This window comes from Rhinoraja longicauda, chromosome 24 (assembly GCF_053455715.1).
Source record: "Rhinoraja longicauda isolate Sanriku21f chromosome 24, sRhiLon1.1, whole genome shotgun sequence".
NCBI lineage: Eukaryota > Metazoa > Chordata > Chondrichthyes > Rajiformes > Arhynchobatidae > Rhinoraja > Rhinoraja longicauda.
In genome coordinates this window covers 15,733,777-15,877,955 of record NC_135976.1, presented here as the reverse complement: position 1 = coordinate 15,877,955, position 144,179 = coordinate 15,733,777, and the positions used below count along the sequence as shown (strand labels likewise).

Below are 144,179 nucleotides of genomic sequence, written 5' to 3'. Positions count from 1 at the left end.
TTCCAAGGAAATAAAAACTTAACTCTGAACTCCCCACCTTGGTAAACAACCGTCCCATTTTCAACCCCATGAATGTGCCTCACATTCTACTTTGCTATCCACTGTAACACTGTAAATTTCCCCAGTGTGGGACAAATAAAGAAAGATATCAACATCTCAAATCCCACTGAATCCCTCCAAATAGATTTTCAATAGGTGCTGAAGTATCTCTTGTAATTAGCTTTAGTTTCGTTTAGTTTAATTTAGAGATACAATGCGGAAACAGGCCCTTCCGCCCACCGAGTCCACACCAACCAACGATCTCTGCACATTAACACTGCCCTACACACACTTGGGACAATTTACAATTCATACCAAGCCAATTAACCTACAAACCTGTGCGTCTTTGGAGTGTGGGAGGAAACCGAAGATCTCGGAGAAAACCCATGCGGTCACGGGGAAAATGTACAAACTCCCGTACAGACGGCACCAGTGGTCGGGATCAAATCCGGTTCTCTGGCGCTGTAAGGCAGCAACTCTACCGCTGCGCCACCGTGCGGCCCACCGGTTTATTATTGTCATGTGCACCGAGATACAGTGAAAACTTTTGTTTTGCGTGCTGCTCAATCATAGAACATAGAAAAACAGGGAGGCACGGTGGCGCAGCGGTAGAGTTGCTGCCTCTCTGCGCCAGAGACCCGGGTTCGATCCTGACTGTGGGTGCTGTCTGTATGGAGTTTGCACATTCTCCCTGTGACCGCGTGGGTGTTCCTGGGTACTCCTGTTTCCTCCCACACTCCAGAGACGACAGGTTTTGTAGGTTAATTAGCTTTGGTAAAAACGGTAAAATTGTCGTTAGTGTGTAGGATAGTGTTAGTGTTAGTGTACGGGGGTGATTGCAGGGTGGCACAAACTCAGTGGGTTGAAGGGTATGTTTCAACGCTGCATCTCTGAAGTCTAAAGTCCAAACAGTACAGCACAAGTACAGGCCCTTTGACACAGAATGCCTGTAGCAAACATGATGCCAAGACCGTCTCTTATCTACCATCGCTTATCTCCATGCCCTGCATATTCATATTCATACCTTACATAAATACAAGAATGTAGAAACAAGGAACTGCAGATGTTGGTACCGGAGTATATCAGCGGGCCAGGTGGCATCGCTAGAAGACATAGACAGGTGACATTTCGGGTCGGCAACCTTCTTCAGACTGACTCCAGTCGGAGGTGAGAAATCTGTAAGAGAGGTGGGGAAGGACAAAGCCTGACCAGTGACAGGTGGATTCAGGTGAGGGGGGTTTTTTATTGGCCCATTCTCCTTGTGACCGCGTGGGTTTCCTCTGGGTGCTCCGGTTTCCCATTACATCCCAAAGACATGCGGGTTTGTAGGTTAATTGACCCTCTGTAAAAAAGTGCCCCTCGTGTGTAGGAAGTGGATGCGAAAGTGATATAGCAGAGAACTAATGCCAACGGGCAATCGATGGTCGGCGTGGACTCGATGGGCCGAAGGGCGTGTTGCCACGCTGTATCTCTAAATTAAACTAAACTAAAACAGAACAAACATTGCGTAAACCTTTGCATGGAGGTAGCTTCTCAACTTTGAATCAGAGGGCTAGAGGCTTTAAATATGCAAAGTTAAAGGATAAGGGAAGTCAGCTGATTGCGAAAACCAGCCCCATCCCCTCGCAATCTAACTCTCACGGACAAACAAGTTCTTTCCCCGAATGTAGACACAAAATGCTGGAGTAACTCAGCGGGTCAGGCAGCATCTCGGGAGAGAAGGAATGGTCTCTTCTTCAGAAGAAGGGTCTCGACCCGAAACGTCACCCATTCTGTTTTGTTAGTGTGTTTCCTTTCTGTAACCTGCTCCATTACAGCTACACAACTAATTAACAGAGGCTTTACACTCCAGTCTTGGGTTCAGCCATTTTAATTCAGGTTCCCCTTGGCTACTGCCTCATGGGTATTATATCCTCGGTACTGCGCCACACAGCGCACTATTCCCATACCACATTCCTTCTCTCCCGAGATGCTGCCTGTCCCGCTGAGTTACTCCAGCATTTTGTGTCTACATTCGATTTAACCCAGCATCTGTAGTTTTTTTCCTAAGTTCTTTCCCCGCGTCCCTTCCCTGCCAACTCCCACACAGTCCATCTGAAGAAGATCCTGAAACATCACCCCTCCTTTCCCTCCACACAGCTTGACCCATTGAGTTTCTCCGGCACTTTGTGTTTTGCTGAGGATTCCAGTATCTGCAGTTCCTAATTCTAATTTTGTTGCCTGCAAATTAAGATGGCTTTATAGAACTCCTTCATTGAGGTAAAGGTGTTACTTTACCTGTACTTTCTGGTTGATAAGTGGCATTAGTTATCCACTGAGTCATCGTGCAGATAAGCTGTTCCTGTGTAAAACACCTGCACCTGAACCTGCAGCTTTGGTCGGCACAGTGGCGCAGCATTAAAGTTGCTGACTTACAGCTCCAGAGACCTGGGTTCGATCCCGACTACGGGTGCTGTCTGTACGGAGTTTGTACGTTCTCCCTGCGACCACGTGGGTTTTCCCTGGGTGCACTGGTTTCCTCCCACACTCCAGACTTGTGCAGGCTTCTACGTTAATTGGCTGAAATTGTAAATTGTCCCTAGTGTGTAGGATAGTGCTAATGGACAGGGATCGCTGATCGGCACGGACTCGGTGGGCCTGTTTCCATGCTGTATCTCCAAAGTCTAAAGTAATGTCTAAAGAATCAAGAGATTACTTCCAGTTAAAATTATTTTGACAATTTGATAAATTGGGTGTCAGCATGTAATTTTGGTTTTAATTGAGATTCGTACATATTGGACTGAAAACCATGGGGAGCTGTGGGAATTTATGAATCTTGACATAATTATACAATGCATGTACATATACACTTATGTACAGTAACTGCCATACATTTGCATGCACTACAAAAATGGTATTGATAAATGTCTTTATTAGGCTACCAGTGTAGATTAGAGCAAAATGTAAAATTGTTACATAATATTGAACGCTTAGATCAGAGGTTTTCTGCATGCTCAGATATTGTTGTATATCTGTGCTACCCAATCTAATCTACGATCTAAGCAAATTATGTCGAACTGTATCAACTCTTTTGAAGGAGCAACAAAAAACAGTGCAACTGTAAGCAAGGTGGCTTAAATGCACAACAGAGTTTAAAACGGGATTCACTGCAAATCTCAAAATGCAGGCAGAACTCAGCGGGTCAAGCAGCATCTGTGGAGGGAATGGACAGGTGATGTTTTGGATTGATAGAACAAGGGGAAGAGGCGTTATAAGGCACTGGTCAGACCGCAGTTAGAGTATTGTGAGCAGTTTTGGGCCCATATCTGAGGATGGATGTGTTGGCGTTGGAGAGGGTCCAGAGAAGGTTCCCGCGAATGATCCCAGGAATGATTGGTTTCACATATGAAGAGCGTTTGACAGCACTGGGCCAGTACTCGCTGGAGTTAAGAAGGATGAGGGGGGGACACCTCATTGAAACTTACCGAATAGTGAAAGGCCTGGATAGAGTGGATGTAGAGAGGATGTTTCCACTAGTGGGAGAGTCTAGGACCAGAGGCCATTTAGACGAAGGAATTCAATGTAACATCTCCAGGTTTGCAGATGACGCAAAGCTGGGTGGCAGTGCGAGCTGCGAGGAGGATGCTATGAGGCTGCAGGGTGACTTGAATAGGTTGGATGAGTGGGCAGATGCATGGCAGATGCAGTATAATGTGGATAAATGTGAGGTTTTGTTTTGTACATTCTTCCTCATCTCCTTTCTAAAGGTACGTCCTTTTATTCTGAGGATATAGTCTCTGTTCCTAGACTCTCCCACTAGTGGAAACACTCTCTGCACGTTCACTCTATCCAAGCCTTTCACTATTCAGTAAGTTTCAATGAGGTCCCCCCTCATCCTTCTAAACTCCAGCAAGTACAGGCCCAATGCCATCAAATGCTCACCATATGTCAGTTAATACAATCATCCCTGAGATAATAGACAATGGACAATAGACAATAGACAAAAGGTGCAGGAGTAGGCCATTTGGCCCTTTGAGCCAGCACCGCCATTCAATGTGATCATGGCTGATCATTCACAATTCTCGTGAATTCTCGTAATTCTCGTAAACCTCCTCTGGACCCTCTCCAACGCCAGCACATCCTTCCTCAGATATGGGACCCAAAACTGCTCACAATACTCCAAATATCTTTGGAAGAAAAACTTCAGTCAGTAGAAGCAAGTCACTACAAGTCATCACGGAGAGTATTTCAATTAGGGTTCCTGCTGCTTTGCGGCAAAATATTTTAAACATGCCTAAAGGATTCCCCGTTTCCTCACGTTAGGCCACGGACAAATAAACCAGATTAATTGGAAAATATAATAAACTAATTTGCCAGGCAACAATTTCTGACCATTGGTTTGTGTACACCCCATTCAATATTACTGGCCATTAATCTCACGGAAAACAAATATCATGATGGATGTTAAACAATTATTAGTTCAAATGCCTCTGATTCCCTGGTGGCTCGCTTATGTTACCACTCGAATAGAGAGAGCAAAGTTTACAAGGAGCTGACAAGGTTAAAAATATTTCCCTTCTCATGCCCCATCTCATTTCAGCCAACAATGACACCCCTGATTTCCGTAGGAACTTTGGGGGAGGTGGGGGGGGTGGGGGGGGGGGGGGGTGGGGGGGGGGGTTTCAAAGCGCACACTACTGATTTATTTGGCTGCAAACTAAATATTTGCATTTGGCATCAAATGCCGCTGTTACAAAAAACCTCATTGCTTTCACATTGCATTGGTGGTTATTGAAACTCTAGATTGATAAGGGCTTCAGCCCCAGGACTGTGCGGTGCTTGTGTTAAATGGATGCTTCGAAATAAATCTTCGTGAGTTAACGGGACCTAGGTAAACAAGCTCAGGCCAACTGGGAAATATGTTGGACGGTTTGGAAATCAATCTTGAAATAGTTAATCACATCGCTGCTCGGTCACGGATGCTGTTATTTTAAGTTGAACTGACAATGACATGGAACTGGTGTAAAATGAGTAAGAGCGATCCCTCTGGATTGAATGGTGGGGAGCGGCGGTGGGGCTGAATGTTAAGCTGTATCAGCTGATCAACAGCATTGGATGGTGAGATTTAGTTTAGTTTAGTTTAGAGATCCAGCGCGGAAACAGGCCCATTCAGCATACCGAGTCCACGCCGATCGGCGATCACCCAAACACAAGATCTATCCTACACATGAGGGACACACAATTTACAGAAGCCAATTCACCTACAAGCCTGCGCGTCTTTGGGATGTGAGAGGAAACTGGAGCATCCGGAGAAAACCACAGGCTCAGTGGCGTAATGGTAGAGCTACTGTCTTATAGCGCCAGAGACCCGAGTTCGATCCTGACTACGGATGCTGACTTTACAGAGTTTTGTACGTTCTCCCTGTGACTGTGTGGGTTTTCTCCGGGTGCTCCGGTTTCCTCCCACACTCCAAAGACGTACAAGTGTGTAGGTCAATTGGCTGCTGTAAATTGTAAACTGTCCCTAGTGTGTAGGATAGAACTAGTGTATGGGGTGATCGCTGTTCAATGCAGGCTGAAGGGCCTGAAGGTGGGCTGAAGGGCCTGTTTCCACGCTGTATCTCTAAAGCCTAAAGTCAAACCCACGTAGTTACAGGGAGTACGTGCAATCTCCGTACAGACAGCACCCGTAGTCAGGATCGATCCGGGGTCTCTGGCACTGTGAGACAGCAACTCTACCACTGCGCCACCGTGCCACCCTTGATGGGCCCAAAACAGACTCACGATTTAAAAGAGAAATCTATCAAGAGAAAGGCATTGAATGGTACTGGTGAAAAGGGAGGCACACTGATTTCTTGAGTTTTGGTGATGGTACCGACTCCCATCTCGAAACATGCATTGTGGAACTGTGTATACTGTGAGGCAAAACAGACTCAGAAAATTATTTTCTTTCTTCATATCCATGAGAGGAAAACAAACCATAAATGAGTATCTGCCCCCAGAGAAAGCAAACACGATTGCTTTCTTCAATGACCTTCTTCATCGAAATAGTTCATGTAATCTAGGATGTGTATGAAATCCCTGGATTGCAGCCAATACCTTCACAGCATATCATTGCAAACGGCCTCAGTGGCAATCTCCATGGTAACTTGAGTTTAGTCTAGTTTAGAGATAGAGTGTGGAAACCGGCCCTTTGGCCCTCCGAGTCCGCGCTGACCACTGATCACACCGTTCACACACGAGTTCCAATGTCCTCCACATTAAGGTCAATTTACAGAAATCGCCAATTAACATAACAAACCTGTACGTCTTTGGAGCGTGGGAGGAAACCGGTGCACCTGGGGAAAGCCCAGGCGGGCACAGGTGTAACGTGCAAAGCCCGTACAGTCAGCACCCCTAGTCAGGATCAAACCCGGGCCTCTGGCGCTGTAAGGCAGCAACTCTGCCGCTGCACCACTGTGCCGCCCCTTCTTCAATTCATTTTGATTCAATGTGTTTAAGGAATTTGATTTTCCCTTCATGTCCCCCCTTTCCCCGACTGACCAAATCCATTCACTCCCAACACCACGTCCACATTAGATCATTGACTTCGGAAATGGGAAGTCAGAAGGCTAGTTAAACATAGAAACATAGAAACATAGAAAATAGGTGCAGGAGTAGGCCATTCGGCCCTTCGAGCCTGCACCGCCATTCAATATGATCATGGCTGATCATCCAGCTCAGTAACCTGTACCTGCCTTCTCTCCATACCCCCTGATCCCTTTAGCCACAAGGGCCACATCTAACTCCCTCTTAAATATAGCCAATGAACTGGCCTCAACTACCTTCTGTGGCAGAGAATTCCACAGACTCACCACTCTCTGTGTGAAGAAATGTTTTCTCATCTCGGTCCTAAAAGACTTCCCCCTTATCCTTAAGCTGTGACCCCTGGTTCTGGACTTCCCCAACATCGGGAACAATCTTCCCGCATCTAGCCTCTCCAATCCCTTAAGAATTTTATATGTTCAATAAGATCCCCCCTCAGTCTTCTAAATTCCAGCGAGTATAAGCCTAGTTAAAGGCTATTAAAGCCTATTAAAGGCTACATGATCCATTTCCATCCATCCCCTGCATAGCCGGCACAGTTGGACAGCTGGTAGAGATGCATCCTCACAGTGCCAGAAACACGGGTTCAATCCTGACCTCAGCCGCTGTCTCCAAGGAAGTTGCAAGTTCTCTCTGTGACCGCATGGATTTCCTTCGGGTGCTCTGGTTTCCTTTCACATCCCAAGGACGTGCAAGTTTGTAGGTTGAAAGGCCTCTGTAAAATCCCTCTGGTGTACAGGGAGTGGATGACAAATTGGGGTAGCATTGAACTAATGCGAATGGGAGATCGATGGTTGGCGTGAACTCGATGGGCCAAAGGGCCTGTTTCCATATTGTATCTCTAAAAGATACTGAAAGATACTAAGGATACTAAAAAAGGTCTTGACCCGAAACGTCACCCATTCCTTCTCTCCAGAGATGCTTTCTGTCCCACTGAATTACTTCAGTATTTTGTGTCTATCTTTCTCTAAAAGAAACATTCAGTTTAGTTTAGTTTATTATTGTCACGTGTACTGAGGTACAGTGAAAAGCTTATTTTATTGCATGCTATCCAGTCAGCAGAAAGACTGTACGTGATTATAATCAAGCAGTCCACAGTGTACAGATGCAGGATAAAGGGAATGACGTTTAGGCCAAGTTAAAGTTCAGTAAAGTCTGATTAAAGATAGTCCTCAGGTCTTCAATGAGGTAGATGGTAGGTCAGGACCGCTCTCTAGTTGGTGATAGGATGGTCCAGTTGCACGATATCAGCTGGGAAGAAACTGTCCCTGAATCTGGAGGTGTGCGTTTTCACACATCTGCACCTCTTGCCTGATGGGAGAGGGGAGAAGAGGGAGTGACCGGGGTGAGACTGATCCTTGATTTTGCTGGTGGCCTTGCCGAGGCAGCGAGAAGTCAAGTCAAGTCAAGTCAAGTCAATTTATTTGTATAGCACATTTAAAAACAACCCACGTTGACCAAAGTGCTGCACATCTGTCTAGGAAAAAAAAGAAACATACAGTGGCAGGCAGCCAAACACAACGGCGCGGCCATCTTGAACAAAATGTTAATTCAATCACCCACAGTCCAACAACAAAAGCATTAAATAAGCATCAAAATTACACCCCCAAAAAAAAAAGTGTAGATGGAGTCAATGGAAGTTGGTTTGCGTGATGGTCTGGGCTACGTCTACAACTGTTGATTGCTATCCTTGAAGCTTCCAAACTTTTATAACCCTTGCGTGCGCTTGCACTTTTAATGTGCATTCTTGGATTTATCTTGGAAGTAAAGCTCAGATCTAAGATCGGAGTCATCAATCCAATACAATACCTTCATTAATCACAGGATGGATAGAATTACTAGGAAATGGCCTTTTCTGTTACAAGCATTGCTCACAATATATTTCATAGATTCTTGCATCTGATAACATTTTGTAAATATTTCACACACCAATTTAATGCATTCTTTGTGCCTTCAAAAGCAAAGAAATAACCAATTGAAAATAGTCCCAACCTGAAACGTCACCTATCCATTTTCTCCAGTGATGCTGCCTGACCCTTTGAGTTACTCCAGCACTTTGTGTCATTTAAAAAAAATAGAAATTGGTACTGTTTATTTCAACGTAATAAAAAAGAACTGCAGATGCTGGTTTATACCAATGAGTGACACAAAAATGCTGGGGTAACTCAGCGGGTCGGGCAGCACCTCTGGGGAACATGGATAGGTGATGTTTTGGGTCGGGACCTTTCTTCAGACTTCTTCTAAAGAAGGGTCCTGACCCGAAATGTCACCTGTCCATTTTATCCAGAGTCGCTGCCTGACCCGTTAAGTTGCTCCAGCATTTTGTGTCTATCTGCAGTTTATTTCAACAAGTTTTTAATAACTTTGTAAATCTTTATCAATTCACCTTAAAGATACTGACCTGTAATGGAAGGACAATTTGCCTCATCGCCACTCTGCACTAGTAAATCTCTGTTCCTGTGCTCACAGGCCTGAATCTCTCTACTGGATACCATCTCCCCAGGGTTGATTCAACCTTGGACTGGCCAGCCTTCCTCTTAGATTGGCCATGTAGGCTAGTCTGTTGGACCTCTCTCTACACTCCCTGCTCAGAGACAACTCCATTGGTCCGCTACTCTACATTCTTTTGTCCTCTTTTCCTCAATGGCCATTGTCCACCCATCTGCCAATCAATCCCTCCCCCCCCTCACCTGTATCCACCTATCACTTGCCAGGCTTCGTCCTGCCCCCACCTCTCCTCCAGCTTTCTCCCCCACTACTACAATCAGTCTGAAGAAGGGTTGTGCCCTGAATTATCGCCTATCTATGTTCTACTGAGATGCTGCCTGACCCGCTGAGTTACTCCAGCACCTTGTGTTTGTTTTTTTTACGTAATATAAAACAGGTGGTTGTGACATTGGTACATTCATTGCTCACAATGAGATTGACGTGTGGTGTACGTAAATGGCAGAATATGTGAGGGCTTTTGTAATGTCCCGTCATATCTGTTAGTCTTGTGTCATGTTCTGTGTTTAGATTCCCATGTCACGTCATGTCCACGTCTTGTCCTTAGTGCGGTTCGTCAAGTTAAAATCACTCAGGTCAAGTCTCGTGCTCACTTCCTGTTTTAAGGTGAAACTTACCTCTTATCTCATTTCAGGTCCCTTGACTTCCTGCCATTGTAATTGTCAGCCCCGCCTTGATTGTCTCCACCTGTGTGCCCTTACCTCATGTATATATAGTCCACGCCTCCCGTTGTCCTGTGCCAGTTCGTCTTGTGATTCATGTGCTCTCGGTCATTGATTCTCGACTTATCCGCATTGCTCCCAAGTTCTTGTCAAGCCTAGTATAGTCAGTGAGTATCCTAGTAAGTATTTTTGTAACTAATGTTTTTGTAGCTAAGTAAGTTTAGGGTTTTGGTTTGTATCGCAGTGTTCTTTAATTTGGAAATTAAAGAACGCCTTTTTTCTCCAAATTGACTCTTGTGTGTGAGTCGTGCGTTTGAGTCCAGTTCCTGTGTGCCTCAGAACCTAACAGCTTTAGCTTAGGTTAGTTTAAAGACCCAGTATGGAAACCGGCCCTTTGGCCCATGCCGACCATCAATCACCCATTCACACTAGTTCTATGTTATCCCATTTGCACATCCACTCCCTACACACTAGAGACAACGTTCAGAGAGCAAATTAGCTTACAAACCTGTGCGCTTTTGGGATGTGGGCGGAAACCAGAGCACCTGGAGGAAACCCATGCCGTCACAGGGAGAACGTGCAAACTCCACGCAGACAGCACCCGAGGCCAGGATCGAACCCGGGTCTCTGGTGCTGTGTGGCGGCGGCTCTACCAGCTGTGCCACTGTGCCACACTACCATTCTCAAAGAGTTTGCATGGACATAAATGTTTTAATTGCTTCAGCGTGAGTTTCCAGGATTCTATTTATTCCTTCAATATGTTCAGGGGGTGGCAATGGTAGAGTAGCTTCCTTACAGAGCCAGAAACCCAGGTTTGATCCTGCCTACGGGTGCTGTTTGTACAGAGTTTGTATGTTCTCCCCGTGGGTTTTCTCCGGGTGCTCCAGTTTCCTCCCACTCTCCAAAGATGTTCAGGTTTGTAGATTAATTGGCTCGGGTAAAAATTGTATGTTGTCTTTATTGTGTAGGATAGTGCTAGTGTGTGGGGTGATCGTTGGTCGGCACAGACCTGGTGGGCTGAAGGGCCAGCTTCTGCGCTGTATCTCTAAACAAACTAATTTAAACAAAGTCTGACCTTCTGCTCCTTGTTTTACTCCCTGCCCTTACACTGGAGCTGGGGGGAGAGGGCTGAGGGAACCGCTGTCAAAATACATTTCTGTTCACAACTGAAACTGAAATTTGAACCTGTCCCATCCTTGGCCTCCGTTTAAAAATAAATAACCATGGAAGCCAAACTGGTCGAGATTAAGCTGGAGCTTGGCTAGCTGACCTGGAATGAGTCAATTGCTAGTGCCAGCTGTAAGCTAAACTACTACGATCGGCAGTTCACACAACCCATCTCATGTGGAGGCACAGATTTAGACTTTAACTTTAGACTTTAGAGATACAGCGTGGAAACAGACCCTTCGGCCCATCGAGGCCATGCCCGCTAGCTATCACCCCGTGCACTAACTCTATCCTACACACCAGGGGAAAATTACAATTTTTACTGAAGCCAAACCTGTATGTCTGAGGAACATGGGGAGGAAACTGGATAAAAAAAGTTCATAAATCATAGGAGCAGGTAGATAGGTGCCGTAGATTAACTGGCAGTGATTAAGATTTGTCACAAAGATAGACACAAAATGCCAGAGTAACTCAGCAGGGCTGGCAACAAATCTGGAGAATATTTAAAGGTGATGTTTCGGGTCGAGAACCTTCTTCAGACTCATAGTGGGGGACAAAAAGAAAGCAGGGAAATGGGAGAGGCAGGCGAGGGGGATTTTGTGACAGGCAGATGGTTGGAACAAAGGTGGGAGATAAGAACAATAGGTGTGAGACGGGTTTGAAGAGTTGTGGTTTGTAAGGATGGGGAGGAATAGCAGGGGAGGGGAGTAATAGGTGGGAATGAGGGGTGCAGCGGAGGGAATGGGGTGGGGGAAAGAGGGGGAGTGGGGTGTGTGGGGAAGAAAAGTGGGGTGTGTAGGGTTAGAGGTTAATTTAAATTGGAGAATTCAATATTGATACCATTGGGTTGCATTCATGTACAGAATTTTTTTTGTCTGGATAGCAGGCAAACAAACTTCTCGATTAGTAAGGGAGACAAAGGTTACGGGGAGAAGGCAGCAGAATGGGTTGAGAGGGAAAGATAGATCAGCCATGATCGAATGGCGGAGTAGGCTCGATGGGCCAGATGGCTTAATTCTGCTCCAATGACCTATGAACTTAGAAAAAACTTTTCACAGTATTTTAGTACACATGACATTAATAAAACTAAACATTAAACATTAAAATTAGGAAATGGCATGGAATAATCTGCCGTTAGTCACCAGAGTGTTATTTATACCAGGTTAAAGGCTGGCTTGGCAGCATAACTTTGGGCTAACGCTCAAAGCTGTATGTAGTAGAGAGGGTCCAAATCCAATGCTTTCATCTCAAAGATGTGAATTTGAATTGAGCCCAATAAACAAGATGAAAATCTCTCCCCAATGGAAACAAGGTCACCAATTTGAAAGAGATTCTGGGAAAAAAAAAAACAACACCCACCACACAAAACCACACGTGATTACGTGGGTAGCTTTACTCAAAGACAAAAAGTTGATCTTTCATATGGGATTTAGAATTAGCAGACTCTGAAAGATAAAACATTACACAAAGGCATCAATTGTTAGCTCATCGGAGTGAAAAGGTCACTTGTCTGGAAACCAAAGCCAACAAATACCTTCAAAGAGAAGTTACCTTGCAGTGCCAGAGACCCGGGTTCAATCCAGACCTCGGGTGCTGTCTGTACTTCATACAGAGGGTGGTCCACTTATTGGCTAGTGGACCCTCAAACGTAAAATGGCAGTACTGTTTGAAACGTTTCCATTCTAGGTGCAGATCTTTTGCCTGCCAGTTCATTGACGGCCTATCATTGACGGGGGTATGGAGAGAAGGCAGGTACAGGTTACTCAGCTGGATGATCAGCCATGATCATATTGAATGGCGGTGCAGGCTCGAAGGGCCGAATGGCACCTATTTTCTATGTTTCTATGTTTCTATCACTCGCCGACATCACTGTATACACGGGACTGTAGTGTAGCGTACTCACTGTGCCTTGAAACACTTGACGTTCGGTGCTCGATTTGTCCCTTTTCAGCTTCAGGATTGCCAATTCCTGTCAGGATTCTCCCTTCACGGACTTTCCTTTTCCCAATTCGCACGTGAATTAAGGACACCTGGACTATTTCAGTGTTTCAGGTTCGAAACTTCTGACACCATGTCACATTTTCGAGTCGCACACACGCCGTGTCCTGTGTTGTACTCCTTTAATTCCCGAGGCCCAGCCCGTGACGTCATATCCTCCTACAAGCAGGTACGATGCCATTTCCTCTTACAAGCAGGTACAATATCTTACAGAAACAAAGGTTAATTCCCGGAATGGCGGGACTGTCGTATATTGAAAGGCTGGAGCGATTGGGCTTGTATACACTGGAATTTAGAAGGATGAGGGGGGATCTTATTGAAACATATAAGATAATTAGGGGATTGGACACATTAGAGGCAGGAAACATGTTCCCAATGTTGGGGGAGTCCAGAACAAGGGGCCACAGTTTAAGAATAAGGGGTAGGCCATTTAGAACGGAGATGAGGAAGAACTTTTTCAGTCAGAGAGTGGTGAAGGTGTGGAATTCTCTGCCTCAGAAGGCAGTGGAGGCCAGTTCGTTGGATGCTTTCAAGAGAGAGCTGGATAGAGCTCTTAAGGATAGCGGAGTGAGGGGGTATGGGGAGAAGGCAGGAACGGGGTACTGATTGAGAGTGATCAGCCATGATCGCATTGAATGGTGGTGCTGGCTCGAAGGGCTGAATGGCCTACTCCTGCACCTATTGTCTATTGTCTATTGTCTATTGTGAGCGAGCAAGGGGAGGGGCAGTTCACAAGTCGACCCACACATCCACGGGAAGGCGACGTGGTGATTGGTGATCAGCACGGACTCAGTGGGCCGAAGGGCCTGTTTTCCTGCCTCTTAACCAAAGATAATAGAGCAGAGCAAGATAGACCACTCGACCCTAAAAACCGTAGTATGTCATGGCGCCATTTTAGTAGGCAGAAACTTGCAGAAACATTTTAAAAGAAAAATAACAAAAATCTGTGAATTGATGGATGAGATGTATTCTGCATTTTTATGGTATCATCACACATACTGTTCCCCCAAAACACTGATTACACTGTGAGAGGCATAGTGAACGGCGGGTTTTGCTTACTAAAATGGCAGAATTTACGCTCCTTTGCGTACTACACTTCAGTATAGGCGATTTCAACAGAGTGGTTCATCTTGCTCCTCTAGTATCTTTGCTCTAAACTAAATGTTCTGAGCTGTCGATTAATTAGCCTCTGTATAATTGACCTTGGCGTGTGAGAGTGGATGTGTAAGTGGGATAATATAGAACTAATGTGAACGATGTTCGGCGTGGACTTGGTGGGTTGATGTTTCCGTCCTGTTTCCGTGCTGTTTCTTTCAATCAATTCATTTTGCCAGGATTCTTTGATTCCACCATTGATTTTACATCGTAGGACATCGTAGCTCATTTTCTGTGGAATTCAACTTCATGGTCCAGGTTTGGACCAAAGCTGGACAAGTCTGGTCCTGACAAAACCCCCAAACGAGCCTCAGTGTGCAAGATACAGCCACTCCCTGACTTACAGTAAGCCACTCATGTAAACGTGCACTTACGTGAACAGTTCTGCACTAAGTCCCTAGTTTAATGAAGGCAGTTTGTAATTTGCACAACACTGTACGATCACTTAAGTTTACATTGGAAACAGGTCAGCAATGGCAGATGTGCTTACCCAGAAGGCTGTGCACTGGTTGCAGCTGAGACAGTTCATACTCTCAGTGAGTTATTTCAGGCAGTGGATGGAGATGGTGATTCCGACATGTCAAATCTGACTTAGAGTCATAGAGTCATACAGCATGGAAGCAGGCCCTTTGGCCCACTTATCCATTCCAACCAACAGGCCCCATCTACACCAGTCCCAGGCCTGCTTTTAGCCCAAATTCCTTTTAACCTACCCCATCAATGTACCTGCCTAAATGTTTCTATAACATTGTGATAGTACCTTCCTCAACTACCCCCTCTGGCAGCTCATTCCACACACCCACCACCCTTTGTGTAAAAAAGTTACCCCTCAGGTTTTCATTAACTCTTTCCCGTCTTACCTTTAACCTATGTCCTCTGGTTCTCGATTCCCCAACTCTGGGCAAAAGACACTGTGCGTTTATCCAATCTATTTCTCTCATGATTTTGTACGCCTCTCTATAAGATCACCCCCATATCCTCTTGCACTCCAAGAAATAGAGTCCGAGCCTGCTCAACCTCTCCCTGTACGTGAGGCACCTCAAGTCCTGGCAACATCCTGGTAAATCTTTTCTGAACCTTTTCAAGCTTGACTAGCATCTTTCCTGCAACATGGAGCCCAAAACTGAACACAATACTCTACAATATGGCCTCACCAACTTCTTCTATAACTGTAACATGACCTCCCAATGGAACCTTCATGAAACGTGACACTTATGTAAGTTGGGGAATGTGTGTATTTGCGAAGAGGAGCTGCTCGATAGAACCGCAACACCCATCACTAGGCTGATGATGGAGAGAGGTTTGATTGGATTTGTCCAACTCTTTGAGAAGTGGACATATCTGAGCAACAGTCCACAATGCTGAACTGATGGCAATGTTGTGACTAGACTCAGGCAGCTTGGCTAGAGGCAGAGCTAAACCCAGGGTGTTGGCTGTCAGCACAACATTTCCTACAGCTAGCTTTCTCAACCTTCTCTTAACATCAGACCCAGTGCATTGAGTTGATTGAAAATGGTAAATGTCACCACTGGGTGATCAGCGACTCATTTAAACATTTTATGTTCATAAGATCACAAGTTCAGACATAGAGTCATAGAGTCACAGAGTCCTACAGCGTTGAACCAGGCCCTTCAGCCCAACTTGCCCACACCAACCAATATGCCCCATCTACTTTAGTCCCACCTGCCTGCATTGAACATGCAAACTCCACACAGACAGCACCAGAGGTCAGGATCGAACTCAGGTCTCTAGTGCTACGAGGCCACAGCTCTATCCACTGTGCCACTAATGCTAGCCCTGATCACTTTCTCTGGAACTGTAAGGCTACAATACTGAAAGACTATTTTCTGCACTCTGGTCCATATACATCTAAAACTACCCTATCAATGTACTTGTCTAAATGTTTCTATAACCTTGTGATAGTACCTGCCTCAACTACCTCCCCCAGCAGCTCATTCCATATACCCACCACTCTTTGGACCATAGAAGCAGAGTTAGGCCATTCACCCCATCGTGTCTTCTCCACCATTAGATTGCAGCTGATCTATTTTTCCCTCGCAATCCCATTCTCCTGCTTTCTCCCAGTAACCCTTGACACCCTTGCTAATCGAGAACCTATAGACTTTATAAAATAGTAGGAAGGAACTGCAGATGCTGGTTTACACCGAAGATAGACTCAAAATGCTGGAGTAACTCAGCGGGTCAGGCAGCATCTCTGGAGGAAAGGGATAGATGACGTTTTGGGTCGAGGCCCTTCATCAGACTGAGAGTCAGCTGAGTGGGAAACTTTCTGTCCTGGGCCTCCCCCACTGTCAGAGAAACAAATGCTGCCTGACCCGCTGAGTTACTCCAGCATTTTGTCTCTATCTTCTGGAACTTATATAAAGGCTACACAATGTTCTTCAGTTTGCACTATTGGTCTGATTACCTAGTATCACTGCTAATTTATTGTATTATTGTTTATTGTATATTGTAAGCCTTTTGGTGCTTGCTATCCAGTCAGCAGAAACACTGTACATGATTACGATCAAGCCGTCCACAGTGTAGAGATACAGAATAGAGGGAAAATGTTTAGTGCAAGATAAAGTCAGGTAAAGTCCGATTAAAGATAGTCCGAGGGGCTCCAATGAGATAGATGGGTCAGGATCACTTTCTAGTTGGTGAGAAGACAGTTCAGTTGTCTGAAAACAGCTGAAAAGTTGTGTTGGAGATTTAAAAGAAAAGATGTACTCTTTTAATTATTTTTCTATCATGTCTTTTGTTTCTTTTGTCCAGTCTTTCTTGAACTCTATTTTGCTTTTTGAACATGATTTAACAACTAATCAGGTGAATACATCGCGGTTTGGGCACTGCATGTGAAGAGTCCTTCACCAGTTTGTTTGAAGAGACTTGATAGGCTGGGGAATATTTCTGAATAAGATAAGTTTCCTGCTAAAAGTTGCGAATCTATCGTCACTTGACAAACTCCAGGCAAACCCTTTTCTCAACGACTCAATTGTGAAAACCTCCATTTTGAGCAAAAGAGTGTACAATGGAAAAAAATGGGAAAAAATACCCTACATTTTAAACCACAATATCCTGGCCATGCTCTCATTTTACTCCTACCATTGGAAAGGTGGAACAGGAGTCAGAAAAACATGACCTCCAGGCTCAAGAACAACTTCCTCCCAACAACCATCAGGTGCCTAAACATTACACAACATGAACCGATGAGCTGTAGACTGTTTTGTCTTGCAGCAAGGAACCTCATGCTTTTCTTATTGCACTAGTATTAGGGTTATTAATTTTGTTTTAATATATGCATTATCTATGTATATTGTGTTATGCTTTTATGCCTGTTATGCTGCCACAAGAATTTCATTGTTTAGTTAATTTATTTAATGAGTTTAAGGAACCTTACATGCTTAATTATTCTACTTTAGTTTAGTTCAGAGATGCAGCGTGGAAACAGGCCCTTCGACCCACCGAGGCCAGGCTGACCATTGATCACCCGCACACTAGTTTTGTGTTATCCCACTTTCTCATCCTCCACTCTCGGGGCAATTTGTTTTTTTACAGAAGCCAATTAACCTACAAACCTGCACGTCTTTGGAATGTGGGAGGAAACCGGAGCACCCGGAGGAAACCCAGAGATGGTACAAATTCTGCACAGGCAACACTCCTGACTCATAAATTCATACTGTAAAATAAATCCCTCCCGAAAAAAAGTGCGTCGGGCTGGAAATTTCAATTATGAACCATGAAAAGCCAAATATCTGGTTTCGATAAGTTTAAAAATGGAGCAGTGAATCAACTTATAACAGTGATGCAATTTCCCACCATCACAAGTCCTTTGAAGATTCAAAACTTCCATTCTCTGCTAACTAGGTCTTTCTTTCCAAGTGGCACGTACATCTGTGACTATTTCAAGTGTTGAGCAAATATTTTCCAATGCTTTTGGTTTGGGGTCAAATCAGTTCCCATCCAAAACAGTTTAACAACTTCTGGCCAAAAGAAACATAGCAAAGCATTCATAGAAGTTGGAAGAAAACGATATACTTACGCTACATTTTCTAGGAAGTATTTATGGTTACATAGAAAGTAACAAGGATTAATGTTACTGGTTAAATATAACCTTATAAAAATCACAAAGAGTGTATTAAATTTGCAACGCCGTCATTTCAATCTTGGACCTCTTTACAATAGTACAGTTAGGTGTATTTACAACTCAGTTATGCTCAGTGATTTTTTTTGTAGATAAGAAGGTGTTGGTATGCATATTGTTCCTTACTGCGTATGGCGATTCCTATAAACTGCTTAAACTGTTTCTATTATCAAATTTAATTTTGTCAGTGACCTTTGTAATATTAAAAGCATGAAAATCTGGTCTTGAACTTTTTCGAGGTGCCAGTGTGGTGTATCATTCATTACAAATAGTGAGAGGCCTGGATAGAGTGGATGCGGAGAAGATGTCTCCACTAGTGGGGGAGTCTGGGACCAGAGGCCACAGCCTCAGAATAAAAGGATGAACCTTTAGAAAGGAATTGAGGTGGAATTTATTTAGTCAGACAGTGGTGAATCCGTGGAATTCATTGCCACAGACAGCGGCGGAGGCCGCTATTGGGTGCTTTTAAAGCAGACATTGGCAGACTCTTGATTACTATGGGTGTCAGGGATTATGGAGAGAGGCTGGAGAATGGGGTTGAGCGGGAAAAATAGATCAGCCAAGATGGAATGGCCTAATTCTGTTCCTATGATTAATGAAGTTATAAAAATATTATTTACATATTTAAAGCAACTTTAATTAAAGCACTTCAAATCTCTAATCCATATTTAAAATATTAAAATGGAATAGAATGGTTAGACCTCTTAAAAGGATCTGTAAACCCAGCCTAAAATAAAGACAAACACATATATTTAGGTAGGAATTTCTTCTGCTCTATCAATTTAAGAGAGTTTAATTTAAGTGTTTAATTGTCAAATGAACCTTTTTCACCCAGGTCTTTTTCACCCAGAGAGTTGTGAATTTGTGGAATTCTCTGCCACAGAGAGCAGTGGAAGCCAAATCTCTGGATGGATTTAAGAGAGAGTTAGATAGAGCTCTAAGGGCTAGTGGAATCAAGGGATATGGGGAGAAGGCAGGCACGGGCTATTGATTGGGGACGATCAGCCATGATCACAATGAATGGCGGCGCTGGCTTGAAGGGCCGAATGGCCTCCTCCTGCACCTATTTTCTATGTTTCTATGAACCAACAATTTTTTGGGGCGGCACGATGGCACAGTGGTAGAGTTGCTGCCTCACAGCGCCAGAGACCCGGGTTCGACCCTGACTATGGCTGCTGTCTGTACGGAGTTTGTGCCTTCTCCAGGTTTTCTCCGGGTGCTCCAGTTTCTGGTTAACTTCCATAAATGGTTAGATCCATACAAAGGTTGCGTAGGTTTACTAGGTTGATTCCCGGAATGGCAGGACTGTCATATGTTGAAAGACTGGAGTGACTAGGCTTGTATACACTGGAATTTAGAAGGATGAGAGGAGATCTTATCGAAACGTATAAGATTATTAAGGGGTTGGACACGTTAGAGGCAGGAAACATTTTCCCAATGTTGGAGGAGTCCAGAACAAGGGGCCGCAGTTTAAGAATAAGGGGTAGGCCATTTAGAAGTGAGATGAGGAAAAACTTTTTCAGTCAGAGAGTTGTGAATCTGTGGAATTCTCTGCCTCAGAAGGCAGTGGAGGCCAATTCTCTGAATGCATTCAAGAGAGAGCTAGATAGAGCTCTTAAGGATAGCGGAGTCAGGGGGTATGAGGAGAAGGCAGGAACGGAGTACTGATTGAGAATGATCTGCCATGATCACATTGAATGGCGGTGCTGGCTCGAAGGGCCGAATGGCCTCCTCCTGCACCTATTGTCTATTATCTATAAAAACGTCCCGTGAACCTGTTTTTCTGGAAAGGTTAATATACCGCACTGAGTCAGATTATACTTTTCTCAGCAGCCACACCTGCTGCAATTTGGCGCAAGGTGGTTCATTTAATGTATCCGCAAAATCATTTTAGTGAAAGGAGTCGGGTCCAAAGTGGAGACTTGCATCTTTCCACAGACAGTTTTCATCCCTTTATTTTGAGCTGGGTTCAAAGCTTGGTCGCAGTTTTGAAAAGGTCTATTTCTCTCGTCTTTAGACATTACCTCAGTCTTTAGACATTAGAGATACAGCGCGGAAACAGGCCCTTTGGCCCACCAAATCCGCGCCGACCAACGATCACCCCGTACACTAGCACTATCCTACACACCAGGGACAATATACAATTCTTAACAAAGCCAATTAACCTACAAGCCTGCACGACTTTGAAGTGTGGGAGAAAACCAGAGCACCCAGTGAAAACGCACGCAGTCACAGGGAGAATGTACAAACTCCGTATAGACAGCACCCGTAGTCAGGATCGAACCCGGGTCTCTGGCGTTGTCAGGCAGCAACTCTACCGCTGGGCCAGAGTGCCGGCCTCTAGTTATTGGAGCCATGCCAAACTTACTTAGCCTTCTGAGGAAGTAGAAGTGTTGCTGTGCTTTCGTGGCCAGAGCAATGTAGTTGGTCCAATTCAGATTGTTGGTGATATTCACACCAGGAAATGGCAGCTCTCAAACACCTACATTTCCCTGAAGTCAATAACTAACTCCTTTGCCTTACTGGTGAAAGGTTGACGAATAAATGCATTTCTTTCACACGAGTGCAGCCATGGAAGATGTACTGTAATTGTGTGTTTTACAACCACTCAGTTGGACAGAGATAGAGAGGTTATTTTCTCTAATGCTGAAATACCAAACAGGTGTGTTGTAATGTGGAAAAAATGGAGTTTGTCCATAGAGTCATAGAGATACAGTGTGAAAACAGGCCCTTCAGCCCATCTTGCCCTTGGGCCGGCCAACATGCCCCATCTACACTGCCACCTGCCTGTGCTTGGCACATATCCCTCCAAACCTATCCTATCCATTGTTTTGTCCTTATCTAACACTCTTTTGTCTCCTTTTCATCTCCAGCAGTTGTTCATTTGATCTTGCAATCTACACCCCCCTCACCTGTATCCACCTATCACATGCCAGGCTTTAACCTACTCCCACCTCTCATCCAGCTTTCTCCTCCCTACCACAATCAGTCTGATGAAGGGTCCCGACCCAAAACCATTCCCTACAGAGATGGTGCCTGACCTGCTTAGATCCTCCAACACTTTGTGCTCTCCGCAAGATTCTAGCATCTGCAGTTCCTTGCATCTACATTTCAATAGTTTGTGTTGGATACAAGGTTTTTTTGTGCTCTGAGAAATTATTAAACATGCAAATAAAGTAAAGTCCACGTATGAGACTGGTGGGGTGGGGTGGAAAATGTGAATTGTTTCAATAATGTTATTTTGATTTGTCAACAACTGAATGTTTTATATTCAATCATGGGATGTGTTTTGAAATGGATCTTCATGACTCTAATTCTCCACTAAACTTGAAGGCTAGAAATAATTTCAAGCACATAGCAGCACTGTGACACAGCTGGTAACGCTGCTGCCTCTCAACACCAGAAGTTTGTCTTTATAGAGAGAGGGAAGTGTGGAACAAGCAAATGAGTTTTTAGTGTTGGAGTCATGGAATCATAGAGTCATTCAGTGTGGAAACAGGCCCTTTGTACCAACTTGCCCACACCGACCGTCATTTCCCATCTCCGTTAAACTTTGCCAGTTAGTTATCACTAAACATGCGCTGGGCTTTTAACATCTCAGGAACCTCTTCAGATTTCTTAGGGGAGGGAGAAAACTGGAATAAAAAGATGGAGTTGAGGCAAAGCCTGGCAAGTGATAGGTGGATACAGGTGAAGGGGGGGAGGTGAATGGCAGATGGGTGGAGTTAGTGACAAAGGCAGAGAAAAGGAGATAAACGGGTGTAAGATAACGAGAGAGCAAGAGGAGTGAAATATAAAGCCAGCGGGAGGGATATGGGTAGAACGGTATTGAACAAATGATCAGTCATTGATGAATTTAACATTAAGTACCATGGACTGAACGTAGAAACAAGGAACTGCAGATGTTGGTTTACACAAAAAGACACAAAGTGCTTGAACAACAGCGGGTCAGGCAGCATCTCTGGAGAACATGGGTGGGATGGGCGACGTTTTAGATCGGGACCCTTCTTCAGACTGATTGTGGGGAGGACGAAGCTGGGAGAGAGGACAGGACAAAGTTTAGCAGGTAATAGGTGAACACAGGTGAGGGGGGCTTGATAGGCAGATGGTTGGACGAAAGGCTAAGAATAACACATAAGGTGTGAGACCAAATGAATAAAGAGATGCAAATTGTGAAGCCAGAGGAAAGGATGTAGGAGGAGGGGGAGGGGAACTGCACGTGGTTCAAATTTATGTTTGGCCTTGTTGGGACAGAATAGGTGGCTCTATCATAAAACATGGCTCAATTAATTTGTTTGCTTCCTTAACCTTCATCTTGGCTAATCCAAATTGGAATTCACACCGTGTTACCACTTTTAAATTCCCAGTCTTGGCAGATTCAATATTCTAATTCCAAAAGAAGTTGGATAAAGTATCTGAAAGATAAGTGTAAGGAGGCCCATGAAGAGAAGAGAGGGGAAGGGGACTGGCTTTAGACTTTACTTTAGACTTTAGAGCTATAGCGTGGAAACAATACCTTCAGCCCACCGAGACCTCGCCGACCAGCAATCACCCTGTACTCTAGCACCATCCTACCTGCTAGGAACAGCATTTTACTGCAGCCAATTAACCTACAAACCTGTACGTCTTTGGAGTGTGGGAGGAAACCGGAGCATCCGGTGAAAACCCACGCGGTCACAGGGAGAACGTATAAACTTGTAAGGTCACAAGTGATAGGAACAGAATTAGGCCATTCGGCCCATCACGTCTACTCTGCCATTCAATCATGGCAGATCTATCTCTCCCTCCCAACCCCATTCTCCTGCCTTCTCCCAATAACCCCTGACACCCGTACTAATCAAGAATCTATCTATCTCTGCCTTAAAAATATCCATTGACTTGACCTCCACTTCTGTGGCAAAGAATTCCACAGATTCACCACCCTCTGACTAAAGAAATTCCTCCTCATCTTCCTAAAGGAACATCCTTTAATTCTGAGGCAGTACAGTCTGTACTGTACTGGGGTAGAACTGACTCCATACTGTCAGCACCCGTAGTCAGGATCGAACCCGGGTCTCTGGCGGTGTAAGGCAGCATCTCTACTGCTGAGCCACTGTGCCAACCTAAAAGCTAGATTGCTTTTCTATAGAATCAGCATAGGCTCAATGGGCCGAACGTTCGTAGAAAGTCTATAACCATCTTGTTATTCTGTTTGGTGTCAAATCCCTTTATGGCTTTGTGCTACCTTAGCTCCATAACCAGCATAACAATCCTGGCATTCCTTCAATTTCTCTCATACTCTTCCCCTTACTATTGGCAACGATGTCTTCAGCTGTCTGGGAAATAAGTTCTGGATCTAAACATTTATTTTAAAAAATGTCAGGAAATTCCTCGGAGCTGCTTTGGCTCCAGAACTGTGGCAGAAATCTTGTTCACATGTCGATTTTCAATGGAAGTGAAGCTTAGGTTTTTGGCTAAAGACTACTCTTGCAGTGAGCTGTTCTTCTTGATTTCTTCCTTTCCCTGGGTTTGTATGCCTGGTCTCAACACAAGGTAATGTGGATTGGTTCAAAGATTCCAATGTGTTCCTGGTCTATACATTGCGATCTCCATTGGGACTGATCCTCCAGATCATGGTGCTTCCTACTCGCCTTGCCGACAGCTTCCCTAGGACTTTACCGAGGCCGCTGAATATTGATTCCATCGCAGATGATACCTGTTATCAGTGCAGCTACCAGAGCAATAAAGGACTTCAGAAATAGGAGCAGGAATTGGCTTCTAGCCATTCACGCCTGCTCTACCATTCAGCTGTACCAAGTCCTGATACATTAGTGGATATGAGACTTTTGGATAGGCACATGGCCAATGCAGAGGATGGAGGGATATAGCTTATGTGCAGGCAGATAAGAGTTGATCTTGGCATCATGTTCGGCACAGACATTGTGGGCCGAAGGGCCTGTTCCTGTGCTATACTGTTCTATGTTCATTGTTCTATGTTCTATGTTCCATGTTCAATGTTCTGTTCAATTTTCTTTGTTCCACGTTGCATGTTCCGTGTCCTATGTTCCACGTTCCGTGTCCTATGTTCTGTGTTCTGCGTTCCACATTCTACATTCTACATTCCGTGTTCTATGTTCCGTGGTCTATGCTCTTTGGTCTATGTTCCATGTTCTATGACTTGTGAGAATGTTGTAGATTTTGATGAGATCACTTCACATTCTTATAAACTACTGAGAAAAATGGTCAAATCTATCCAATCACTCCGTATCCCTGAACCCAGTCATGCAGAACTTTGTGGCAGATACATTCTTTCTATTGACCTTCGTGTTTAGACACATGCACAAAAGCTAACGATGTGAAGTCGTGAATGTACCGTTCACCCCAGGCACAAGCGATTATGTTCAGCAATCCGTTTTGCACTTCAATTCAATGTCACTTGCACGCAAACTGAGCGCTGCTTGAATTTGTAGGCAAAAAAATAGCTTCAGGTGATTCAGAAACATGGCTGCAAACAGAAAGATTCGCAATGGTCTTTCATGGAAAAACAAGCAAAGAAAGAGGGCATTCCAGGGTGCCTTCCCGAGGTCACAAGGTCGTGCTGCGGCAGTGGCCACTGGGCTTTGAGCTATTTTTGGAAGACATCATAATTTGAGAAGATGGATGTATTGCCCCAAGGAGGCAGCAACCTTATCGTCATCGATTGAAAGATACTGCATGGAAACAGGCCTTTGGCCCACCGAATCCTTGCCGACTATCGATCACCCGTTTGCACCAGTTCTATGTTAATTCACATCGTTCGCACTAGATCTATGTTACCCCACTTTCTCATCCACTCATACACACTAGGAGCAATTCTACAGAGGCCGACTTAACCTGTAAACCCGCACGTGTTTGGAGCATGGGAGGAAAGCGCAGCACCCAGAGGAAACCCATCCGATCACAGGGAGAACGTAGAAAACTCCGCACAGATGGCACCTGAAGTTTGCATCAAACCCTGGTCTCTGGCGCTGTAAGTACATACAAAGGAAACATAATGACTTGGTGGCACATTAAACTGCAATGCTGGAATCTTGAGTAAAACACAGTGCTGGAGGAACTCAGCAGGTCAGGCAGCATCTGCGGAAGGAATGGATAGGGGCACATTTCAGGACGTGACTTCGTTTTAGTTTAGAGATGCAGCGTGTAAACAGGCCCTTCGGCCCACTGAGTCCACGTTGAGCAGCGATCATCCGTACACTAGTTCTATCCTACACACTAGGGAAAACTTACAGATGCTAAGTAACCTACCAACCTGCACATCTTTGGAATGTGGGAGGAAACCGGGGCATATGTTTGTTTATAGATGTTTGTACAGTTTCACATGCATGATATGCACACATTTAGTATCCTTTAGTTTAGAGATACAGCATGGAAACAGACCCTTTGGTCGAGCAGCAGTCATATGTACACTAATTCTATCCTAAATGAGGGACAATGTAGAAAAGCCAATTAACCCACAAACCTGCACGTCTTTGGAAAGTGGGAGGAAACCGGAGCACCCGGAGAACACCCACGCGGTCTCAGGAAGAACGTGCAAACCCCACACAGACAGCACCCGTAGTCAGGATAGAACCCGGGTCTCTGACAGTGGAAGGCAACAACTCTACTGTTGGGCCACTGTGCCGTCTCTAATTCTTCAATCTGGCGCGGGGACAACCCAAATAGAACAGGGAGTGCTGGCAGACTTGCTGAGTGACTGGGGCTGGCTGGCGGCCTTTCTTCCCATGCCCGCTCGCTCTCCTGACACAGCTGTTCCTGTGATCCTCCCCCACACGCCGCCTCTGTTCATAGCCAACTCTAGGTCATAAACTGCTCTGAGGAATGGAACCCTTTCGCAACTTGGGGACTGTCTCTAAGCCAGAGGAGAGAGTAAAGAACAGACAGGAACGGTAGACACATCGGAGCAACCAAACAATACTCCACCACTCTTTGCTCCCCATCCCACAGAAGGGGAGCTCCTGGTGAGCGCTGTGCAGCCGTGTTGGTGTGGACCAGGCCGCCGGCGTGGAGCCGATCAGTACCGGGCCCGGCCAGCGGACGCTGTGAACGAGGGCCAGCCCGGCGGACAAAGACCACTGAGAACGAGGACGGGCCAGACAAGGGTGGACAAAGACCACTGAGAACGAGGACGGGCCGGACAAGGACCACTGAGAATGAGGACTGGCCGGTCAAGGGTGGACAAAGACCACTGAGAATGAGGACGGGCCAGACAAGGGTGGACAAGGACTACTGAGAACGAGGATGGGCCAGACAAGGGTGGACAAAGACCACTGAGAACGAGGGTGGGCTGGACAAGGACCACTGAGAATGAGGACTGGCCGGACAAGTGTGGACAAGGATCACCGGGAATGACGACGGGCCGGACAAGGGTGGACAAGGACCACCGAGAACGAGGGACGAGGATGGGCCCGTAGGCCGACGACGACAAAGACCAACCAGCCACCAGGAAGAATGACGCAAGGGCCACGTGCGAGGGAAGATGGAGCCCCGAAGGCCGGGGCGTGGAGGAGGAGGGAGCCGCTGGCAGCGAGAGAGGCGGAGAGTGGGCCAGTAGGGGAGGTACAGGATTGCCTCCAGCATCTTCAAGGGCGGCTGCAGGAGGGGCCCCTGGGACACAGAGACGGTTGGCAGAAGAGAGGGACATAGGGTCAGCCGTGTTGGTGTGGACCAGGCCGCCAGTGTGGAGCCGATCAGTACCGGGCCCGGCCAGCGGACGCGGAGGCTTACCTGGATCAGGGCACATCAGGACTTCCAACACATGGACTTTGCACTTTGGACTGTTTGTGTTTTCTGTGGGGTTTTTGTGTGCAGTTGTGGCTGTACAAAAGACGTTCACTGTATTGTGCCTATGTGACAATAAAGAACCATTGAATATCATTGAACCATTGCTCTCTAAAGCCACAAACTGACCTGAGACCCCCCTCCCCTCCTTTCTCTCCCCCAACCCCCCTCCACTGAGCCCTGACTGATCTTGCACCTATCTCTCTCCTTCCCTCCCCCTACATTCCTAAACAATTCACACCTTGTCATTCCTCTAGCTTCACAATTCGCAGCTCTCTCATCCTTTTGTCTCACACCTTGTGTGTGTTCATTTCTGGCCTTTGTCCAACTGTCTGCCTATAAAAAAGGGCACAATGGCGCAGCGGTAGAGTTGCTGCCTAACAGCGCCAGAGTCCCGAGTTTGATCCTGACTACGGGTGCTGTCTGCACAGAGTTTGTACGTTCTCCCTGTGACTGCGTGGGTTTTATCCGGGAGCTCTGCTTTCCTCCCATATTCCAAAGTCGTGCAGGTTTGTAGATTAATTGGCTTCTGTAACTTGTCCCTAGTGTGTTGGATAGAACTCGTGCATGGGTGATTGTTGGGCGGCACGGAACTGGTAGCCTGAAGGGCCTCCTGATGTTACGCTGTTCCTCCCCCCCATCCTCCCCAAGCCTCACCTCCCTCCTTGCCTGTGTTCATAAAGATTGTTCAAAGGTCTCCAAAAAGATAGATAGTAGCTCAGGACTGCTCTTTAGTTGTTGATAGGATGGCTCAGTTGCGTGATAACAGCTGGGAAGAAACTGTCCCTGAATCCGGAGATGTGTGATTTCACACTTCGGTGTGCATTAGCTTGCTATACTCTTAATGGGTGAAGAAATCACATAATAGCCCTACTTTACAACAGTGACCATTCACTGGGGCTATGGGATGAGAAGAGAGGCTTGTCACATGCACACATTTGGGGTAATTTTCAAGATTTCATCTTGTTAAATAAAGTCTTGTTCGATGTAGATTCAATGAGTCAATAGACTCGTTAGCACCACACACAGAAGAAGTTACAATGGATATCACAGATAATCAAAGTCAAAGTTTGAGACAAGAAGAGGTCATCAAAGTCATCTTGCATCAAAGATGACCTCCAATACTCCATTCCTTCAGGGCAATTCATTCTTGAAAGCAACCCGGGTCAAAGGTCAGGCTGCGTCTAATTTTCCACTCAGTGGGGAAGCTTACTGGAAATCATCACAAAATAATAATTTGACTCTTTTAAAGTTATGATTAAATATGCACAGAAACATGGAACGGCAATCTAGAGCTGGAACTGGTTTAGAGTTTAGTGCTTAGAGTTGCAGATTGGAAACAGGCTCTTTGGCCCACCGAGTCCGTGCTGACCAACGATCCCTATACACTAGCCCCATTATACACACTAGGGACAATTTACAATGTTTATCGAGACAATTAACCTACAAACCTGTATGGATTTGAAGTGTGGGAGGAATCTGGAACACCCAGAGAAAACCAACGCGGTCACGGGGGGAACGTACAAACTCCATACAGGCAGCACCCGAAGTCAGGATCAAACCCGGGTTTGGTGCGCTGGAGGTCAGCAACTCTACCGCTACGCCACTGTGCCGCCCCGTGGTTCTAGAGGAATGTGAGCTAAACAGAATAATTCAGCAAATAAATCTAACAATACTTGGAGATATGTGCTTTCTTGAAAAATCTAATTTGATTTGGCAGCTCATGTATACCTTGAACTCATGTAAAACATTAAGTAAAACATAATGTCCTTGGCTACGACGTTATGTTTTGTAAAGGTTCTGGTGCAGACTGATGGGCAGGAAGCTAATAAGTAACTCATCGGAATCTAGAGTCATTGAGTCATACGGCATGGAAACAGGCCTTGTTCCAACTTGCTTATGCCAACCAAGATGCCACATCTACACCTGCTTGCGCTTGGCCCATTTACCTCCACACCTTTTCTGTCCATGTACCTTGTCCAAATGCCTTGTAACTCTTGTTATACCACCTACCTCATCTACCTTGATTAGTCTGGGTGTCAGGGGTTATGGGGAGAAGGCGGGAGAATGGGGTTGAGAGGGAAAAACAGATCAGCCACGATTGAATGGTGGAGTAGATCTGATGGGCCAAATGGCCTAATTCTGCTCCCTCTATCGTTCCATACACCTACCACCCTCTGGGTGGAAAAGGTTGCCCCTCAGGTGCCAATTTAATCTTTGTCCTCTCACCTCAAACCGATGTTCTCTGGTTCTTGATTCCCCTACTCATGGTAAAAGACTGTGCTTTTACCTTATCCGTCCCGTCTCCCCACCCCTCCACCCCCCCATGAATTTATGCGTGTATAAATGTGGTGAATTCCAGGTAGTTACATGAAATGAAGGCGATATTAAGAGGGATGATAAATTAGTGTGTCATGAGGCAGCACCCTTGTCTGGTTCTTGTCCCATGTTCAACGTGCACACATTTTAGGACCGGTCATTTCAGGTTATTCTCATACAATCTGAGTGGGGCTTGAATAATTATTTGGCTTGACCAAGACATTTGAAAGTTTATTTATAAAACCGGTAAAGGGCAGCATGTCTACAGAATGAGAAAGGCAACACGCCGAGCTCCAAGTGCCCTGCCTCTTAGGGCGTCACAGCTGGCAGTGGCACTGCCTCACAGCGCCAAAGACCCGGGTTCAATCCTGACCTCAGTCTGTGTGTGGAGTTTGTACGCTCTCCCCGTGACCACGTGGGTTTCCTCCGGGTGCTCCAGTTTCCACCCATATCCGAAAGCTGTGCGAGTTTGCAGGTTAATTGGCCTCTGTAAATTGCCCCTGGTGCAAAGGGAGTGGATGAGAAAGTGCAATAACATGGAGCTAGTGTGAACGGATGATCGATGGTCGGCGTGGACTCAGTGGGCCCAAGGGCCTGTCGCCATGCTGTATCTCTAAACTAAACTAAACCTAGAAATCATGTCTTGCCTGAATCTACTGCATTGCTCATCGTCCTTGAGATTTGTCAGTTCATTCTCTGCTAAGATCTGCCAGATGGAGACGATTTACATTTGATCTTCAGCTTTTTGGTTTGCTTCATTCCCCTGGTGTGATCACTTGTTTGATCTTGTCCAAGTAATTACCCACAAATTGATGCCAATTATTCTGAGAACTAAACACAAAGCACTGTTGAAAAGTTATCGGAGATTAATTAAGGCGTACTCCCCATCAAGTCTACTCTGCCATTCAATCATGGTTGATATATCTTTCCCTCTCAACCCCATTCTCCTGCCGTCTCACCATAATCTTTGACACTTTTATTCATGAAGGATTTGTCAATCGGCGCTTTAAAAATACCCAATGACTTGGCCTCCACTGCCGTCTGTGGCAATGAGCTCTACAAATTCACCACCCCCTGGCTGAAGAAATTCCTCCTTGCTAAAAGTACATCCTTTTTTTCCCTGAGGCTGTGCCCTCTGGTTCTAGACTCTCCCACTAGTGGAAAATCCACTCTATCCAGGCCTTTCACTGATCAGTAAATTTCAATGAGGCCCCCCTCGTCTTTTAAACTCCTGCCAGCACAGGCCCAGTGTCATCAAAAGCTCATCACATGTTAACCCAATTATCCCCGGGATTACTCTCGTAAACCTCCTCTGGACCCTTTCCAATGCCAGCACATCCTTCCTCAGATTAACAATAAAAGGAGCTATCCACATCACTGAACCCAGCAACCATTTTATTTAATCAGACACACTACATGCACACACACAAAATGAAAAGATTCAGCAGTATTTTATTTGAGAGTGAATGAAAACAAGTCTCACAAATTCCAAAGACATGGTGTAAATATCAGTGAATAAAATTTACAGTGCCTGCTGTTCCAGCAATGTAACAAACAGGGCTGTCAATTAAATATAATACAGATATCAATACATACAGGCCAACCAGAATTAAATTTCTAGTCAACTGGCCAAGAAGCTTATTTTTATACAGGTTTGCATACTGGATCTATCAACATTAACACAGTAACGGTGTTAGTCTCAAAACACTTTTATACACATTTAATATTTCTTTTTCTTTCATCTAAAAGCACATGGTTTCAAACAGTCCAGCGTTTGGTTGTTGGTAAATTGGGATATTAATACTGGACTGAAGACTTAAAAAATCATAAAGTTCAGCAAAACATTGTAAAGAAAATCTATTTATCACAATCTATTATCCATGAAGATTTATAAAGTGCAGCCTGCCATATGACTATTTTAAAATCTTTTACACATTCTCGTTGCACATCCCAAACCAATTATGTATCAGCTAGATTTTGAATATGCCCCAAAATTTCACTACCTTTTTGCATTTCCGCAAAGACAATACATAAATGCACCATTAACTGGTGATAATCTTTATCCAATGCACAGATTTTGACTGAAAGATTAGTTTTCCCAACAATACAATTGATCTGTTGGCCAGTCTCGCTGACTCTCTGCCAGTCACCAAATACTCAGTTACTGTGTGATTTTAAAAAAACAACACAGTTCTCGATGTAAATAAGACCAATTGTAAAACATAAACCAGAGACATTACGCCATCAGTCACCATGTCCAAAATTTTCAACATAATCATTATTTCAGGAACAATATAAAAATATAAAATAAAGAACTAGATGTGTTCCGGTATCTTACTGTAAACAGAATCCTTTATATTTTACTTTGTGCTTTTATTGGACATGCTGCTAATAAGGTGGGGAGTCCAAAAGACATTTGCATATAAACATTATCTACACTCCCATTTCTCAGAAATGGCTGTACCAATGCTAACTGGAGCAGGGATTAAAAATTCTGTTGAAGTAATTCCAAAACGCCAGGAATTTAAAAGGAACACCCTTTCGTAGAGCAGTTAATAATCCCTCTCTCGATTGTTTATTAAAAACTGCTTTACAAAGATTGAATTGAATTATACAGTTAATAACATCATCTATCGTGGGAATAAACAGACTTAATTCTTCCTCTTCAGAATCGATTGAAAGGTGGAATCGATGGAAACAGGCCCCTCGGTCCACGCCGACCATCGATCCCACGTTCACACTAGTTCCTTGTCATCCCACTTTTGCATCCTAAAGGGCAATTTACCTACAAACCCACACGTTTTTTTTTTTAGGGTGTGGGAGGAAGCTGGAGCACCTGGAGAAAACACACAAACGTGTAAACTCCACACAGACAGCACCCGAGGTCAGGATCGAACTGGGCTCTCTGAGCTGTGGGACAGCAGCTCTACCAGCTGCACCACTGTGCTGCCCAAACTTGAGTAATTTGAACCATTTACACTGCCTCTTGAAGCAGCCATATTAAGCAATAACGTTCAACAGTGATTTTGGAAAAAAAACATTCTAAAGACATTTTTAAAGGCAGTTTGGATATTTGTCAGAAAAAAATATTAATAGTTGAATAGTGACCATTGTCGATTTAATGATAGTTTTGCAGGTACAATAATATTTGTCAGGAATCAGGAGGGAGTTACATGTTAATAACCAAAAATGGTTCAGCACCACAAAGTTGTTAAGATATTAAACACAAAAGACTTACTTTTGCGTGTGCACCATTTTCATAACTTGGCTATTTCCCAGCAGTTGATAAAAAGGCTGCTGATAGTCACACTGAGATAGTATAGTGCTCTAGAGTGCTTAGACTCCTCCTGAGAAAACAGATCTGTTCACATGAACAAGACCTCCAGTATTCAAGACAACCGGTCAGAAGATTTGTACAGGATAAATTCAGCTCAGAAAAATCCCACAGTTCACAAGACTGGAAGTCAGTAAAATGGAAGCAAGGTGGACTGTGTGGATAGTTGTAGCAAATCTATTTGCATTACCCAGCTCCTGTTATTTTCATAATTATTAATATCAGTTCAATTTTAAAACAAGTCAGGAATACAAAATGGTACCAAATAATTACACATGGTCCAGAGTATTTTGAACGAATACACAATTAGCAAACTCAGTCAATCTTTTACTATTATTAATCTTGTCTATGCAGGTCTCATTTCCAAAATATTTGCTGCTTTTTATTTCTTAAAAATAATAAAAGCAGCTTCAGACATTACGACCACTCTGTCTACTTCCTCACACGATGTGTAATTGATAGATGCATGGCATCAAAAAGGTGGTACAATTCCTGTTTCACACACAGGTGAACTCTTGACATAAAACGTGATAAGCACAAGAGATTTCTCGTACATAACTCAAAGATGAATTCAAAATCCTTACACAAATAATATCAACCACATCAAAAATTATAGAGACCCCTTTAGTGGGCCGAATCTCTGTCCAAGTAATAGAAAAATTGCAAACAAATGGAACAACACCACACAATCCTTTTCTCATTGAGGGAGCGACATTCAGTCGGTAACAGGCCCTTCAGCCCAACTTGTCCATGCTGACCATGATGCCCCTTTCAGCTCATCCCATTTGCCCGCATTTGGCCAATATCCCTTTAAACCTTTCCTATCCATGTACCTGTCCCAAGTGTCTTTTAAATGCAGTTATTGTACCTGCCTCAACTACCTCCTCCCCATATACATACCACCCTCTGAGTGAAAACATTGCCCTTCAGGTTCCTATGAAATCTTTCTCCCCTTCTCAGTTTCATGAAAAAAAAGGGTAAAGTTATTACACAGGGAGTTCCTCATGACTTTCCTCTCATGAAGTTTGATGCTGGGTTGTCCAAATAAGATGGAGATGAATGGAAACTTCTGTAATTGTCTACCCTAAAAAGCTGAAATCACTCAACGTTCGAGGCCGGGACAGACACATTTAGTTTAGAGATACAGCGTGGAAACAGGACAGTCACCCCACCGAGTCCATGCCGACCAACAATCACCCCATACTCTAGTTCTATCCTACACTCTAGGGACAATTTACAGAAGCCAATTAACCTACAAACCTGCACGTCTTTGGAGTGTGGGTGGAAACCAGATCATCCAGAGAAATCCCATGCGTGCACAGGCAGAGCGTACAAACTCCGTACAGACAGCTCCCGTGGGCAGGATCGAACCTGGGCCTCTGGCGCTGGAGGGCAGCAACTCAACCGCCGTGCCACCGTGCCGCCCATTTGTGGCGTAAAGTAGTGAGAAGAGTCATGGGAAACAGGCAGCGAACAAGCTGAGCCCACCCAAGATCAGATCTGTCGTGATTGTATTGAATGGTGGAACAACCTTGAAGGACCACCTATCCTGGTCCTATTTTACTTTTCCATGTTCTTTGTAAATAATAACTGTAAAAGCGCAACAAATAAAACGCAGACATTAACACTCTAGACATGTTTCTCTCTACAGCAATGCATCTGAACGCTTCCTATTTTGGGATGCAGTCTAGTGGTACAATTAAAAATGGTCTAAAACAGTAGCAAAATGTTAAACTGAATGCTTTCTAAAATCTGCACCTGCACAATTGGTGTAGAATGATTAACTATTAACGTTTCTGGCAGGCACTAAACATTGAGTGGAAGAAAGGAGTGCAGAGGCTGGTTTACGCCAAAGATAGACACAAAATGCTGGAGTAACTCGGCGTGTAAGACAGCATCTCTGGAGCCAAGGAGCTTTTTGTTCAAGTCATTTAGGTGACGTTTCAGGTAGAGTCTTGATGAAGGGTCTCGACCAGGAAAGATTACCTATTCCCTTTCTCCAGAGATGCTGCTTGACCCGCTGAGTTACTAGACTTTGGGGCATTTGCAATGCTATCCAAATTCTGCTTTGGTCTTTTTATAATCGTAGCTAGGTTGGAATTCTGAAGTCAACGTTCAGAATTCCACTTAACAGACACACGCTTTTGCTTCCATTGTGATTGCACCAAAATGAAATACTCTGCATAGTTACCTCACACTTGGCAAATTTAATTTATTGACATTAAAATGGGGTTTAGGCACACAGACCCAGTTACTGGTGGACCAGACTCAGAAGGCAAGCTCATGATTATAAAAAAACAAAATGGGAGAGGCCAAAATATATTCTTTTTGTTTAAGTCATTTAGATTTAGTCAGAGAGTGGTGAACCAGTGAAATTCTTTGCCACACAAGGCTGTGGAGGACAAGTCAACGGATATTTTTAAGGCAGAGATACATAAATTCTCGTTAGTACGGGTGTCAGGGGTTATGGGAAGAAGGCAGGACAATAGGGTTAGGAGGGAGAGATAGATCAGCCATTCTGCTCCTGTTACTGATGACCTTATTTGTACTGGTTAGAAGTAGGCTTCATTGTGGTATTGTTGCTGAATTTCAGCAGGGATCTCAAATAAGGAATTAATTATCAACTCAAAGAGAACACAAGGAAAGGATGTCTTTGTTAGGACACGATGTGGGGGGAAAAAAACCCACTAACTGAACCCATGCATGGTTGGCAGTAATTGAGCACATCATAAGATTATCATTCAAGACTGCAAGGTTCCTGAAACACTGTTCCAATTAAAAAATATATCAATACTTTAAGATGATCCATTGCAAAGGTAGAGGATGAAAAAAAGAAATCAGCTTTCTTAAGGAGCCTGTTAATTATCCATTATTTTCATAATTACAGAATAAATTTTACATATCACCCTCATCTTATCATCTTTACTAAAGCCAATTAACCTACAAACCTGAGCGTCTTTAGAGCATGGGAGGAAACCAGAGCACCCAGAGAAAACCCACGCGATCACAGGGAGAACGTACAAACTCTGTATAGACAAGACCCGAAGTCAAGATCAAACCAGAGTCTCTGGCGCTGCAAGGCAGCAACTCTACCACTGTGCTCAAACGTTATGTTCATCCTTTTTCAATTTAAAAAGAGTAATAATCAACAATTCTGAGCAATTTTTAATAAAAATGTAGATGATTTAATTTGAGATGTTAAATATTGTTCGCAGTCAAATATTGCAAATTTTACTTGATGAATTTTGGAGTTTTTTCCTTATTTTTTGCAGAGAGGGTAAACATTGGCTTCATTTGTGGCTCCAAACACAAAATACCATTGAAGGTGGAGCACAATTTCCAATATGCACAGTGATCTAACGTGGGTGGGATTAGTTGATGTACTAAATACCCACAGTTCCCATTTTAATCAGCCAAACATTTTAATTCCATTAAGGTGGTGAAGGCTAAGCATGCGTCTTTAGACCAAGCAACTGCAGAATTAGACCAAGCAATCTATTTTCAGAAATCGAATCCAACGTGGATGAAATGCAGAATACAAAATTTCACATAATTCAGACTAAAAATACAACTAAAAGGAGACAGTTTGTTACATCAGAATTGTCTTTGTAACTGCCTAAAACAAAAATCAGGCATGCTACAATATAAATCCAATTATTAATATTGCTGTTATTTTATTTTAATTGCTTGTTGCTTTTTCAAAAATTGCTTTTAATTTTTCAAATCCAGGAACCAATTATTTACTAGAGGAAAGAAAACTCATTAAACTCAAAGTACATGCAGGTATTTAAAAAGACACAAAGTGTTGGAGTAACTTAGCAGATCAGGCAGCATCTCTGGAGAACAAGGATGGGTGATGTTTTGGGTCAGGACCCTTCTTCAGTCAGGACCCTTCTTCATACTGATGTCTGAAATAAAATGATGTATAAAATCGTGAGAGGAATAGATCGGGTAGAGGCACAGAGTCTCTTGCCCAGAGTTGGGGAATCGAGAACCAGAGGACATAGGTTTATGGTGAGGGGGCAAAGATTTAATAGGAATCCCAGGGGTAACTTTTTCACACAAAGGATGGTGGGTGTATGGAACGAGCTGCCAGACGAGGTAGATGAGGCAGGGACAATTGCAATGTTTAAGAAACAATTAGACAGGTACATGGATAAGACTGGCTCAGAGGGATATGGGCCAAATGCATGCAGATGGGACTAGTGTAGAGAGACATGCTGGTCGTTGTGGGCAAGTTGGGCCGAGGGGGCTGCTACTACACTGTATGATTCTGTGTATTAAATATAACCAACATATTCAGCTATGGCTGGTACCACCATTATCAGGTACAGCTGGGGAACTTACATTGGTCACCATGTAAAATAATAAAACATTTGGTTGCACTATTTTCTAGTTCTCCTACCCATGTCTGCAAAATACCCATACTTTTTTTAAAATATCTAATTTTCTCTACATTATTCACAGGAATTTTGTTTTTAATTCAAGGATCATCACTTCCAATCGTTAAACAGAAAGAATCAATTTGGCCAAGAATGGTGTCAAATCCCAGCATAAACATGGAACATTTTTCTCCAAATTCTGGCCCTCAAAGACAAATGCTCGCTTTTATTTGAAAAATGGGATATGAAAAAATGGGATATGAAAAAAATAGGTTTGTGGTCCATGGCAAATACGTTGGATTCAATGGAGAAAAAACAGGTTGCCTTTCCAATACTGCACAATTCGTATAATTATTTCAGCCATTTGCACTGTCTGGAAATGCTTGTAATAACCTCAACCCGAAATGAAAGGCAAAACGCCTCTTGTACAGTGTGTTCTTGCTTAGAAAAACAAAATAGCTCCAGTGGAAGAAATATGAACAAGACGTTGGGTATCTGGCAACATTTTCTTTGAAAGTTTTGTAATATATTTGAGTAGTTATTGGAATCACACATCGTAAATCCTTTAAAACCAAGAATGAAGTACCAGTCTGTGTTTAAACAAAGATTTAACGTTTAGTTTAGAGATACAGCGTGGAAACAGGCCCTTCGGCCCACCGTGTCCGCGCCGACCAGCGATTCCCAATTACTAGCACTATCCTACACACTGGGGACAATGAAAAATGTTACCAAGCCAATTAACTGACAAACCCACAAGTCTTTGCAATGTGGTAGGAAACCGGAAGACCTGGGGAAAACCAACAGGTTTGTACAGACAGCACCCACAGACCGGATCGAACCTGGGTCTCTGGCGCTGTAAGACAGCAACTCTTCTGTTGCGCCACCGTGCTGCCTTCCAAGTTAACAAAAGATCTGAACTAGCTTTAAACACGAGATATAGTAATTAACTCCAGCAACAAACACAGAGTAGGGTGAAAGAAAATGGAGTACTTCCAATTTGCAGCCATTGTGAATTAGTGATTGGAAACGTGTTGTCATATGGTGTTCTGCACCCAAACAATAATTGGCCATCGTGAACCATCATGACCTTTACATGGGTCCAGATTTTGCTGGGATTTGTTGACATTTCCTGCCAGTGTATCTATCACCGTGATCTGCCACAGGGCTCAGCAATGGAACAACAAGCTGCTGCAATTGTCCAGCAGTTAAAATAGGGAATCTGGTCCAGATTAGTTCTGGTGTACGTTCACTGTCCCATTCAGTCAAGTGAAGATTACGTGGCTATGGAGTAAAAGGGGAGAAAGGTAAATTGCTATTTAATTATGTTTTTCTTCTGGGATATTTTAAAATTTATTACACTGTCAGAGGCATTAGGAAACATTTTTAAAAAGAACCAACTTGGCAGATACCAAATCCGGTGTGCGACTTTGCGGTCTGTGAACAGTTTCTCCACAGTCTTGGTGGGGCTTGTTTTAGTTCAACCATGCCGCCAGGATACAGATAACATGCAGTGTCTTGCCAATGGAGCCCAGGAAGCTTCCAAAAAACAATTTATTTCCACACACGTCCAAGCTCAATGCTAGACATCGGGCAACTGAGGGTCAAGGGTATTTGTTGGAACCACAAGCACCAAAACCTGGACAATTCATTGCCAAAATACACTGTGAAAGCACGCTATTGTATATATAGAGCAACCTTTAGACTTTACAGTGTTTTGTGATTCAGTTTAGTGTAGTTTAGAGATACAGTGCGGAATCAGGCCCTACGACCCACTGAGTCCGCACCAATCAGCGATCACCGTACACGAACACTATCCTACACACTAGGGACAATTTATAATTTTACAGAAGCCAATTAACCTGCAAACCTGCATGTCTCTGGAGTGTGGGAGGAAACCGGAGCACCGTAAAAACCCCACGTGGTCACTATTAACAACTCTATCTCAACATCTCTACTTGTGGCCAAATTATTGAAGTGGGGGTGGGGTCAGGAAGAGTTGCAGGAAGCATTTATCAGGACTCGTACCAAACACTTGAAGCTCCAGCTAGCTATGTCAATTTATCTATGTCAACTAGCTACGCCAGTCGGTCTGAAGACAAGTCCCGACCTGAAATGTTGCCCATTCATGTTACTCCAGAGATGGTGCCTGACCTGCTGAGTTACTCCGGAACATTATGTCCTATTTTGTAAACCAGCATCTGCAGTTCCTCGTTACTACAAATATATTTCAAATGTTTTTATGGTGCTTGCCTCAACTACCTCCTCCAACAGCTCGTTCCATATTCCTACTACCCTGTGTGTGGAAAACGTTGTCCCACAAGTTCCTATTAAATCTTTCCCATCTCATCTTAAAGCACCTCATCTCAAAAGTACTCAGTCATTTTGGATATCTGGAAAGACCAGTACATGCACTCCAGACACTGCAGCATACAAAGACAGACAAACATCTGGCAATATCTTTGATTATTAGATTCCACTAGGAAGTCACCGTATCAGCCTACACATGATCCATATCCCTCTATTCTCAGGTGCCTTTCCAAAAGTCTCTCAAATGCCACTATTGGATCTCATATTTCATGGTATAATTAACATCATAACTACTTAAGATAACAAAAAAAAATTAAACGGAAACAAACATCTTAAAAAATCCCCTTTCAACTTTGACTCCCGAGCAACAAGCTTGGAATCCAAACTAAAAGCAATTGGGTCTTGGATTTGACTAATGAGTTCCCAACTGATTTTTGTAGTGATCCCATTTAATTTTTTTAAATTTATCTCATGCAGTTAGAATTGTCATTATCCAATGAAATGTGAAATATGTTTGTGGCGTTTAAGAGACTTTTGGATAGGCACATGGATTTGCAGGGAATGGAAGGATATGGATCATGTGCACGCAGATAAGAGTTGATCTTGGCATCATGTTCAGCACAGACATTGTGGGCTGAAGGGCCTGCTCCTGTGATGTACTATACTGTATTGATCTCTGTTCTATTAACTCCACACTTTGTTAATATTTCCTTCAGTTTTGATAATTGGTAAATATGTTTGTACATCAGGGACGTTTTTGAACTTGAATTGCTTCGTGACATTTAGGTTGCCAATTGAAAACCAATTGAGGATTGTTTGGGGGCCATTTTACTTCTGAGACGTCACGGTTGGATTAGCAAGTGTAAATGCCCAGTGAAATTAGCCCAGTATTCCTGCTCAGTTAAGTGCCACCATTTTGGAACCATTATGATCTCACTGTTCTATACATAAAACAGATTTCCTGTATTTCATTCTCAAAAGCAAATCATTCATACAGAATCATGATTTGGGATAAGACAAAGTACGGTATTGATTGAAAATATCCTATTGCAAAACCTATCTGAGGTAGGTATAGTGTGTTTATGGAAGCTTAACCTTTGAACGTCAGTGATAGTAAGGACCAGTTGGTCTGGTTGGGAGATACAGCATGGTTCCTCTAACAGCTCGTTCCATATACCCACCATCCTCTGTGTGGAAAAAGTTGCCCCTCAAGTTCCTAATAAATCTTTCCCATCTCATCTTAAAGCACCTCACCTCAATAGCACTCAGCTATCTGGAAAATCCAGTACGTGCACTCCAGACACACAATATCTTTAATTGCTAGATTCCACTTGAAAGATTTCGACCCACCAAATCTGCGCTGGCCATTGATCACCTGTTCACACTATTTCTATGTTGTCCCACTTTACATCCACTCCCTACACACAAGGGGGCAATTTTCAGAGGCTAATTAACCTGCAAACCTTGCACGTCTTTGGGATGCAAGAGGAAACGAGAGCACCCAGAGGAAAGCCCACGCAGTCACATGGAGAACGTGCAAACCCTACGCAGACAGGATCGAAGCAGAGGTCAGGATCCAACCCGGGTCTCTGGCGCTGAGGCAGCAGTTCTACCAGCTGCGCCACTGTGCCGCCCTATAAATCCTAAAGTGGGTCACGGCATACTGTGGCTATCTATAGCACACATTCATAGCTCACAACAAGCTTTACAGCCTCAGTGGCTTTTCCTTGTTCCAAGGGCTATTAGGAGTCAGCAATGCAAAGTAGCTGCTGCTTTCTTCATTCAGAGAAACCAGTGCTGACTCTATTGCATCTCATATCATTCAATATTATCTGGACAACACGTTTCTTAGTTACCTACATATTTAAAAAATAATTACCTTTTGCGCTCAATTCTTTTAAGTTCTCATTTTAAAGATGCAGCATGGAAACAGGCCCTTCGGCCCACCGAGTCCACGCCGACCATCGACCGCCTGTTCACACTAGTTCTGTGTTATCCCACTTTCCCGTCCACTCCCTACACACACGGGGGCAATTTCATACAGGGCCAATCATCCTAAAAACATCTTTGGGATGCGGGAGGAAACCGGAGCACCCGGAGGAAACACCCATGGTCGCAAGGGGAACGTGCAAACGCCACGCAGACAACACCCGAGGTCAGGATCGATCCTGGGCCTCTGGCGCGGTGAGGTACCAGCTCTACCCGCTGCGCGCTGTGCCACGCTTGTGGCTCATTGTTTAAAGAATGTCATGTACGTATCAGCACAGATAATCTGTAATATTTTATCCTATTATGGAAGGTTTGAGGTTTCGTGTTGCCGCTTGGCTTGCCTTTTTACCCTTTATCTCAAGCTTCTGTCAGTGTCAGGTACTCTACTGGTACAAGTTAGCCCAACTCACAATAGGAAGCCGATAAGAAATGCCGATTTCTTCTTCCAACTCCCACACCGCCCTGGAATGGATCACGAGCCAGCTTCCTGGAAGAGTTTAGTTTGCTTCGCAACTAGAAAGACACTACTAATGTGCATCGAGGGTGAATGTCCAGAGTTTAACCCGTGTTGGGGTTTATAAGACTCCTGGGATCACCGGCAATGAGTCCCGCCATCAAGTCCAACAGTTCCACTTATTCCAGCAACCCATTTTGGCAATTGAGCTGAAACAAAACATTTGAGAGCCCTACTCATATTTAGTGTCGACCATCCCGCCAACCCATCCTCCTGACCCTGCACAGAACGTCACCTCCTCCCATCCCTTCCCAAGTGAGGCAGGCACAAGGAATATCAGGTGCCGATCTGTTACCTTATGTAACACATTTCAGGAGTTCAAGCTACAAGCAGTATATTGTGCACCATGAAAAAGCTGCAACAGAAATACAGAATAAAAAAATCAAATACTTGCCAGAAACCTCAGAAAACTAAAACAATTACATTTAACCAAGAAACTGCAAAAAAAAGTTTTTTTGATTAATTGGAACCAAATATAAAAAAGTTAGTTAGTTTGTATCCATTGATCGCACGGTGTATTATTCTGCTTCTTCCTTACATAAAACAGTTGATCATCTCCTCAGTGTACGAATCTCTCAACCACTTCACTCATTCGCTCCCCCATCCACCTGTTTGGAATGATTTACGATTGGTTGACTTGCTTATAAGTGGAATGGGTATTCTACTAAATATTCCTTCAATCTCGTGGGTAGAGGAAGTTCTTGGATTGTCTTGGTACTTTTGTTGATTATAATCCGACAAAGGTGTTGAAGTGATGGCGTCGCGACGTATAGAGGTTTGGTCAACTTCAGATGGATGACTGTATCTTTAGTCACTGGTGCGATGGACTGGTCATGTGCATTGTGAGTGCCCTTAGACACAGAGACATAGTGCTGGACGAGATCGACCACATCGTCAAAGTTCTTCAGCTTTGGTTTTGCCAACACCACCGAATCGAAGCCAAACTTTCCCTCGTTGTACTCAATGCGAAGATGGGCAGGTCCTGAGCTTGTTTTGACAGAAAGTGTGAGGAGATATTGCGGGTTAGAGCTGTCCCTGATCAGAAACGTGCCTTCGGTGGTCTGATTCAGGATCTGGCGTGCTTCAATGGATGTGAGTGCTCCCCAGTACCAACCTGAATGGAGAGAGGAGGAAGAAACAGAGCCAGTCACAAATTTTTAGTTTTGATTAAAGATACAGTGTGGAAACAGGCCCTTCGGCACACTGAGTCCACGCCGACCAGTGATCGATCACCCCATACACTAGTTCTATCCTACACACTTTTGGGCAGCATGGTGGTGCAGCGGTAGAGTTGCTGCCTTTCAGCCACAGAGACCCGGGTTCAATCCTCACTACGGGTACTGTCTGTACGGAGTTTGTACATTCTCCCCGTGTCCTGCGTGGGTTTGCTCCAGGTGCTCCAGTTTCCTCCCACACTACAAAGACATGGTCCACGTGGTCACAGGGAGAATGTGCAAACTCCGTACAGACAGCACCTTTAGTCAGGATCAAACTCGTGTCTCTGGCGTTGCAAGGCAGCAACTTTACCACTGACCTTTTATTGGTAACATTGTGCCAGAAAACAGCAAATAATTCAAATATGCAGTCTCTTGTTCATTCACCAATTTTTAAACTTCCTCATTAACAAAAAAAAAACTTTCACTGATACAAAATAACCAGTTGACTGAAATGACCACAAAAAGAATTCTCCTAAAGAAAAGCCCATCAGCTCCATTTATTTAGGAATTTTTCTGAAACATTTATTCCAGTTTCAGAAAATAGACTGAAACTTTAGTGAAAGTTTTCACCAAGGTTGAAGATTTAAAAACTTTAGACTTTCCAGATGTTTCCAGCGAGGAAACGGGCCCTTCGACCCACCGAGTCCGCGCACACCAGCTATCCCCATGCACGAGCTCTATCCAACACATCCAGAACTCCGCTGCCCGTCTACTCACCCACTCCCCGATCCGTGACCATATCACCCCCGTCCTTTACAAGCTCCACTGGCTCCCCATCCCCCAGAGAATCCAGTACAAAATCCTCCTCATGACATACAAAGCCTTCCATAACCTGGCCCCATCCTACCTGACTGACCTCCTCCACAGACACACTCCCACCCGTACCCTCCGCTCTGCTGCTGCTAACCTCCTGTCCCCCCCCATCCGGACCAAACTCAGATCCTGGGGGGACAGGGCTTTCTCCATCGCTGCTCCCACACTCTGGAACTCACTACCCCAAACCGTCAGAGACTCCCCCTCAGTCAACACATTCAAAACATCACTGAAGTCTCATCTGTTCAGCACTGCCTTCAATCACTGACCGTTACCTCACCTTCTTTTTCCTTTTCTCTTCGTTTACTCATTTATCTATTTATTTTCTTTTATGTTTTAGTAAACCTTGTAAAGCGTCTTTGAGTGTTAGAAAAGCGCTATATAAATGTAATGCATTATTATTATTATTATTATTACACACATTAGGGACAATTTATAATTTTACCGAAGCCAATGATCCTACAAACCGGTGTGTCTTCGGAGTGTGGGAGGAAACTGGGGGTCCCGGAGAAAACCCAGGCAATCACAGGGAGAACGTACAAACTCCATACAGACAGCACCCATAGCCAGGATTGAACCAGTGTCTCTGGCGCTGTAAGGCAGCAACTCTACTACTACGCCACTGTGACATCCCGAATAGAGCCTGGAAACAGGCCCTTCGGCCCACCGAGTCCGTGCTGGCCAGTGATCCCCCCCCCGTACACGAGCACTATCCTACACACACCAGGGACAATTTACAAGTCTAAACCTTAAACCTGTTCCTGAAACTTTTATTCTTCAACTCTGTTATCACTCTGGTTCCTTACTTTCCCAACAGATATTGTAACCCTCCTACGGACGTGAATGCGAAGAGCCAAAACAGTCTGTGTTTCATAACTCTCTGCAGGAAGGAATCTACACTGGGCACTTTCTGCACAGATTCAATTAACCTTTGTTCCTTTACTCAATCCCTCATTCCATTAAACAAACAATTCACATGCATCTTCTTCAGAGTTGTAGATTCAGAGACATAAAACATGGGGCTACTTTTGTTTTTACAAAAGCATGGTACATATATGGAACGAGCTGCCGGTGGATATAGTCAAGGCAGGCACTATCACAACATTTAAAAATAATTTGGACAAGTACATGGATAGGACAGGCTTAGAGAGATATGGGCCAAATGCAGGCAGGTAGAACTGGTGTAGATGGGCATGTTGGTCAATATGGGCAAGTTGGACCAAAGGGCCTGATTTCATGTTGTATGACTATGACCTGCTAAGTTATTTAAGTACTCTCTTTCTTCTACCGAAGAACTTGCAACTTCACAACCCACATTCAAATCATACGAAGCCAAAAACATTCAATAACTACAACACAAGAATGACATCAGGCTAAAATGTCAAGGTTTAGCTGGACAATTACTCCATTCACACATTGTTGCAGCTGCATCAAGTTCTTGCAGCTGTTTATGTAAATAAAACAAAACACAAACACATCCATTAATAAATGGCAACCATGTGTAATCTCCATGGAATCTGTGCAGGAAGTGGGAAGTTGTGCAACATTAATGTGAGCTTCAGAGACACAAGCTGGACAAATGATTGCAACTGGAGCATTTGCAATGTGGCCTCTGAATTTCCTGAGCATTTGCAACATTTAGTGCGCTCAATGCCCACCTTTGGTGGACATTCCCCTCCTCCTTCCCAGATCTCCCTCTATCTTCCTGTTTCCACCTATATCCTTCCTTTGTCCCGCCCCCCCTGACATCAGTCTGAAGAAGGGTCTCGACCCGAAACGTCACCCATTCCTTCTCTCCCGAGATGCTGCCTGACCTGCTGAGTTACTCCAGCATTTTGTGAATAAGCCCACCTTTACATTACAGTCCAAAGCCCATGGATGGAAACAATGTGTAGAAAGGAACAGCAGATGTTGGTATACACCGAAGATAGACATAAAGCACTGGAGTAACTCAGCGGGTCAGGCACCATCCCCGGAGAAAAAGGATGGGTGACGTTTCGGATCAGGACTCTTTTTCGATGACTCTTGCCAAACGTTGCCACCAATTGGGGCAACATGTCTGCCATAACAGAGTTTTTGTTTGCCCATACTCCAACCTCATAGCAGTAAACAACAACATTCTCCATCCAAGCACAACCAAGACTAGATGTAGAAATAAAGAATCGCGGATGCTGGTTAATACCGAAGATAGACGCAAAGTGCTGGAGTAACTCAGTGCGTCAGGCAGCATCTCTGGAGAACATGGATAGACCAATAAATACGTAAATCAACTGTTGATTTCACAATAGGTTTATGATCGTTTACCTGTTGGAAGATGTACAAATTATCAATATCAAAAAGTTAACCATGGACAAATTGAAATCCAAGTCAAGTTCCCCAATTGACTGATTCAACTCGCATAGAAACAAAGATCTACAGATGCTGGTTTATAACAAAGATGGACCTGAAACGTCACCCATCCTTTTCCTCCAGAAATGCTGCCTGACCCACTGGGTTACTTCAGCACTTTGTGTCTATTTCAACAGACACTATCTGGATGCCAAGTTGTCAATATAATTTGCACCATGCCCCACAAGAAATCAGTCATCCTAACCCCCCCCACCTCCGCCCCCAAAAAGTTTCACATATTAGAACAAACTGTCTTTGAAAAGCAACCAAATAAAAATCTCCACAACAGAATCACAATGATTATCTTTAGCACATTTTACACAGCCAAATAGCTAATTTTTCCTTCCCCAAGCAAATGTCATCCAAACCAAATATAGTACGTCAACTCAAATTTCAGCAGAGGTCAGTACAACCCTAGAAACTCCCTGGTCTGATATATAGATCTTAGACAAGCAGTGTTATTTGTCCAAAGAAGGGTCTCGACCCAAAACATCACTCATCCTTTTTCTCCAGAGATGCTGCCTGACCCTTTGAGTTACTCCAGCACTCAGTGTCCATCTTTGGTATAAACCAGCATCTCCTGTTCTTTTTTATTACATTGAAAAAAAAACGACCATTTTTCATTTTACAAAATGACACAAAACTCTGGAGTAATTCAAATGATAAGGCAGCATCTCTGGATGGGTGACATTTCAGGCCTATCTTTGATATAAACCAGCATCTGCAGCTCTTTGTTTCTATTCTAGTGTATTTGTTGAACTAGTTAATTGCGGAACTTGACTAGGATTTAAATTTGTCCATGGTTAACTTTTCGATATTGATAATTTGTACTTTTATCAACAGGTGAGGAGGTATAAGATCATAAACCTTCTATTATGAAATCAACTATTGATTTATGAATTTATTGGTCTATTTGGTGCTCAGGATCAATGTTATGTTTGATCACAGATATCACCAATCTTTGGAACAAAATGTTAATATTACTCAAAATGATTTCCACTTTTATTATATTAAAAAATCAAAGTGCTTTTTTACAGCAGCTCAAAAATCAAAAACACACTTTTAGTATTTAGTATCCATTGACCAGGTGCACTTCACACTGCCTCGGCAAGGTCACCAGCAGAAGGTCACCATCACTTCCTCTTCTTCTCCCATCAGGCAAGAGGTACAGAAAGGTAAAGGAATACCCCAGAGAAGGGTCTCGACCCGAAACGTCACCCGTTCCTACTCTCCAGACAGATGCTGCCTGTTACTCCAGCATTTTGTGTCTACCACTAGATTCAGGGCAGTTTCTTCCCTGCTGTTATCAGGCAACTGAACCATCCTATCACTAATTAGAAAGCAGTCCTAACCTACCATCCATCTTATTGGAGACCCTCAGACCATCTTTAATCGAACATTACCTTGTACTAAATGTTATTCCCCATACCATGTATCCAAACACTGGACGCCTCGATTGTAACCATTGATAGTCTTTCCACTGACTGGTTAGCACACAACAAAACGTATTTCACTGTACCTTGGTGCACATGACAATAAACTAAACAAAACAAACTAATCTTCAATTTAGGAAGAGGGGATGTTCAACGAGATCTGGGTGTCCTAGTGCATCAGTCACTGAAAGGAAGCATGCAGGTACAGCAGGCAGTGAAGAAAGCCAATGGAATGTTGGCCTTCATAACAAGAGGAGTTGAGTATAGGAGCAAAGAGGTCCTTCTACAGTTGTACCGGGCCCTGGTGAGACCGCACCTGGAGTACTGTGTGCAGTTTTGGTCTCCAAATTTGAGGAAGGATATTCTTGCTATTGAGGGCGTGCAGCGTAGGTTCACTAGGTTAATTCCCGGAATGGCGGGACTGTCGTATGTTGAAAGGCTGGAGCAATTAGGCTTGTATACACTGGAATTTAGAAGGATGAGGGGGGATCTTATTGAAACATATAAGATAATTAGGGGATTGGACACATTAGAGGCAGGAAACATGTTCCCAATGTTGGGGGAGTCCAGAACAAGGGGCCACAGTTTAAGAATAAGGGGTAGGCCATTTAGAACGGAGATGAGGAAGAACTTTTTCAGTCAGAGAGTGGTGAAGGTGTGGAATTCTTTGCCTCAGAAGGCAGTGGAGGCCAGTTCGTTGGATGCTTTCAAGAGAGAGCTGGATAGAGCTCTTAAGGATAGCGGAGCGAGGGGGTATGGGGAGAAGGCAGGAACGGGGTACTGATTGAGAGTGATCAGCCATGATCGCATTGAATGGCGGTGCTGGCTCGAAGGGCTGAATGGCCTACTCCTGCACCTATTGTCTATTGTCTATAGTTTGGAGATACAGCATGGAAACAGGCCTTTGGGCCCACCAAGTCCATGCTGACCATCGATCACCCGTTCACACTAGTTCTATGTTATCCCACTTTCTCATCCACTCCCTACGCATTAGGGGCAACTTTAGAGGATGGTTAACCTACAAACCCACAGGTCATTAGGATGCAGAAGGAAACCCACCTGGAGGAAACCCACCTGGAGGAAACCCACGTGGTCACAGCGAGACCGTGCAAACTCCACACAGACACAGGATCGAGCCCAGGGGTCTCTGGCGCTGTGAGGCAGCGGCTCGACCAGCTGCGGTATCATACTCCCTTTTTAATTTTAATTTATTTCGGGGGATGGGGGGAGTTGCATGAAGATGAGTTTTTTTTGCACAGTGATATTTGTTCAAAATCTGCCCTACGAAAACCACTGAACTTAATTCACATGGAAATCAAAAACAGTGTTACAATTAAGTGCATGTTAAATTATCCAGAACCATTAATTAGTGGCACGACCAGACCCAGGAACAGCTTCTTCCCTCTATTATCAGGCTTTAGACTTTATTTTAGACTTTAGAAATACAGTGTGGAAACAGGCCCTTTGTCCCACCGAGTCAGCACAGACCAATCACTCCATGCACCAGCACAATCCTACATACTAGGGGCAAAGTACAATTTTTATCAAAGCCAATTAACCTCCAAAGTCTTTGGAGCGTGGGAGGTAACAAGAACACCCAGAGAAAACCCATGCGGTCATGGGGAGAACGTACAAACTCCGTACAGACAGCACCCATAGTCAGGATCGAACCCTGGGCTCAGGCGGTAAAGCAGCAACTCTACCGCCGCGCCACTGTGCCGACCTGTACAGCCTTCTGAAGAGTCCTTCCATGAGCTAAGGTACTGCCCGATTCACCTCTACCTTGGATTAGTCTATGGAACTGATGCACAACAATGCTGAGAACTATATTCTGCACTCTGTATCTTCCCCTTTGCTCTATTGGGCCTATTGAACCAGAGTTTGACTTGATTGCATTTTTGTGCATGGTATGATCTGATCTTTTTAGACATCACGCAAAGAAAGCCTCTCACTGTACCCCGGTACACGTGACAACCATAAAACTAAACCCAAGCTATTTCCGGTAACTGCAATCCATTTGCCAAAGATGTTCCAACAAATATGCCTCCATTTCAAAGGAAATAGGTAGGCCAATCCATAATATTATTGCGGAATAATTGTGAACGATGTCACATTCATGCAGAGGAGTGTGTTGTGTACACATGACATTTTACTAAAATAAAAGACACAAAGTGCTGGAGTAACTCAGCGGGTCAGACCCAAACTTTCCCTTGGGCCAGTCTAACCATGAAAAAGACTCATTTGGATGAGTGTCAAGAACTGAAACTGCACTGGGACTTGACTAAATAAACCCAGTTAACAACACAACTTTTATTCATGTACTGTCTTTAAAGATGTGAAACATCCCAGGGTGTTCAACAGAATACGACATGAAGGCAAACATTGGCAGATGATTAAAGCATTGATTGGATTGATTGATTCATTGATTCATTGATTGATTACAAAGAGCATTTGGAGACCTCGAGCCATGCAGCATGCAAACAGGCCCTTCAGCCCAACTCGTTCCTGGTGCTTATTTGGCCACATTTGACCCATATCCCTCCACATCTTTCCTATGCATGGCACAGCAGTAGACTTGCTGCCTTACAATGCCAGAAACCCGGGTTCAATCCTGACTACGGCTGTTGTCTGTACAGAGTTTGCACATTCTCCCTGTGATTGCATGGGCTTTCTCCGGGTGCTCTGGTTTCTTCCCAAAATGACATACGTTTTTAGGTTAATTGGTTTCAGTAAAATTGTCCCTAGTGAGGAAAAACTTTTTCAGTCAGAGAGTTGTGAATCTGTGGAATTCTCTGCCTCAGAGGGCAGTGGAGGCCAATTCTCTGAATGCATTCAAGAGAGAGCTGGATAGAGCTCTTAAGGATAGCAGAGTCAGGGGGTATGGGGAGAAGGCAGGAACGGGGTACTGATTGAGAATGATCAGCCATGATCACATTGAATGGCGGTGCTGGCTCGAAGGGCCGAATGGCCTCCTCCTGCACCTATTGTTTATTGTCTATTGTCTATAGTGTGTAGGTTACTGTTAGTGTATGGGGTGATCGCTGGTCAGTACATACATGGTGGGCCGAAAGGCATATTTCCGTGCTGTATCTCTAAAAGGAGGGGCAGGCCAAGCCTGGCAGGCTAAATCTCCATATGATGGTATCATATCCCAACCTGAAACATGACCTATCCATGTTCTCTAGAGCTGCTGCCTGACCCACTGAGTTTCTCCAGGACTGACTTTAGTTTATTACTCACATTTACCGAGATACCAGAAAAAAAAGCTTTTGTTTGCATGCTATCCAGTCAAAGACTGTAAATGAATACAATACAAAGATTGACAGGTTCTTGGTTAGTCGGGTGTCAAGGATTACGGGAAGATGGCAGGAGAATGGGGTTGAGAGGGAAAGATAGATCAGCCATGATTGAATGGCCGAGTAGACTCAATGGGCCGAATGGCCTAATTCTGCTCCTATGACATATGAATACAATCAAAGCTGTCCACAGTGCACAGATGACTGGTAAAGGGTACAACATTTAATGCAAGATAGAACATTGAGACCTTGTGTAAGCCAACATCTGCAGTTCCTTGTACAGTCATTTCGCTAAACTGCCAAAACAACCCAACTTCACAGCATTTGGAATATACCGACGTGTTGCAAGGGGGTGTATTTTCCATTAACATCTTAAACTTTCAGAGTAAATCACAGGCTGACAGTCAACCAGGCGAGAGGCCTCTTCCCCAAAAGAGGTTTTTGGGGAAGAAAATAGCAGGCGGGCTGTCGTGACCAAACTACAACTTCTACATTGGAAACATACCTAACAATATAGCACTTAAAAATAGGCATGTTCTTTTTTTAAAGTGCAGTTTTTTAAAACAATGCAGATGATCATTTAAGGCCAGTGGGACCTCTATTGATTAATTGCCAGCAAAATAATTAAGCCATAAATATTATTTCTAAGATAGACACAAAATGCTGGAGTAACTCAGCGGGACAGGCAGCATCTCTGGAGAGAAGGAATGGGGATCGCTTCGGGTTGAGATCCTTCTTCAGACTGATCTGAAGAAGGGTCTCGACCCGAAATGTCAGCCATTCCTTCTCTCCAGAGATACTGCCTGACCCGCTGAGTTACACCAGCATTATGTCTTTCTTCAATTTAAACCTGCAGCTGCGGTTCCTTCCTAAATATTATTTCTATTGGGCAACACAGTGTTGCAGTTGGTAGAACTGTTGCCTCACAGCGCCAGAGACCCGGGTTAGATCCTGACCTCAGGCACTGCCTGTGTGGAGTTTGCATGTTCTCCCTGTGGCCACCTGTGTTTCCTTTGGTTTCCTTCCATATCCCAAAGACATGCGAGTTTGTAGGGGAATTGGCCTCTTTAAATTGCCCCCCAATTTGTAGAGAGCAGATGTGAAAGAGGGATAACATAGAACAAGTGTGAACGGGTCATTGTGGACCTGGTGGGCTGAAGGGCCTGTTTCCATGCTGTGTCTCCAACCTAAACTATTCCAACATTTATCCGGTCCATATTTCCCAAAGTTGCTCATCTCACATTTCCATATTTCTAAAATTAACTTCACAACGTTAGCACTTTTGTTTTTAAAATGCAAGCTTCAATTTATTCCCCCCCCCCCCCCCCCCCGGACAATCGAGTCCTTTGTTCATTCTACCACACCCATGCCTAAACCCAACCGTTCCTCCCACCATTTAAACGTTAATAATAACGTATTACAGCCATACACGCTGACAAAGAATAAAACTGAAAATAGACACAAAATGTTGGAGTAACTCTGCTTTGGGCAGCGTCTCTGGAGAAAAGGAATAGGTGACTTTCAGGTCGAGACCATTCTTCAGACGGAGAGATGGGGGAGAGGAAACCAGGGATATGAAAATGGTACAGAATAATACTGTCCAGGAAAGAATAGGTCAGACAGAAATAGCGGCATCACTGGTGACAAGCTCAACCATTAAAAACGGTAATGGCCATAGCTATTACACACACTACACATAGCTATTACACACACACCATCATTATTCAGTAAATAAAAAAAATAAACCTTGCATTCGGAGGTGCTTACACAGCCATCACAGTTCTTCGAATCGGCATTGCCCGAGAGGTTTTTTTTTTGTTGCCACTGTGTGTAAAACAACTTTGGTGTAACTAATCCTTTGTACTTTGGACTGCTTTTCCTGGAAGCAGCCTTGACGAAAAGGGAAAGTACTTAAAAAAAAAAAACCGAGGACATTACAAACAGACATGGGATTTTAGCAATGGAAAGTTATATCGATTAACTGGGTTATCCAAGAATTTCACACGTTTTCTCGTTCTATTTTAAAACAACACGGATTAAATTGGGCTTCTTTGCTCGTCCTTCTCCCCACTTGCATGAAATATTTTGGAGTATTAAATTTCCTAGAAATGCTAAAGACCACAGTGTAGCAAATTTACTTTCTAGCAACCCGACTGATCACATGATACAGTAATGTGCAGATGTTAACCAATCGTAGCAATCAGCCGTCTACTATTACTCAACACACAGGCATGTATTAGAAAGCACAGCCGACGTTAGGTTTAAAGCAACTCTCATCTCAGATATGCCACCAGTACCAAAGGTCCCTTCACAAACTGCACTTGCGCCGAGTCCAAAACGCTTCAGCATTTCCCTCGGTTAATTTAAGCACTGTTCTCATTGCCACGACCAGATAATGAAACATCGCTGGTACTTACTTGGGTACAGCTTTCACCAGTGCACGACGGAGGCACTTTTATGACCTGAAATCACTGGATTTGCAGAGCGGGTATGAACTAAACACTCGCAGAAAGATAAATCAAGTCTGCTTGCATTTAAGTATCCTTCAAACGTGTGACAAATCCAAGTCTGAAGAAGGGTTCCGACCCGAAACGTCACCCCATTCCTCATCTCCACAGACGTTGTCTGACCCGCTGAGTTACTCCTGCATTTTGTATCCATCGCTGTGACAAGTCTTAATCACTGGCAGTTAATCTACCTAGCACTGGAAATTAGCTATTACATTGAAAGAGTATCTAATTTTTAAGTTTGAATTGTTGGCGGTGATAATAACATTGCAAGCTTATATACAGTGTCTCAATGTTTTTTTGTATGAACGTAGAACACAGCACACCACAGTAACAGGCTCTTCGCCCACACAATGACTGTGCCCAACATGGTGCCAAGACCAACCCTCATCTGCCTGAACATAAACCAAGGTAAAATACATTTGTAAAAGTCATAGGACAAGTTCAGTTTTAAAATGCTCCTGATGTTTAAATTTATTTGACAATTATTAAAACTGAAGGAAATATTTTTACAAAGCATGGAAAAATAGAACACGGAACAGTACAGCACAGCAGAGGAGCAGGCCCTTCGGCCCACACTGTCCATGCTGAACATGAAGCCATTACCCCTCTCAGCCGCCCGTTCCAGGCACTCACCACTCTCTGGCTTAAAAACAAAATTCCTGCACATCTCTTTTAAACTTTGCCCCTCTCACCTTAAAGCTATACCCTCTAATCTTTGACATTACCACCCTGGGCTAAAGGTTCTGATTGTCTACCCTATCTTGGATGGCACAGCAGTAGAGCTACTGGAGTTTGTACGTTCTCCCCGTGATGGCGTGGGTTTTCGCCGGATGCTCTGGTTTCCTCCCACACTCCAAAGACGTGCAGTTTTAATCGGCGTCAGTAAAATTGTAAATTTGTCCCGAGTGTGTGGATAGAGCTAGTGTATATCCGCCAGCTCCAGGTGTTTGGCCGATGGTAGGCCGCAGCGGGAACGGAGACACGGCCCAGAAAACAAAGGTCGGGTCTCCGTTCGGAAGAGACAATTTTACAGTTTATATCATTTGCAGTTCTGGTCGCCCCATTACAGGAAGGATAGGGGAGGGGGGAGTTTTGGAAAGGGTGCAGAGGAGGTTTACCAGAATGATGCCTGGATTAGAGAATATTAGTTACAGGGAAAGGTTGGACAGACTTGGGTTGCTTTCTCTGGAACGCTGAGGGTTGAAACAGGCCATTTGGTCCACTACGTCCGCCCCAACTAGCGACCACCTCCTACACTAGCACGATCCTGCACCCTAGGGGCAGTTTACCATTTACGAAAGCAAACCAAGCTACAAATGTGTATGTCTTTGCAGTGCGGGAGGAAACCGGAGTACTCGGATGAAACCCAAGAGGTCACAGGGGGAACGTACAAACTCCGTACAGACAGCGCCCGTAGTCAAGATCGAACCCAAGTCTCTGGTGCTGTAAGGTGGCAGCTCAACCGCTGCACCACTGTGCCGCCCCTTTTATATTGCAATAGTATGACTGTGACTGACAGAGGCTTGCAAATTACTCAGCAGTGTAGACAATCTGTGAATTAGGGTTTTAACCAGCTGGGAAGCTATTTTTGTTGGCGACGTTCTTTCACATTCGGCCATGCAATGTCACTTATTAAGGTAAAGCCCAGGCCCCACTGACTGAACAAATGCAGCGAGCCCATCACTCCAAGAAAATGATTTAATGATAAAGAGCATGGAAACAGGCCCTTCGGCCCACCGAGTATTGATCCCCCATTCACATACTAATTCTATGTTATCCCACTTTCTCATCCACTCCCTGCACACTAGGGTCAATTTATACTGTACTGGCCAATTAATCTACAAACACGCACGTCTTTGGGATGTGGGAGGAATACAAAGCACCCAATGTCAAGATCGAACTCAGGTCTCAGGAGTTGCAAGGCAGCAGTTCTACCTGCTGTGCCACTGTGCTGCCCATATTCTGGGTCATTGTTTCCCCAGTTGAGTAACTGGCTGAATTTTATGCCATTATTTACCTCTGTCACATCTCTGCCCAATTTCGAAATGTGGGCGAAGATAGACATAAAACGCTAGAGTAACTCAGTGGGTTAGACAGCATCTCTGGAGAAAAGGAATAGGTGACATTTTTGGTTGAGATCGTTCAAATGCGGTTCCTGGCCCAAGAACAGACGGTATAACACAAAGTTACAGCCAAAATACATGGATGCAAAACCAATTGTGTCTACTTTTTCCAAAATGCCAGCACTGGCAAGATAGGCTGAATGGCCTCCAGTGGTACAAGAAGGGTATCGACCCGAAAAGTCACCCATCTACATCTCCAGAGATGTAGCCAGCCCCGCTGAGTTACGCACTGCATGCCATTTACTGCAAGTTTCAATGTTTCATTAGGTTTGCATCACAAGCACTGTGCTGGTGACTTCAATGTTTAGACCACTGAAGGCATTGAGCAAAAAATATCTCAACAAATAAATAACAACTCCCATTGGAACAGTCCCCAGTCAAATGGTAATGCCCATATTTGAAAGGGGGTCCCAACTCAAAACATTGCCGACCTGTGTTCTCCTTTAAGAGAGCTTCATCTCACCCTCCCCTCCTCTCCCTCTCTCTCCCTTCCACCTCCCTAGTCATTTTACCAGTTCTGCAGTTGTCCGCATTTTTTCTCGAGACCACTTTTTCTCTAGTCAACAATGGACTGACCAGGCAACACCCTGCCAGAGGTCATTTGCGGCTGATCCTAGTCTATTGTCGCCTCAAACTCTTCACCTCTGCCCTCCCTCCAAACCCCCCCCACTCCCACCTAGATGCTGTCTGACCTGCTGAATTACTCCAGCACCTTGTGCCTATCTTTGGTATAAACCAGCATCTGCAGTTCTTTGTTTCTGCATGCTGCCTTAGCCTGCCGAGTTACTCCAGCACTTTGTCTTTTCCTTTGGTAAACCAGCATCAACAGTTCCTCCTTTCTACATGCTCTTAGCACCATCAGTTTCGTTCTGGGGTGAGGCATTATTTGTACATTATGTTCACTGAATCTTGTTTTATTTTCAGTAACATGCTTTTTATCAAATGCCTGAATAAAATGCTCCCAGGATCCACTACCCTGTCCTCGCTGTTATTGCCTCCCACACTCAGGCAAGGAAGGTACATCCATTCACTTCCTCCCCACTGTGACTTTTTTCACTTTTGCCCACAAACGTTTCAGTAATAATGTTTTGCAAAACTTTATCCTAAGTGGAACATCACTCTCCTGGACATTTCTGCTACTTTTTACTGGGAAGAAAGGATTTGCATCTTCCTTATCGAGTCCCTGGGCATTTCTCCAACATATATGGAGTTCCAGGAGACATATTCCAGAGCGCCTGCAATCTCCTCCTGTGGTTTAATGCTCTGGCTGCTAACATGGCTTCAAATAAGTGTTCCTCTTCCACACCCACTTGTCTTAATTTTTCTCTCTTCATATATATTATTTTATAAGTAATTTCCCCTGTCACTTCCCATTCAGATTTTTCTCTTCAACGTTTTCACAATCAGGGTGTTTGGTCCCAACTCTGTCTGACGCTGAAGTTCCAAGTGATAAATAATTGGAGGCACAAGGAATTGCGGATATGGAATCCAGTGTGGAACTGAACAAAGATAAATTATTATTCAAAGTAACTAAATTAAATCATTTGTTTGACATTTGTGGCTTTAAAAAAAAAAAGGGAGCAGAACATTTCGGAACTGATCACAATGCGATTTATCCAATTTGCATAAATAAAATTCTATACAAACAGAGCAACGGTATGCCACAGGGCAAAGCCGTCAGAGGTAGGAAAACTGGAACACAAACTGTCAGCTTTTCAGAAAAGTTGTTTTTCCACTACTCTCCTTAAGAAACTTTGCTAATTTAACCACAGTTGTTTCATTAGAGAACAAAAATCGACAATATTTATGTTGAGCTAGAGTTTACCAGAGTGTAAAATAGTCAGTATATTAACAAATATTTTACTCAAAAATATGCACACTGTTTCCTTAACTTCCAACTCGCCTCAGTATCCATTTGCTTCTCTCTTGTCTTTACACTTTACATTTACCGAATGTGTGCAGAATCCCATTCACTTATTTTTTAAATTAAACTCTTTACTGGAGAAAACAGCTCATAATATTTTGTACTTTGCAATTTACATAACACATCAAACCTTTCACCCTACAAACCTACTTGTTTTATTCAATGATGTTGGGGACAATTACAATATACTAAAACTTAATAAATAAATCTTTTTTAAATTTCATTAAAAAAGTGTGGCATCCAAAAGCCCAATGATTGGAGTCTGAATAATTACAGGTGAAAATCAATTATAAATTTGTTTAATTCAGTTAATGTTAATTTCTGGGAAGGGGGGAAGGGGGGAGGGGGGAGAAAAAATGAAACAAACCCTATTTTCCAATTAGTGATTTCATTCTAACACAAGGGAATATTTGTAACACAGCAATAATAAAATAAGTATGCATTTGAAAATTTCCAAATGTTCGCGTCCGAATTATTTTAGACCCCATTGTCTGCAACTGACTGTTTTAAACACAGCACATTCAACATGCGGACAATACGCCGTGAAGTTACAAGGATAACGAAACAAGAATTTAGCAGTTTTAAGAATTTAGCGTCAATTCTATTCTAGACATCAGTTCTCATATAGGAGGGGTGGGATAACAATTATGCGTAACAACATTGTGTTAAAATATATGTGATAAAATATGTAGTTACAAAACAAATGCTGGACATCTAAGGGAATGGAGACAGACACAAAATACTGGAGTAACTCAGCGGGACAGGCAGCATCTCTGGAGTGGAATGGGTCGAGACCCCTCTTTAGACTGCGAGTCGGGGGAGGGGGAGTCTAGAGATATGGAAGTGTCAGGTGTGAAAAGGACAGATCAAAACAGACGAATTTGAGAACTTACTCCATTTGATTAAAATGCAACAAAGGCAACGAAGCAATGTTGGAACAAAGGGACCACAACAGTCCCGGACATTTTTTAAGAAATTGCCTTCATATAAACCACCGCGCCTCTTCGCATTTGAAAGTCTGAACGTTCGTGACAAATGTACCTGTAAGTTCCAAATGACTCATGGTGCAGGAGATACGGACCAAGTCTGTCTGTCCTTCTCGGAGGCCAAGCGGGTCTTGGGTACAATTACCGGCGCACAGCAGCCTTGCTGCCTTCTCTTGACAAATCATAGGGGTGATGAATTCAAATGACCGCTGATCCCCACACCGATCGCAAGATTAACGCGGGCCAGAAGGGAGCTGGTTATTTTCCGCCGCCCTCAGATCTAGACAAGAAGCAAGGTGGACAAATGGTGAAGCTGGTACAACTCTTGATATCATTTAACTTCCCATGCAAGGCGCTGCTGCAGAACACTAGAGAGCCGCTGGGACTCAATTCGTAAAAAAACAAAATTGCTCGAAAGTAACAATATCTCGGGCGGAATCCAGATTCATTTTCTAAACACCATCGTAAACAGTAGACAGGCGGAACCTAAATATATGCAATCGAGATCGGGAAAGAAAATGCTTTCCAGTAAAAATCAATGGCTCCGATGCGAAGCTTTAGCAATTAAACAAAGGCATGAACGTGTGCGTTGATATTCACTTTTTGTGCTGCCTGGCCGGTCCAAATGACACTCCGGGTATATTCGTTTCAGTTCATTAATAAGCAAGTCATTTACGGGTCTTTTTTTTCTCCAAAGGCGGCTTGATGGAGATTAAACGAACACATTTCCGTGTATCAAACGCACGCACCTTGTCGTTATTCAATGGTTTGCGAGCAACGCTCCGATACTAGGAACAAGCTGCTTCCCCCCCTCCCCTCCCACTGTAACTCCACTATTAACAGCCAGACGCTAATTTAATACATTCGGCCTAATTCAACTCTTTCCCCTCACTGACAGGCACACAGTCGAAGCACCACGGGCGGCAGAGAGTGAGAGAGGAAGAGGGGGAGAGAGAGAGAACGAAAATGGACAGCCTTTTGTTCGTTTCTGATTCTTGGAAAGAGTTAACCCTTTCAAATGGAGCTCTCTGGTTCATTTCGCCCGCCCCGCCTTCATGAATCAAGTGATGCGCGTCCACCACACGTTAAACTTCACCCACCGACTCTTTCTGAATTTAGACTTCCCACCCCACGAGGCGTACTTTCTGCTCGGGGGAAACAAGGCCGGGGTTGTGTTTTTCTCCCCCCTCTGTTGTTGTTGCTAATTCTCCCTCCTCCCCCGAACAAGAGGAATTTAAAGCAAAAAAAAAAAAAAATGTCACGCGAAGATAGCAGTCTGTACGCGGCGACCCAAACAGACCGTGGGAGATCACACTAGAACTCAGGTTTCTCCCCTCTCTCCCTCCTCCTTTCCCTCCCTCTTCCGCCCTTTCCCCCTCTCTTTCGCTCCTTTCTCTCCCCCCCCCCCCCCCTCTCTCCCCTTTTCCTCTCCAAACATCATTGAACGCGTTGAATGTAAGACACGCCTATGATGGCCAACGCCTCCTATTTCCAGTTCAACCCCCCCCCCCCTCCCCGACACTTTCTGTTTTGAAAAAGATGGCTTCACAAACAACTAATTGTTAGAGTGGGTGAGAGTGAGTGAGTGAGAGAGAGAGAGCAAGGCTGATAAATGTAATGTAAACGAGGAAGCTGGAAAGATGATGCTGGCTTTGCATGTGTGTGTGTGTTTGTTTTCGTTTTAAGCAGCAGCTCTGTGCAGATACAAACATTAGGCAGGCGCCTCAATCTCCCCGCAGGAAGCCCTGACTGTACAGAGGCCAAGGTCGCCAGTCTGTGCGGGCTGGAGGAGCAGAGACCGGGATTGGAGAGGCCGGGACTACCAGCACCGAACAGGCCGGTGTTCCAGGCTGATCTATCAGCAGGGAGCGGCTCCAGAGGCCGCGCCCGCCAGGAGAGACCGGGTTGCTGTGAGCCAACATGGACCGTCTGATATTACAGGTTGCAGGGGCCGGGGTTGCTGCATAATCCCGGTTGCAGGGATTACGGTATGCACCCCTTGACATTTCCAGGCTGCAGGGTACTCGGTTACTGCATGCTGTGCATGATGCTGGACACGGGGTTGTTGCACGGGTTCGTGCATGCAGCGCCTGATGCTGCAGATCCCGGGGTAACTATGTGGCGCCCGCTGTCTCAATGCTGCAGGTCCCAGGGTTATTGCATGCAGCGCTGATGCTGCAGGTCGTGGGGTTAGAACACGCAGCGCTGATGCAGCAGGTCTCGGGGTTGGTGCTTACAACGCTGATGCTGCAGGCCCCGGGGTCTGTGCATGCAGCGCTGATGCTGCAGGCCCGGGGTTGGTGCATGCCGCGTTGATGCTGCAGGCCCGGGTTGGTGCATGCAGCGCTAATGCAGCAGGCCCCGGGGTCTGTGCATGCATCGCAGATGCAGCAGGCCCGGGGTCGGTGCATGCAGCGCTGGTGCAGCAGGCCCGGGGTCGGTGCATGCAGCGCTGGTGCATGCAGCGCTGGTGCAGCGCGCGCTGTCTCCGGGCTGCAGCTTTCCAGGAACTTTCCAAGAATTCCGTGTCACCTGCTCTTGTTGTCATTTGCTCCGCCGGCCAATCAGCGGCGAGCTCGGCCCCGCCTGCCATTGTTGCGTCACGCGGCGCCGCCCACACGCAGGCTCGGGCGAGGTCATGGGACAGAGTTACGCCGCACACACACACACACGGCAGAGTTACGCCGCACACACACACACACGGGGCAGAGTTACGCCGCACACACACACACACGGGGCAGAGTTACGCCGCACACACACAAGGGGGAGAGTTACGCCGCACACACACACACGGCAGACACACACACAGGGCAGAGTTACGCCGCACACACACACACACACACGGGGCAGAGTTACGCCGCACAAGCCCCAGAGCAAAGCCGATGGGGTTACTCTAATGGAATAATGTAATTGCAAGGATATTCGGTTTAAAAATAGGTGTGAACAGTACTGTGTTGGATGTACAGTCACTGAGAGTGTATGAATAGTTGTTGCATATAGTTACAGTATAGAGACATTAGAGTCATACAACACGGAAACAGGCCCTTTGGCCCAATTTGTCCATGCCTACACCAGCCCGCGTTTGACCTGTATCCCTCTAAACCTTTCCTATCCATGCATCTGTCCAAATGTATTTTAAATGTTGCTTCAGAGGACGTCCTCTGGCAGCTCGTTCCATACATCCACCGCCCTTTGTATGAAAATGGTCCCTCTGGTCCCTATTAAATCTTTTCCCTCTCCTCTTAAACCTATGTCCTCTGGTTCTTGATTCCACAATTTTTGTTTAGTGTATAAATACTCGTTTTGTATATAAAAATAAAGTATGTTTTTTGAAGAAAGAAAATGTGATGGCAAAATAATTCAAGCAAAGCCCTCAGGGGAGTGAATTATTGCAACGTCCGAAAGCGTTAATGTGAGAAAAGCAAGCAAATGTTTTGAGGAAATGATATCCCCGGTTTTGAAACGAGGAACTGCTGGTGCTCGTTTACAAAAAAAGACACAAAGTGCTGGTGTAACTCAGCGGGGTAGGCAGCATTTCTGGAGCACATGTACCCGAAATGTCACCGACCCATGTGCAGGAATTAACTGAAGATGCTGGTTTACCCCCGAGATAGACACAAAATGCTGGAGTAACTCAGCGGGACAGGAGAGAAGATATGGGTGATGTTTCGGGCTGAGATCCTTCTTCAGGCATTTTGTATATGTCACTTATCCATGTTCTGCATAGATGCTGCCCGACCCGCTGAGTTACTCCAGCACTTTGTATCTTTTTATATTCCTGGTTGATTCGCTTGTTTCTTGAGTGCTTAAAACATAATGTGCAATTGTGTGATTAGACATCAAGACCCAACAGCAATTATTCCATTACAGTATTTTATTTTTTGGGCAGTGGGATGATATCTAATTTGTTTAACTTATAAACCTCGTTGATGAATTTTCATCAAATACGCTTGCATTTTCTACAGGGCGTCGGCGAACAAATTGGTAAATTATAAGGCAGACGAGGTGCGTAAGTTGACAATAGTGAAGGGCGAAGCAAATACTAGAAGAAAAACGCATTGTTAAAAACGGGAGAAAGAGCCGGAGCCATTGAAAGTACTTTCAATAGTTTATGCCACAGAGGACTCGAAAGGCCTTGCGGTTTCTAAGCGATAATGTTGAAAGGCGTTCTCACTTTTCCGCCGGTTAGAAAATATGCAATTTTAGGCGAAAGCGGTACGTTTACTTTTAGTCTGAAGAAGGGTCTCGACCCGAAATGACACCCATTCCTTCTCTCCAGAGATGTTCTCGATCCCGCTAAGTTACTCCAGCATTTTGTGTCTATCTTCGAATTAAACCAGCCTCTGCAGTTCCTTCCTACACGTTTGCTTTTAAGGTAGATCTAAAGAATAACTGCCGACATTCGGCGGTGAAAGCAGCTGCAAGCTTTGAAGAAGGGCCTCGACCCGAAACGTCACCCATTCCTCCTCTTACAAGAAACTCCTATATGTCTCACAAAAAGCTGGCGTAACTCAGCGGGACAGACAGCATCACTGAGAAGGAATGAATGGGTGACGTTTCGGGTCGAGATCCTTCTTCTGACCTCCTAGCATTTTGTGTATGTCGCCATGTTCACTAGAGATGTTCCATGTTCGCCAGAACATCCATGTTCGCCAGAGATGCTGCCCGACCCGCTGAGTGACTCCAGCATTTTGTGTCTATCCTCGGTGTAAACCAGTATCTGCAGTTCCTGCCTACACATTTAATACCTGTAGATACAAGAAACTGCAGATGCTGGAATCTTGCACAGAATACAAAGTGCTGGAGTAACTCAGTGGGTCAGGCAGCATCTCTGGAGAACAGGAATAAGTGTGTATTCCTACACCGGCCAATCTTGTACATGTATTTATTTGCAGCATCTAATTATGTCACATCTATGTTCAGGGCACGAAGAATCAATTAACTGTCTACAAACTTGACTTGCGAAATTGAACTATGAATCACGGTAGCCGCGATATGATGGATTCATAAGACTTTTTTTAAATCTCAAAGTGGTTGGATTTTATTTTGTATTCTTACATGTTCGATACAAGATACATTGTTTGATTCCGCGGGAGAAACCCGCTGTTGTTTTGACGTAGAGTTCATGAAGTACAACGCAGTCGTTGTACACGAGACTGTGGGCCGGTGTGGAGACCAGTAAGATTTGTTTTCATTGCAGAAAGCATAATTGGATTTATATTTTAAGTCCGTTAAATGAATGTATAATGAACACAGTTAGTATCAATTTAAAAGCGCGGCGACTGAAGGAGACTGCAATTGACAGTGTCAGATCTGAAAAGATGACCTTGATCAAAGCAGACAAAAAACAGGATCGGGAATTTCTAACAATGGATGAAAAAGCCATAGTCAGGATGGAAATATAGTCAGAATAAACTACAGAAGCTGGAATCATGAACAAAGCACAAAAATGCTGGAGGAACTCAACTGGTCAGGCAGCATCTGTGGAGGGAATGGACAGGCGACGTTTCGGTTCGGGGCCCTTCTTCAGCCAAGTTTGCGTGACAGAGATAGAGCCTGCAAAAAAACAAAACTAATCAACGTGGATCAATACGGGTACAATCACAGCTAAAAGCATGTTTAAGGGCCACAATGGGACTGGGTGAACAACGCGTTAAGTATCCGGCCTCAACGGACACCGTCGGATAAAGAGAGAATGAATCATATTGTGGCTACTGTGAATAATAATAGTTCACATTCTCAAATCGGATTGCAACCACTTAATTAGTGCTTCGAGTTTGAGACGGATGTGATATAATTGAATGTTGCAAATAACTAAATGCCCAAGATTATACAATGTGGAAGTACAAACAGTACATTTTTAATTTTACTTCCAACGCCAAATGTCGAGGGTTATTCTTCAAAACTACGTCAAAAACAAAAGTAGGCACAAACTATAAATGCTGGAATCTTACAGAGAACACAAAGTTCCGGAGTAACTCAGCGGGCCAGGCAGCATCTCTGGAGGACACGGACAGGCGACGTCTGGGGTCTGGACCCTTCAGACACCAAAAGCGAATAGTAGAAACCAGGAGTATAAGAAGATACCTGCAGATGCTGGTACAAATCGAAGGTTTTTATTCACAACATGCTGGAGTAACTCAGCAGGTCAGGCAGCATCTCAGGAGAGAAGGAATGGGTGACGTTTCGGGTCGAGACCCTTCTTCAGACTGAGTAGAAACCAGGAACTGCAGAAACTTCTAAAAAAAATACACTAAGTACTGGCACCATTTGCAAAAGGCAAATGTATCGGTTTTGCCCACTGTTATATTTTTTCCAAAGTATCATATAACTAAACGCATCCCAACATTCTTCCAACATTATCGCATGTTCTGCGCCACTGCGCCTTTTGAGTCTGCACCAGTTTTTTTTCTGAAGCACAAAATACATTCTCAGGTCAACGCCTCCAGCTGGTAAACAAGGCTCTTGATTCAGTTTTGCCCAACAACAATTTTCAACAGAGTTATTAATTTGTAACTCTGTTAGACATTGGAAACTTTAATTTGTTGTTTTCCTTATTGAGGTGGAAAAACACGAAGGTGTTCTCCACTTTCACCACTCCACTTTAAGTCTACAGCGTCCCCCCGTGGTATCACTAAGGCTAACCAGTTCTATGATGTGTTTCATGTGTTCGCCTCCTCCTAAAATACTTAGCGCCCAATGATTGCGTGTGGCAGCGAAGACAAAATGATGTTCAAATAAATATCCAACACCTCTAAAGGCAGGAATTTATATTACCAATCAATTAATCTAAGCAGGTATAAGTCATAGAGTTAGTCATACGGCATGGAGACAGGTCTTTCAGTTCAACTTGCCCACACCACACCGACCATCATGTCCCATCTGCACTGGTCCCACCTGACTGTATTTGGCCCATATCCCTCCAAACCTATCCTATCCATCTACCTGTCTAAATATTTCTTAAACGTTGCAATAGTACCTGCCTCAAGCTACCTCCTCCGGCAGTTCGTTCCGTACATCCACCAGCCGTTGTGTGAAAATATTACCCCTCAGGTGCCGATTAAATCTATCCACCTTTACCATAAACCTCTGTCTTCTGATTCTCGTTTCACCTACTCTGGGCAAGAGACTCTGTGCGTCTATCTGGTCTGTTCCTCTCATAATTTTATACACCTATATAAGATCACCCTGCATCCTCCTTCTCTCCAATGAATAGAGTCCTGGCCTGCTCAGAGAGAGTTCGATTAGTTAGGGCTAAAGGAATCAAGGGATATGGGGAAATAGCAGGAACGGGGTACTGATTTTAGACGATTAGCCATGATCATATTGAATGGCGGTGCTTGCTCCACCTGTCCAGAGACCAGGGTATGATTCTGACTGTGGGTGCTGCTGTACGAAGTTTGTATGTTCTCCCTGTGACAATGTGGGGTTTCTCTGGGTGCTCCAGTTTTCTCCCACAATCCAAAGACGCGCAGGTTTGTAGGTTTATTGAGCTCTGTAAATTTCCTCTGGTTTGTAGGTTGCAAATCAAGGATAACGGGTTGGTGTGGACTCAATGGGTGGGTCGATCTGTTTCCACGCTGTATCTCTAAACTAAATTTTAATATATATTGTTATATGATTGCTACATTGCTATCACACAGTATAGGCGTGTGTGTGTGTGTGTGTGTACACACAATTATTTCTTCCCACAAAATGAAAATTTTCTTGATACAAAAGCAAATAGAAAGCTAAATGGTTGTAAATCAACTTTACGACTAGAGCAATGGGGAAAAAATGTCTATCTGTGAGGCCTGACACGAACTCTCCTTCCAGAGCAGTAACCGTCTTTATAGTAGGGGAATGTGACAATTCTATAATGGCAATGGGCACAAAGGTGGATGGGCAAGGAGAGGGACGTCAGTTCGCAGGTCAACCGCATGTTCAAGGGAAGGCCACGGCTGGAGGCCCCGCAGCAGCTTGGGGCTTGCCTAGAAAGGGAACCACTCATAATACCTCGGGCGTGGACTGGTCTTTGAAAATAGCGCCAAAACATGACCAAAACAGTGAGGATGCGCTTAGGTATGACAATACTTTACAGGACTGTTTCCAAGAAAGGAATTGCACTGTGTGTTTGCACACATGTGACAATAAAAGCACCAGTGAACCATTGTTACTGTCACCTTCCATAGCAGTAACTATCTTTACTGTAGGGGAATGTTAAGAGAAGAGGCTTGGGCAAAGTATAGAAGAATGGTGGCCAGTCATAAATCATATATTTTTTAATGTCATTAAAGAGGGATTAATACTGTTTATAACAAGAATTTTATTTGTTGGATCAACATTTACTGCTACTTGTTATTACATGGCTTTAGAGCATTTATGAAACAAGGTGTTAGTTTTGGGAAAAGTCACATAGTTCATCCTGCATGCGTACAAACCTTCCTTTGTGAAGCAGGAGCAAACTTCAGTAGTGTTTTCGTTATCAAGAAACCTGTACATGCTTCCAAGCTTAAGTTAAGAAATTTGGCTGTGTTGTCTATACTTTTGAGGACTTCGTTGTCCCAATCCATGCAAGGGACAGCTAGTCTTTCCTGGACAACTGCTAGGATTTGGAGAGCTAGCTTTAATCTTCACTCCGGCAGTCCAGGATTCAAACTCTTGCTCTTGATGAAACTCTGAAAACTTTTATCTCACTTTTGATGGGCATTTGACTGCACTGGGCCTGTACTCGCCAGAGGTGAGAAGAATGAGGGATGGACCTCGTTGAAACATACTGAATAGTGAAAGTCCTGGATAGAGTGAATGTAGAGATGTTTCCACCAGTATGAGAGTCTCTAACGTACCTTTAAAAAGGAGATGAGGAGGAATTTCTTTAGTCAGACAGTGGTGAATCTGTGGAATTCATTGCCACACAAGGCTGTCAGTGGATATTTTTACGATGGAGATTGATATTTATAATTAGTAGGTGTGTCATGGGTTATGGGGAGAAGGCAGGAGAATGGGGTTGCGAGGGGAAGATAGATCAGCCATGTTTGATGAACTGGATGGCTTAATTCTAGTGGTGACATGCCCATTATGGCTTATATAAATAAATCCTATACAAATCCATATAAATGCTAACTGCTTATTTTGAAGTCACAAGCAAGTTTTAATTCAAAATCAATGTTCCACCTGATGAGATTCTTCCCCTTGCAAGTCCATTACCTTTATTAACCAGTCTGTGCATCTCTTGTGGAATCTCTTTCAAACTAGGATAAATTTCTACTGTATATTATGTGGCAGTTGTTTGAATCTCTGCCACTGTTCATCTACTGACATGTCTCTTAAACTATTTTCAGTCCCCCTGAGACAACTCTACCGTCTATTATTATTGCCCTTAAGTTGAGAAGGCTGTCGTTTTGATCTGCTCTTGTTCAACCTCAAACTGGATCTGGAAGTCTCTCAAACTGTGGTCACTGTCTCCCAAGAGATGCACAAGATCTCTTATTATTGCTTTCTCATTACTCACGACCAAATCTAAAATAGCTTTTTCCCGTTCGAAACCATAACATACTGTTCTTGGAAGGAATCCCTGACACACAGCACAAATTCTTCTTCTTTGATACTCTTACCAGTTTGGTTCATCCAATCAATATATAGGTTAAAATCTCCCATGGTAATTAAGTAACCTTCAGTTGCAGATGCAGCAGATATTTTTCTATTTATGGTCTGCACTATTGGGGGGTCACTTTTTGGGGGCCAAAAGATTACTTACAACGAACGGTGCCATACTTCCCTTGCTATGGATGATTGAGCCCAAACCAATTCTGTTATTCTGAAGAAGTGTTGCGACCCAAAAGGTGACCTTTCCACGTCCTCTTGGGATGCTGCATGACTCGCTGAGTTGTTTAGTTTAGTTTAGAGATACAGCACGGAAACAGGGCCTTCGGCCCACTGAGTCCACGCCAACCATTGATCACCTGTTCACACTAGTTCAATGTTGTTCCACTTTCTCACTTACACATTAGGTGCAATTTACTGAGGCCAATTAATCTTCAAACCCACATGTCTCAGTGTTGTGTTCGATAAGTCACCAGATTCAGACAAGTTTGTAGAGCAAGGTATTTTATTACACTACCAAACAAGGCACATAGAGTTCGGTATCCGCATACGCACTTGCAAACCCCGAGTACACAGCAAGGCGCGACCCCAGGTGGTGACCTATTGTTGATCATCTGGCACCCTTTGTGACACGGTCCAAGGCTGGGATTCTCTCCTCCTCTGGGAGGGCGCCTGACACTGTATTTTATTGCATTTCTCGTAGATTCAGACTGTGCCATACCCCCACCTGTGAGTCAATCATTAGCCGGTCCAATCAGGCCGTGCCACACTTAGCCTGTTGTGCACACCCTTGTCGCACTACTTGCGGTAGGGGGAGTAGGTGGTCTGCCCAGCTACCGCAGTGTTTTGCTCAGCAAACCCAGAATTGTTTGGGAACATGTTCGAACATCTTCGAAGACATCTACTTGTTTTTGAAGAGTTTGTTATGCTGTGCTGCTAATTCAGCTGACAACTCCACTTTAGCTGACAGGGTCTGTTTGGTCTTTACACTACACTCAGGCATGTGGGAGGAAACCAGAGCAACCGAAAGAAACACTCGTGATCAGAGGGAAAATGTGCAAACTCCACATGGAAGGCACCAGACGTCAAGATTGCTCTCGGGTCTCTGGCGCTGTGACGCAACTGCTCAATCACCTGCGTCATTGTGACACCATTTAAACATTTGCAGTTCCTTGCATCTTCAATTTTGTTACTAACCATTACCTCTATATAACACCACCGCTCTGATATCTTTCTTGATTAACACTACCCCACCTCCTTTCTCTTGCAGACAGTTTTGGAACATTGTATAACCTGGAATATTATAGAGTAATCGAGCGAAAAAGCATGGAAATATTCCTTTCGTCCCGACTTATCCATGCTGACCAAGTTGCCTAACTGAAGACACAATAACTGCAGATGCTGGAATCGTGAGTAAACCACAAAGTGATGGAGTGTATCCACCTACCACTTGCCAAGCTTTGTTGTGCCCTACCTCTCTTTTCTTGATTCCTCCCCCAACCCCACTTACAATAGTCTGAAGGACGCGATCAAAATTGTCATCTGTCGCGAGCTGTATACTGTAATAATATTTCATTATTTGGAACCTGATATATTATCGTGTGGAAGTTAATACCGACTAACAATATTATGCTTTTTTACAAATAAGCTCTGAGCTTCACTTACATAAGCAGCTTTGTGTAGGACATCATATCCTCAATATAAAATCATGGTTAATATAAAGCAATAACGCACTTTAAATTGTAAGAAAAAAATCCAGTCAACAATTGGCTTCTGAAATACTGGTGAGTTTTATTCGTTGGCACAGGTTTATTACAATCTTCAATCTCTTGCCTCACATGTGTATCATCACACTCAAGTCAGATAAAACAACAAGACATTTCCAGTGACAATCTCTCCGGGTGAAGTATAAAGGTTGCATTAAAATATGAAGGACAGGATAACATGCCCTATGTTCTTACAAATACAGGCTATTGTAAAAGCCAGCACTTATCCCTTCCATCTAAGGCTTTACACAGGAAAGCACCAAAAATGACACATTTATGTACAGTGCATTAATTGCAGGTAAAAGCTGAAAACATTAAGTGGTCATAATCAACTGATTCCATTGGTTTCTTCACTTTTTTTTACATATTAACAAGATTTTCATATTTGCTCGTCAGAAGTATAATTCACTACTCAATTTTACTTTGACTGAAACTTAATTTCTCACATTTTCAGGTTGTACTTAAGCAGAATAAAACAGTTGATGACACCTGTCACTTTTAAAGAACACTAGAGAATAGGGCGATGCTTCTGTGAAAACTCATTCATGCATGCTACTCCAGTTTGTTTAAATCCTCTCCAATGACTGAGGATTAGGTTACTTTGTCACCTTGTGTAAAAAGGTTTTAAACTTTCAAATCTTCTTTCAAAATGTTCAAAGAATGCGATTGGGAAAGTATGCAAAAAAGTAATGAAGGCATATTTACACCGCTTTGAATCTGGGGCAAATGAAAGGACAAGTCTAACTTTGACCCACGAGTCTTTCTTAAAAGCAGCCCATCCAAAATTGACATAAGGATATTTTCTCCAGTAATGTACCTTTCTCATTTGTGCTTACAAGATACAGTTTTTAAGTCACCGCACTGTACATGAGGATAATATTCGATGATAATCTTTAAGAAATTCTGGGTTTCTATATTCATGACTTAAATATAAAACCTAAAAGAAATCAAATTTTAAAGTGATCAATATAGAGCACTTATTTCAAAAGAAACAGGGCTACATTTCTCAGGAAAAAAAATTACCTTGTTTATCCTTTAAAGAGAGAAATGTAGGGCAATTTTTGTTCTGCATTTGTCTAGAGTAGGAACTTAACGACAAAGTTAATCGGTTTACGTGCTTAAGCAGTATACAGTGTCACTTTAAAATTGCAAGAATAACAAAAACAATCAAAAAATTCAAAACACCAAATTCTCAAGTCTGTTTATACCTTGAATTACCTGCAAAGAGCATCCTTTAACTCCAGTGTAGAACAATGAGAACAGCACAGATCAGGAGAAAGAGTCGACAGCTACAAATATATTCTGCAAAATGGAATATATATAATTCAATGCTCCACAGATGACGACCCAATGTGCATGGCTTGTAGTAGTCGTACATAAGTAAAAATGTTTTAAAGGCCTTCTTCAACAACTTGTGTACGTTAACAAAGGTATTATGCATGTCTTGTAGGTTATTCCACAAAGTATTACAAGTCAGTGATCAACTGTTTCTTTGCCTTTGTTTTCGTAAACAGCAGTGGTGCATGTGATAAGCCAGCCAAAAATTTACAAAAGCTGTATACAAAAAGTTGCAGAGAACTAAAATTGGCATCCAAATATCTCTAGGTTGAAATCCAAGCCACCTTACAATTAAGAATTCCAAAGGAAAATACCAGGGAGACAATTGGATGCAACACTGGTACCTTAATTTCACAATTCTATCAAAAATATACAATATCTAACAAAAAAAAACCTTACTAGTTATGGCTTTGATCTTCAGCACTATATTATACATCACAATATAAAGTATTGTTATCAACATTGCACAGGTCTTCATGCAAAATGTATTTATACATATACAATGTATAGTAGCAATCAAACCAGATCAAACATTCTTTCACTGAACTCCTTTCAAGTCCATGCCTTTGGGACTTGATGTAGATGAGTCAATTACTGTGAAGCTCTTCTCAGTCATCTAATACTGGATACTGAACTTTGATTGGCAACAGCATATGTTGAGGCCTTATCTTCAGATAACGTTGCAACAACAGGAGTTCCATTATTTGCCAAATAGCCTTGTTTGAAGGTTTCAAAGTATGAGGCCTGTACAGGTTTATGACACTGAAGAACTTTAATGGCATCATCTATTTTAAACCATTCCCTTTTTCTCCCTAAACGAAAGGAGAAAGATTAAGTTTACACAATTGAGAATTTTTACTGTAAAGACATAGAGGGATAAAGTTTTTAGAAAAGTTGCAGTTTATGCATTTATAATCAAGGATCCCCACCATTCAGGCCGTGCTCACATCTCGTTGTTACCGTCGGACAGGAGGTACAGAAGCCTGAGGTCCCACACCACCATCTACAGGATCAGCAACATTACTGCAACTATCATGCTCTTGAACTGATCTGCAACAGATACGATGGACCACCTCTTGCATGACTGTGGACTCGGTCTTGAATTGTGTTTTGCACGTGGGTCTTTTTTTTGCGCCAACATTTTTTTCCTTTTCATTTTCTTGTGGTATAATTTCCGTACTATATAATTTTTGTAATGTCTGAGTCTATGTAATTGTGGGGCTGCTGTAAGATTTTCTGCTGTACCTCTCTGTACTTGTACAGGTCCACTTGTACAGGCTGTATTTCTCAATTTGGGAAAATGGGGCTCAGCTTGTAAAACAATACAAAATGTAAACAATACCAAAAAAACCTCAAATTGGCATTGGCAGAGGAGATGGTTGAGGAAGGAGAACACAGACACCCACAGATTGACATCAGCAGAGTCAATAAATTTTTCTTAGAAGATCTGTCAAGAGGAATTTTCTCCTGATGCTAGAAGTATCGTGCCAATCTTGTGCTGAGAAGTCTACTTCAACCATATAACATTACACAAGGCTATTCCAGCTGCATTGTGTCAATTTGTATTAATGCAGAACATAATCAAAACTATTCATTCAATCCTTTCACTTCTGGTTTGAATTATGTTGAATTCATGTGGAAAACATGGGTCAATTATACATAATGGGCAGATCATGCATCACTGACCTCTCAATGATAATGTACATGAATGATAACATTAACAAATAATAATAATATATTCCTTTATTCGTCCCACACCAGGGAAATTTATAGTGTTACAGCAGCAAAGTGGTAGCAAGAGAGCAAGAGATTTGAAATCTCCACTTAAAATATAGTGGAGTTTCATCTTACCAATATTTACTGAATCCTCCCAATCTTCCAACACCTCTGTTATTACCAGAACATACACATACGTTCTATGCTTTCTGTCTTGATTCTGAAAAATAAAATTATTCAAAAGTAATGGATATTGGCTGCAAAATATTATGGAATATCAGCTGTGATAGCACAGGTTTTTCCACATTGAGGAAGGAGTTCCAGCTTGAATTTAAAAAAAAATTGTTTCTAAACTGAAAGAAATGTTACATTTCTCTAATCAAAAAGTTACATTTTCCAATTGCATTGGGGGTTTTAGACAATGTTGCTGAAGCGATCGTACCTGCAATGTAATTTGCTAAAGCACAATCTACTTGCATAAAAGTACTCTTTCCAGAGGATTTTAAGTTTAAGATAGCAGGATTTTGGTTTGTTTGGTGAAAATAGCACTGTTTTTTTTTCACGAAAAATACAGAAGTAAATGATCAAGCATCACAGTTACAAATGCGGGGAAATAAACCAGGAAAAGAATCATCATTACGTCAGGATGGTGCCTATTGAGTTGCCTGCACTTTCATTACATCCGTTTCATAAAGGGGTTTCCACAATATCATAGTCCAATATTATAAATGCAATTAAAATTGTATTTTAATTTGTCTAAAATATTAGACAAAAGTAATTGTAAAATAGTTACCGGTTGGCAAAGAAAGAAATACAATTAATAAACTCATATACAAGTCAAGCAGGCTGTGGTAGAACACGTGGAGACCACAGAGGCCACATCTGAAGTGCTCTCACTGTAGCTTTCTACTTCCACTTCCATAATCTTGCTTAACTCCATCTCTGCTTCAGCTAGTCATCCAATTAACTCTTAGTCAGTCTTCCTCATTCTGCTTGCCCGTAACATTAGGTAATCCAAACCGCTGTTTCCTTTAATCTAACATACCCGAAGTTCAATTTAGCAATTGTTTTTCTGTGAGCTGACCCCACTTTGACTGCATTTTCAACAACCACCATTTTATCATTTTTAACCTCATTTTGAAATAGCCCCCAGCTCAGACCTCCCAACATTTGATTTTACGAATTCATAATTTTGATGTCCAAAATTCAGAATTTTACATTAAAATTCATAATGTGGCAAGTAATGCAACTTTTCAGCAAAAGGTATGCACGCCAAATGCGCATAAGCGTTGCACTACGTTCATGTGCGAAAAACAACTATTATTTCCAAGTCTTGCACTACATGTACAATGTGAGGCCTATCATGAGTGTATTCTGCTATTTATAGAAGGGTTATTGAATAGAGATACTTTTTGCAACACAAAGAAAAAAATGTTTTGTTTTTTCTATTTTGCTTTTTCCTTACACATCCCAATTCTCTTGGTATTGAATAAAAGAACAATCGTCATAAAATGTATGACTAAGTTATGAAGAAAGAGTTGATATATGCGACTCGACTAAGCATACGGAAGTACTTGAAATAAATTTGCACATTAATTGATAATCAGCCCAAAAAGGAGGTAATTGGCTTTTCTGCTGTGTTTTATATTTTAACCCCATCTTAATTAATTAATATAGTTATATAATCTTGCACTTAAATTTAATATTTACTCTTTACAGTTCCACCACTGATTTTCTGGCACTCTTGGTTCCAGAGCTTTGCTGGTTTACCCAGCCGGACAAGGAAGTCGGCTATGGGGATAGATGTGCTGGCCCCAGCTGGGCTGGAGTTCCAGAGCCCCGGCCGCAGGTTGCAAATTCAACCCACCGATCGGTCATGGAAGTCCCGATGAGGTCGAGATTGGCTGCCTTGCCCAGCCTGGGTGCCACATTTTCGGGGAGACTTCCAGGGCGGGGGGATTTCTCGCAGAACCCCTAGCGACCTCTAGCGGCCGATTTGACAAATTGGCCAAGGCAGTCCCGATGAGGTTGACATTGGCTGCCTTGCCCAGCTTAGGTGCCACATTTTCGGGGTGACTTCCAGGGCACGGGGGATTTCTCGCGGAACCCCAAGCAACCTCTAGTGGCCGAATTGACAAATTGCAATTACTGACTGTTTTGCAGAAAAATGTGAAATCGGAATGGCGGAAATGAAATAAGAAAGCAGAAACTTTCCGCCAAATTCGGAAGGGTTGGGAGGGGTGCCAGCCCTATCCCGTAAGCTAGGATACTGTCTGATTCACATCTACCCCATTGTCAATGGAACTGATGTGCGACAATGCTGATATTTTGCACTCTATCTCCCCCATTGCTCTACCTATTGTACTCGAGTTTGACCTGAATGGATTGCATGCAAAGAATCTGTGGAATTCATTGCCACAGTCAGCTGAGGAGGCCAAGCCATGGATATTTTTAAGGCGGAGATTAACAGATTCTTGATTAGTACGGGTGCCAGGGGTTATGGGGGAAGGCAAGAGAATGTGGTTGAGAGGGGAACATAGATAAGCCATGAATGAATGGCAGAGTAGAGTTGATGGACTGAATGACTTCATTCTATTCCTATAACATGTGAACTTATGCAAACAAAGCTTTTCTCTATACCTTGGTACTGGTAACATCAATAAACCTAACCCATTATCATATTCCACGCCAGCCCTAGAACTGAGATATCCTATCTTTGGCCACTTGATCATCCCCAAATGTAATTTGTAGACACAAAAAGCAGGAGTAACTCAGCGGGACAGGAGCATCTCTGGAGAGAAGGAATGGGTGACGTTTTGGGTCGAGACCCTTCTTCAGGCTGGTTAGGGATAAGGGAAATGAGAGATATAGATAATGATGTGGAGAGATAAAGAACAATGAGTGAAAGATATGCAAAAAAGATATGCAACGATGATAAAGGAACCAGGTCATTATTAGCTGTTTGTAGGGTGAAAATGAGATGCTAGTGCAACTTGGGTGGGGAAGGGATAGAGAGAGGGAATGCCGGGGCTACCTGAAGTGTGGGAGATCAATATTCATACCACTGGGCTGTAAGCTGGCCATGCGCAATATGAGATGCTGGTCCTCCAATTTGCGTTTACCCTCACTCTGACAACGGAGGAGACCTAGGACAGAAAGGCCTGTGTAGGAATGGGAAGGAAAATTAAAGTGTCCAGCAACCGGGAGATCAGGTAGGTTCAGGCGGGCTGAGTGAAAGTGTTCCGCGAAACGATCATTCAGTCTGCATTTGGTCTCGCCGATGTATAAGAATCCACATCTTGAACAACGGATGTCATAGATGAGTTTGGAGGTGGTGCAAGTGAAACTGCTTATCCTGAAAGGACTGTCGGAGTCGAGGGAGGAGGTGTAGGGACAGATGCTGCATCTTCTGCGGTTGTAGGGCAAGGCACCTGGGGAGGGGAAGGTTTGGGCGGGAAGGGATGAGTTCACCAGGGAGTTGTGGAGGGAACGGTCCCTGTGGAAGGCAGAAAAAGGTGGGGATGGAAAATGTGGCTAGTGGTGGGATCCTGTTGGAGATGGCGGACATTTCAGAGGATTGTGTGTTGTATGCGACAGCTGATGGGGTGGAAGATAAGGACTAGGGGACTGTCTCTGTTAAGACTAAGGGGAGGGGGAGCAAGGGTGGAGTCTCCTCGGTACCTCGCAGCTCCACCCTTGCTCCCGAGTGAACACTGAGTGCAGTAGACCAGGTTGGGAGAGATACAGGTGAATCTCTGCTCCATCTAGTTCCATTTAACCAACATCCCCCCCCCCCCCCACTAAAATCTGCTTCCATGCACCGCCTGTGTTCCACCCCTCTCTCGCACTGGTACACACTGGCATTATTTCCTCTTCCCTCTACATTCTTAAGCAGGGTCTTGACCCAAAATGTCAACTTACACCTTTTTACCTCCACAGATGCTGCATGATCCACTGAGTTCTTCTATCGTTCTGTTTTTTTTGCTGCAGATTCCAGTATTTACTCATTTATTTTCTTACTAAATACTGTATTGTAACAAGAGGCATACAGCATGGCAACGTGGCATTTGTTGCAACCATCAATCATTCATCTATATTAATCTTGCATTCTTTCATAAATTCCACTTATGAATATTGACTTCTCTATCTTCAAGTAACCTTTGCTTTTTCTCTCGCCATCCCTCCCCTTCCCAGTTAATCCGACCAGTCTGACTGTCCCTCTGATTACATTGTATCTCTTTCTGCTTTGTTGTCACCTTCTCCGAGCTAACAACGGTTTATTCTACATTTTCCTTGATCTGCATCTCTTTTGATCTCTTACACTTTCTTATCTCTGTAACTCCTTCTCCCCTGATGCTCAGTCTGAAGAAAGGTCTCGATCTGAAACGTCACCCTTTCCTTCTATCCAGTTACTCCAGCATTTTGTGTCTATCTTCGGTGTAAACCAGCATCTGAGTTCCTACCTACACAACTCCATTGCCACCCCTGCCAACCACCTTGGCTTAATTTACAGCAGCCAATTAACCCATGAATAAGCATATGGGAGGAAACCAGAACACCCAGAGAAAATTCAGTCACAGGGGTAACATGTAAATTCCACAGGTAGCACCTCAAGTCAAGATCAAACCCATGTCTCTAGAACTGTGAGATGGCAGTGCTGCCGACTGTGCCACCATGAGTTTCTTTAGTCAGAGGGTGGTGAATCTGTGGAATTCATTGCCAGATGGCAGTGGAAGCCAAATCAATGGATATTTTTAAGGTGGAGATTGACAGATTCTTGATTAGTAAGGCTGTCGGGGTTAAGAGGAGAAGGCAGGAGAATGGGGTTGAGCGAAAAAGATAGATCCGCCATGATTGAATGAGCAGACTTGATGGGCTGAATGGCGTAATTCTGCTCCTATAATTTATGAGGGTGGGACGTAAAGCCGAGAATCAACTTTTATGACTGGCTCACATTCTCTTCAGATTATCAAAATACATTTCTGAATTTGACTTTGAATTAAATGCTCAAGGATTATTTAGTAATTTCATTTATGCATCTGTATCACACGTGCATGTGAATAAATCACCCTCATACTGTCAAAACTAAATTCAAAATGGCCACCACTGGGAGTCATTTGATCTGCAAAAAACACAATGTTGGATTAGGAGCAGATGTGGCAGCTGCTCCCAAGGACAACTCAACATTTTGTCACCATGTACTTGTCTGCTTTCTATATGTATCCTCAGCACTGGGTGATAGCACAATATAGATCTCAACAAGTGCAGGTCAGATCTTTGAAAGGTACCAGACAGGTTAGTAATGCAGTTAAAAACATTGTGTATGTAATTCTGGTATTTGTACAACACAAGACTTAACATAAAGTAATCTGGCAAGGGCATTGTGATCAATACTGGGCTCTGGTCTTTTATGAGCAACAGGAAGATCTCAGCGGATACAGTTACTTAAACAGTCTCAGCATGGACCGATTTGTGTTACTTGTAGACTCTGGGAAGCTGTCTTTATTTTCCTTAGATCATAGAACAATGCGTATAGAATTGACAGATGTTTAAAAGCATGAATGGTTTTGATAGAGTGGTGGGCTCTGCTTGAACATTTGCCTTCAAAACAGAATTGAATAAATATTTGCAGGGCAAAATATACTGTTATGGCCAAAGGATGGAGTGATGGGTCAAACTGAACTGCTTTTCAAAAAAGCCAGTGAAATTTATGGGCTAAATTTTAAGTTGTGATATGTTTTTTTCTAGACACAAGGAACTGCAGATGCTGGTTTACTAAAATAAACACAAATTGTTGGAGAAATTCAACAGGTTCGGCAGCCTCTCTGGAAATCACGGATTGGCTATGTCTCAGATTGGGACTCTTCTTCAAACTAATTGTATTATGGGGAGAAAGCTGGAGGTGGGATAAGGTCTGGCAAATGACAGAAGGATAAATGTGAGAGATGGCTGATTTGGCAGATGAGTAGACAAAGGCCAGAGATGAAAAGATAACAAAAGACTAAGGCGAGAAGAAGAGTGTGAAATGTTTTTTCTGATTCTAATTCAATGACTGTTCAATGCTGTGAAGATTGGTACAACCCAATCTACAGACATGTGTGCAGATGGAACTCTTATGTAACACCTGAAACATTTATTTTTGCTTGTTGGGCTCAGTCCTTTTTTGCAAGCACGCTAAAGAGCTAATGAAATTCCTGGATCTCTCTTGAGTGGTTAAGTGTCAGAAACAACCTGAAACTCTACCACTCACTTTTCCCACAATCCTTTCGCGGCAGCATTATTCAAGGTTAAAATCAAAGGCACAACGGTCCAGTATTAAGTTGCTCTGTGCTTACCCCTGTTAAAAATAATATCCTCAACATTTATACCCAGAGTCTCCTTCCATAGGATTTCACCGTGAATTGCAGTCTTTTAAACATCAAAAGAACTTGTGGCATTTTCAAACTGCACACGTAACAAGCCAAGTTAAAAACTGGATATGATCAGTCACTTTCCCATCAATTCCAGAATTTGTGCACTTGGACAGGCCAATGGATACCACTTACATTGCTTATCATCACATTATTCAATTATGATGTGGCTGGTCTTAATGCTGCAGCAAACAGATTATCCGGTATTTGGCCAATCCGACACAACTTGTTTTATGATATTTGTTCACTTTTTAAAGCTCACTGATCAAATGCCCCATGAACTAGTCATTGACATCAAAATTACAAATAGAATAGAACACAAACAAAATGTTTTTTAGCAACCGTCTGCCCGTCAGTATGCAAACATCAATACTTCACATTAAAATAAGAACCTACCTCAAATATTCCTACTAATCTTCCTAACGTCCCTTTGACTCCAGCCTGCAAAATTAACAAGGATTGCATTTTAAAATCCATGTTCACATACTCAATAGAAAAGGAGTTCAAACTCCATGATCTACAATTCTTTTGAAAACATACAGAGGGCTCTGTGCCACATAATGTTAGAACTACATAATTTTAGTCTTCAGACATTTAGAATTAGATGCACTCTATTGTTATCAATAAAGGACAATGATCATTTTATTTATAGGCAAGATTCAGGTAGATGCTCCACTTGATCAAGTTCTCATTAAAAACATCGCGGGTATTTTGTCCAATTTAATTATTCAAAAGAATGGAGTGCAGATATAAAAGCTGATGTAACTGCCAGACAACTTTGGAACACTGGGGGGAAAAATAAATACCAAGCATGACAACAATTGAGAGGTACAAACTAAAAGTAAATCTAAAGTATAAGGATGGCAAACATGCAAGTTATGCATGACATGAAACTTTTATACAAAGCATCTTGCTGCCTCAAAATGTGCATTTTTATTGAAATTAATGTATCAAATATGTCAGCAGCTGGGTAGAGCTAAGGAAATAGGATAAGGTAAAACAAAATGATAGGAAGAAAAGTAGACTTTATAAATGATCATTTTTCTAATACCTGGATTATTAGCAGAGGGCGCTCTAATTAGATGACCACTTAATTTTATAGATTTGTTTGTGCCTCACCATGAAATACAGTTGGGGAGTGAGCAATTTCTGTGCTATATTTTCAGCACAATTACATCCAATTGTGTACTTTGACCATATGATGCATTCATTTTATAATTTCTGGAATCTAGCCTGGTTAAAAATTGGGTGATCTCTAATTTTCTGCTGTGCCCAGAACTCCGTCATTATCCTTGACGGCTTCTTCCATTTACATATCAGAAAAATTGGCGAGGATGAAGAGTTTATTTTATAGGTGTTCATATGCAAAGGTATTGCAGAGGATGCATTTTAACCTAGCATCAATGAATACATATCTAAAAAGTTATTTCCACTTTTCAATCCTGCAGAAACTTTAGACTTGCTTTTGCCATCTTTATTTCATAGATGGGGCAGGACATCATGGGTTTTCTCCGGGTGCTCCAGTTTCCTCCCACATTCCAAAGACGTACCAGTTTATAGGTTCATTGGCTTTGGTAAAATTGTAAATTGTCCCTAGAGTGTAGGATAGTGTTAGTGTACGGTGTGATTGCTGGTTGCTGCGGACTCTGTGGGACAGTGGACCGGTTTCCACGCTGTATCTCTAAAGAAGGACTTCTGTGTCTGTGTTACATACTACTCAGACAAGAACAGGTACTGCTCTTTCCACAGAAGGGAAAGAATTTTAATGAAATCACAAAGTAATGGTAATCTTTTCAAAAGGCAGTATTAAACATGCAGACTATATATTGAGTGAAAAGTGCATAGTTTACAAATGGTAGTGTCAAATTGTAGGGTTCTGCTCCTTTATTAGCTTGCATACCTTTACAGAAATGACTTCCATTTATTTCTCAATGCATGGTAAACACCTGTGACATCCATTACACAGCTCTCCAATGAATGAAGATGACGCAGAAAGGCCAAGGATATACTACTTTTAGAAACCAAGTGCTGATTGAAATGAATAACCTCCAACAGCAGCAGAGTCAGAAGCATAAAATATCCATTTATACTCCAAATCTTCATCCATAAGACTATGCTACCTACTGAAAAGATATGCAAAATGTAAAAGGTCTGCACATAGTCCTTGATGGCGAAACTCGGGTTTGAATTATCTATCTATATTCTGTTCTCAAGAGAAACAAAACTGAGCAGCATGACTAATTCCATTTTCTGGAATTCTATTTTACAATTAACTGCAAAGACCTGATGGCAATAATTCAGCTGACAATCACTGAAATAGTGTGTAAGATCATTTTAACGCATCAACAAGGTTACCACTATCCTTTAATAAAACGACCATCGGAAAAGCTCCAACACCACTGTTTTCACATTCTCCATTGCCATGAAAAAGCCCACCACTTTCGTTCTTCCCTACACCAGTGGTGAACTGCAAGCAATTGCGAAGGCATATGTTAACTACTATTATGGTCTGGTACATACAGAACTAAGGAAGTCTTACTGCAACAGCACGGGGTCTCGGTGAGACCACACCTGGCATCTCTACTAATATAGATTCAAATGCGAGCTGTCCATTCATGTAAAATCAGACCTTTTCATTCTGTTTGTTTTACTAACCAAGACGTAGATGATCACAAAGTAATAATAATATGGCTTGGTCTTGCAAAATATTTCAGACGACTTGAAGTTGTTATTCTGGGCCAAGAGGAGGAAATTACCCATCTGCAGAATTCAGGTTAATATTCCTGATTTCAATGGACTTCAGTTTACTGACCAAACTTAAAATGCAGTTTTTTCCCCATAACATATTCTCAGACAAGCTTATGATTTCCATTTTTCAAAGTACATTATTTACTTCATTTGGCAATTGTCAATGTTACATTTCAACTGCCTAAAAAAGCAAATAAATGCATATAAATACAATGGTTTAAGAAATATACAGGTCCTAGCTGTTTTCCAACTTGGTGAAGTCATCTTGATTTCTCTGGGAGTATGTTTACTACTTACTGATGTGTGTGGAGGATGACAAGGCAAAAGACAATTAAAAAATACTGAAACATTTCATAGAACGTAGAACAGAACAGCACATAAACATGTCCTTTGGTCTACAATATCTGTGCTGAACATGATGCCACGATAAGTCTGAAGAAGGGTCCGAACCTGAAACATCACCGATCCATCTTCTCCAGAGATGCTGTCTGATCCAGTTACTCCAGCATTTTGTCGATGCCAAGATAAATCGATCTATGTCTCTCCAATGCATATCTGTGTGCCAATCTAAAACATTCTTAAATGCCACTATTGTATCTACCTTCAACAACCTCCCCTGCAGCGAGTCTTGGCACCCACCACCTGCTAGGTAAAAAACTTACCCTGCAGATCTCCTTTAAACTTTGCCCCTCTCATCTTAAAATGTATGCTTCTAGTTTTTGATGTTTCCACCTTTGGAAAAAGGTTCTGACTGACTACCCTATCTATGTTTCATATAACTTTGGGCACTTCTGGCAGGTTCCTAACAAACCAAGTTTGTCCAACCTCTCCTTGTAGATAATACCCCCTAATCCAGGCAGCATTCTTGTAAACTTCTTCTGCACCCTCGCCAAAGCCTCCACATCCTTTCTCGTAATGGGGCAATCAGAACTGTGCACCATACTCCAAACGCAACCTGTCTTCGAGAGCTGCATCGTGACTTCCTGACTCTAATACACAATTCCCCGACCAATAAAGGCGAGCGTACCATATGACTTATTTCACCATCTACTTGTTTTGCCACTTTTTGGGAGCCATGGACGTGGATCCCAAGATCCCTCTGCACATGGATGATGTCAAGAGTCTTGCCATAAACTGTACACCTTCCTCTTACATTTGAACTTCAGAAATGATTAAACAATATAAACGAGATAAAATAATGCACACATGAATTCCAAATTTTTCCATCACTTTGCACAAGCAAATTTTAATTTGCAGATGCCACGTTCTTGTTGTTTGAAGGAATAAGAAAAATATCTTGCTGCAATAACCAATGACATACTCTGGGTGGCATGCAAAATCTGAATGTTGAATTGCAACAGACCAGCTGTTATTTCATGTCATCCCAAAAGCACAGAGGAACACTAGAACTCATTTTGCAAGCCCTCAAGGCTCTGGGGCATGAGCTAAGATAGGTCACTATGTGACACGTTACTTGAGTTTAAAAAAAATCTGAATGTTGGGGCAGAAAGAGATAACAGAGCAAGTGCTGTGTAGGAATGAACTGCAGATGCTAGTTTACATTGAAGATAGACATAAAATGCTGGAGTAACTTAGTGGGACAGGCAGCATCTCTGGAGTTTGAATGGGCGATTTTTCGGGTCGAGACCCTTCTTCGGCCAAGTGCTTCCAGCTTTGAGATCCTGAAAGAATTAGAGCACTTGGCTGTGGATCAAATAGTTCTGTGGTTGTTAAATCACCTGAGAAGTTATCAGAGTCTTGGACCACAGATTCAGAGCACTTGTTCAAAGGACTGCGGTGGGGGTGGGGGGGGGAGGATGATACAAAGTAAAGTGACTTAATAGATATCAAACCAAAAATAAGGTGGTCTCACTAACAGTAAACCATAGAATTGCTGCATTGTTGTAAAAACATCAAGGTCATCAACACAGTTCAGGGTATGAATTCTGCAATTCTAATCTAGTCTGATCTATAAATAACTAAATCCAGCAATATGACTTCCTCTCAACTTCCTTTTCCATACAAAATGTCTATTGCGCGTATTTACCCACCTGTTCTCCCTACTGGACATAACCTTTTCCCCCCTAGGTGACTGGATCTTCCCACTTGAACATCTACTCGATGTTTCCCCTGCTTAATGTTGGAAAAAAATTAACCATTCACACACTGTAAATGAATAAGGACATATCAGTGTCAATAAAAAGTAAGGCAAGAAGTGTTGCAACAGATAGTCTGAAGAAATTCCCTTGCCAGTTAATTTGTAAACCACCTGAAAGAGCATCGTCCTGTTTTTCATGCAGGCTAAATTGTTCCCAAAGAGTATTGCCAAATGGATTTTGCAGGCAATGTAAAAAGTAGCACAGGTGTGAAAGGCATCCACCAAATCCCTTAGTTTCAAGTGTCTCTCTCCTCAACCTCTCCCCAGAGTTTGAACATTATATGTACTGTTCAGAATAAAGCTTTGCAGTCACCATGTAACAGAAAGATGACTAGCAAGGCAGCACGAGCCTGGAATTTCCAATGACTGGAGCCGTGAAATTATTTTAAAACGTTTAAAGTGGTTTAGCTTCTACCTTAATTCATATGTAGGCACAAATCTCTTCCACCGAAAAACGTTCAAAAAGTTGATGAAAATTTAATGCCTTTTTCTTTTTGGCTTATTGTGTCTCAGAATGCTTCAACATAATTGGCTGATTAGTCAATATGATAGCATCCACAAGACACCAGAGATCCCTTAAAATTGGCAATGCTTTGCAATCAATGTCAGGAAAGCAGAAACCCACACCACTGAGTCAGCTGAGGATTTGTAGACTGGGTTCTTTGTGAGTGGCAGAAAATCCACTGCTGATCATAATATGACAACACATGTTGAGGGCTGATTTTCTATGGAATGACAATCATACAAGAATATGCAATGGTCTCAAACACAACCACTATCACTTACTGCCTCGCCTGACTGCCACGGAGTTACGGTTGCAATTAAGAGCCAACATATGGGCGAGTTTGGAGTGTCACATAGGCCAAATCGGAGAAGGAGGCATTCTTTTTTAGTTTAGTTTAGAGAGACAGCATGGAAACAGCTTCTACGGCCCACCGAGTCTGCGCCGACCAGTGATCCCCACACATTAGCACTATACTACACACACTAGGGACAATTAACAATTTTTTCTGAAGCCAATTAACCAACAAACCTGTTCGTCTTTGGAATGAGAGAGGAAACCGAAGGATCTGGGAAAAACCCATGCTGTCAAGAGGAGAACGTGCAAACTCTGTACAGACAGCACCCAAAGTCATAATCGAACCTGGGTCTCTGGCGCTGTAAGGCATCAAATCTACCAACAAATCAATGAACAGTGCCGCCCTTTCTGTCTCTGACAGATATTACTGAATAAGATTTCTACAACAATCCAACAGTTCCATGATCACCATTACTGGGGCTAATTTATCCTTCGCTCTAGATTTATTCAATCACTGAGCGCAGCGGTGGAGTTGCTGCCTTACAGCATCGGAGACCCAGACTGGATCCTGACTAGGGGTGCTGTATGTACGGAGTTTGTACGTTCTCCCTGTGACCTGCGTGGGTTTTCCCTGGGTTTCCTGCCACACTCCAAAGACGTACAGGTTTGTAGGTAGATTGGCTTGATAAAATTGTAAATTGTTCCTAGTGCGTAGGACAGTGCTAATGTGTGGGGATTGCTGGCTGGCGGGTACTCGGTGGGCCTTTGGGCCAGTTTCCGCACTGCATCTCTAAACTAAACTTGAACAAGTTCTCCTGCTTCTGGATCGGTAGAAGACTGGCACCTATTCCAGTAACATTAGCACTACCATCCTTATAGTCCCCACAATATTTTACATTTACAACATTTTTTTCTCTCCAAATTTGGGAGGTTAAATGAATGCAGAAGAGTTAAAATTTAACTAGTTTATCAAGATATCACGTTAGGTCCACTAAAATAAATTTTCATGTGTAACAAAGTGCTCATGAGAGTTATTTTGACAGTGATTGTTTATATGTAGACATTTCTGATCAATTTGTAGTGATCTGAATGCAATTGCTTTGAAGTATTGAACATAATGTATATATATTCATTGCAAAAACAGTTAATTTTAGATATCCATGCTGCAGCCAAAAATCTATTACCATAAAATTTTAAATGAACCTCTAGCATTCTAGGCAGCATGCAAGAAAATAATGGGAATACATGGCGAGTTGTTAGTTTTATCAATATAAAAGTTCATTCCATTGCAAAGAAAAAGCAATGGAATGCTAAAGAATTTCAGCTTTGACTGAAGAAAACTTGTTTAAATTGCAAAAATCAACAACACAAATGAAAATCATTGAGATCATAAAATCAGTGCCACTTCCAAGGTCTTTCTAGATTGGTTTATGAATTTCAGTTAATCTCCATTCCGTTTTGAAAGGAACCACTGAATTGACTGACAATGCCCTTTTAGACAGTGCACTCTAGTTCATAATGCTATACAAAAATCACCTTCCACCAGCTTATTTTGCTTTTAAGATTAAAATGAACACATCTAGTTTTTGCAATGGGCAGATTTCACTGAGCCAAAGACACATTTTGTGGCTCGCTTTCCTACAGTTTCATCATCTTGGTGAGTAGGAACTCTCATGTAGATCAAAGATCCTTGAGAATCAGGAGAATTCTAGGTACCTCATTCACCACAAAGTAGAAAATACTCACAATTTACACGAATATAACATTATATTGTATTTTAATAAGCACTACTTTAGACTCTGGAGATACAGTGCGGAAACAGGCCCTTTGGCCCACTGAGTCCATGCCGACCAGCGATCACGCAGTACACTAACACCATCCCAACTGAGGATAATTTACAATTTTACCGAAGGCAATTAACCTCCAAAACTGCAAGTCTTTGGAGTGTGGGAGGAAACCGTAGCACCAGGAGAAAACCCACGTGACCACAGGGAGAACGTACAAACTCCGGACAGACAGCACCCAGTCAGGATCAAATGGCAATGCAAGGTAGTAGTGCTGCCGCTACATTACTGTGTAAATAAACTCTTTCTATCAAAAATAAAGAAGCTTGAGAGGCTGTAACAGGCAAATAAAATGGATGGTAAAACAATGGTTACCCCTTTCCGGCTGAAACAGGCAACTCCCTATTTTAAATATGGACACATTTAGCAAAGTATGATAAACCAGACTACCACATTCAAGCTAATTTCCCCACTGCATTAATTTTACCTTCTACATTAATTTTAATCTGTCTTTAGTCAGGTAAATATTGTGACGCAGAATTAATTTTCTCTCAAATTCTGCACAAATTATAGCCTTGGGCACAAAATAAATGATGGAGAAGTGGATGGAACTTCAACAGCGATTCTCAGATTTGTTTGTTAGTGCCATAGTAAGCCAGTAAAACAGCATGAGAGAGAAAATTTGCTTTACTAATTTGGCAGAACTTTTGTACCACTTTCAACTCTACAGTACTTCATTCGTGCTGAATACCTCAGTATTAAGGTACTGACTTAAGTTGTAAATAAACAAAGTATGGGAGGGACTGTGTGTAGACAGTTAACATTTTGGCTGGGAATCCTTTTCTTTACACCATCAGTGTGAAGAAAGGGTCTGGATCCTACACAGCATCAGTCGTTTTACCTCTATTTCTACCCGACCTGCTGAGTTCCTTTGTTTATTTGTTCAAGATTCTAGAATTTGCAGTCTCACGCGTCGCTAAACTGTTAATAATTTGCAAATATTTTGTATATCATGTTAAGTTGAGAACTTCCCATGAGGCACAATCTTAGCACCACAAAAATAAATTCTCAATTGTCCAACAGATTGAAATGAAAGTAACAAGAGTCCACAAATAGAAGCCAGAAGCTACTAAGAAGTGGAGTCATTTGATACTATTTTATTTAAGTTCTCTGGGGGAAAGAAGTCCCTTCTCATACCACTTGCTGCATCACAGAACACTAAACTAGCATAAATAAAAATGGTTGTCTCAATATTCTTTTGACCCTTGCAATGCAGAGATGTTATTCGGGTAGATATAGAGTTAAAAACCTGGGTTAAAATGATGACAAACCAACATTTTATTCTTGGAACAGTTTGCAGCAGGAAGTGGGGGACAGTATTTCTCCCTTGCAAAAATTACAAGATGATATCATCTAGAATTCCTAACATTTACCATGACCATATAGGTTTACATATCAGATTAGAATTAGATATTGGCTTACAAGAGACCTGTGATAATGTAAGGTGCCTGATATCCAATTCATCCTCTTGCAAACTTGCAAGTGTTTCCAATGGGGGACACATCAATTTTTAGGGTTTTCCTTACCCAAGCAAAAATAGGAATGGGCTTAACGACCATGAGTCCACTCCACCAAATATTCCCCTCAAATATTCAATCATTTGACTTCCACATCTCCCATGGAAAAGTATTTCTAAAAGTTCATGATTCAGAGAAATTTCCTCTCAAAATGTTAAACGAGTGGAATCTTATTCTTAAACTATGTCTTGTTGTTCTAGATTCTGCAATGAGGGAAATACCTTTACACCCGTCTCATCATGTATTTGCATTGTCAGTGAACTTGACTACAATACACTCAGGCCCTTGAATATAAATTGTCCATTGTACGGACTCAGTACCGATCTCTATGGCACACCACTAGTTACAGTTTGCCAACCCAGCAATCTCATTTCCTCATTTTGTTTACACTTAGCCTATCTTCAATCCACACCAATGCCATTTCAAATGTCATAAACTCTCACCTTATCCACCTTTACTGTAGCCTCTTACCTTATGCCTTCTGCAAATATAAAGTACCATATGCATTGGCACTCCATTATTGTTGCATGCCCGCAAAAATCCAGAAAACACAATTTCCATTTCAATAAACAATATGAATTTAGTTTGATTGCATGGTTTTTGGAATACTGCCAAGCAATGGATTCCAGCATTTTCTCAGTTGAATATTGCAGGTTTAATGGTTTAATATTCCGTGCTTCCATTTCCTCTCTTTTACTGAGGGATATTACATTTGTGTTTTCCAATCCACTGGTACTTCATTGTAATTTTGGAAGATTATGGCCAGTGCTACCATTATTTCTGCAGCCACTTCCATTAATACCATCAGACCCAGAGGACTCATCTGTCTTTAATCCCATTAGTTTCTCTAATGGATTTCTCTCACTGATAATGATCATTTAAAATTATCTTTTGTATTTAGATTTTCTACTATTAATGACATGCTTTAAGTACCCTCTATTGAGAGGATAAAACATTTTGTTGAAAGGCTCTAACACTTCCTTTAATTAAATGACAAGATTCTACTCTCACAGAAGATTCTTGCTATCATCAAAATTAAACGCCAGATTTTTGGAATGGGAGTGTTTCAAATGAGAATGACAAAGGAATAGCTAAGATTAATATTGATGACATAAAGGATGGCACTAATAATAGGAAACAAGGATGTGATTTAATAAAATATTTTTGAGGGTACATTTCTGAACTGGTAGTTCAATATTATATTATATATGAATCATATTATTGAACCTATCAACATTTGAACATTTTGTACACCACAATTGCTACCGTTACATTACATCAGGACTTCAGTGAAAGTGAATTTCAATAACAAAATGAATTCCAATTATTGTAGCAGTATTCGCCTTAGATTCAGATCTGTGGATTTAATACCCACTTTGATTAATTATGATGGAATATTGCTTAAGGAGCCATTTTTTCCAGTCCAACATTATATTCCTCAATGTAATATCAATCAATGACACTATGCAAGAAGCAAGCAGCATTCCGTTACCTTGGCCAACGTTTCTTAATCATTGAAATCGGAAACAAATTACCTCGTCATTTACCTCAATGGTGTTAATGGAATTTGTTGCAAATTGCCTACAGTATTTTGCATTAGGAACACAAGTTGAAATACTTTGAACTGTGATATGAATTGTAGTGTTTGCATTGCCATTCAAGGCAAAATAAAAATGAAGGTATATTTTACATGTAGCAGTTAACAAGTCTTTTGCTTTAAAATCCAAATGTGGCAAATAGCAGAAAACTGTTTTGCATTTCCAAATTATTACTAAACTACATAGCAAGCAGCACATACATGACTATTCAAAAACGATGGCAAAAGTTAGTGATAGACCAGATTACCAAGGATTTTATAAGAGCCAGCAGCAAAGGATTAAAGAGTTAATAAGGAGGGAGAAAATTGATTGATTATGGGAGCAAAGCTGGCAAATAATTCCATGGCGAAATGCAAGAGCTTTTATCTATATACTAAAACTCTCGTTTGTTATCTTGTTTGTGACTGAACTTCAGCCAAAACGGTACACGATAGCGCCAGTTTTAGGCCCACCTTACTCACCATTGTCACTTTAGTGATAATGCAAGTAGTTTTATTGAAATCGGTGTTATATTTTTAAAGTTATTCACATTTTTAAGTTTAAAAGGAGGGGAGGGGGAGGGGAGGAGGGAGGGAGGGGGGAGTGGGGGAGAAGGGATGGGGTGGGTTGAGGAGAGAGGGGGGAGGACAGGGTCTGCACCAATGGAGGAGAGGTTTGGGCCCACGGTCTAGTGGATATATAAAAATAAGATTTTTCCATTTATCCTCAAGATACATTCTTTTAGGTTTGGGTGGGATTCCTGGAAAACACACTGGGGGGGATTCCTGGAAAACACACTGGAGAATACCAGGAAACAAGGAAATTACAGATAATTTAAACCAATCTGCACTTCAGGCATTCAGATAAATAGGGGGTTAATTTCAAATTGGAACGTCGGATTTCTAACAATCCCTGATATAAGGGACAAAGCAGTGGAAAAACGAATGGGTCTCAAGGCAAATAGGTCACCAGGCTTGCTTATGACAGTTTGCACCAAAGGGGTTTAAAGGAAGTGGCTGCAGAGATAGAAAAACGATTTATTCAACTTTTTCAAAAAACATACTGATTTCCAGGAGAATATTAATTGATTAAAAACTATGAATGTGATGTCCTCATTCAAGGAGGGAGATAAAATGAGGAAAACAGGAATTAGCTTAATATGACGATGGAGTCTATAATCAAGATACAGCGAGTCACCGAGAAAAGCTTAATGCAATTACGATGCCCTCCATAACTTTTGGGACAAAGACCCATCATTTATTTATTTGCCTCTGTACTCCACAATTTGAGATTTGTAATAGAAAAAAATCACATGTGATTAAAGTGCACATTGTCAGATTTTAATAAAGGCCATTTTTATTTTGGTTTCACCATGTAGAAATTACAGCAGTGTTTATACATAGTCCCCCCCATTTCAGGGCACCATGATGTTTGGGACACACGGCTTCACAGGTGTTTGGAATTGCTCAGGTGTGTTTAAAGGCCTCCTTAATGCAGGTATAAGAGAGCTCTCAGCACCTAGTCTTTCCATCACCTTTGGAAACTTTTATTGCTGTTTATCAACACGAGGACGAAAGTTGTGCCAATGAAAGCCAAAGAAGCCATTATGAGACTGAGAAACCAGAATAAAGCTGTTGGAGACACCAGCCAAACCTTAGGCTTACCAAAATCAACTGTTTGGAACATCATTAAGAAGAAAGAGAGCACTGATGAGTTTACTAATCGCAAAGGGCCTGGCGGGCCAAGGAAGATCTCCACAGCTGATGACAGAAGAATTCTCTCTATCATTAAGAAAAATCCCCAAACTCCTGTCCGACAGATTAGAAACACTCTTCAGGAGTCAGGTGTGGATTTGTCAATGACCACTGTCCGCAGAAGACTTCATGACAGAAATACATAGGCTACACTGCAAGATGCAATCCACTGATTAGCCGCAAAAATGGGATGGTCGGGTTACAGTTTGCCAAGAAGTACTTAAAAAAGGCACCACAGTTCTGGAAAAAGGTCTTGTGGACAGATGAGATGAAGATTAACACATCAGAGTGATGGCAAGAGCAAAGTATGGAGGAGAGACGGAACTTCCCAAGATCCAAAGCATACCACCTCATCTCTGAAACATGGTGGTGGGGGTGTTATGGCTTGGGCATGTATGGCCGCTGAAGGTACTGGCTCACTTATCTTCATTGATGATACTACTGCTGATGGTAGTAGCATGGTGTATAGACACATCCTATCTGCTCAAGTTCAAACAAATGCCTCAAAACTTATTGGCCGACGGTTCATTCCACAGCAAGACAATAGGTGCAGGAGGAGGCCATTCGGCCCTTCGAGCCAGCACCACCATTCAATGTGATCATGGCTGATCATTCTCAATCAGTACCCCGTTCCTGCCTTCTCCCCATACCCCCTGACTCCGCTATCCTTAAGACCTCTATCCAGCTCTCTCTTGAATGCATTCAGAGAATTGGCCTCCACTGCCTTCTGAGGCAGAGAATTCCACAGATTCACAACTCTCTGACTGAAAAAGTTTTTCCTCATTTCAGTTCTAAATGGCCTACACCTTATTCTTAAACTGTGGCCCCTTGTTCTGGACTCGCCCAACATTGGGAACATGTTTCCTGCCTCTAACGTGTCCAACCCCTTAATAATCCTATACGTTTCGATAAGATCTCCTCTCATCCTTCTAAATTCCTTCTGATCCCAAACATACTGCTAAAGCAACAAAGGAGATGTATACAAGGCTAATGCAAAAGAGCTCAGTGTTGGGTTGGTGAATTCAAATGGGTTAAAGACTGGTTACCACAGTCAGATAAAGTGGGTCTTTTTAAGACTAAGGAGTCTTTGGCTCAAAATTATTTATTAACTATGTTAATGACAAAGGAGGAGCCAGAGTACAAGGTATTCAAGTTTGTTGATGATATAAAATTAGGTGGAGGGACTGTTGTGATGAGGATGTTTGGACTCTAGACAGCTCGAGTAAAGGGCCTGTCCCACTTAGGCGATTTTTTGGCGACTGCCGGCAACTGTCAAAGTCGTAGCAGATCGCCGAAATTTTATTTTACCCGACGACAATGACCACGGCAATGCTGAGTCAGTTCAAGATTACACCGTCTTCGGAAACATCGCGAAATTCCCACGCTGTCAATGCTTCTCCGGCATCCTAATTTTCGCTGAAATCACGGACAAGTCGGTAAATACTTGAGAGTTTTGAACTATAACATCTTGTATGGGTTACTTAAAAACCAAGCTTCACTGTAACAAGGCATAAACTGGATTTACTTCCTGTTTACTAATAGCTGTATTAAAAATAAAAAATAAATTTTAAGTGGTTAAGTGGATTTTTGTGAAAAGTGTGTGGGCATTCTTTGAAAATGTACGGGAGATGCATTTCTGATTTCTGGGTTGCATATCTGGGTTGGGAGCCCACTTTAAATGTAATGGCTGATGGCCATAAACATCGCGAAAATTCTCACGCTTACCTGACCGACAAACTGTCGCCTCCAATCTACCTGTCAAATGTCCTGACAGTAAATAAATTGGTTAAACAAGCATTTTAACATATTTTGAAATGACTTTACTTATTTTAATATTATGTGCTTCTAAATGCATCTGAGAACCTATCAAACACGGGGACAACATGCGACAGCGCCCGCAATAAACACCGATACCTGGCGACAAACCAGCTGTCGCCGAGAAATTTCACTCCGGATGATTTCTCAGTGTCGCGCTGAGATCCACTACGATTTTTGGAAGACTCCTCACGAACATGCCCGCGACACCCCGGCGACCTGTCGGCTACAGCCTAATCGTCGACAGTCGCCTTAAAATTGCCTAAGTGTGACAGGCCCTTAAGTGTCTAACATTTAGTAAATAAGTTTAATCTAGGCCAGAGAATGCATGTATGCGTGTGCGTCAGTCACGCATTTTGGTAAAAATCTAAAAGGCAAATTATCTTAACAGAGCGACTACCAACAAGTTGAGTACAGAGCGATCTATGTACAGTACTGTTCCAATCAAAATAAAAAGGCTGATGCAGGTGCAGCAAGTAAACAAGGCAAATGACATAATAGCCTTAGTTGCTAGGATGCTGGAGCGTTAAAAAAGGTATTGATACAATTGTCCAATGTGGGCACATCTGCAGTATCATGTGCATTTTGGTCCCATTATTTAAAAAAACAGCATTGGAGACAGTTCACAAGAGATACACTCGGCTAATTGTTGGGATGAGGGTGATACTATCATGAATAACTAAGGTGAGTTAAAACAGTATTCTTTGGAGGTTATGGAAATAAGAGCGATCTTAATGAAACACGATCCTAAGGGGGTATGACAAGGTTGATATTGAGAGGTTTCTACGTGAGACAGACTTGAACGAAAACACAAAAATACAAGCCTTTATCTTAAAAGGTGGTGAATTTTCAGAGCTCTTTACCCCGAATGATTAAGGAGATAGACCAATGGAAACCCAAGGGATGGCAGGGTGGCGCAGTGGTGGAGTTGTGGTGGAGTTGCTGACTTACAGCACCAGAGACCCGCGTTCGATCCTGACTACGGGCGGTGAATTTACGGAGTTTATACGTTCTCCCCGTGGGTTTCCTCAGAGATCTTCGTTTCCTCTCACACTGCAAAGACGCACATGTTTGTTGGTTAATTGGCTTGGTATAAATGTAAATTGTCCCTAGTGTGTGTAGGATAGTGTTAATGTGGGGGGAATCGTTGGTCGGCACGGACTCGGTGGGCCGAAGAGCCTGTGTCCATGCTGTATCTCCAAACTAAACTGGGCAATTTTTTTTCCCCGAAGATCGGGGGATTGAGGGTTTTATGGGACTGGCACAGTGAGAAGTGGAGGCCTACTCTTGCTTTTTTAAAAATATATTCGTTGGTTTGTAAGTAGTCACATTTGTCAGCTGTGGATCTGCGAGTAACCCTCTCATCTCCAGGTCAGATGGTAAGTGAGTGCAAGTCCCACGCCAGACATTTGAGCACCATCTTGATTAACACTTTTGTGCAGTCTTGATGGGCATGTCATCTTCCCAAAGAAACATTCAACCAAGGTGTCATCTACACAATCGGGAGCATGGTCAATACATATGCCTCAATTAACACTATTAACATAGATCATCATCACACTATTGTCTGTGGGAGCTTATCATTAGCACATTTGATACCATATTTGTTATGTTTCAACAGTCCCTTAAAGTACTTCATTGGCTATTAAGTGCCTTGCTCGTCTCCAGTTCATGAAAAGCAAGTAATAATTAATTTCTAGTCCATGCCTGTTTGGAAACTGAATCGGTGAGATCAAGTTTTCAACCAATGGCTCATCGCTAAAAAGGAAGAGAGGTGGCAGATATAATCTTGCCAATCAGTATTATTGCCAATAGAATTAAAAAGTTGGGGAAACTTCTCTGGTTTTGTTTGAAATGTCACAGGCTGAAGCGAGACCTGACAGAAACAAATAAAATGAGACAGAGATAGGGTAGATAGAATTTTTTCCCAGGGTAAAAATGTCAAATACTTGAGGGCATAGCTTTTAGAAGAGAGGGGAAAAGTTTAAGAGATGCATGTTTTTTTAAAACAGAGTGGCAGGTATGTGGATCATGCTGCCAAGTGTGGCGAGAAAGCAGATGCAATAGAGACATTCAAGAGGTATTCAGAATGGCACAAGAAATGCAGTGATATACATCACGTGCATGCAGATGAGGCTAGTTTAGTTCGACACTGTGGTTGGCACAGACATCACAGGTCTGAGGGCCGGTTCCTGTGTTGTACTGTTCCTTTTCCGAGATGATGGCATCAGCTGCGAATAAGACATCTATCTTTCGCAAGTGTATACTGCTGGCTCTGTAGCAAACACTTGATCAAGTCTCCATAAATAAACATTAAAAAATTTAAGATTATGTTTTTTAATCTTTTTATGCTCACATCTGCACATTTTAATACAAAATTACAAAACTGTTAAATCAGCAACTGTTTAGATCTTTAATTCAGCCTTTTGAGCAAAAGCACTATTATTTAGAGATAGAACTCAAAAGTACTGCTTAAATGTGAAAATCTAAAGATCAAAACACAGGATCGACAAGCTCAACAATCCCTTTGTAATAAGTCAGTTTATACATAGGTTTTTTAACTAAAAGCCATTACTCTATTGGGTATATACATTCAAATTACATAGAAAATCCTATCGATCATGAAGATCAATAAAGTGAATTATTACGAGAGAAAAAAATTAACTTGCTTTTTTTGTGAGATTTAAATCTACCTGTTTAAAGTTCGGGACTTCCATGTCTACAAAATTTATCATGGAAGTTGTGAACTTACTGAAAGATCATGTGCAGCTACGTTTCATAACATTTCATGGGAACACAAGTAATATGAGTAGCAGTAAGCTAGCTGGTTCCAAGTCTGTGGCAGGAGGCATCAAGATCATGAACGATCAACTCCATATTCCTCAGTAAACTATTAACCTCTTTAGAACAAAATCAACAATTGAGCCCGAGATTCACTGCTGTGAGGATATGCTCTGCAGTTCCAATGAGACATCTGCTCCCAGTATCTAATCATCTTATAAGAAGGACCAACATGTCACGTCCCTTTCTAATCACTTGCTGCAACTTCTCAGGTTTCTTTGGACACGAATACCACCCAATTGGTTACTAGTTCAGAAAACTGATTTTGTTCTGAGCACTGGAGTGGTTAACATTGCATTGCTCACATCATGTCATCGGCCAAGATCTTTCCCACTCTCTTAGCTTTTCTATATACCTTTAAGCCTCCCTATTACAATCTATATTACAATCTATTCTATGTTCTATGTTTTCCTTCCAATTATCAATGCCCAAATTATTATTTTCTTGTGGAGATTAATTGGCCACTGTAATTTCCCCCAAATTGTATAGATGTGATAGAATCTTGGGGGGGGGGGGGGGGGGAGTGATGAGAACCTGGGGAGAGTAAAACATGCAATTAATGTAGGAGTGATATGTAACACAGTGCCGCAGCTGATAGAGCTGCCGTCTACCAGAGAGATCCAGGTTCGGTCCTGACCTCGGTCCTGCTCTCGGTGTGCAGTTTGCATGTTCTCCCTGTGACCACGTGGATTTCCTCCAGGTCATTTGGTTTCCTCCCACATCCCAGACTTGGGTTTTTCAGATAATTGGCCTCTAAATTGCCTGGAGTATGCAGGGAAGGGATGCAAAAGTGGGATAACATAAGAAGTAGCGCGAAGGGGCGATCGATAGTTGGTCTGGACCCAGTGGGCTGAAGGTCCATTTTCATGCTGTATCTTTCAATCAATGTGCAGCATGGACAGAGGGCTAGAGGACAGTTTCTGTGCTGTATCTCTAACATTCTGTGACTCACTTCTGCTATCAGGACCAATGCCAGGTTAAATCATCAAAGAAGTGCAGTGATTTCATTTTTTAGTAGTTCACAAGTTTTCCAAATTTCATAGACATCCAGAAACATTACAAAAATCCCTGACAACAGAATAAACTTCAAAGTTAGAGTCACAGCCTTGCAAGCTGTTGGAGGCATTGAGGGACATTTTGGAGTAGGAATTATCTTGCATGCTGCTGCTGCTACTACTACTCAAGCCTCCTCATACCAAACTCTTGTGCTTTGAGCCACTTTAGTCACTTTGCATCCAGGCAAATTTAGGAGATGGTATAGGTGGTGGGTCTGTAGCATCAATATCTGGCCAAAAATTGTTTGTGCTGGTGAAGAGGGTTAAATAAATGAGAGAAAAAAAACTGAGTGCAAAGTTTAATGATTCAGAATGTCCGAGGCTGTGAGCAACATTCTTTTACTGCAGTGAGCCATGCACTGACAACCAAGCCCCACATAATCCACACTGGCCCAAACTAGTTTCTATTCCGGAGTCGTTTGGCAGCATAGTTAACCTATTGAACCTATTGTTGTGGTTCTCTTTCTACTGGCAACCAAAACTACAATACATCAGGAAGCATTTCACATAAAAGGTGGCCTAAATATTTCCAGTAATGCCATGGAAATTAAAAATCATATTTCTGTTAATTTGCATCCATAGGACAACATTTCTATTTGTTAATTATCCACTTGCAAAATTAGGTCCTTCAATATTAAAACGATACCATGGGCGGAAATTCTTTAGTAATAATGGGTCAGAGTGCCACAATGAAGTGAGCACATACAAAAAACTCTAAATGCTGTTCCTCTACCTGCTAGGGCACCAAATGAATGGTGGAAAACAAGATCAGAGGGAGGATAATGGTCGATGTGTTGTTGTATGGAGAGAAAAACAAACTGGGAAGAACTGGAGGGTCCAAGAGGTAGTACACCGAGATAAATCTAAGTGCTGCACTCTCGCTTAAGTTATTTCAAAACATTTTGTGAAGATCAGTTTCACACGAGTACAAGTAGTACAACTATAATGCGCGTTTCCATAGCTCAAATTGGGTATAATACAATTGATGAATTTGGGAACACTATTTGCATTACTCAGGTCAAAATGGCAATGTGACTTTAATTGCGAACTTGAGAACCACTTACTTTGGAGTTTTACAAGCTGAAAAAAGCCGTCTTAGAAAAAATTTGGGTTGGAAGAAAAACCTTGTTACATGTAAAGTCCCTGTTGATATCAGACACCATATAGTTTCTTAAAACCACAGCTGCTAGTTTCACCCTGGGAGGCCAATGAAACGACAGCTTCTATTGGTATTCATGCAATGATACCTTGTTATATATACAGTCTTTAGTAATTTTAGCTTTCAGTTACAAAAATAAACTTCTAGCTATTTAAAAAAGTGAAATCCCTGAAGGAAAAATAACCCTATGTTATAATGTCTGAAATACTTTAGCCCTAACCACCAGTTTCCCTATTGACACAGTTGTTTTATAAAGTGATTATAGAGTATAATGTTTTACAAGGTTTCTTAGGAACACAACTACTACATAGGTTGGTCAGGCACCAAAGGCTAGTGATGTCCAAATGTGCACTGCACACCACGGATGTTACTGTTTTTTCAGACACGATACAATAGCATTTTGAATGTATGGACATTGAGTACTGGAAAGTCTCAGAGTTAAAATTGTAACAGGCAAGAAATGGTAAACATCATAGCAGTTATTGCTAGCTCTATGTGTCACTTGATAATTCAGTACTAGTGATTTTTATTAAATCCTACCGAGTATCTCATAGACTTACCAAAAAGTTCAATATTTGGCTGCCAAAATCACATTTACAGATATTAGGCCTTATTCTCTGACACGGAATGAAAAGTGCAGAAGAATCGAATGTTTGCCCAACATCACTGGCTTTGTGCTGAGACGAGCTCCATTTATTTATCGGCACCTCACGTCCATTGACTATATCAGCAACAAAAATGTTGAACTAGCATATTAACCCATGGACACAATGCAGGAATTGATTACCTTGATCAGCTATGCCAGTCAAGTTAGCATTTGCATATTGATGCTGTGACAATTGTACGTTTGTTTAGGATAATAATGACACCATGACAAATGCAACAATAGAGAACAAACTCAACAAGCCTTTAAACATCAAAATAACAACAGAACAGTTGAAGTCTAAATAACTGGAAGTAAACTCTGAAAATACAAGCGAGGAAGCTTCAACAGCAAGGAACTGCAGATGCTGGTTTATAAAAATGGCACAAAATGCTGGGTAACTCAGCGGGTCAGGCAGCTTCCCTGGAGAACATCCCTGGATAGGTTATGTTCCATGTTGGGAAGCTCCAACATAAAATCATTTTAGAGGATTTTTATTCTCAATTCACCAGATACTTAGGATTACACAAGTACTATCTGGGGAATAAAGTTGCAAAGTAAGAATTAAAGGTCCGTTGGTTGGAACTAACTATTGTGCGATTAAAAGCCAAAAGTATGAAGAATGGAATTTTACACTTTCATCTAAAATTAGATAAAACCATTTCAATTTAAGTGATAGACTGAAGGAGGAAGCTGGCTGACACAGTTTATTCAGACAGCAGAAATCTGACAACAATTCATTAAAACTTAGTTCAAAGTTTACTGTGAAAACAGAGCAAATGATTCTTCTGTACATACTTCTTCACAGACTTCTCGGACAGCGGCCACGCTCGGTTCTTCATCAGGTTCCATGCCACCGCCCGGCACAATCCACTTGTCTGGATAACGACTGCTGCTGACCAAGAGAACCTAGGATAAGAGAGTATTTAACTTAGGAAAAGGGGTACTGTTGTTTTCTTCCATCATCTTCAATTTCATTTGAAATGCATTAGATATGGTCTGCATAAAGATCCAATGTTTTAAAAATAACACGTATTTAAAAATGAAAAACTCCCCCCAACAAATCTCCAAAAAACTCAAATACCACTTTTATTTTACCTCGCAAAGTAGTTCATTAATGATCTAACAATTAAGTTTGAAAATTATTATTTTAGAACCTACACCGACCGATCCGTGCAAAAAAATTGGATACGAAATTATTTAATATACATTTTCCTTAATAACCAGGATATAATTACAACACCACAAGGGTTCATTTTCACTTATGTAAGGCAATTTAACTAGTATCCATATCAATAATGCAATATTTATTACCTGTAAGCAAAGCAAGGCTGTCTGTGTGAATTTATTGTATATAGGAATAATATTTACACAATTACTGTAGAAGAAACAGAACCCATTTAGCCTCACTGCACCCAACAGAGTTAGGTCCATCATTTTGAATGCATGCTTGATTGTGTTTTCTTCAATTTTTTTGTGAAGTGGCAGTCATGAATTTTAGATGTGCCTATTGAAAAAAACTCCAATCAATTTTTGGTTTGAAAACAATCTAATCCCCACTTCATAAATCCGTACAAATCTTTAAAAATATCCCTTCATTACAATTTAATCTATTCATATTCTAAACTGCCATACACAATCTAATTAAATACAGAAAAGTTTGAAGTTCATTGAATTAACCATAGAAATGAACGACAGCCATTTCACTTTCTCCAGGCTCTATTGTAGTGTGCCTGGGCAAAAAGATTCTACCTTTGATCATCCTGCAAGTTCTCCTTCAGGTCACATACCACCCTGACTCAGACCAATATTATCATTCCTACATTGTCACTGGGTTAAAATCCTAGAACTGTATTTAAACCACATTTTGAAATTACCTTCAAAAGCAGAAACTAATTTCTGCTACACAATTTACAGGCTTTGATTTTTTTTTTGAACTACCAAATTCACGACAAGCAGGAAATTAATTGATTAACATACCATCAACATGAAACTGCCACTGGGATAAAGCTGGAGAGAATGCTAATGGAAAATTAGACACTAACAGCACATCAACTATCTCGCCATTTCCAAGGGGTTACATTATGGAAAATGTAAAGAACTTACACGCATAAACATTATGGCTGTCAGGCGCTGGAAGCTGAGCACATTGATTAATTTCCCAAACAACTTTCACCATAAGACACAAGAAAATAAAAAAATGACCTTGAAAACTCTTCGATACAGGTCCTCCCCAGGTTAGGGCAGGGAACAGCCCCTGGGAACTGTTCATAACATGATTTTTCTTTTAATCAAAAAAGAATTTATTCAAGAAATAAATATATACAAAACATGTTCCTTCCAAAACTCTATCCGACATTCTCAGAGGCTATACATACATTCAATACACCAATTACATAAAATTTTCCCTCACCCATGCCACTCATGTGGCTCACTGGCGTGGAATCACTTCCCTTAATTTGAGGGGTGTCTCCACCACACCCTGCCCCCCCCATGTCCAGCAGCGAAAGGACCCTAGACTGCGGTCCTCTCCCACAGAGCCTTGGCGTTGGCTGCACCGCTTCAGTTTGTCCCTCAGCACGTACTCCTGCAGTCTACAGTGGGCCAGTCGTCAACATTCCCCGGCGGACATGTCGCTCCACTGGGAGGTCAACAAAGCTTGGGCAGACCAAAGAGCGCCTTTCACCGAGTTGATGACCCTCCAGCAGCACTTGATGTCAGTCTCTGAATGCGTCCCTGGGAACAGTCCGTAAATCACAGAGTCCTCTGTGACGGAGCTGTTCGGAATAAATCATGACAGGGACCCTTGCAAACCTCTCCAGACTATCTATGCAAATCCACACTCTGCGAAGAGGTGGTCAACCGTCTCCTCCATTGCAGCTGTCCTGAGGGCAGCGTGCGCTGGTGGTGAGGTTCCGGTGGTGCAGGAAGGATCTGACTGGGAGGGCTCCCCTCACCGCCAGCCAAGCTAGGTCTTGGTGCTTGTTGGCGAGTTCTGACGATGAGGCATTTCGCCAGACAAGCTGGGCAGTCTGCTCTGGGAATGACACAAGATCCATGGAGTAATTTCCCTGCAGTGCCTGCAGGACGTTCCGTGCTGACCACTGCCCGGTGGTCCTGTGGTCAAAGGTGTTGGTCCGGAAGAACCTTTCCACGAGCGACAGATGGTGTAGCAATGTCCTGCTGACTGGCACGTTGCGTGGCATCTGTGCCAGGCTCATCCTTCACAACACAGGGGACAGGTAGAACCTCAGCAGGTAGTGACACTTGGTGCCCACGTGCCTTGGCTCTACACTCCGCCTGATGTAGCCACACACGAAGGTGGCCATCAGGATGAGGGCGACGTTGGGCACGCTTTTACCCCCATTGCCTGCCGATTTGTGCATTGTGGCCCGTCGCACCCGGTCCATCCTCGACCCCCAGATGAAGCGGAAGACGGCCCAGGTGATTCCCGTGGCGTAGGAGGGAGGGACAGGCCACCCTTGCGCCAAGTACAGCAGCCCCGAGAGCACCTCACACCTGATGATCAGATTATTCCACGTGATGGAGAGGGAGCGCTGCTTCCACAGCTCCAGTTTCTTCCCCACCTTGGCTATCCAGTTTCTTTCCCACCTTGGTTATCCCCCCCGAACCAGATCCCCAGCACCTTCAAGAAGCCAGGCTTGATGGTGAAGGGGATGGAAGATTGGTAGGGCCAGTTGCCAAAGAGCATGGCCTCGCTCTTCCTGCGGTTTACCCTGGCTCCTGTGGCCAACTCAAACTGGTTGCAGACACTGATTAATCTGCGGCCCAACCCTGGATCCGAGCAGAAGACAGCGACATCGTCCATGTACATGGGAGGTTTTGACCTGAGTGCCCCCACTGCCTGGCAATGTCACTCCTCTTATGCTCGCGTCCTTCCTGATGGACTCGGCAAAGGATTCAATCCAAAGATGAACAAGACGGGAGAGAGGGCAACCCTGCCTGATTCCAGACCTGACAGGGAAGCTGTCTGATTCCCACCCATTGATTTGGACTGCACTGCAGACATCGGTGTAGAGCAGTTGGATCCAATTCCTGATTCCTTCCCCACAGCCCATTTTGGAGAGCACGTTCCTCATGTACGGGTGCGATATCCTGTTGAAGGCCTTCTCCTGGTCCAAGCTGACCAGGCAGGCATCCACCCATCTGTCTTGTACGTAGGCAATGGTATCTCTCAGCAGCGCCAGGCTGTCTGAGATTTTCCTGCTAGGTATAGCACAGGTTTGGTCCGGGTGGATCACCTGTCCCAGAGCAGACTTGACCCAGTTGGCGATGGCCTTAGACAAGATCTTGTAATCTACATTCAACAATGTGATGAATCTCCATTCCTTATATCATTCATCTCCCCCTTCTGCTTGTAGATTAGGGTGATGCTGCCCTTCCTCATGGAGTCTGACATGCTGCCGGCTAGAAGCATGTCATTGTACACTTCCAGCAGGTCTGGGCCCACCCAATCCCACAGATTCGAATACATCGCTTCCGGGAGTTTTACTCGAGTCAAAGGAACGGATGGAGCCAGTCAGCTCCTCCAGGGTCAGTGGTTGGTCCAGACTTTCTCGCTTGCTGTCCTCCAGGACATCCGTGACAGAGGACAGGAAGTTCTGGGAGGAGGTGCTGACTGTGGCCTTTCTGTCGTACAAATCCTTATAAAAGTCTGAGCAAGACAGAGTAAGAGGGAATTTTGTCAATTCCAGACAGATTTGCAGCAACTAATCCTTCTGCAGTCGAGAGGGATGGATGTGAGAGAGGAACTTAGAGTTGAAGGGCAGGCAAGCTCGGCTCTTTAACTCTGAATCCTCCGAGATCATCTTCCGGTCCAGGGTTCGCCTCGTGGAGCAGGATGGGACGTGCTCATGCTGTTCATAACATGAATGGTTCTCAAGTGGGAAACGTGGCTGGAAACTACGCTCCCACATGGCAAATGATGCCACAAGCCAACAAATCCACACTGCCTTTGGATTTGGCGAGTCCAAATCACTCTCCCAAACATTCACTCAGAGATACGAACTATATACAAGTTGTTATTCATATTACTGAGGAGAGCCTACAATTGAAATGAATGAGACTTCACTTTTGTTTTAAAGTTACTATAGTAGTTAATATCTGGAATTAATCACACCTACAATTTAAACACTGCAGATTTTATACCAATCATTGCATTTAAATAGCCTAGCCAACAATTGGCCTACCAGGGAACCTCCCTGCCCGAGGTCATCTGTTGCCAGCCCCGACTTGTTCTAATCTTTTCTCACCTCCAGTTCTTCCCCCACCCCCACCTGAAACATCACCTATCTATTTTTTCCAGAGATTCTGCCTGACCCGCTGAGTTACTTCACCACTTTGTAACTACTTTTCCCTAAAATAGCTTAACTGGTATGGCCATTATCCTTCTACCACTTTTGCTTTCCTCACTATAATTTTGATAATTTAACAATTAAAAATTATCTTAAGTGAACTATATTTCATAGCACATTAACATTTAAATATCCAATCCTGTTCCAGTTGCAGCTAAAAATATATTTTACTATTAAGAATATGGTTCTTCAGATTACATATTCGTAATATCTAAAAGATAATAGAAATGAACGGTGCCACCAATTGCAGATAAAGTGCCAAAATGTGTTTTAAGTGGAAAAGAAATGGCAACAAAGAGAATCTTATGACCTTCAATATTGAGCATCCCTATATTAATTTGTCTATTTGGTTTATTTCCCAGTGTGAGCTACCAATTTGTTTGAAATAAGTATAAACCCATCAAAGTGAGCGTGCAATGCATTGAGTTGAAAGAGTCAAGAGCGTTTAATTGTCATATGCACCGGTACTATGAGATTCTAACTTGCAGCTCATGTCGTTGACTAACATAAATCAGATTCAAACATTTACACTGACCTGCCAGATAATATCCAGTGCATGATTAGAACAATCTAGCTGGCTTCTGACCCAAAAGAAAAGGAAGCATATAAGATGGGAAATCTTTCCTGGAAATAAAAAAGGATCCGAAATTGAAAAGATTCATGCATGAGGTGTGGGTTTAGCTGTAAATGCAATGGATGATTGCACAGCTGGACGCAAGGGCAGAATATTAACGACAGCACAGATTAAATTGTATCTTGTTACAAATCAGTATCAGGTGTTAAAATTGTTAAGAATGGGGAGATTGAAGGAGTACAGAGTGTATGGTTCGATGCTGGCAATAACTAAACTCATTTTGAGAATATTTAGGTGCGTAACTTTGGTTAAACTTTAGTTTCAGCATATATCATAAATTTCTGACACAAAAAGAAAATATGCAGATGCTAGAAATCGTAATAAAATCAAAATACAGCAAATAGCACATCAGCTAACAGAGTGGAGAAGTGAAAGGTTAACATTTTATGTCATTCAGTGCAGATTTAATATTCTGATGATGGGAGATTAATTATTTCTCTCTCCACTAATATTTCCTGACCTGTTGAATATTTCTAGCATTTTGTTTTTAATGTACTAACCATAACCTCACAGGAAAGCTGATAGCCTTATTTAAACAAGGGTGCTGCAACAGATACATTTTTCTGTGGAAATTTTACTTGCGGTTATACCACAATTACAAAAAGTAATTATACAATATAACTCACTAATACTATGAAAAAATATTGGAGGAACAGCACCTTGGGTAGTTTACACCCCAGCAGTATGAACATTGACTTCTCTAACTTCAGATAGTCCCTGCTTTCCCTCTCTATCCCCTCCCCTTCCCAGTTCTCCAACTAGTCTTCCTGTCTCTGACTACATTCTATCTTTGTCCCACCTTCTCCCCTGACATCAGTCTGAAGAAGGGTCACGACCTGAAACGTCACCCATTCCTTCTCTCCCGAGATGCTGCCTGACCTGCTGAGTTACTCCAGCTTTGTGCCCACCTATGAAAACTTATATTTGAAATGAGAACTGCCAACTTGAGCAATAATATTGCTGAAACCAAAACTGCCCAACATACACCATTAAATAAAAATACAACCGTTAATCGCCAAATTTGATTTTTCTAGTAAAACGCTTTGTCTTACTTTTCTGTTTCTTTTCCAAACCATTTTCCCCATTGCTTCAAAAAGTTACCTTTCAAATCCTTTTAACCTGCTTTCTATTGGTCCAGAAACTACCTGGCTATTGCATGAGGCGATGTTCAGCTGGTGAAACATTAGCTGTCAAATGTGAAAGCTAAAGACTTAGCCTTGACAAACTCAGCCATCTGGACCTATCAGTTTGCAAAAGCCCTGTACTGTTAGGCTCCACCTGTAGGGCAAGGCAGGGATAGGGAAAGTAAGACAAGACTACCTTGCTGTTTCTGTACAAGGTCTGAATATCAGAGACCCCCAGAAAACTATTGCAACTGATTACAGATGCCAAAACCATGCCTTGACCATAGCTTTGCTCTTTATTAAAGCCTGCTGTAGGATTTTGAGGCCAAAGGCTTCGTCTAGCACTGAGGCTCCATTATTATCATTGTGGATTACAATAATACTGCCCCACTATGTTTGCACCAATAACGATGCCAAATTGAAGTAATCCCATTAAAGTAATTGCCGCACGTCACCCAGATCCCCTCATCCCCTTCTTGTTCACTTGTTTAAATGACTCTTAAATGTTGCTATCATTTCTGATTCTACCACCGTTCCTGGCAGTGCGTTCCAGGCACTGTGTAAAAAATACTTGCACATCTTTAAATTTTTCCTCCCACATGTCAAACCAATGCCCTCTAGTATTTCCCATTTCCACCCTGGGAAAAAGGTCGACAACCCACCCTATCTATGACTCTCAATTTGTTCAGGTTGCCCCACAACCTCCAAAGCTTCAGAGAAAGAAATTCAAGTCGAACCTCTCCTTTTAGCCAAACCAGGCAACATCCTGGTGAATTTCGTATGTATCCACCCCAAAGCCTACATTTCCTTCCTATAACGTGGCAATTGAAACTGCAAATAATACTCCAAATGTAGCCTCAGCAAAGTTCTACACAACTGCAAAATGACTTACCAAGACGATGAAGGCAAGTATGCCGTAAACCTTCTTTACCACATGATCTACTTTCTGGGATTAGTGGACTTGCATCGCAAAATCTCCGCGTACATCGACACTCCGACAATAACAGCCCTGCCATTTATTGTATATATTCTTCTTGCGGTTGAGATCAAGCCACCTAATACTGACATGTAGAAAACATATAGATAAAGCCTTTATCTGTTTGATGGCGGGAGGTGTTGCATGGCACTCCTGTAATATCTGACCTACCGCCTTGCTAAGATAGTTTACAAGATTATGTCTTCTGCAAAAACAACTCACAACTGCACTTGAAAAGAGGAGTTTTCACTAAATGACTTCTTGAAATAATTGGGTTTCGTTGGTAGATCTATTGGGTTATGAAAATTTAATCATGGTAGTGAGATTTTTCCATTATAATTGTGTTGAACAGAATACCAGTAATTCCACTTTTTAAATTGAGTTCCAATATTCAAATTCTAATTAACAATTTTAGTGATTTGTTTAATGGCTTCATATGTTTTCAATACGTTTTGATTGCTCCTGACAAATATTTTGAAAGATGATTGAGGCAACGATTGGCTCTATCAACATCTTTATCCCTGCAGGTTTGGTGCGCCAAGCTTATTCTCTTCCTGTCATCCCTCTACCCACCACACTGGGAACAGTTCGTAAGGCAAGATCAGCATGGCAGTTTTCACCAAGGGAACCACACAAGTACGAACTTTAGGAGTAGGGGTCAGCAAGTAGCTCAAATACTCCAGTGTCTTATTTTTTTTATTAATACATCCAGTTACCACGTTAAAGACATTTTAAATTAATCTGCCCTCACATTAACATGCGTTAATTACTATATTACTTAATTATTTTCTCATTAATTAACTATGATTAATTGACAGTCTTCATTTGGAGTCATCCATTCATTAATGAAACTACAACAACCTTTTCTTTGGTACAAAGTTACCTAGGCAGATTCAGTACTTCTACTTAATTGCTATTTCCCAAATTTGGACCCTTAGACAGCAAACTGAATCTCCTAGTATAAACCAAATGGATTTACTAAATAATGTATTGGGTCTTCCCAACATCAGGACTTAATAAAGCAAAAATATGTTAGATTCATCTCCAGTGCTGCACTAAATGGAGTGTCAGACCATAAGCAAACTATTACCACCTGTAATCAAGGCCAACAATGCCAGTCTCATGTAGTCATCCACTGCAGCCATAAATCTAATGGATTTGCTAAAGCCAGCTGTAGGGAATATCAGATTTATGTTAACTGCATCTTTCACATGATTACATTTAGTACGTCTGGCAGATTTATTTTGGGCTTGCCACTAATTGTTAGATCTGCACTTTGGGAAACAGAAATTCAAAGGCACCACAACCAGCATTGAAATTACACATGGTTTATTAATAAGACACCATACACTGCACCTTCAACAAGAGAATGGTGACATTCAACAATGTGGCAGTGAAATCATGCAGAATTGCAAGATTCACTGTTTGGTGGCGGTTGGTGGGGGGTGGAAGGAAAAGTATGTAGACCTAGCAATTTCTTCTCACTAATCCAAAAATTAGGTACTGGGAGTTGAAATTCAGCTTAATCCCAAATGCAAAAAATTGACACACATTTCTGGGTGTCTAAAGGGCCTGTCCCACTTAGGTGATCTTTTTGGCGACTGCCGGCGACTGTCAAAGTCGTAGCAGATCGCCGAACTTTTCTTTTACCCGACGATAATGACCACGACAATGCCGAGTCAGGTCGAGATTACAGCGTCCTCTGAAACATCGCGAAGATTCCCACACTGTCAATGCTTCTCCGGCGTCCTGGTTTTCGCTGAAATTACTGACAAGTACTTGAGAGTTTTGAAATATAACACCTTGTATGGGTTACTTAAAAACCAAGCTTCACTGTAACAAGGAATAAACAGGATTTACTTCCAGTTTACTAATAGCTGTATTAAAAATAAAAAATAAATTTAAGTGGTTAAGTGGATTTTTGTGAAAAGTGTGTGGGCATTCTTTGAAAATATAAGGGAGATGTATATCTGGTTTCTGGGTAGCATATCTGGGTTTGGAGCCCACTTGAAATGTAATGGCTGAGGCCAAAAACATTGCGAAAATTCCCACGCTTACCTGACCGTCAAACTGTCGCCTCCAATCTACCTGTCAAATGTCCTGACGGTAAATAAATTGGTTAAACACAAGTATTCTATGGTATTTTGAAATGACTTTACTTATTTTAATATGATGTGCTTCTAAATGCATCTTAAGAGAACCTATCAAACCTGGGGACAGCATGCGACAGCGACCGCAATAAGCTACGATGCCTGGCGACAAGTCAACTGTCGCTGAGAGAATTCAAACCGTTTGATTTCTCGGCGACGTGCCAAAATCCACTACGATCTTTGGAAGACTCCACACGGTCATGCCCGCGACACCCCGGCAAACTGTCGGCGACAGCCTAGTCGCCGGCAGTCGCCTTAAAATCACCTAAGTGGGACAGGCCCTTTAGCTTCTGTGAGGAAATGCAAGTACTGAATTTTTTTATAAATCTACTTTCATTTTTTTATCATTTCCCAGCACTAAACTCATCCAAAGTTCTTCATTGTGTTCTTCAATTTCACTTGTCTGAAAGTAACACTTTCTCTCACAACAATCGGCTTTTACGAAAACCGTTTCGGTTAAACCCATACTGTTTAAATAGGTCACTCAAATTGCATTGCAGAAACAAAGAACTGCAGATGCTGGTTTATACCAAAGATACACACGAAATGCTGGAGTAACTCAGCAGGTCAGGCAGCATCTCTGGAGAAAAAAGGTGACGATTTGTGTGCAATTCAAATTACATTTTGTCCTCCGCGAAATTTCCAATATATATCCTCATTCTTTTCTGTTCACAGCTCCAAATACCAGACTGAAGGATACAATATTTAAACAACTTTTCTTTCAGTTCACAAGAGCTCTTGCACCTGGCTTTCTCAAATTCCAATTCATTGACTACAGTCACAGAATATTACTGCGCAAAAACATCATAGCTCATGTGGATGTTATTCATCTCATACCTTCCTTGGCCCATCTGTGTTTCAATACTGAACTCTGACACCTGGCGTACGATGAAAAATCTTTTAAAGTTATGTTCCAACTGAACAAATCGGCACATACTGATACATCTTTAACACAAATATAAAATGAGGCATCAATAAATCATACTGTCAATTTTTTTTATGAGGACTAGATGTGGTTGATCAGTTCCTCAGCAGGAAGAGCTTTCAAAGAAATGTTAGAGATCAGGGAAGTTCATTTTAAACATATCAGTAAAACAAGGAAGTCTCAGAACCTTTCCATTTCCCTACAATTTCAACAATGCTTCCCGGGACATGAAATTGTGAAATTAGCTTCAAGATTGCAAGAATGGTGCCATTGTAAATTACTATTTTCTAATAGGAAATAAATGTTGTGTCTAGAGTAAAGAATATTGGTTTTAGACATGTTTCGGAGAATTAAGTGTCTTTTATTGTAATCCAATTAATTTTAGTACATGACAAGCTTAAAAAACTATTTTGGTTTTTTAAAAATCATTGTACAAATAGGTTTAATTGGCGGCAAATTTGTCAGATTAAGAAATTTATGGAGACATGAAACTGCAGATGCTGGAATGTTGCATAGAACACAAAGCACTAGATAAACTCAAGGGGTCTAAATAGCATACGGTCAGATATCATCTCTGAAGAACATGGATAGGCAACATTTCACGTGGGGACCCTTAAGGATTCCTTCTTAATAAATTTACGGGCTTGATTTCTATGTGCAACTTCAGGACAACTGTCCAGCAGGATAGAGCAGGTCATCGGAGATGTCCTCATTCTTTAGGAAAAGGGAGTTAGTTCCCCTCTTCCATTACAGATGAGGCTCTCACTAGGGTCTCCTCGATATCCCGCAGCTCCGCTCTTGCTCCACCTCCCCACATTTGTAACAAGGACAGTCCCTGTTGTCCTCACATTCCACCCCATCAGCCGTCGTATACAACAAATTATCCTCTAACATTTCCGCCACCTCCAACGGGATCCCACTACTGGCCACATTTTCCCAACCACCCTTTTCTGCTTTCCGCAGAGACAGTTTCCTCGGCAACTCCCTGGTCAACTTGCCCCTTCCCACCCAAACCACCCCCTCCCCAGGTATTTTCCCCTGCAACTGCAGGAGATGCAACACCTGTCCCTCGACTCCACCCAAGGACCCCGACAGTCTTTCCAGGTGAGGCAGAGGTTCACCTGCACCTCCTCCAAACTCATCGATTGTATCCACTGTTCCAGGTGTCAACTCCTGTACATCGGCGAGACCAAGCACAGGCTCGGCGATCATTTCGCTGAACACATCCGCTCAGTCCGCCTTAACCTACCTGATCTCCCGGTTGCTCAGCAATTTAACTCCCCCTCCCATTCTCAATCTGACCTTACTGTCCTGGGCCTCCTCCATTGTCAAAGTGAGACCCAGCGCAAAACAGAGGAACAGCACCTCATATTTTGCTTAGCTTACACCCCAGCGGTATGAACATTGACTTCTCTAACTTCAAATAGCTCTTGCTTTCCTTCTCTCTCCATCCCCTCCCCAGTTCTCCCACCAGTCTTACCGTCTCCGACTACATTCCATCTCTGTCCCTCCCACTCCTGACATCTGTCTGAAGGGTCTCGACCCAAAATGTCACCCATTCCTTCTCTCCAGAGATGCTGCCTGTCCCGCTGAGTTACTCCAGCATTTTGTGTCTACCTAGGATAGAACAGGAAGCAGGAATGCAACATAACCATGATGGACGTCACAGTGGTGTAGCAGTAGAGTTGCTAACTTACAGCGAATGCAGCACTGGAGACCCGGGTTCGATCTTGACCACGGGTGCTGTCTGCAGAGTTTGTACTTTCTCCCCGTGATCTGCGTGGGATTTCTCAGAGATCTTCGGTTTCGTCCCACACTCCAAAGACATACAGGTTAATTGGCTTGGTAAATGTAAAAATTGTCCCTAGTGGGTGTAGGATAGTGTTATAAATTGTCCCTAGTGGGTACAGGATACTTCCAGTATAGTCCCTGGTGGACTCTTCAGAGGTGATGACCACAAGATACAAGATGTAGATTCAGACTCCTCAAGAGATGCAATAGATCCCATTGCCCCAAAGAGCAGACAACATATTCCTGGCCTTCAGATCAATAATTACTCCATCAACATCATTAAACGACTTGATCTTTTGTATATTACACTGGTGCAACTGGCTGTTGCATTTTTACTACTCATTGGAAGCAAAACTATTTGTATATCAGTCCACATCTTGAACAGCGGATACAGTATATGAGTTTGGAGGAGGTGCAAGTGAACCTCTGCCTATTCTGAAAGGACTGTGAGGTCCCTGGACAGAGTCGAGGGAGGAGGTATAGCGACAGGTGTTGCATCTTCTGCGGTTGCAAGGGAAGGTACCTGGGGTGTGGGTGGTTTGGGTGGGAAGGGATGGGAACGGTCTCTGCGGAAGGCGGAAAGGGGTGGAAATGGGAAAATATGGCGCGATACCATTGGAGGTGGTGGAAATTTTAGAGAATTGTGGGTGTTGTATGCGATAGGTGCTGGGTGGAAGGTAAGGACTAGGGGAACTAGAAGCAGCTGGCACCAGCAGATTGTAAGAGAGAAACTGGAGTAGATAGATTTGTTCTGAATTGTTCTTGGGGGGGGGGGGGGGGGGAAGACAATGGCCTTCATGTTAAAACAAAAGGCAACTTCAGCCTAGGTACACAGTGGAATTGCATGTGGTCAAGTGTGAAAAGGAGAGAGTGGGGAGGAGCCCAGAAATTAACTCAGCTGGTTACTCAGCTACCAGAGTTAACACCAATACAATTTAAATAACAGGCATATTTTTGCCTACCTGCTGAGCAAGAAAGTATGAAAATAAAACCACTATGCATTCAGATACTGGGGAGATTCTTCTCTACGATTGAAATACAATATTCAAACAAAACTACATTGTACTCAGATGAAATGTTGGTTGCTTCAGCCAAGAAACCTGAACACTAACGAATAAAATTGAACAACAGTCACTGAGGTGATTGTATCTGGAATTGTTGTTAAACTAGAAAATAAAATGTCAGGCTGCAAGAAAAGTCTTTAAATAAGAGTGCCCGTTTTGGAAAAAAAATCAACGAGCATAAACATTGACTTTTCTTGAAAAGCTCACAGTATAAGTTTGGGTCCTGCTAAATGATCAGACTATTTCATCACCTCTTATTAGAACAAGCTGCCATTGCATTCATGACAAAAAAGAGAAATGCACAAGCACCAAAATATTGAATAGCTGAATGAACATTTTTGAGAAGATCCTACACAAGCTGTATTTTTTGAAGAATGATGTGCCCTCATTTCTTAATGACATGGGATACAGAATGCATACTAAAAATCATTTAAAACCAAATCAAGCAACAAAGCTTTTGTACAGCGTAATTAAAACGAAACTTCGATGTTGCCATGACTTTGCGAGACCATGTTTTTGGCAAGCGTCAGCAGCATATCCATATATTTTTTTCAATATGTTATTTATGAAAGGAGCTAATCACATAATATTTATTTTACTGAAACTGGTGGATAAACTAAATATACAACATTGTCAGGAAACACAAAAACACCTTGTATTAAAATAGTTGGAAAACTACTTGTTGATGTTTTAAGTACAAGACTTTTGAGAATCTGCTGTTCCTTGCCTCTGGTAGTTCTGTGATACACAAAACCTACCTTATAATGATTCATCAATGCAAACGTATGATCCAAAATCGCTGGCTTTTTTTCACGGTAGAGGTAAGCCCAAACAAGCCAGAACCACAAGATGGTAGAAATAAAATCCTAAAGGTACATCACTACTTTGCTGTCTGCCAAAGCTTTCAAAGACTTGAGAGTGCTGGGTGTCCCTTAAACAAAAATTAAATCACAACTTTTTTGGAACACAAAAATAATCAATTTATTCTAACCATTTTTCCCACAGCCACTTACCATACATTCAAACAAATGGGCTTAAGAATGCCATGCTGCTCATGTAGAGTAAACAACTGATCCCTCAGATCCTCCACACATAACATCCATCAGCTTGAAATTAATTCCAACTCTTGATTTCTAGGTGACAGTTTTCAATGCATGTTCACACCTCCTCCAATATCTTGGGCTCTCAATTTATGCACCTGTCTCTTACTTGGCACCTTATAGAAAACGAAATACATCCCAAATACAGGTCACCCTTTCAACTCTCCTTGTCACATCCATAAAGGAACTGAGCAAACATTGTTTAATTTTCCATAAACCCCATGTTGACTACTTTTTAATTTATTCAACATTCCAAAATCATTAGTTGACCACTCTGATTGACTCCAACATCTTGCCAAAAATAGATATTTAATTAACTGACCAATACTTCCTCACCTTCCTTTTTGAGCAGAAGATACAAATGCTTGAAAGCACATCACCAGATGGAAGAACAGCTTCTTTCCCATTGCTATTGAGACTACTGACCGTTCTTATGAACAATCACAAGATCTCCCTACCTACCGCGCTGCGAACCTTGGGCTTGCTCTCTGTAACTGCAACACTATAACCCTGTAATATTGCATTCTGAACACTGACATTTTCCCTTTGCTCGACCTGTTGCACTTGTGTACACCTTAATTGTACTCACGTAGAGCACGATCTGACTGATAGCTCACGTCTTTCCACTGCATCTCAGCATATGTGACAATAACAAACCAATAACATGGGACGGACAGGTCTAGCTTTGGCTCTCTTTGCTCAGAGTATCAGTTTCCATTCCAGAGTAAATTTCAGGGTTTTTTTCTTACAAAATCTAGAGTTAGATTGCAACTCGACACAGGCAGCGTTACAGAAACAAAGAACTAGTCATTATCAGTTCCATTCCTTGGGAAATTATCTTAACTGACCACAGTCCTGAGCAATGAATCAAATTAACCCATGTTTCAGTCAAGGAAATCAAAAGTCCTGGTTGCCAATTGAAAGCTAATTCGAAGAGCTTAGTCCTTCACTAACTGTATATCTCTGCCTTCACCCTTCCCTTCCCTCTACTCTGTCCAGTTTTTGTTTGCAAATTAAAGAAATTAGACTTTAGCATGATGGAACTCTAGACCACATCGCTGGACTTTAATTAAAACAAATGTTTTACCAACAGATTTCTTCAGGTGTGCCCAAGCCTCATGACATGTGGCTGCTTGCTGAATACAAACTGGAGGGCCTATTTTTTTTAAAGAATGTGATTTTGCTACAAACATGCAATCAACACATTAAAAAAAAACATATGCAATGACCTTTGCATTAATCACAGCTATTGACTCCAATTAATAGCCTCACTTAAATCAGATGGGCTCACTATCAACACTGTAGACTGTGGAAACGTGCTGTGAATAAATTAACTATCAGTTTCCTTCATTACAAGCCAAACATACATTTCAAAAAGTACTACTTTGGCCGTAAACCATTTTGGGGCTTTGCAAGGTCATGAAAGGAACTATCTGGAGTCTTTTTAAAATGTTATATTTATTACTTGCTGTTTTCAATTTAACTTCTGTAGAAAATAATTTTGAATGCTTTGTTCTTCAAACATTGTAACCAATATTTGGGTAACCATGAGTCAGGATAGCCTTGCTTGTTTTTTTGTTAAATTGTCAAGTTCAAGCATTTATCAAAAGGGTATTTTCTTCTGATTGGACATCAGTCTGTAGATAAATATTGATTTCTTCTGGATAAATTATGGATTTGAACAGTTTATCTGAGCCTGTTGTTCTTTTTTCTTCATAACCATAATTTGCAAATATTGTTTGCGTATTGCTCTTTATCTGTTCTCAGATGAAGGAGTCTATTAAGCACTGCAGAACTGAATAGTAAAAAAATCTGCAACAAACACTAGTTGAGATGGAGAATTATTACTCGAGCAGAAAGTAGTAAATGGCTGATTGCTGCTAAACAAGAGAAGGAAGTGAAAGTTAAAAATATTAACGACTATCTGTATTGTGGATGCAGACACAGTAACTTTAAAGAACAAACATTTCTCTCAAAATAATAACTCAAAGGAAGAATTTGCAGTGCAAGTGCAAAAGATTGGATCTTCAAAGGAACAAAGTAACAAATTAGTCGAATGGCCTCCTGCAGTGCAAGGCAACTCCATTGCTGATCTTTTTTAAGCAACACCATGATGATGTCATAAATCTAGCAAATGTTTTCAACTATGAGGCATTACTATCGTTAGATCATACGTTTACACAGAGCACAGATCAGTACAACACAGGAACACTTGCCAAACAGGATGCCAAGTTAAGCTAATCTCCTCTGCCTATATTTGATCCATATCTCTATCCAAAAACGTCTTAAATGCCACTATCGTATCTGCCGCCACATTATGCCTAGCAGTGGACTCGGCACCAACCAGTCTGTTTAAAAATCAGGAATAACAAATTAGTAACAGCAATGATGACCAAAGGAATGAAGTTCTTGTATGAACTACGAGAAGCAATAAATTACACATTTCTATGCATTTAAATGGCTCAGTGCCAATAACCAAGATGCTCCACAATTAAAATGGTAGTGATATCATACCAACCAAAAAGGATGAATTGCGACGTAACTGGAGTGAACTCTCAATGTGATACCTTTTTATTCAAGGAGAAATAGGAGTGGAATGGGAGGAATAGGAGTGGAATAACATGAGTTAGCACTAATATGCAGGAAGACAGAATCTTGAATCCAGGATTCAGTGAAACTTGGGTACCACAAGGTCATGACTGCTCAGCTGTCTTGATGAGTAACATACTATGCAAGTTCAATGATACTTTATGAAGTTTAGTTTGGAGATACAACATGGAAATGGACCATGCCGATCAGTGATCACCTGCTCACATAATTTCTATTATCCCACTTTCACATCCACTCCCTGCACGCTTGAGCATGTAGGAGGTAACGAGCACCTGGAGGAAACCCATGCGGTCACAGGGAGAACGTGCAAACTCCACAGACAGCATCGGTGTCAAGATCGAACCTAGGTTTCTGGCACTGTTTGGCAGCAGCTCTACCCTCTGAGTCACAGTGTGCAAGAGAGCGCTTGTATTTTATTAAAACACTTAAAAGCAAAGCTAAAACTAACCACACATTCCATTAATTACCAGAGTGTCTTGAATACAAGTGTGAAAATGACACAACAGGCAAGTGTAGACGTCTTCTGTTGATTGGCAGTGACTGTTCCATACAAGCCTTTGTGCTTTTTTTACACTGTATAACCCAATTTGCACAAAACAAATTCCTAGCATCAATACTTCAATGGAGGCCAGACTTGTCATTCTCTATATACAATCCTCAATATAGCAGTGAACAACAACTTAACATTTTTCTTGGCACCAAACAGCAAATTGAAATCCTGCTAAGTTACTTGATAATGTAAATTTGGTTATTTAGATCTGAAATATAAACCTAGTATCAGTAATGGTGACCCAGACTGTTGTAAAATTTTATCTGGTTCACTAATGCCTTTTTGGAAAAGAAAGCCACTTCCCTATTTGGTCTTCTACATCTCCACACGACTCCAAAACACATCAACTTGGTTCACTCTTAACTGCATTCGTAATAGCCCAACAAACCATGAATAGAAAAGGCAATAACCACCTAACCATCCAGAGATGCCCACACCATGTGAATAGATTAAAAGCTTCTCATTAATCTTACAGTTGAAGAAAGTCTGGAAGCGGGATCATTCATTAGAAAATATAGTATACTTGTATTATTCAGAAACAGTGCCTAAACACAGATTTTAACCAAGATATTTCAGTTTTTGTGTGATTAAAATTGAGTGCAAGTTTTGTTGCTCAAAAATTAACAGTTAATTCAAAAGGAATGTGGGAAATTCAGGTCCTTAAATCAAATTTAATGTCTGTAAGCATGTAACGTGGCTTCACAAGGGACATTTTTTTTTATTCAAATTGAAGGTAAACATGACATTCCTATGGGAGTACCAATTGAATTTATTCTACAAGCAGATGTTCAGATCAGCAAGATATTCTGAATTGTAAGGACGTGTATTCACCAGTACCTTAAATATCAGAGGTTAAATGCCTCCACTTAATAAGCCATATTGACTGACAACTAACGGTGTGCTAAAAGCAGAAATGATATTCACCACACTGCAAGAAGAGTAGATCATCTCAGATTCTGTTCGGCATCACGTGTAACCTCACATGATCTTAAGTCTAGCTTGAAGAGGTAATGCTGCAAATTTATTCTAAATTTCCCTCTGAGGATGTTCAATAATAACACAATTTATTCAAAATGCCCTGAGATTGAAGACTTGCAAAATATTGATAAAAGATCAAAACACCTATTAAATATTATACCAACACAAAAATAAATTTATATTTCATTGAAAGATCATGAAAAATGGACTACATTTTTAAACTAATTCAAGACTGTCATTACACAGGCTGTGCCAGCATCTAACTGCACATCCCTAATTGCCTTTCAGAACATGGTGGGTACTGCCTTCTTGAACCACTACAGTCTTTGAGGTACGTGTCGGATCCACAATGGTGTTCGGGATAAAGTTCCAGGATTTTGATCCAGCAACGATGAAGGAAAGTGACATTTCCAATTCAGGATGGTGTTTGGCTGAGAGAGCAACTTCCAGGTGACGGTCTTACCATGCTTTGCTCCCTTCATCTTTCTCACTGGTCAAGGTTGTGGGTTTAGAAGGTACTGTTTAAGGCATCTTGCTATGTTAATGCAATGCATCCTGTAGATGGTACAAATTGCTGGTACTGTGCATCAGCGGTGGAGTGAGTGGTTGGGGATGAGATGCCTATTAAGCAGGTTGCTATGTAGTATATGGTGCCGAGCTTCTTGAGTGCTGTTGAAGCACACCGCCATGCAAGTGGAGAGTGTTCCATCGACTTCTGACTGGAGTCTGTGGATAATGACAGGCTTTGGGGAACTCGGAGGCATGTTACTCGCCAGAGAATTACTCACCTCTGGCCTGTTCCTGTAGGCATACTGCATTGAGAAACAAAGGGGTGGGAAATTCGGAGGCAGAAAAGACCTGAAAATAAATCTACAGAAAGATAAAGGCTCGTACCAAAATAGCAATTCTTTTTAGTAAAGTGTTGCTTTTATCTTAAATATTGCTATGAAAATTTAAGAACTAATTCATACAATTATTTCAGTGTTTCTCAAATTCCTCCTGTAAATTTGGACAAAAGGGTATTCTGCCATTGGATCCCAGTTCACACCCACAAAATACAGTAAATGCTGATCAGACAGCAACTGTAAAGGAAGAAATAGTTATTTTGCATTAGGACAATTTTCAAAAGCGTAGAAGTGGGCAAAGGCGAATAGAGAACAAGAGGTCAGAATTGAATATAACATTTCCTCCAGCCTGGGACCCTTCATTGTTTTGTGCTCTCTCTTCTGTACTCTCTGTGAACCCATGATTGTATGGCCATGTCCAATGTCCACTATCTTTAAATTCGCTGTTGACACTTCTGTTGTTGGTCAGATCTATAACAAGATGAAGTACAGGAAAGAAAGTACAGGACAGGACAGGTTTGGAGGAATATGGACCAAATGCTGGGAGGTGGGATTTGTGTAGCTGGGACATGTTGGCCGATGTGGGCAAATTGGGTCAAAGGGCTTGTTTCCACACTGTATGACTCTAATTAAACTGAGAACCTAGTGTCAGGACAGCAACCTAACCCTCAATTCAAGTAAGACAAAATAGTTGGTTGCTGACCAAGAGAAGCAAAGGGGTGAACACAAGACTGTCCTCATCAACAGAGCTGCTGTGGAGATGGTAGACAGCTTCAAGTTCCTAGGAATCCATATCAGCCGCAACCTAACCTGGTCCCTTCACACTGATGCAGTGATCAAGAAAGTATATTAACATATTTACTTCCTTGTGTGTCTCGAGAAGATTTAGCATGTCCACAAAAATTCTCTTGAACTTCTATAGATGCGCTATAGAAGGTTTTCCGATGGATGCATCGTAATCTGATAAAGTAACTGCTCTGCACTTGAACGCTTGAACCTGCAAAAAGTGGTGAACACAGTGCAGTCCATCACAGGCTTGTCACTTCCTTCCATGCAGTCCATCTCCATGGTACATTGCACCAGGAAGGCTGGAAGTTTTGTGAAAGATGCCTGTCACTCTGGCCATTCCCTCTCTTCTACCCTCTGGGAGAAGATACAGAGATTGAAATCCTGGATGCCCAGATGCAAGGACAGCTTCTTCCCCACTGCTAACCAACTCCTGAACTAATCACCTCTTTCACTCCCCTCCCAGTGGCACTGCCGTGTAATCTTATTCTTAACTTCACCTCATTCAGTTAATCTGTGATTGACCTTTAATATTTTCGTACATGACTCAGATTTGCATTACACTCTTGCAACACTGTTTTGCATGTTGCCTTATTTATTGTTGTAATTATCATTATTGTACATATAGTGATGTGAGCTTCATGTGAACAGGAATTACAGAGCATCCTGGTATGTACGATAATAAACTCACCTGAATCTAGCTTTGTGATTGGGTGGAAAGGAAAAGAGACAAAATGACAGAAGAGGTAATGCTGTAAGGTGAGAAAACTGCAAAACAATTAACTAAAATTGTCAAAGGAATTTGGAAAGAATGGCGAGAATCTGGAATAATAAAGGGTCATTATCTAAAACTGCTGAATTCAATATGGGAGACCTGTAGACTGTAACATGTTGAGTTGGAAAATGCAGTGCCACTTCTTGAACTCGTGTTGGAGACCAAAGGAATTGAATTGGGACTGAAACAGAAAAATTGAAGTGCTCGACATTAAAATATAATAATAAGCTCAGACTCATGCTTGTGAACTAAATGGGGGGTGTTCCAGAGAAGTAACACAATCTGCCTTTTGTCTCCCTAATGTGAAGTCCATATTACAGGCAAATGGTTACTGAATGTTAAATTGAAAGCACAAGTGCAAGAGAACTTCAAGTGACAAAAGGTTTTTGGGCCTTGGATAGTTGGAACGTAGATCAAAGGATGTCTGTTGTTGCTATGCCATTGGTGGCGTCTAAACTTGCCACGGGTGACCTGTTGAATGTTAAGGTAGACAAAAAATGCTGGAGTAACTCAGTGGGAATGTTAAGGCTGCAAGATAGATATTAAAGACTCCTGTCTGGTGCAAGAAATGTACAACAAACAAAGTCAACAACATGTGTAGGAAGGAACTGCAGATGTTGGTTTAAACCAAAGATGTGCTAGAGTAACTGAGCAGGTCAGACAGCATCTCTGGAAAAATGGAATAGGTGACGTTTCAGGTCGGGACACTTCAGACCGTTAAGAGCATTAACAACGTTGGTAGAAAGCGAGCAACTCACATTCTGTTCATTAAAGAAAGACTTTAAGCTCATATTTCAGGTGCATCACTTGATAGCGGTGATGTCGTGAACAAATATAGACAAGTGTATGAAAAAGACCTAAACTTGCATATGTCTTTCAGGAAATTGGTGCAGTGTTCTGATTAATTTTAAAACAGCAATCCATGCTCGATGTGAAATAAACTATATAAATCTGTAGCATTATGTAGTCATTCATAATTTCCTATCAAAATATTGGCAAGGCTATTAGCTCTGTTCATACTCAAATGTAAAAGTATTTTGTTGGGATAGGCAGGTGGAAGTTAAATGCGAGAATATTAAAGTTGCTGTCCAAGGTGCCCGTACATACAATGTGCAGTACGCATCTCCCGAAGTATTCTTGCCTCAAGGGTTCATAAGTCATCAGAGCAGAATTAGACCTTTCAGCCAATCAAGTCTACTCTGTTATTCAATCATGGCTGATCTACCTTTCCAACTCAACTCCATTCTCATGCCTTCTCCCCATAACACCCTTACTAATCAAGTAAAGTTTGCTGAACTGAAGGAATATTAAGCAGGTGGGGACAATATTCTTGAAAATTCACCATTAGAGGTGATCTCATCAAGAAGACTTTTATAAAAGAACAGCACTCCAAGCAGCCATCCAAGCAGAGGGTTTCAGTGCCATTTTCTAGCACTATCCCAACATCCTTTGACACCCACAAAGTTATCAAATACTTGTCTTAATTAAAATGATGATCGAGCTTCTACAGCTGTCCACGGTGGATAACTCCAAAGGTTCATCATTCGCAATCCAAAATGGCCCACCATTTGGGTTTGAAGGAGGGTTCTGACATGAAACAAGGACTGAGACACAGGTTGAGAATAAATGATCTGTCAATCCATGTTCTCCAGAGATGCTGCCTGATCCGCTGAGTTACCTCAGCACTTTGTGTCTTTTTTTGTAATTCAGCATCTGCAATTTCTTGTTTCTACTGGCCTACCACTTATTCTCAAACAGTGTCCTCAGTTCTTGAAAGCTGAAAGGAAATATTCTCTCTTCATCGAGTTGTCAACCCTTTATAAATCCTGCAATTTTCAACAAGATTTCTTCTTGTTTTTTGAAACACAATAGAACACAGGCCAAACTCTCTCTTGAAACAGAAAATTCATCATCCCTGAAACTAGTTCAATGAATCATTGCTGCAATGGTCAATTTAAAGTATATGCTTTCTAAGGCAAAGAGGCCAAACCCCTACACAATATTCCAGGAACTATACAATTGAATTAAGTAGTCCTTTCTCTAGCTTGGATGATCATGTGGCCTGGTGCTGCTTCCTGTCATAATAAACTCTACCATTTGCCCTTCTGACTACATTTGGTCTTCACTGACTTGTGCAAAGACACACTTGGGTCCTTTTGAACATCAATAGTACCTAATCTTGTTAAACAAAAACTCTGATATTCTACACGTGCACCAAAGTGGATGACATTACGTTTCTCCACGTTATGTTATATCTACCATGTTCTCTCACTCACTCTAGTTGCCTATATCCATCTAGAGCCTCTTCACATCTTCCCTACTTGTAATCCATACTTTTGACAATAGATTATTTGAGTCCTTGTTGGAGAAGATATCTAGAGCCTGGAAGATATCTGGAGCCTGGAAGATATCATGGGACTAGAGAGTCTTACCACAGCACTTGAGAGTCTTGAACTAGAGCAGCAGAGTACAAGATGATGAATAAAGGATTTCAATGCTTGGGCAGCAATATGCACAATGGCTAAGAGAAAGATTTTTTTTAACTTCAGAAATCAAGGGATTTGTGGATCAGATGAGTGTGTAGTGGCAGTCAGGGTCACTGAATTAACAAAGTTCAACTAAAGGGCAGAACAACTCTCAGTTTGATTTGTCCACTTGCTCCAAGCAAAACTCGTCTCCCATCTCTCTCGCTCACTTAATGTTGTCTCCCATTTTCTTCCTCCTTCCCTCCTTTTCTTCTTCCCTTTCTCGTAATTAAGGCACCAGTGCCAATTATACTAATCAACTACTCAAAATAATTATTTTCTTAACTGTTTTTATTTTGCTTTATTTATTAACTTGTTTAAATCCTATCCCATAGTCACCTTGAATTCACTTTCTCTTCATGGCTTCCTGTAATCCATCTTACTGGTGCAACATTAAATAAAACATATAATATAACATGACTATACAATTATCTCAGAAAGTACTATTGCTCCGGCCACTTCTCATACCTTTCAAGTTACATAATGAAGATCACAGCGAATTTACCTGCAATCCTAGAGGCACTATTTTTTTTCATGGACTTTTCAATTTGAAATAAAAAACTCCAACTTCTGCAGCTCTGCTAAATCAGATAATGTTTCAACACATTTGTGCACTTGAATAATAAGGCAAATAATACTGTTCATTCAATCTTCTCTAAAAAGTCATATTAATTTGTCTGAACCAAGACTTTCTAATAGCCACCAATTATTTTTGCTTGCCACAATCAAGAACCATTCAAAACAATCTTCAGCAATGCTGGGTTCAGCCTGCCACTGTATAACTTGGCAGATACTTTAGACGTATGGTATGCTTGCTTTCACATCGATCAAGACACTGAGTGTATGGGTCAGGAAGTGACATTGCAGCTTTGTAAAACTTTGGTTGGACCACATTTGGAGACTTTGGAAGAGGAAGATCAAGGATCCACAAATCGGTCTTAATTGGGATGGTGGTAGAGAGTGTTGAAAACTTCAAATTCCTGGCCGTGCATATTTCTGAAGATCTGTCCTAGACTCAACACATTGGTGCACCATAAAGAAAGTTCATAAATGTGTCAATTTCCTTGGAAGATTGGGGAGATTTGGTATGTCAACAAATACTTTCTTGAACTTCTACTGGTGTATAGTAGAGAGCATATTGACTGGCTGCATCACTGCCTGGTTCAGCAACTCAAACGTGCAGGATTGTAGATGAAAACAAGTGATCACTACCCAGTCCATCATGGGTACTGACCTGCCCATCAAAGGGATTCACAGAAATCGCTGTCTCAAAAATGCAACCAGCATCATCAGAGACCCACACCACATGATCATTTCACTCCTACCATCGGGAAGAAGGAATAGGGCAATGAAAACTGAAATGTCCAGGAGTAGCTTCTTCCTTATAACTAGAAGGCTATGAAACACCAAAACCTCCAAATAAGCTCCGAACTACATAGACATGGGAATGTATATTAACATACTCCTGACTTTCACAACGTGTCATTCAGATTGCCTCATGACAGGGAGGCTGTAGAGGCTTTGGGAAGGGTGCAGAAGAGGTTTACTAGAATGCTGCCTGGATTAGAGTGTTAAGAGAAATTTGGGGGAGACCCAATAGAAGTTTCTAAAATTATCAGCATGGATAAGTGAAGGGCAATTTTGTTTTAATACACAGACAGTGGTAGGTGCCTGGAACATAAGGCTCCTAGACTTATTTTCTGCTCGTCCATTTCCTTTTAAGTGATTCTCTAGTTTCCAATTGCAATTGCCTTGTAACCAATTTGGCCGATGTAACACAGTGTTCCTCAATTTATTAACGCGTTAAATCCCATTCGTGTTATCACAGAACTGTCGGCATTGTCCTAAAAATGTAACTGGTTTATTAATCCATTTGTCGCAGAAAACCTGCACTCCATACTTGGTCCAGTTTGTGCACATTCACAGCTCCAAATTCACAGCCACATAGTTTCTCAGAACTGTCTTCTGAAAGGACTCAGCTGAATACTTTGTTAGGGTAGCACAGTGGTAGAGTTGCTGCCTTGCAGCGTCAGAGACCCGGGTTTGATCCTTTCTACGGGTACTGTCTGTGCAGAGTTTGTACATTCTCCCTGTGACCACGTGTGTTTTCTCCGAGTGCTCCAGTTTCCTCTCACACTTCAATGACGTACAGGTTTGTCGGTTAATTGGCATCTGTAAATTGTGAAGTGCCCCTGGCGTGTAGGATAGTGCAAGTGCATGAATGTGATCACTGGTCAGTGTGGATTTGGAAGGCCAAAGGACCAGTTATCACGTTGTGTCTCTCAAGTGTAACGTCTAATATCAAACCACATTAAAGCACAAAAACAGGATGGACAATTCAGCAACAACCTCAACACTAGAACTGGACATGATGCAAGACATTCAACCAATCATTTCTGCGAATCCTCTTCCCAAAAATCCGGAAACAGATCTAAGCAGAGAAGTACTGTCCCACATATTGGCCAGGTTTTTAGCTCACAAGCATTTCAGTACCATGCATCACAGCGTGTCCTCAAACTAATCAGATTCTCCCACCAGAATCAGTACACAGTAAAATCAGGCAAGTGTAGACCCAGAAATCTTCAATAACACCGGACCACTACAATGAGTTTATGAATAAAAACACACAACTTACACGCTGTATATCCTCAAATCATATCTTGCTGCTGCTTTAATAATTGGAACTCATTCAGAACACATTTGACAGATAAAAACTGGGCATGCATAAAGGTGCTATGTATGGATTATCAGAAGCAGTACTGGATTCACCCACAATCTGGCCTCATACACCCCTCAATCTACCATTACCATAAAGTCAAGCAAACTACTTCCGTGTAACAAGCCAATATGTTGGTGTAACGACACAAGGATTACTTCCATGCTAAACTGTTAAAATATTATTAACAGCTAAACAATCATATCATCAAGAGTCCCATCGAAGCTCAAGTTTTGCTACATGGACAATTAAGCCAAACATGACTAAGAGGCACCATAACACATTTGTATTTAATGATGATAGAATACACGACTGGAACACGAAATCCAAATTTACCATCCAGAAATATTGAACAGATGATCTATTGCTCTCCAGCAATTTCCATTGTCAGATAGTCATTCTTCTGCAATTCACTGCATGTAAAGATATGGAAAACTCTACTGGATATTGTACAGACTATGGATGTTACCAGCTGCAAGATTGAAGACATATTCAAGAACGTTAATGAACCAAGTTATTCAAGTACAGCAAACATTAGCAGACACCTGGCAACATCAAATATTGTTCGATTACGCTCAATCCACAAGATGCACGATGTTCCAACCCAGCCAATTATTCCTTCATCAGTCTACTCACACTCAAAAGTTGTGAAGAGATGAAATCCACGTGAAAAAGACACGTAGGAAGGATTTGATAATGCATGCCATCGAGAAGATTTGGAAAATTGAAGTCAATGGAATCGAAGAGGAAAGCACTATGAGGGATTCTTAGCACAAAATAAGTCTGGTGTGGTCTGTTGAAGTTTCCTAGAACACAGCTGTAGAGGTTTTCTCGCCAGTGGCAGAGGCCAACCCATCAAGCTGCTTCAGTGACCTTCATTCCATTGTAAGATCAGAAGTACAATTTTGGTTAATGATTGCAGTGTTCTGCTCCATTTGCAACTAAAACTAAAAAGCAATTTGTGTCCACACGCAAGAAGATCTGGATAACGTTCAAGCTAGATATTGCATGTGCCAGACAATGCTCATCTCTAACAAAACAATTAAACTCTCTACCTCGTAGTCAACAGCAATAGCATCCTTGAATTACACTATCAAAGTTAGCTTTTGATATTTAATAATAACTTCCCTCATGACTCCCAAATATTTTCCACAATTAAAGGGAAACAAAAGTGATGGAATATTCTCCACAGGACCAGAGAACAGCTTCAAACATCTTAATAAAATACCATCCCGATTAAGAACTGCTCCAAAAGCATTTAAGAAGCTCCAGGTCAAAGCAATTTGCTTGCTTGGAACCACGTCCAACACCCCAATATGCATTATGATTGTTGCACATACTTTCAATAAAATGCATTGCATCGCATGATAACAATGAACGTTACAGGTGCTCAGCATGTCAGGAAGCATCTATAGAGTTTACATTTCAACTCACCTAAGTAAATCCTGTTTAACTAACTCTAAACTTTATTACCATTATGTTTATACATAGCTAAACACCATGTAACAGGGTGCAGCAAAGGCTCAACACATTTTCTCCTCACATAACAACACGTTAGAGATGCTCAGCAGGACAGGCAGCATCTATAGAGTTTACATTTCAGGTCCATAAACTTTCATTGTATTTACTATATGAAACATTAATTGCTTCTCTCTCCAAAAGTGCTGCTTGACCCACCGGGTGTTCATAACATTTTCTGTTTTTACTTCAAAATCAACAATATATATTTTGTTCTTTCATATTGGCACTGCACCACAGCACAAGGGTAAGTGCTGCTGTCTCATGGTTCTTAAACTTGGGTGCCAACCTGCCCATGGGTTCTATCTATGCTACGTTTGCACATTCTCTCCGTGATCATTTGGATTTCCTCCAAGTGCTCCAGTTGCTTCCCACATCCCAAAGGGACGGCGGGAGGATAGGGGGGAGGATGGGAGGGAGGGTTGCTGCGCCAATGCAGGAGAGGTTTGGGCCCAGCGGGTCCACTTGGTCTAGTAAGATCCTAAACTGCTGACCTCTGTAATCAACAAGCACAAGGACAATCACACAGAACTACCACTCCAACTCAAAATTCTGACACCCTCTGCCTAACTTCACTGTGGAAGCACCTTCACCAAAAGAACCACAATAATTGAAGGTGGCAGCTCAACAAATATTCTCAAGAGCAATTAAGAATGGGCAATGAATGGTTGGTTGCCAGAGAAACAGAAAAATACAAAAAGACCAATCTGCTTCATCATTAGATTGTGAAAGGCTAATGACAGCAGATCTGTTCAAATTAAGCAAAACAGAGCGCTGGAAGAATTCAGTGGGTCAGGCATTTTTTTTTAATGAGGGAAATGGACAGGTGATATTTGGGGTCAGAACTCTTCTTCAGACTTGTGTCCCTGTTCAAATTAACTCCAATTTGCAGCTCAATATTTTGTGGCTCAATATTTTCTTTAAAATCTGAAATTTTCATAAAGGTCTGGCAGTATTATCTTCTAAAATAGACTGCATGGAGCTCATTTATTTATTTCTATCTACTCTTTATGAAATATATTTTTAAAATCTATCAGACTGCCCTACAGTTGCAAGATTAAAAATATTTGAGCCACAAGCTGTGCACGAAGTATTAAGATCTCCATTTAACTTTTCTAGTACTTCTTTAATTTTCTGTGGCATATCTTAGAATCGGACGAGAGTAATGTCATTATATTGACTAATTCAACGACTGCCATTGTCAAACGCATTGTAATACATTAGTTTCAGGGTTGCCTTGGAAACACGGTCAAGCTGGAGATAGATGGAAATGCTCAGCTGCTGAATGCTTTGTCCATTGAAATTTGTGGATGCACTGAGGTGGCAGAAAAGCTTGCTCGAACTATTTATTTTGATTACTTACACTGGAATCTCCAAAGTAGACACAGAAGTCAAAAATTCTATACAAAACCTGGCTGAAACTTGCAATAGCCTGCTTCCAGATTAGAATATTTTCTGCAGGGCACATTAAAACACTCGGTAGCCTCACTGTGTTAGCAAATCAGCACAATATTAACTTTACTGCAATCATGGAGACAGCTCCAATAAAGTGGGTCACTTGAAAGGTTTCCATGTCTGCTCCATAAAAATTACAGCCAATTCTGGTCAATATTGCAACAGTTTAAAGTTTTTTTTCTTCACAGATTATACCAGAAACAGAGGAATAGCCCCACACTCCAGTTGAACCGAAACCTATATATCATATGTAGGATAGCATGCCAGGGTACAAAATATAGGAAATAGAAAAATATAAAACAGTCTGCAATTTTCACTTTGTCATTAAAAACAAAGTTCAGCTTCTTACAAATTATTGCATAAATTTTATAATTTTAAGTGACAACAGAGATCTCCAATACATTTAACCAATATGCAGATACTGGAAATGTGAAATTGATAAAATACTGGATACACGCAGAACTGGCAGCAGCTGCGAGAAGAGAAATAGTGTTAATGTATCAGCGAAAGCTTGTTTCCTCGTTCAGTCCTGATGAAGGGTCTCGTTCCACAGATGCTGCTGAGCATATTCAGCATTTTCTGTTCTCATTTCATCAATGTGAAACCGAAGCAACCTTCAATTATCCAAATTACATGACATCCCCAAGCCTTGTTTTATGTTTTGTATCATCAGCAAAAACCTTTCTAATCTACACTTTCACACTCAGGTGCTCCCTGGCTTATAGGCAATTGACTTTATACAAAAACCCACACACCGTCAAAGCATTTTTGTAATAATAAATATAGTGCTTTGTACTTGCATACAAATTCCATAAGCTTAATTATAGGTAGTGCGAGGGTGCATATTTGATGAAATGATAGAATTACAGCTGGTAAACATCAAACAGTACAAAACAGAGTGATAGAAAACGGACGTTTATGACTTTCAGAGAAATTGGCAGGAATGGAACCCTTACATAACCCGGGGACTGCCTATATACATTTCTCTTGATACAAATATTGGTGGGAAGGAGGATATTTACTGCTAACTTCTAATTCCCATACAGAACATGCAAAGAGCCAACTTTTAGAACCTCTGCAGCCTTTCTGGTAAAGGTACTCCCACAATGCTATTGGTAGAGTTCCAAAACATTGGCTCAACAGCGAGGGAACAATACAGTTCCAAGTTAGAATTGTGTGTGACCGAGATGGGAACCAGCAAGTGGTGGTGCTCTCATGTGCCTGCTGTCCTTGACCATTTCTGGTGATCACCCTAGGCAAGTAACCAGTGTCTCTTACGTACTGTGGTACACCGATTGTTTACAGTGGTGGACAAGGGGCCAATTTCCTGGAAGATGCTGAACCTCTGGTGCTGTTGAAGCTGTACTCATCTGGGCAAGCAAACAATATTAAATCTGGCGATCTTTGTCAATGGACAAAAGCCTTTGGGATACCAGGGGGTGTCATGTGGGACAGGAGAGCCAGCCCAAGCTTCTATTTTTTGCCACAGCATTTACAAGGCTGGTCAAGTTGTGTTTCTGGTCAATGATAATACCCTAAGGATGTTGATTGTAAGGGACTTAGCAATAGTAGTTAATGTCAAGGCTGACTGGTTACACCCTTGTACCAGGCAATGACTATCTTCAACTGAAACACCTTACGGCTGTATATATATATGATATATATATATATATGATATGAATGTTGTCTATACCTTGCAGGTATGGAATGTTTTAATCGTTGGAGAAAACTTGCATCCACTTTACCATGCGATAGATGTGGAACAGAATTTAACACTGCGCAATCAGCAAATGGAATTTAACACTGAGCAATACTGATATCCTGAGGCTAAGATAATTCAACTGCAATAAATCACAACCACCTTTGTTCAACTTATTTTTCGAACTATTGTAGCGTTTTCCCCGATGCCTGTCAACTTCAATTTTAAACTTTATCATAGGCAATCACTCTCACCGCACCTGGAGAATTCATCTTGTTACTCTATGTACGAGGTCAAGTGGACCTCCAAACCGGCCATTGGTGAACTGGCAAAGTGCTGGACAATAGATGCAGGAGTAGGCCATTCGGCCCTTCGAGCCAGCAGCACCATTCAATGTGATCATGACTGAAAAGGTTTTTCCTAATCTCCGTTCTAAATGGCCTACCCCTTATTCTTAAACTGTGGCCCCTGGTTCTGGACTCGCCCAACATTGGGAACATGTTTCCTGCCTCTAACATGTCCAACCCCTTAATAATCTTATATGTTTTGATAAGATCCCCTCTCATCCTTCTAAATTCCAGTGTATACAAGCCTAGTCGCTCCAGTCTTTCAACATACGACAGTCCCGCCATTCCAGGAATTAACCTAGTAAACCTACGCTGCACGCCCTTAATAGCAAGAGTATCCTTCCTCAAATTTGGAGACCAAAACTGCACACAGTACTCCAGATGCGGTCTCACTAGGGCCCTGTACAACTGCAGAAAGACCTCTTTGCTCCTATACTCAACTCCTCTTGTTATGAAGGCCAACATTCCAATGGCTTTCTTCACTGCCTGCTGTACCTGCATGCTTCCTTTCAGTGACTGATGCACTAGGACACCCAGATCTCGTTGCATGTCCCCTTTTCCTAACTTACACCATTCAGATAATAATCCGCCTTCCTATTCTTACCACCAAAGTGGATAACCTCACACTTATCCACATTAAAATGCATCTGCCATGCATCCGCCCACTCACACAATCTATCCATGTCACCCTGCAACCTCATAGCATCTTCCTCACAGTTCACACTGCCACCAAGCTTTGTATCATCTGCAAATATGCTAATGGTACTTTTAATCCCTTCATCCAAGTCATTAATGTATATTGTAAATAGCTGCGGTCCCAGCACCGAGCCTTGCGGTACCCCTCTAGTCACTGCCTACCATTCTGAAAGGGACCCATTTATCCCCACTCTTTGCTTTCTGTCTGCCAAGCAATTTTCTATCCATGTCAGTACCCTACCCCCAATACCATGTGCTCTAATTTTGCCCACTAATCTATGTGGGACCTTGTCGAAGGCTTTCTGAAAGTCAAGGTACACTACATCCACCGGCTCTCCCCTGTCAATTTTCCTAGTTACATCCTCAAAAATTCCAGAAGATTAGTCAAGCATGATTTCCCCTTCGTAAATCCATGCTGACTCGGAACGATCCCGCTACTGCTATCCAAATGCTCCGCAATTTCGTCTTTTATGAATTGACTCCAGCATCTTCCCCACCACTGATGTCAGACAACTGGTCTATAAATTCCCATTTTCTCTCTCCCTCCTTTCTTAAAAAGTGGGATAACATTAGCTACCCTCCAATCCACAGGAACTGATCCTGAATCTATAGAACATTGGAAAATGATCACCAATGCGTCCACGATTTCTAGAGCCACCTCCTTAAGTACCCTGGGATGCAGACCGTCAGGCCCTGGGGATTTATCAGCCTTCAGTCCCATCAGTCTACCCAACACTATTTCGTGCCTAATGTGAATTTCCTTCAGTTCCTCCGTCACCCTAGGATCTCTGGCCACTAGAACATCTGGGAGATTGTTTGTATCTTCCTTAGTGAAGGCAGATCCAAAGTACCAGTTCAATTCGTCTGCCATTTCCTTGTTCCCCATAATAAATTCCCCTGTTTCTCTTCAAGGGACCCACATTTGCCTTGACAATTTTTTTCCTTTTCACATACCTAAAAAACTTTTACTATCCTCCTTTATATTATTAGCTAGCTTACCCTCGTACCTCATCTTTTCTCCCCGTATTGCCTTTTTAGTTATCTTCTATTGCTCTTTAAAAGAGTCCCAATCCTCTGGCTTCCCACTCTTCTTTGCTATGTTATACTTCTCTTTTATTTTTATGCTGTCCTTGACTTCCCTTGTCAGCCACGCGTGCCTCTTATTCCCCTTAGAATCTTTCCTCCTCTTTGGGATAAATTGATCCTGCAACTTCTGCATTATTCCCAGGAATACCTGCCATTGCTGTTCCACTGTCTTCCCTGCTAGAGCCTCCTTTCAGTCAAATCTGGCCAGCTCCTGCCTCATGCCTCTGTAATCCCCTTTGCTATACTGTAATACTAACACTTCTGATTTTCCCTTCTCCCTCTCAATTTGTAGAGTAAAACATCATATTATGATCACTGCCTTTTACCTTGAGTTCCCTTATCAGATCAGGTTCATTACACAATACTAAATCCAGAACTGCCTTCTCCCTGGTAGGCTCCAGTACAAGTAACTCAGCAGGTCAAGCAGCCTCTGGAGAACATAAACAAGTGACATTTCAGGTTGAGACCAGAAAAGTTAAGTCTGAAGAAGGGTCCTGACCTGAAATGTCACCTATCCACGTTCTCCAGAGATGCTGCATGACCACTGAGTTACTCCAGCACTTTGTGTCCTTTTTTTAAAGCCAGCATCTGCAGTTCCTGGTGTCTACATTAGTGAACAAGTTATTTGTGAGTTAGCACTTTATGGTAACAAGTGCTAACTGATAAGTAACTGATGACACAGTTGATTGTGCTGGTGAGCAATTAGCTCGTTTAGATTTGTCCTGCTTCTTGTGAATAGGATTTAGCTGGGCAATTTTCTACCTCGCAAAGCAAAGCCATCGTCCTAAATGTGCTGGAAAACTTGAATAAGAGGCATAGGTAATTCTGGAGAGAAAGTCTACAGAAGGGATGTGTGGTCCTTTCGCTTTTCCTTTGTTAAGCATATCGAGCTGAACATGTTTGACAATGCTTCATCCATGCTGGAGCCTGCCATTGTTGAGGATGGGATGTCCCTCTTCCTCCTAGCTGCTAATTGTCCAACTCTATTCACAATAAGATACAGCAGAACTACAGGGCTTTGATATGACCCACAAGTTGCAACCTATTTAGCGTGAATATCATCTTGTGTTGGATCTTCACCAGCTTGGCACCTCATTTTCAAGTTTATGGTGCCACTTCTAGCTTCACCTCTCTGAACCAGGGTGACCAGTGTCCTTTTCCTGACTTACAAACTCCCACCATCTGCTTAATAACCATAGAATTACAGAGACACAAGTCATGGTTATATATTGCAGTTGTGAACCTAATGCATTCTGTTCAGAAGCATCTACCATAGGTTGATCGACAAAGTGCCTTTGCCTCACATTGCAAAACACGAAAGCTTTTTATTTCAGGTTTTTGTCATCTACAAAATCCAGGGAACGATCAACAAGTCAGACATCTGAAGGGAAATAATTAAAATGTCAAATCAATGACCTCTTCACATTCTGTTTAAGGGTCATTGAAATGTGGATGACAGTTTTCCTCTCTACATATCATATCATATCATATCATATATATACAGCCGGAAACAGGCCTTTTCGGCCCTCCAAGTCCGTGCCGCCCAGCGATCCCCGCACATTAACACTATCCTACACCCACTAGGGACAATTTTTTTAAAACATTTACCCAGCCAATTAACCTACATACCTGTACGTCTTTGGAGTATGATGCCTTGATCTATGGAACATTTCCTGCATTCTGCTTTACTTTCAGGTTTATCCTCCACAATTGTTTGCCTACCACAAATCAGGACCAGGCCATATTGCACAGTTAGCTACAAAGTCACTCTTAGCTGCAGTTTATGAAGCCCCCTACCCTACATGCATTCTGTGCTTTAGATGAGTAACTATTTCTCCACACCATTGGAGGAACAACAAAGAACTTTCTCATTGTTCACAATCCTGATATACACAGCACAGATTTGGTTACAAAACTGACACGACTGTCATAAATACATGTTTTCACATCAAATAACTTCACTTTTACCCCTGGTGTGAAAAGCTGCAAGATCATTTCTGATTTCCAAAAACCAACCTTTGCTACCATGATCAACTTCTAGCACAAAGCCACCAAAATGTTCTTCTGCATCCTGTACCTTTTGTTTTTAACATAATGTATTTTGAAACAAGATCAGAAAATAAAGAGCATTTTTGCTTATAAATGCACAGATGACAGACAGTTAACCCATCAGTTAGGTTGCATCAAAATAAACCATGTTATTCGTAGAGTCCACAATTCTGACTCACTCAAGTTCTGAAGGAGAAAACTGAATCTTAATTCATTAAAATCTACCAGTGAGTGACATTTATGCTGATAATTTTAGCACAAAGCAAAGTGCACGTGGCACCTCTCCAAGCCATGCCACACAGTGGAAGTGGCCGAACAGTGAAAGAAAAATGGTAAATGCACGGCAACAAGGAATTACAAGAATATCAGCAAAGCCTTGCCATCGGAAATATCCATCCCCTTCCCTTTCACCTTTGGGTCTGTCCCTCTTCCTCTCCAAATTGCAAATATGCCCCCCCCTCCCTCTCTCCCCATTGGAAATCTGCCAACACCGCCTGCCCCACTTCTTTAGAGGTCTGCCCCCAACCCCCACTCTCTCCACTGGGCCAGTCCCCCTCCCTCTCTCTCGCTATATTAGAAGTCTGCCACCCTCAAACCATTTGTCTACTCTCTCTCTTTTGAAAGTATGCTCCACTCCCTCTCCACTGTAAGCTTACCCCACTCACCCTTCCATTACACCTGCCCCCATTACAAAACTCACCCCATTCCAATTTTGCCCACACATGCCGTGTCCCCCCCGTCCCCCTACCTTTGCAAGCATACCCCTTCCCCCTCCATTCCAAATCTACTCCCATCCCCGCCCTGGTTGCCCCCTCACATCCGCCCCCCTGCCATCTGTCACCACTCCATCAGCCCTCCCTCCTCCCTCTCCCCCCGACACTGTCATCCCCTTCCCTCTCACCCCTCCCCATATTCAGTCAATCCTGCCCCCACCTCACCCCCCCCCCCCCGCACCATCACACCTTCTCCCTTCCCTGTCGCCCCTCCCCCTCTTCGTTACCCCCTCCCTTCCTCTCATCCTCACCACCCCCCCATCACCCTCAGCCTCCCCACCCCCTCCCCTTCATCCTCCCCACCCCCCTTCACCCCTCCATCCTCCCCCACCCCCTCCCCTCCACCCCCCCCTTCACCCCTCCATCCTCCCCCAACCCCCCCCTTCACCCCTCCATCCTCCCCCAACCCCTCCCCTTCATCCTCCCTCACCCCTCCCCATGTGTCCTCACTCCTACCCATCCTGTCACCCCCCCCCCCTCTTCTGTTACCACCCCCCCCCCCCCTTTCTATCACCCCCTGCCCCGCCTTCTGTCACCCCTCCACTCCCCCCTCCGTGTCTACCCCTCTCCGAGGTGCATCAGAGAGCGGGCCCTGTGCGGGGGGAGACGGGCAGCTCCTTACCTCCTCCTCGCTCTCGTTCTTGAAGCACAAACACGCCGCCCGCTTCTTGTAACCGTCCCCATCGTAAGTCCGAGTCTGGTTTTGCTTTAATTTCATCATTTATATTTTCTTGTAACTGTCTTATTTCAATTATTTTAAATATATATAATTTTTTTTTAAAAACTTGGCTCGGGGGGGAGGGGGAGAAAAAAAAAAGAACCCGAGGGGGATCCTCCTCCACCTCCTCTTTTTTCTTCTTCGTAATATTATTTTATTGTCGTTGTTTGCAGACACGAAGCGGCCCGCCAGTTATCCGCTCCGTCTCTTCATATCGTCGCCGCTCGCCCCGACACCGTCTCCGCCGCCGCCGCCGCCATCTTAGCCGCTCCGCACGCCAACCGAACTCGCTGGCCCAAAGGGCGCGGGGAGGGCTTCAAGCCGAGCTCAGCCACTCAGCGGCCAGCCTGTCTCTGCCTGACACGTCCTCCACCAATCAAGTTGCAGTCCCGCCTCCCCTCATCCCGCCCACCGACCAGCAGGTTTGGTTGAGGCCACCGTCAATGGTCTCGCAGAGCCGGCAGGGGGCGTGCGGATCCGCCCCCTCCCCCTTCCACCTCCATCCTCCCCAATACCACTTTGTCAAGACAAAGACCCAGCATATTTTTCTTGGTAATTTTATCTTATTTTAAACCCGAAAGTTGCTGTTTTTTCTCCTCTTTTCTTTCTATATAGTGAAAGTGCAACATCTACAAACCAACATCACCAACAATTTTAAACCATTTCCATGCATCAAATATAACAAAGCTAAATATCACATGTTTCTTATAAAAGATCGAGCACATTTGCATTAAATCTGTCCATGAACTTAATTTATTTTACATAGACTGGACGTACAAACTCTGCTGTCAGTAGCCTGACTATCAGCAAATCTCGTACGCATTTCTCTCCAGTGCTCAGTTATTTAAAATTTGGTCCAGGATTAGCAAATTTAAATATTAATTTCCATTGAAAGACACAAAGTGCTGGAGTAGCTCAGCTGCAGCATCTTTGGAGAACATGGATGGGTGATGTTTCGGGTCAAGACCCTTCTTCAGACTGAATTAATTCCCATTGCTTGTTTTCAAATATAACTTTTTTTCTGCTTTGCTGTTCAAGATTCAAGATAGCTTTATTTGTCATCTAATATTGGACGAAATTCAGTCACCCACAGTCCAACAATAAAAGCATTCATAACCGCAGTATCTACAAATCAATTGTCACCAAAGATTTTGAACAATTTTCATGCATCATATATAGTAGAGATGAGTAGCATATGTTTCTGATTAAAAAAATCTAGCGCATTTGAATTAAATCTGTCCATAATCCTAAATCTCTGACTTGGACTGGATATACAAACTTTGCTGTCAACAACCCGATTCATACCAAATCACATTCATATTAAATCCAGTGCTTAGTTATCTAAAGTTTGGTCCAGGGTTGGCAAATTAAATATTAATTCCCATTGCTTGTTTTGAAATATAACTCTTTTTCTGCTTTATTGTTTATATGGAGTAATAGAGAAGTATCTACATATCGAACTCACCAAAACCGTTGAACCATTTGCACGCATCAAATATAACAGAGTTAAGTACTATGTGTTTCTATTCAAATCCAGCACATTTGAATTAATTCTATCCATAAACTTAATTCCTCACATCCACTGGAAGCTCAAACTCTGATGTTTGTAGCCTGATGAGCATCAAATCTCAATCACATTTTACTCCAGTGCTTTGGTATTTAAAATTTGTTCAAACTTGGCAAATTTAAACATTAATTTCCAATGCTTGTCTTCAAATATAACTTTGGCTTCTCCCCTCCCAATTTGCCCAGTGTCTGCCATGCCCACAATCTTCTGAGATATCTGTGGTTTTCCAAATTTGGGTCTGTTCATATTCCCTGTTTTAATTGCTCCCAACATTACCATTCAATTGCTCCCAACATTCCCAAAGTGCCTCATGGACAGGTACACTGAAAGGGTTTAGTGGGATGTGGGCCAAATGCGAACAAATGGAACTAGTTTAGATGGGACATCTTGGTCGGTATGGATGAGTTGGATCCAGTTCCATCTGCCTAGGCTCTGGGATTTGAAATCACCAATTTAAACTCAGGAGAGCTGCTGCCTCACAGTGCCAAAGACCCAGGTTCGACCATGAGTGCTGACTGTACAGAGATTATACATTCTCCATGTGACCACATGGGTTTTCTCCGTGTGATCCGGTTTCCTCCCACATTCCAAAGACGTGCAGGTTTGGAGGTTAATTGGCTTCTGTAAATACCCCGAAGCATCTACAACATAGGAACATAACATAGAACTAGTGTACAGATGGATAGATGGTTGGCGTGATCTTGGCGGGTCGAAACGCCTGCTTCAATGCTGTATCTCTAAACTATCTACTTCTCTCTCCTCTTCTGAGATTCTTTGACTAAACATTTGGTCATTTTGCCTCAAATATCTTTTGCTTGCAGATGTCAACTTAATAACGTTAAATCTGAAGCACAATGGAACATTTTATCAAATTTGTAAAAAATAAAATATTCATTTGTTACATGATCTTTCAGTACTCTCCTAATGATGTAATACATTTAGAAGCATTGTGAGAAATTCAACAGCGAGCTTGAAAACATCACCATGAGAATGACCTAATGATATCTTACGAGAAAATACATATTGATCAGAACACTGGAGTAAACTCTCCATCTTTCCCAGATATAGCTCCGTGAGCTCTTTGATATTTGTTTGGTTTAGTTTAGTTTAGAGATACAGCATGGGAACAGGCTCTTCGACCCACCAGGTCAGCGCCGACCAGTGATCACCCATACAGTAGCTCTGATGATGATGATGATGATACTTTATCCTGCACAATATTCAGAAGCCAATTAACTTACAACCCTGCATGTCTTTGGAAGATGGGAGGAAACTGGAGCACCCAGAGAAAACCCATGCGGTCACAGGGAGAGCGTACAGACAGATTGAATCTGGGTCTCTGGTATTATAAGGCAGCAAATCTGCCACTGATCTGCCCCCCTAAATAGGAGAATAACCAAGAGGGCCTCATTTTATCAAAGGGGGAGGGGGGGGGGGTGAGGTGTGGGGCATCAACTCTGTGCAATACTCCCACAGGACTGCACTGAGGGGTCAAGCATATTTTTGGACTGATAATAGGGCATAGGAGCAGAATTAAACCAGTCAGACCACCGAGTCTGCTCCACCATTTGATCATGGCTGATCTATTTTTCCCTTTCTCCTGTTTTCTCCCTGTAACCTTTAACACTCCAACTAATCAAGCACCTATCAATCTCTGCTTTAAAAATACCCAATGAGCTGGCCACCACCTCCGCCTACAGCAATGAATTCCACAGATTCACCACCCTCTGGCTAAAGAAATTCCTCCCCATCTCCATTCTAAAGGTACCTCTCCTTTTATTCTGAGGCTGTGCCCTCTGGTTCTAGACTCTCCCACTCGTGGAAACATCCTCTCCACATCCACTCTATCTAGAAATGGATGTTAAACTCTTTCTTTGTGGAGTGACCTGTTAAAAGGCTCAAGAAAGATAAGCCCTGTTAAAATATTTGAAAGATTAAATTATAGTTAAATGATATTAAATTGTATTAAACAGGACATTTTAGTTCTTGATTTTGTTTTACTAAGGTGTACTGGTCAAATATAAGTACACTTAGCCAAATACGTGTTGCTTTCCTTTACCACGGGATTAAATGTGCAACACTGAATTATCGAATTTTGCAAGTTTTTATTCTTTCCTATCTTAAAAAGAAGAGTGTCTCACCTATGCTTTAGCTGGACTTATGTGGCCTTGCATTGTACCCTTATTTTGTCCTCCTTTGTCTTATCGAGACGGGACGACAAGCCTTCACAGGAAACATCATTTTTTTGGAAATGACAATTCAGCAACACTATATATAGCACGACAAACGCGTTGAATGAATTGTTCCTCCATTTACGTTCAAAGCCGGTCAGTGGCGAGCGACGTTCTTTTCTGCTGCGGTTGAATTCCAGAAAAAGAACTTGCATTCTAACTGTTTATCGGACTTTTGTCAACTTCTCACGTCAACCGTCACGGAATACTATGTCAATTCAAACCGGTACTGCAATTGATTAACCTTTTTTAAAAACAAAATCCGGATTTTCCCCCCTCCTGTCCCTCTCGCAAACCTCAATAAACGGGGATATCTGGTCAAAAGAAGGCGCCGGCTACTCTGAGATGCAAGACGTGACCTTGGAAAACTGGCAAGAAATGGCTATGTCGAGATCAGTGTCAGATTCCTCGCCCAGGTCATTACACCAGAGAGAACTTGCCCTGTTAAAAGACCTGAAGGGTCTTCAAATGTTCCCTGAAGGCTCATATGTTGGACCCGGTTTGCCCCCCAACACACCAGCTAAGCTGGAAAACCTCGCTCCTTCTTCAGAGGGAATGAGTAAGGGGATAGAGGAATTCGGGATAAAGTCCACTGCAAAGCCCTCGAAAGAATTACAAATCCAGACACATCTTAGCAAAGAACGAACAGACAGAAGCTCCAAACAGCAGGCAAGCAGTCCAAAGAGGAAAACCACGTAAGTAACAACAATGGAACGAGGCGAGGTTCAAGATCATTTTATTTTAATTGGGCCCAACAGATCAGAAGACTTTTCTTCCACGCTTGAAACTTGTCCAGGTTCAGGGGCAGCTTCTTCCCGAAAGCCATCAGGCTATTTATTAATCACGCCAACCTCCAAATAAGCACCGGACTGAAGTAGGGTCTCAACCCGAAACGTCACCGATTCCTTCCCTCCAGAGATGTTGCCTGTCCCGCTGAGTTACTCCAACATTTTGTGTCTATCTCCGGGCTGTATAAACATGGGGGCATTATTTTTTACTTTGCAATATTATTGTTCTTCGTTTGCCTGTTAAATAATGTATATATATATATAACAGATTTGTACATTTGTATACATTGTAAAACCCATAATAGATAACACAAAAGTTTAGTATATATACGTGTGTGTATGACTATGTATAGACATATACTGTGTATGTCTATATTTTGATGTGTGTATATACACACAAATATATATATATACTGCATACACATACAATATGTATACACACATACATAAGTATATATATACATACATATATCTATGTATACATGCATGTGTATACACACACAGATATATATAAAGGTGTGCGTATATATATATATATATATATATATACTGTATGTACATATGTGTGTGTACATATTGCATATATATATTGTCATTCCTTCATTCCCTCTGATATACACAAAACTTTGTTGTTTATTATGGGTTCTACAGAGTACTATGTTTACATTTCTGTTGTGCTGCTGCAAGTAAGAATTTCATTGTTCCGTTTTGGGACATATGGCAATAAAAACACTCTTGACTAGACTTGACATGAGTTCAAATCCAAGTCAGACTTAAAAAATCTCCATTTAAGGTTTCTGTAAATCAAGGTGTAGATCTTGTCCTTAATGACAAAAAGAAAACAGTAATGCTCTTCAGAAAAAGCATAGAGTTGGGTGGGTGGGAAAACCTGACTGACATATATCTGTGCCAGGGAAGGCAAGTGGTGGGAGAGGAGCAAGGTTAAAGTAGTGCAACTCTGCAATTGTTGCCTGTCCTTTCGCCTGCAGCTGCCTTTGTCAAGGGTGGTGCTGATTTTGGTGGCGATGGTGTGGTTCAGTGAGGAGGGAAGGGGTTGGGTTGTTGGTTGCGTAAAGTTTTAAAGTGCGAGGAGCAAAGTTTAACAAACTTGTACTGTGCAGGTTTTTGACACAGAGTGGTGGGGGCCTGGAAAGTGCTGCCAGGGGTGGTGGTGGAGGCAGAATTGATAGTGGTGTTCGAGATGTTTAGATAGGCACGTGAATATGCAGGGAATGGAGGGATAAGGAGCACACGCCGGCTGAGGAGATTAGTTTAATTTGGCATCATTTGGTACACCCCTGGCAGCACTTTCCAGGCCCCCACCACTCTGTGTCAAAAACCTGCACAGTACAAGTTGCACACACCATCACCACCAATGTTTTGGGCATTGTGGGCTGAAGGGCCTGTTTCTGTGATGTACTGCTCTGTATTCTGTAACCAAAGCCCAATCCTTGCATTTCCTTCCACCTTACATTAAGAGATTTATTGTTTAATGTAATTTAGAGATACAGCATGGAAACGGGCTCTTTAGCCCACCAAGTCCACACTGACCACTGATCACCTCTATACACTAGTTCTATGATATCCCACTCTCAGCCACTCCCTACACACAAGGGACAATTTTACAATAAACCTACAAATCCGCACTTCTTTGTGATGTGGGAAGAAAGCAGAGTATCCGGAGGAAACCCAGGTGGTTACCGGGAGAAAGAGCAAACCCCACACAGACATCACCCAAAGCCACACGGCGGCAGGGAGAATGTGCACGCAACACACAGACAGCAGCTGAGGTCAGGATGGAACCCGGGTCTCTGGCACTCAGCAAGTGCAGCACAGAAAATAGGCATAATTCAGAATGTAATGTTACGGCTGCAGCGAAAGTGCAGGTAAAAAAGTGCAAGTGCTACAACGAGGTAGATTGGAAGATAGGGGTTCATCTCTCGCACATGAAATGCCTATTCAAGACTCTTGTAACAGTGAGCTGTTCCTGAATCTGGTGGTAAACCAGTAAACCCTCGCATTAACGGACCATGGAGCGGGAAGTGGTGTCCGTTATTGCCGATTGTCCGCTATAACCAGGCGAGGGGGGGATGAAGTTTAACCCAAGGCCGGGGGAGAAGAAACGTGGAGGTGGGAGGGGGGGTTAAATAATTCATACGCTGGGGAGCCGCAGAGCCCCTGGCCCCACACGCCGTGCGCCAGGGACGGGCCCGGTACTCACGCCGCCTTCATGCTGCTCGCTATCACCACTCCGGAAGCTCCCGCCACGTGGCGCCAGCTCGTTGGGTAACTGGCAGAAATGGGGGGGATGATACAATGGGAGTCTCGGTCCACTGTAACCAAAATCCATTTTTATTCTGTTATTGTGAGGGTTTACTGTAATTGCTTTCAAGCTTTTGTATTTTCTGCCCAATGGGAGAGGGGAGAAGAGGGAAATGAGCAGCATGCGAGTGGCACTTGGCCATGTTGGCTGCTTTCGCTCGGTTGTGTGAAGTATGGATTGAGTCAATGGTGGGGTGTCTGGTCTATGTGATGGACTGGACTACATCAACAATTCTCTGCAATTTCTTGCAGTCTTGGGCAGAACATTTGCCATACCAAGCTGTGATGCATCCAGATAGGGTGTTTTCTCTGGTGCATCTGTAGAAATTAGAGACATGCCATATTTTGTTGATCATCTGAGGATGTAGAGGCATTGGTGTGCTCTCCCCCATTCTCACCATCGCACGCCACTCCATCCTGATCCTTTGCCCCTCTCTCTCCTTTGCCCTTTCTTTCTATTCCATCTTTCCACCTTATCATATTCTAATGATACTACCCAAAACCACCTCCTCCCTTCTCGAATACTTCTGATCGTAAATACTGTCCAGGGTCTTGGTTTTCCTTTTTTTTTTAAAGGGCACAGGTAAAGAAAACACACAAAGTTCTGGAGTAACTCAGTGGGTCAGGTAGCGTCTCTGGAGAACATGGATCGGTGACTTTTCAGGTCGGGACCCTTCTTCATACTTCTTCGTTCAAGTATTTCTGAAAGCAATGTG

At 42.4% G+C, this 144,179-nt stretch overlaps 2 protein-coding genes across 5 annotated transcripts; both read right to left on the bottom strand.

Moving 5' to 3' along the window:
* Window positions 1-30,799: 30,799 nt before the first annotated feature.
* Window positions 30,800-58,842, bottom strand: LOC144605438 (suppressor of cytokine signaling 2-like). The gene is made up of 2 exons (XM_078420699.1): window positions 58,624-58,842; window positions 30,800-42,992 (listed from the first exon to the last, which is right to left on the bottom strand). Exons 1-2 carry the CDS (start codon window positions 58,751-58,753, stop codon window positions 42,520-42,522), a joined length of 603 nt encoding a protein of 200 aa, XP_078276825.1. The 5' UTR covers window positions 58,754-58,842; the 3' UTR covers window positions 30,800-42,519.
* Window positions 58,843-69,921: 11,079 nt separating this feature from the next.
* Window positions 69,922-136,912, bottom strand: LOC144605437 (diphosphoinositol polyphosphate phosphohydrolase 1). 4 transcript variants are annotated; one of them, XM_078420694.1, is made up of 6 exons: window positions 136,460-136,903; window positions 100,605-100,797; window positions 100,089-100,199; window positions 79,777-79,821; window positions 73,106-73,190; window positions 69,922-72,066 (listed from the first exon to the last, which is right to left on the bottom strand). In XM_078420694.1, the coding sequence occupies exons 2-6, from the start codon at window positions 100,725-100,727 to the stop codon at window positions 71,867-71,869; spliced, it is 564 nt and encodes a 187-aa protein (XP_078276820.1). In that variant the 5' UTR covers window positions 100,728-100,797; window positions 136,460-136,903; the 3' UTR covers window positions 69,922-71,866. The 4 variants fall into 4 exon arrangements, with proteins under 4 accessions (XP_078276820.1, XP_078276823.1, XP_078276822.1 ...); XM_078420697.1 differs by having other exon boundaries at window positions 100,662-100,797; window positions 136,460-136,902; XM_078420696.1 differs by lacking the exon at window positions 79,777-79,821 and having other exon boundaries at window positions 136,460-136,912.
* Window positions 136,913-144,179: the final 7,267 nt, after the last annotated feature.

Excerpts from the sequence above, each read along its gene's own strand:
- LOC144605438 (XM_078420699.1), bottom strand. The coding sequence starts at position 58,753 with ATGATTTGTCAAGAGAAGGCAGCAAGGCTGCTGTGCGCCGGTAATTGT. Across the intron at positions 42,993-58,623 it reads GAGTCATTTGGAACTTACAG|GTTGGTACTGGGGAGCACTC; the intron begins GTACATTTGTCA and ends CTCTCCATTCAG.
- LOC144605437 (XM_078420694.1), bottom strand. The coding sequence starts at position 100,727 with ATGATGGACCTAACTCTGTTGGGTGCAGTGAGGCTAAATGGGTTCTGT. Across the intron at positions 79,822-100,088 it reads TCCGAGAAGTCTGTGAAGAA|GCTGGAGTCAAAGGGACGTT; the intron begins GTATGTACAGAA and ends TTAATTTTGCAG. Across the intron at positions 72,067-73,105 it reads GGAGGATTCAGTAAATATTG|GGAGAAAAAGGGAATGGTTT; the intron begins GTAAGATGAAAC and ends CCTTTCGTTTAG.